The 144,179-nt window shown below is 41.7% G+C and overlaps 2 protein-coding genes and 1 long non-coding RNA gene across 4 annotated transcripts in view; 1 reads left to right on the forward strand and 2 right to left on the reverse strand.

The window, feature by feature from the left end:
• Positions 1-2,429: 2,429 nt before the first annotated feature.
• Positions 2,430-63,186, reverse strand: CENPF (centromere protein F). The gene is made up of 20 exons (XM_065936216.1): positions 63,066-63,186; positions 60,261-60,463; positions 59,097-59,293; positions 52,525-52,646; positions 52,013-52,104; positions 49,726-50,017; positions 48,415-48,617; positions 41,377-41,502; positions 40,143-40,271; positions 38,195-38,317; positions 32,570-32,705; positions 27,279-30,685; positions 23,295-26,036; positions 21,896-22,048; positions 17,027-17,203; positions 16,428-16,589; positions 14,062-14,224; positions 10,133-10,600; positions 7,560-7,738; positions 2,430-3,556 (listed from the first exon to the last, which is right to left on the reverse strand). The coding sequence occupies exons 2-20, from the start codon at positions 60,420-60,422 to the stop codon at positions 3,353-3,355; spliced, it is 9,237 nt and encodes a 3,078-aa protein (XP_065792288.1). The 5' UTR covers positions 60,423-60,463; positions 63,066-63,186; the 3' UTR covers positions 2,430-3,352.
• A 30,148-nt stretch (positions 63,187-93,334) lies between these two features.
• Positions 93,335-102,643, reverse strand: LOC136169451 (uncharacterized). Its single transcript, XR_010663405.1, has 3 exons — positions 102,465-102,643; positions 94,052-94,307; positions 93,335-93,467 (listed from the first exon to the last, which is right to left on the reverse strand). It is a non-coding gene; the product is annotated as an uncharacterized lncRNA (long non-coding RNA).
• A 99-nt stretch (positions 102,644-102,742) lies between these two features.
• The window catches only part of PTPN14 (protein tyrosine phosphatase non-receptor type 14), a 192,975-nt gene continuing 151,538 nt past the window's right edge, over positions 102,743-144,179 (forward strand). Inside the window, exon 1 of one of the 2 annotated variants that reach the window (XM_065936217.1) lies at positions 102,743-103,272. The gene's annotated coding sequence lies outside the window, so the exon portion shown is untranslated. Of the gene's footprint in view, positions 103,273-107,049; positions 107,193-144,179 lie in introns of those variants that run through there. The other variant, XM_065936218.1, reaches the window with a different exon arrangement.

Consider the following 144,179-nt stretch of genomic DNA (forward strand, 5'->3'; position numbering starts at 1 on the left):
AATAAAATACATGCCAATGTATTTCATTCAACTCCTGATTGTGGTATAACAAACCTCTGCCTTAAGAAAGGCCTTCCCTGGTAGCTGGGTGGTGAAGAGTCTGCCTGCCAATGCAAGAGGCGCGGGTTTGATTCCTGATCCGGGAATCCACATGCCGCAGAGCAACTAAGCCCGAGGACCGTAACTACTGCGTCTGTGCTCTGGAGCCCGGGAGCCGCAGCTACTGAGCCCCGACGCCCGAGAGCCTGTGCTCCTCAACAGGAGTCACAGCAGCGAGAAGCCTGCACACCCCGGGGAGAGTAGCCCCTCTCGCCACAACGAGAGGAGAGCCCACACAGCAGCGGAGACCCAGCATAGCCTCAGTAAATACACAAATCTTTGTTTAAAAAAAAATTGGTCACAGTTTACTTCCTACTTAAATTATTTTCATAACATCTTGCCCTAGCCTGAATGGCTTTGGGAAAGCTAACTTGGAAATTCTAAGATCAATGTTCTGAGTCATCCTAAGAGTAGTTAGAAGTCTTTTCAAACAAAGACAGTTGGCAAGGGAAACGGATCACCCCTTCTAGAGTTAGGAGCCCCTGGGAAGAAGTATACTGACTACTTTCCAGGTTCAAACAAATCTAAATTTGATAGTTCCAACAAAAGAAAGATTGGGATTGAATGAGAAAAATCACAAATATTGAGAGAAAATTAGTATGTATAGAGTTGAGGGGTTACTCTTAGAAACTTGGGCTACAATTCCAATTGGTTTTTATTCCCTTTTTATTGAAGATGCAGTCCCTTTGAACTCCTGATAACTCTCAATAATACAAAGGGCCATCTCAGTTCCTACAGAATATTCAGGATGAAAATAATCATCTCAGTTGAGCCTGTCATTGTACAAATGAGAATCAAATACCTAGATCTCTGGACTTGGTCTATTTTCCCCTATGATTTGTCAACCAGATCTTATTTGTGACTCAACTGGTTTATCAAGTACTTCAGGGTTGGGACTGTAGTGTATTGTTTTCATGCTATATGCAATGAGATGGAAATGGCAACTCACGCCAATATTCTTGCCTGGTAAATCCCATGGACAGAGGGATCTGGCAGGCTACAGTCCACGGGGTCGCACAGAGTCAGATACAACAACTAAACCACCACCTATATGCAACTCAGCTCATAGTATAACAAGCATTGTTAGCGCAAGGAAAAAAATATTTAACATCTTGTATAAGACTGTGTATAAGACTGTGATCAAGTCTCTACAATTATATAAATGGAAGACATGCTGAGAATTTTCCATAACAAGGAGCAGCAGCTACAGTCCACCTGGGAAAAGATCAAGATGCTTTCATACCATGGAATATTACGCAGCCAGAAAAAGGAACAAAATTGGGTCATTTGTAGAGACATGGATGGACGGAGATAGTGTCATACAAAATGAAGTCAGTCTGAAAAATAAATACTGCATATTAACATAATATATGTGGAATCGAAAAAATGGTATAGATGATCTTATTGGCAAAGTAGAAATAGAAACACAGAGAATATACAGATACCAAGGGGGAAGGCGGGAAGGGTGGGAGGAACTGGGAGACTGGGGTTGACACATATACACTATTGATATTGTGAATAAAATAGATAACTAATGAAAAAACATACTGCATAGCTCAGGAAACTACTCAGTGCTCTGCGGGGACCCAAATGGAAAGGAAATTCAAAACAGAGGGATTATGTATATACACATAGCTGATTCATTTTGCTGTACAGAAGAATACTACATTGTAAAGCAAATATACTCCAGTAAAAAATTAATAGAAAAAAAAGGATGCTTTTAAGAACCCACGGAACCACCCAGCCAGACCTACTGAGTGGAATCTTCCAGTAACTGCAGACAGCCAATAAAGTTGATGGCCTGATATTAGTAATATCTCCTCTGGGCCATGCCCTTGAGCACATGGCAGCCTTGGGATGACTTATGATAAGGATATTGCACCAGATCACAACCCCGAGCAACTGAAGAATCAGGGGGAAAGACAGGATATCACTTTCAGTAGATGAATACTGAGTAGCTTCAGATTATTGCCGCATTATCCAACATAGAGGCCACCTAGCAAAGGACAATTTTAAAATATAAATGTTAGTATTTGTCAGAGTTTATACATAAATCTGAACTAAAAGTCAACAGCAAATTATCTTTTACAAGTTCATGTCCTGGAAAACTTCTTTACCCTGATTCGAGGACACAAGGACTTGTTCCAAAGTTTTTGAAATTGATATGGCTCAGAATGCCTGCATATTTACAAAACTCTATCATCCATAAATGAGCTGGAAAATACCACATACTTGTAACCGTGTTGATGAGATTTAATGAGTACACACAATGTGCTAGACACCGGCTGGACATATTATACGCCTACATAATCTTCATGACCCACATTCCAAAGCTTGTCTTTTTAATATAACTGAATGTGTTTCCTAAATGTAGTAGTATCATTTGTTAAAATATGTTTACTTTTACAAGAGGCTGTTGAAGTTAACAAGAAATGGTACCAAAGTTTATAATATATTTATATTTAGAAATCATTTGTACATAAAACAAAGGTGAATTGAATTTTTTATTAGAAAAAATGCCATATTTTATAGATCACCATTTATGAGAATCCTACCAAAGCACTCCAACAAACTGGCCTTGAGGAGAAACAGCACAATGACAGAAAACTCAAGATACTGTACCTTTGAGGAGCCTGCAGCCAGGCTAACTGAAAATCAACACACAACTCCCACCACACCACACACAAGTGTGAACAGGTTATATAAGTAAGCCAAGATTTAGAAAACAGTGTGGAAGAGGAACACACCCACACATGTATCTGGGTGCATGTTTTCCTTAAAAACATGTAACAGGATTTCCTTCATTTTACTCAACTCAAAGAAATTCTTGATCTAAAATTATTCCATGTCTAACATTATACAAAAGAAATATCATAAAGCAAAAGTTTACATTTTCCTGGGAGCTGTCCGTTGCAAGTAAGAAAAGGTTACTTGAATTTTTTAGTGTAAAATCCACATAAAAACAGGAGTTGTAATACAGTGCTTGCCATTTAAGTGTACCTTGCCAAAATGCTTTATACGGGACTATTTTGCATTACAGAAGAGGAGTATCAATGTAGAGGTCATCAGTGCTTCCACACTTTTATAATTCTTCTACAGGGGAGATCTAAACAGTCAAATGTATTTCGATTTAAAAGGAGCTGTTTTCTTCCCTCTGGTAAGGCGCTGACTGATGAACAGAGACAAGCGCACAGTCAGACTGCGTTCTGCCCAGCAGCCGCCGCCTCCAGGAGTCCTGACACGCTCGGGCTCTTCACTGGACCCTACAGTTCTCACCGCCCCTGGACTCCAGGCTGGCTTCTGGGCTGGGGGCGTGGCGGCCTCGCTTGGCTCTCAGGCCCTCCCTGGGGCTGCCCGCTGGACTTCTCTCGGGAAGATTACTGATGGAGAGAGATCTGGCAGTGGGATCTCGGAAGGCAGTGCCTGAATCCACTGGGCTCTGTTGAGAAACCTTGACCTGCAACACAAGTATTGTCATTAGAGGTTTAAAATCATATTCGCATTTCTACAGCATGAAAAATAAAGTACTTATTTAGGTCATCACATTTGAAGTTCAATTCTTCTTCTAGGAGTTGTACACAGTATGACGATTTCTTCTACCCTGAAAACAGGCCCCCACCTAAACAGAGAAGCTAGAGAAAAGGGTCGGACACCACCTCTGAAGAGCCACCTTGCAAAGCTTTCCTTGACATCTCTAATGATCAGATACTCGTTCCCAAGGTCACCGTGACCTTCTCAGATCAGAAGGTAAGCTCTCTGAGGGCAAAGACTATGTCCTTTTTACCTTTGCATCCACAGTGCCCAGAATATGCTTGACTAATAGCAAACATTCAATATTTGCGTAAGAACCCAAACCAGCTTCCATTTATCTTACTTGAGCCTCTATCATTCAAATAAATGTATTCCAGTGAGTCTTAACAGTTTCATAAGGTGGAAGCTTTATTTACAACATTTAAAAGACCTAGAGCCTCTTCCTCATATAATAACATTTTAATCATTCTCCTTCCATTTAAAGTCCAGATGTCCTGCCTTTTAAGAGAAAGGGGGATCTCCCTTTTAAGAGAAAGGGGGATCTCAAAAAATGTGAGACTTTAAGTAGATGAGAGGGTAATGCAGCTGGTAGGGTTGAGATTTTTTGAGTTTTCTATGGTAGTGAGAAAAAATATGGGGTCAGGAGAAAGAAAGAGCAAGACGGATGACATACAGAAAAACGTCACAACCAAAGTGAAAGGGCAAGAGTAGACGGTTCAGGTAGGAAGATCTTTAAAAGAAAAAGAGGAAGGACTCTTAGTTAGGGTTATATGTGCTCAGTACCAACTCTGAGAAGCACCTATGGGACAGACCACTCCCTGCCCAACTGCCTGCCCGGGACCGCCTTCTGAAGCAGAAGAAGAAAGAATGGAAATTATTTCCCTGTGTATATTCTTTCCATAGGAAGTGTGTGGTTTTAAAAGGCAGCTAAATACTTTTCATTACAAAACATAGTAAATCTGGCCAACAGATCAGATCCCTGGAAAGGTTGCCTCTACCTCAGATGATGTGCAGGACACTTAAAAGGAGTGGCCTTGAAGGATTAGGACTTAATGGAAAATTACTGTCCATGGAAATTTGAAGGAAAAAAACAAGAGTTTTACTGGCACTCTTTTCTTTCCTTTTCTTTTTTTTAAGTAGAAAGTGATACAGAAGACAGACATTTCCCTTGAACCCATGAGCTGCAGGAGAATCAAACCTTTAGTTGCACCATTAAAAGACAGAGGAGGTAGGGACAGAGACTGCACTGGGGAAAGAGAATGTAGCTAGTAAAACTCCTTCTGAAACCCAACAGAATAGCCAAAGTTCACCCTCTGGCCTCCCCTTCCAGACTCAATTTCTTGATTCTGAATTGAGGAAACTGTAGTTGGTAATCAGACTTTTAACTTCGGATTTGATCCTCATGTTGGTTAGTTAGCTTCAGACTTATCCATAACTAGATGAGGTCAGACTTCCCAGGTATTTAAGATATTAAGTGCACCAGTACCCTAACTGTCTTACAAACCGTGTCTGCAGCCACAGTGGGGAGATGATATGCAAATAGCTCATTGGAAAAGAAACTCATAAGTAGGAAAAATGGTTAAGATCCCACTAAATTGCTGACAGGCCCTGTGGTGATGGCCTCACGATCATCTCATACAGTTAGTGGATGGTCCTCTGGAGCTAACTCCCAGAGACAAAGCAGAGACTGATCCTCACCTATTCTGCATCTTAGCCATGTTCCCCTTCGAACTTGTCAGCTGTCACTAACAGTTCTGTTAAATGATCTAGGAAATCTTTCAACACTCAGCCAGTGACTTCAGGTGAATATTCATAATCTGAAGTTTCTAAGCAACCGCTTTAGGAAAGGATAACTTGCGGTCTCTTTTTTCAAACTGAATGATGAAATATGCTCAGCAGATGAGGCAAGCATTTTATAAGGTGACTCAGAAAATGTTGAATTACATTAAAAATCAATAGGCTGGGTTTTGAAGGCTTGCATCTAATCACAAGTCCCCTATAACCTCCTTTCAAGAGGAACCCCATTCATGTGCACAAGTGCACAAAATTGCTTAGCAGTTCATAACCACTGGTGCCTACTGCAGCCTATAGCTCCTGCACACACAAGTCTGCGGGAAACCATGGTTACTGCTCTCTGCTCAGCAGATGTGACGGCAGTGTGGCGAGCAGGCCCCCTAGCGTGCAAAGCGCTCTTAGAAAATAAGCTCGAACTCCACATGACAACTGCTTTACCATCAGTTCCTCATAAAAGAAGGAAAAGTGACCCCTATGATAATCTTATGAGGTGATTTCCTAACACACCTTTAAACATCTATTATTGCAATCACTTCAGGACATTAACAGCCCCATTAATTTAGAAGATATCTGTATTAGACATGAGGACACAAGTAATCTGTTAACATAATCAGCAACATCACAGAAGTCATACTGGAAACAGCCAAATACTTCATTTCAGGAATTAGGCTGTGCTTAATAGCTTTGGTCAAGTCTGGAAGCTTCACTCTTTAAAAGTACTAGTTACTTTACGGCAAAGAAACTGTTTTTATGGTCCCTGGAGAGTCAGGACCTACACCAGTATACTCTTCAGTGTTTTACTGTTAATCAACACTCAAAAGTTAACTCCAAACACGAGTGTACAGTAAGAAAGAAAAATTAGAGAAAGGTGAGTTGGAGGTGGGAGGTGGGGAGGCTTGATGGGGAAGGGAAAGAAATTTGCACAAAATAGCAGAATATTTCTAATTCCAAGTCATAGATGGGCCCAATTTAATGAGTGAAAGAAAATCTCATACCCTTCTCCCTCAGCCTCCAGTGAATAAGATCTTTACTATAATCTAAGTTATAAACAAACTTAACTGTAGATATAAACTCCTTAATCCTTAAAGCTCTTGTATATCAGCATAACAAACATTTGCTTAAATGTTGTTGCTTTGATGCAACTAATCACCAAAGTCTTTGGTATCTAAAATCCTAATGAGGAACACGCCTGCCCACTTAAAAAGTTTTACCTTTTACAAATAAGGGTTACTACACCTTCAAAGTTTTGTTGGCTGGATCAAGGTTATCTGATTGAATACTTAAACTCTAACCAATAAACAAAGTAAAATCACAATATTAAAAACAAAAATTCTGTTAAGTTATTCCAGAAACTTCCAACAAGAGTCCTGTGATCCCTAGTTTGAGAAACAATAGGAAAAGAGCAAGACTGGAGCTGAGAGACAGGTGTTAACCCTGGGGAGGTTCAATCTTATGAGTCTTACTTTCTTCGTCCTTTTATAATAACTACCTAGGAGAGTTCAATAAAATAAAATAAAACCGAGTTCCCTAAAATTCATGTACTTTGCATACATAAACGGTAGCTGCTGCTATGGCTGTGAAGCAAATACACTCTCTGCTTTAAATAACTTGACTGGGCTCTTTGCAAGGTGCAGAGAGGTCCCTAGGATTCCAACCCTCTCTCACTTCAACAATCAAGAGAGACACCCACAAGCAGAGCTCCTTTCTTCAGACATCTACTGAAATACGTGCTTTTCATAGAAAACCAAGGAGTAATAAACACTAAGAATCACAGCAGGGGGGCAGAGGGGTGAGAGGGAAGCCTGTAAACAAGCAAAGACCAGTGCCTGCCCCCGTCCTTCCACAGTTCCCCCGAAACGTTCTAACAAGCCCTTGGCGCTCCGCTCTGACACCACCACTTCCCCTCAGACTGTTCATAAGCAGCCTGCTGGGTCAAGGAGGAGATTGTGCGGCGGATAACGTGACGACTATCCTTGCATCTGCTTGCTGCTGTCCTCACTACTGACTTATTTATACCACGGGGAAAAGGGCAGACTTTGGGCTCCTGGGTCAGAGGGTTCCGTGCCAAAGTCTTGCCCAGATAACGCTCTCATTTCCTGGATTTCACACAGCAGATACATGTTCACGGAGTTTACCTTTTGTGATCTGCTGCCACCAGCTGTTGGATTGGAGGTCTCGGGGAGATTTTCTTTGTCGAGACTTGGAGGGGATGCTGCTAACTTCTGGGCAGCAAGGCGGGGGCTGGTCCTGGTTGCCATGGTGGTCCTCCGCAGGATGTACGGGCTCGTCTTTCCGGTTGGGATGTCGGCAAACCCTAAGGGCACAAAAGTGACCGTCAGCACTGCTGGCTGCACTTCCATCAGCCTCTCCAGGGGGAGTGATATTCACAAGTGACATTCACGAGTGAGCAAGGTTAAGGGCGACTCCAAAACCACTTCCTCCTCCGCAGTGGGCGGCGGCCCCACTTTATTCACAATCACCCTGGGAGGCAGCAAGCTGAGTAAATCCCTCACAGGTTTTTTTTTTCTTGTTAGAAACAAAAGAAACAACATGGGGGAAAGGAAGGTGGGGGTGGAAATAACATTAAAGGAAAAAACTTCCTGTATCTACTAAGAACAAACCGGCAGGCCTTCCGGACTGGTGGGGGAAATAAGGGGTAAAATGGAAAGGGGCAGGCACAGGGGAAGGCCTGCTCTTGTGGAAAGGGGGAATTTGTGAAGTCACAACAGCTACTTGCGGGGATACTCTCGCGTAGAAAGACTGGATGGGGGGAGAGTCTGGATCTTGCTAAGAGTGACTTCACTCGGCATCATCTCCCCCCATAGAGGGAACTGATAGAACCTGTGATGGCCAAGAGGAGAACGGCAATCCCAAGGACACTAAAAGAAAGCGTGTCATACACGCTCCAAAACGGCCTTAAAGCAACTACACTAACTACAGGAGCCTGTGCTTTTTTTCTTTTTTTTTTTTTGTGCTTTTGTTTTTAACCTTTACCTACAAATAAAAAGCGGTCATAAAAAAGAGCCAACTATTTGAAGGTTGGATTTCTTAGCTAAAGGTTAGAATTACTCAAAATTGTGCTTCTCAAACCATCTATGGCAAAAAAAAAAAAGTTTCCCCAAATCATCTCCCAGAATTTTTTCTTTTTAATTGATTAATGGTATTATATTAGTTTCAGGTGTACAACACAGTGATTCACAATTTTTAAAGGTGACATTCCATTTTACTTATTATAAAATATTGCCTATATTAGGGCTCTATTCCCTACGCTGAACGATATAGCCTTGTAGCTCATTTATTTCAAGCGTAGTAGTCGGTACCTCTTAGCCTCCTGCGCCCTCTTGCCCCTCCCCCGTCCCCTCCCCACTGGTAACCATTTGTTTGTTTTCTATATCCCAGGATCCATTTTGCTTTACAATTTCTACCGTACAGCAGAGTGGATCGGCTCCGTGTATCAGGTGAGCCCTCTCTTTGGAGCTGCATTCCCATTTAGGTGACCGCAGAGCACCCAGCACAGAGTTCCACATGTCTGCTGTATACAGCGCATGCCGGTCTAAGCCATCAGCTGCGTGACTCTTTCTGACCCATGGACTGTAGCCCACCAGGCGCCTCTGTCCATGGGATTTCCCGGGCAAGAATATGGAGTGGGTTGCCACGCCCTCCTCCAGGGGGTCTTCCTGATCCTGGAGTGGAACCCTGGTCTCCTGCATTGGCAGATGGATTCTGATCATTCATAAAGAATATCATTTATTCTTTATCACCGGGGAAGCCCATGCGATACAGTAGGGTCTCATTAGTTACCTATTTTATACATAGTATCAACAATATCATATGTCAAAATATACATATATCAGTCCTAATCTCCCAATTCATCCTGCCACCCCGCTTTTCCTCTTGGTATCCATGTTTGTTGTCTACTTCTGTGTCTCTATTTCAGCTCTATAAATAAGACCATTTATAGCAATTTTTTCAGATTCTACCTTTATGCGTTAATATATGATACTTGTTTTTCTCTAGTTCTACGGGACAGAAGAGGGATAGGGAGTAATCTCTCATCTGCTGTGGAATGATACTTTTGTATAATACAATAAGAATGAGTACAATAAAAACTGATTATGTGCTTGGATACTGCAAACAGCAAAAGAGCAAATGGCTAGGAAAATTTGAAATTCTAACTCAAGATTTCTATACATCGTTTTGGTCAGGGGACAGTAACAAACACTCCTAGACTGGCCCCAGTCTCTGGGCTACACGTTGAGGGAACACTGGGGTTAAAAAACAAACAAACAAAAAACATGGTAAGTAGCTCCAGCCAGGAGCCAGCATCACGGGGCCCCCATCTCTCAGCTCCCCTACTGCCTGGGTCACACAACACTAAAGGTGGGAAACTTGAAGGGTTATCTTTGATTTGGGGATTTTTCAGCACAGAAATATCGATTTCCAAACAGTTTTTTGACAGTCATTTTTCAAATATCCTAGTATTTTTTGTACTGTGACATAGTTACTTATGTCTTACTTAGATCTGTCATTCTCTCATGAGAGAAAAGAAAGTATATACCTTACCAATTTAACAGTGGACTATTGCTTCTGAAGATTAATTAGGACCATGGCATAATAACCCAAAAATACAAATGCTTCTTTTCTTTCTGTATGTGATTTTTTTAGAATTTTTTAAAAGAACACAAATACTTTTAAAATAATATCATACCTTTCTTTACAACTTCTGGAAGCCCCTCTGGCTCAAATTCAGCATCTTCTGCAGGGTGAGTACCACTTTTGATGGCTTTCCTGCTTTTTTTAGAAAATGTCTCTGGTGTAGAAGGCGTGGTTTCTCCCCCATCCTCCCGAATCCCACTGGACCTTTGCCTTTTGCCTGAAGATTTATTTTGGCCAGATGGTAACTTCTTTTCAGTGGCAGAAGGGACTGGGGATGGTCCTGGAGCAACTGAATTCACCAAAGGAGAACTTCGAAGATTAAGTTTAGATTGTTGTGAACTCAGACGAGCAACTTGTGTTTCTAACATCTCTTTGGCTTTCTCTAACTTCTCATGGCTTATAAGCAGGGAACAGTATTTATCCAGGTATTCGTCTGCCTCCTTGGTTTTTTCTTCAAGGGTTTCTTTCAGTTCTTTCATTTCGGTTATTAATTCATCGACATTACCATCCACAACGGTATCTGTCAAAAGTAAAGTGACAAGTCATTTGTAATGTGGCACTTCTCTAGTTAACACTGGGCATCATCAAACAGATAACGTTAGACTTGCTCTCGATTTTTTTTATTTTGCAGGAGTGGGGGAAGATGTAGCTACAGATGTTCTTATACTTTAAACAGCTCTTATTTGGGAGGGATTGTATAAAAATACATATTCTAGTGAGTAACATTATTGTTTACTTGCTAAGTCATGCCCGATTCTTTTGAGACCCCACAGACTGTAGCCCACCAGGCTACTCTGTCCGTGGGATTTCCTAGGCAAGAATACTGGAGTGGGGTGCCGTTTCCTTCTCCAGAGTTGAACCCCTATCTCCTACTTGGCAGGCACATTCTTTACCATTTCGCAGGCAGATTATTCAGGCAACAGGGGAGCCCACATACTGGCTGGGATAGTTTAAATATGATCCACCAATATCTCAAACTCATATTTCAGCCAATCCATCAAACTTTCTTGTAGTTATCATACTACATAAAACAAATTAATTTATTACACCCTCTATATTTATCTGTCCATTCTCTCTATTTTAAGTGAATGAACAGTAAAAGTAGATAGAGAATATAGAGTCACTGTTGTAAAGGATTTGGGAGAAAGTTGAGCTGCTCAGTCATGTCCGACTCTTTGTGACCCCATGGACTGCAGCACACCAGGCCTCCCTGTCCATCACCAACTCCCATGTTTACTCAAACTCGTATCCCTGGAGTCGGTGATGCCAACCAACCATTTCATCCTCTGTCATCCCCTTCTCCTCCTGCCTTCAATCTTTCCCAGCATCAGGGTCTTTTCTAATGAGTCAGTTCTTCTCATCAGGTGGCCAAAGTACTGGCGTTTCAGCTTCAGCATCAGTCCTTCCAATGAATATTCAGGACTGATTTCCTTTAGGTTGGATCTCCTTGCAGTCCAAGGGACTCTCAAGAGTCTTCTCCAACACCACAGTTCAAAAGCATCAATTCTTCAGCACTCAGCTTTCTTTATAGTCCAACTCTCATATCCATACATGACCACTGGGAAAACCATAGCTTTGACTAGATGGACCTTTGTTGGCAAAGTAATGTCGCTGCTTTTTAATATGCTGTCTAGGTTTGTCATAACGTCTCTTCCAAGGAATAAGCATCTTTTAATTTCAGGGCTGCAGTCACCTTCTGCAGTGATTTTGGAACCCCAAAAAATAAACCCCAAAAAAAAAGCCACTGTTTCCCCATCTATTTGACATGAAGTGATGGGGCCAGATGCCATGATCTTAGTTTTCTGAATGTTGAGTTTTAAGCCAACTTTTTCACACTCCTCTTTCACTTTCATCAAGAGGCTCTTTAGTTCGTCTTCGCTTTCTACCATAAGTGTGGTGTCATCTGCATATGTGAGGTTATTGATATTTCTCCTGACAATCTTGATTCCAGCTTGTGCTTTATCCAGTCCAGCATTTCTCATGATGTACTCTGCATTTAAGTTAAATAAGCAGGGTGACAATATACAGCCTTGACGTACTCCTTTCCCGAACACTTAGGATTATACAGTGGAAGACATATAGATTCAAGGGATTAGATCTGATAGACAGAGAGCCTGAAGAACTATGGACGGAGGTTTGTGACACTGTACAGTAGGCAGTGATCAAGACCATCCCCAAGAAAAAGAAATGCAAAAAAGCAAAATGGTTATCTGAGGAGGCCTTACAAATAGCTTTGAAAAGAACAGACGCTAAAGGCAAAGGAGAAAAGGAAAGATATACCCATTTGAATGTAGAGTTCCAAAGAATAGCAAGGAGAGATAAGAAAGCCTTCCTCAGTGATCAATGCAAAAGAAACAATAGAATGAGAAAGACTAGAGATCTCTTCAAGAAAATTACAGATACCAAGGGAATATTTCATGCAAAGATGGGCACAATAAAAGACAGAAATGGTATGGACCTAACAGAAGCAGAAGATACTAAGAAGAGGTGGCAAGAATACACAGAACTATACAAAAAAGATCTTCACAACCCAGATAATCACGATGGTGTGATCACTCACTCAGAGCCACACATCCTGGAATGTGAAGTCAAGTGGGCCTTAGGAAGCATCAGTAAAAACAAAGCTAGTGGAGTTGATGGAATTCCAGCTGAGCTATTTCAAATCCTAAAAGATGATGCTCTGAAAGTGCTGTACTCAATATGCAAGTAAATTTGGAAAACTCAGCAGTGGCCACAGGACTGGAAAATGTCAGTTTTCATTCCAATCCCAAAGAAAGGCAATGCCAAAGAATGCTCAAACTACCACACAATTGCACTCATCTCACACACTAGTAAAGTAATGCTCAAAATTCTCCCAGCCAGGCTTCAACAGTACATGAACCGTGAACTTCCAGATGTTCAAGCTGGATTTAGAAAAGGCAGAGGAACCAGAGATGAAATTGCCAACATTCATTGGATCACCAAAAAAGTAAGAGAGTTCCAGAAAAACATCTACTTCTGCTTTATTGACTATGCCAAAGCCTTTGACTGTGTGCATCACAATAAACTGTGGAAAATTCTTCAAGAGATGGGAATACCAGATGACCTGACCTGCCTCCTGAGAAATCTGTATGCAAGTCAAGAAGCAACAGTTAGAACTGGACATGGAGCAACAGACTGATTCCAAATTGGGAAAGGAGTACGTCAAGGCTGTATACTGGGAGACAGGCAGTGGCTAATGAAAAGACAAGTCTAAAGAAGTGCTGAAAACCGTGTGGAGGCAATAGAGGGTCTGATGGACAAGGGTTTGAAGGACACTATATGCTAAGATGTCTCAGTCACTTGTAGCTTCCTGGTTGGTATTGATTCCATCCTTGAAGCCCCAGTCCATTCTGACTACTCTTCTCAGTAGGGAAGACTGTTGACCCCTCACCCCTGCCAAGCTATGTATGGTCCACAAGAGCCATGCGTACTATATTTGCCGTCATCTATCCATACAGAAAAAGCATTCCACTCTAGGGGTATATGTGGCGAAAAGTGACAAAAAGCGTTGTCATTACTGTTTCGTTTTACCTACACACCCAAAAATATAGTCCCCAACCTTTCTATTTAGTAGGGCCAAGGACAACCAGAATCATCTGTTCGTAAATTACCAGTGCCAGCTCAGCGGCCAATCTTCCTTTGATGTAGGAACTATGTAATGGACATCCACATGAATAACTCTTCTTGGAAAGGCTCATTAGCAAACAGGGCTGCCAGGTTTTTGAACGTTTTATAGAACAGAAGGTGCAGTCGTTCTATTTTTAAAATGCAGGCTTCATTCCGAATCCCATTAGTGACCCCAGCCTGAGCACAAAATTCAGAAACTGGGAAATGGCTCACTGCTCAATCTGGTCGTGCTGTCTCAGAACAGAGCACCAACCACGCTTCTCCCACAGACACACTGGTGTGTGACTTCACTAGTGGACATCGGTCAGGGCTGGTCCACGTGTGCCCACCCACCTGCTCTCTGCCTTTGCTCTGCAGCTTCAAGATGAGACAGTTCTTTCTGCAACAACACCTTTTCCTCTTCCAGCTGTTTACAGGATTTCATCAATAACTTTATTTTACTCTGGGCACGATCGTTTTCCTTCTTCAATTTATCTGCATGTTTTAGATTTTCCATCTACAAAACAAAAGCAATTCCACTTAAAAACCTTGAATGGCTTTTTGTGAGCATATGGAAAAATATTAATGAGATATAATTAAGAATTATATGCTCTAAGTTTAAGAACAGGACAAAACATGTAAAGATGCATAAAACAATTCCTCGTCTCTGTTCAGTGTCCTAAGTCCCCCCAGTAAACACTGTGTCTTTGTCCTACTAAGTAAGTAGCCCAATATATCTGTGTTTATCCAATGGGAATCACACCCAGGAGGTAGGGGCCAAGGGTCCATGGATATATTCTTGGTGGGCCAAATACTCCAGATGAGAGAATTGTGTTCGCATTTGTGATTCTGTGCTCTGGCACAGTTTCAATACCTAAGATGACATTTGTTGAGTCATACCAAATGAAGGCCAGAGATATGGCTCACAACACTAATTTAAAGCCAAATGATATTATGGTTTATAACATAAATTTAAATGTTATAGTAACTCAAACAAAAAGTGAATAGAATGGTGGGAGAATTATGTCATCAAGCACTTCTTAGTAGTGCATGTTCATAGTTCCTTAAGCACAATTGCAAAATCAAAAAAACAAGTTCTGAAAATGATTTATAGGCAAAACTTGACCTGAACAGATATAAAGGAATTTAGTCTTTATTTATCCCACCTTGTGAAAATATTCATACATTTTGCTATAAAACTATGAATGTGATTATGAAGTATCACCCCAGACTCTGATAGAATATTATGTGATATGTGGCATATGCATTGCATTATCTAACATTTAAGAAATACAGAACTCTAAAACAATCTATCTCTAAGAAGTTCTGATAAGAGATCATAAACATACAAAGGCAGATCAAACTGTCAAAAAAAGGAAGGAAGCAGCTTAGCAGCACATTGATGTTACAAATAGATTTCCCTCTTTGTACATTTCACCTTGAAATAATTTTATCAGCAATGTTGCAATAAATCTGAACTTTCAGAAATTTCTATTTCTGATTCCAAACATAAATGGATTAGAGACAGATTTAATTCAATTTCAACAATGCTTATCAACTTCAATAAAATTATGAGATTTGAATAGACTCAACTAACAATGTACCATTTTGTACATATATAAATAGACATTCCCCACAGTACAACTGTCAAAGATTTAAAAAAAGGAGAAAGCAAGTAAATTAAAAAGTAGACCTGAAGCGATTTCTTTCTGTTACTAAATCTAATATCTCTCATTTTGTAGCAACAGGATATTATTGATCATTAATGTTATTTTAAACTTAGTTTGTATTTCCTTGGTATATTTCCTTCATTGTGATAATTGTATAAGGCTATCAACATAAGAAATCTATACCTAGTTATCATAACTTTGAAGAAAGATATTTACCAGTTTTATGCAAAGTATCTGTGGGAATCAAAACAGCCTCCTTCTCCAGGTAGAATTACTATAGGACTTCCTATACTCTTAACAATGGAACTTTCCAGGTGGCACAGTGGTAAAGAATCCGCCTGCCAATGCAGGAGACACAAGAAACGTGGGTTGGATCTCCAGGTAGGGAAGATCCGCTGGAGTAAGAAATGGCAACCCATTCCAGTATTCTTGCCCAGAAAATTCCATGGACAGAGGAGGCCTATGGGCTACAGTCCACGGGGTCACAAAGAGTCAGACATGATTGAGCAACTGAGCCCACACACATAGTCTAACAATACTGAGATTAGGGTTCACCTTCTTTTTTCTAAAGAAAAAAGTTTGATGGTCCCTGCATCGAGAGGAAGAGGAGAACGTATACATATGTATGGCTGGCCAAGTGCTTGGCTCACATTGAACCCCAAAGTCATGGGAAAGTAGGTTTGATGACAGTAGTGAACCTGAAGACCAATCACGTAAGACTTTCACTACAAAATCATCATCTATGTCTGGAGGGGCCTGCCGTGATCTATTATTGGCTTGATCTTCATATCCCCCTCAAGAAGTCTCTGACATCCTCTACTTTGAGAGGATTCACTGAGCGATGGATAAAGTCTACTCAGGCTATGGAACTGCATGCTGTCCTCTAATCTGTAGAAACAACTCAGCAGGCAACTGATGAATGATTTATCACTACAAAAACTTTTTTCATGAAAACACTTAATTTCATATTATTAAAACCACTGGTACATGTATTAGTAACAGTAATAACTTAGCCATTCTAAGTTATGAAGTAAGAATAAGTGTACATACCTCGGTTTTCTTCAATTCTTCTAAAAGCTCAGTGGTTGCTTTCAAAGAATTATTGAGTTCTTCTTTACTGGACTTTAAGAGGTCTATCTCCACCTTCTGTGAGCTGAGACATTCCTCCTTAGAAGTCAGTTTCTCTCGATATGTCTGGATTTCCATTTCATGCTAGGGCATAAAAATATTACTTTAGCCAGGAGGCTCAGGTAAAAACATCATAAGGGAAACAAACAGAAAAGAAAAGTGCTACTCCAAAGATCATGGTACGTGTAACTCTATGGCTGATTCATGTCAATGTATGACAAAACCCACTGAAATGTTGTGAAGTAATTAGCCTCCAACTAATGAAAAAAAAAAAAAAAAGATCATGGTATTTGGAACTCTCTCCAAGATGGAAATGTATTTTTTAAAAACTCAAGGCATAAAATAAGACATGTGCAAATAACTGGGGGAAAGAAAGGCAAGTTAATAGAATGAGACCACTCACAAAATTATGAGGCATAATTATAATACACAACACTGGCTTGCTTGCAAAAAAAAGCCTCATCACCACCATCGACACATACTCTCCAGCTTGCCCAGTCTCCAGACCACACACTTTTTACCTGTTTGTTTGTATCCAGAAGCAAAGCCTGATGTTTGTTTTCAGCTTCCTGAAGCCGTAGCTGATATTCAGCTATTTCTCCTCTCATTTTCCCTTGCTCTTCCATCTGGTCTTTGTGTACACAATCCAAACTCTTCTTCAATTCACTATTTTCTAGCATGAGCTCCTTCAGTTGACCCTAATGAGAAAAACAATAAAATTATGGGAAGATAATTAAGAACCTGGACATATATATTTAGGAACACTAAGTATGGAAGGGAAAAAAATCATTTACAGGCAAGACAAAATCTATACGGAATTAGGGCTATAATCCTTAGCAATGTACAGTTGATGTTCTACAGCCACAGATTAAACATCCACAAATATAACCAACTACAAAACAAAAATATTCCATCCCCACTCCCCCAAAATTCCAGACAGTTCCAAAAAGTCAAAGTTGAATTTTCTGTGTACCAGGAACTTTCCACACAGCATTTACATTGTATTTACATATTCTAGTAGGTTACTTATTGTTATTGTTTAGTCGCTCAGTCCTGTACAATTCTTTTCAACCTGATGGACTGGGCCCCACCAGGTTCCTCTGTCCATGAGGACTCTCTAGGCAAGAATACTGGAGTGGGTTGCCCTCCTCCAGAGTATCTTCCCAACCCAGGGACTGGACCCAGGTCTTCTGCATTGCAGGTGGATTCTTTACTGTCTCAGCCACCAGGGGAGCCCAAGAATACTGGAGTGGGTGGCCCATCCCTTCTCCAGGGGACTTTCCCGAACCGGGGTCTCCTGCATTGCAGGCAGAGTATTTACAACTATTTACATAGTATTAGATATTTTAGGTAATCCAGTATGGGCTTCCCAGGTGGCTCAGTGGTAAAGAATCTACCTGCCAATGCAGACACGGGAGACTTGGGTTCAATCCCTGGGTCAGCAAGATCCCCTGGAAGAGGAAATGGCAACCCAGTCTAGTATTCTTGCCTGGAAAATCCCAAGGACAGAGAAGCCTGGCGGGCTACTGTCCATGGAGTTGCAGAGTCAGACATGATCTAACAACTGAGCACATGCAAACTTAAAAGTACTCGGAGGGATGTGTGTAGGTTACATGCAAACACTACGCCATTTTATAGGAGGGACTTGAACATCTATGAATTTTGAAATCTGGAGGGCCTAGAACCCATCTCCTGTGGATACCAAGGGATGACTATAATTCACTTTAAAAGGTGACTTCACCTCTAGGGGCAATTTCCTTTGTTTCAACCCCAGGTCACCTCCACAAGGAACACGGGATCTCTGAAACCTCAACTTCACAACTAAGATACCCTGGACCAAACCTTCCTTGACTCTCTGGGCTTCTCACTTTTTAAAGTACTTCTATTACAGTAATTCTTAACTTCATCAACAGGACCACCAACACCTTTACACTCAAGCCCCTCCAGACTTGTGTTTCCTTCCTTGGCCAACTTAGGTGCATCTTCTGTCACTTTAAGAATTTCCTGTCACTTGCTCCCTACTCCTCTGCCCCTCTCTCCCTTCACAGGGCAGGACTAGAAAAACCGCAGCCCTGGAGGCATCTGGCTTCTCCGTGCCTGATCCCCAATAGCTGTTCCTACATGTGTTTATATACATGCTGTGTCCACTTTCTCATCAACCATTCCCCAACCCACTCCAACCTTTTATCCCAGCTCCTTCTGAAATAGCATCATCAAGCTCCATGTTACAAATCCCATTCTTTAGCCCTCATCTCGTTCATCCTCTGAGCAGAATCTGATGCCTCTGACCACTCCTTCAGTCCCGAGACAGCCTCCACTCGTGCCTTCAGGAACAGGACGCTCTCCCGGTTTGCCTCCTCCTGTCGTCCCAGTTTCTTTGCCGGCTCGTCCTCCTCCGTCTCACCCTGCGTGCTGGAGGTCACCTGGGGGTCACCTGGGCTGGGCCCTGAGCCGCCTCTTCTGCACCTTCTCTTCTCGATCTGTATGTTCTACCATCCTGATAATTTTTAAACACTACCTATATTGTGAACTAGCCAAATTCATGTATCTATCCTAAACCTTCCTTTCAATCACCAGCCTCTTGTATTTTGTGTCATTTTAGATTGTGAAGGAAAGTTATGACAAACCTAGACAGCATATTAAAAAGTAGAGACATTACTTTGTCAACAAAGGTCCGTCTAGTCAAGGCTATGGTTTTTCCGGTAGTCACGTATGGATGTGAGAGTTGGACTATAAAGAAAGCTGAGCACCGAAGAATTGATGCTTTTGAATTGTCGTGCTGGAGAAGACTCTTGGGAGTGCCTTGGACTGCAAGGAGATCCAACCAGTCCATCCTAAAGGAGATCAGTCCTGGGTGTTCATTGGAAGGACTGATGTTGAAGCTGAAACTCCAATACTTTGGCCACCTGATGTGAAGAGCAGACTCATTTGAAAAGACCCTGATGCTGGGAGGGATTGGGGGCAGGAGGAGAAGGGGACGACAGAGGGTGAGATGGCTGGATGGCATCACCGACTCAATGGACATGGGTTTGAGTAAACTCTGGGAGTTGGTGATGGACATGGAGGCCTGGCGTGCTGCGGTTCACGGGGTCGCAGAGTCGGACACGACTGAGCAACTGAGTTGAACTAGTTCTTTACCACGTTCTCCTACTGCTCCAACCTTCTTTCATGTTATTTTCCATCTGACTCCAGCAACAATGGCTTTCTTTCAATTTCAAAAATGTCCATAGGTGTTTATAATTTCAGAGTTTTGTTTTTTCCCCCCTTTAAGGCTGCTCCATGTCTTTGCAGCACACAGGATCTTAAATCTTCATAGCAGCATGCGGGATCTTTAGTTGAGGCATGTGAACTCCTAGTCGCGGCATATGGGACCTAATTCCCTGACCAGGGATTGCACCCAGGCCCCTGGCTTTGGGAGCACCGAGTCTTCGTCACTGGACCACCAGGGAAGTCCCTAATTTCAGAGATTTTGTCACACTGCTCTACAGACTTAGAAGGCTCCTTCCTTGGTCATGTTCTTCACATGGTGACCTCTTGCCTTGCAGGTGGCATTCTCAGACCACCGTGTCTAAATTAGGTTGTTCCCTACTCCTATACCCAACTTCTCAAACATTCTGCAGGGAAGAATCTTGTTTCCTTTATCATGCTTAACAGTTGTTTTTTAAAAAATACTAATTTATTTATTTGGCAACACTGTGTCTTCATTGCTGCACATGGGCTTTCTCTAGTTGCAGCAAGGAGGGGCTGCTCTCTAGCTTTGGTGCCCGGACTCCTCACGGCAGCGGTATCTCCCATTGCAGAGCAGAGGTTCAGGAGTTGTGCACACGGGCTTAGCAGCCTCACCGTTTGTGGAATCTTGTTGGACCAGGGGTCAAACCGGTGTCCCCTGCACTGGCAGGCAGATTCTTAACCACTGGACAAGTCTTATAGCACTTGAAGAGTTCATGATTATTTTATACATTTCCTATGGAGTGATTTATTGTGTCGCGATGGTAAGTTCTGTGAGTGCAGGAACCACTGGATAGCTATCCTTTGATTTTAGTAGTATTTACAGAATGAATAAACCCATTGCAGACCAACACACTCATACATATGGCCTTCAAGCTGAACACTTAGCATTTTTTTTTTTTAGAAGAGCCTATAAATGAAATGCAAGTAACAATATACTAGGGATACTCTCAGACTGCTCAGTCCCAAGCAGATTTCAGCAGATGCAGGACTTAGATATCATTCATAGGAACTCCTTCCACACAGCATTAGCACAAATCCCATGAACCAATTGCTGAGATTAAACGCCAAAGCTTTTCTGTTTTTTTAAATACCATATTTAAAGAAAAGTACAGGGCTTCCCTGGTGGTTCAGTGGTTAAGAATCCACCTTGCAATGTAGGGGACATCCATCCCTGGTCCAGGAAGATCCTATACGCCGCACAGCAACTAAGCCCATGTGCCGTAACTACTGAGCCTGGACTCTAGAGCCCATGCTCCACAACAAGAGGAGTCACGGCAGCGGGAAGCCTGAGCACTGCAACCGCAGACTAGCCCCCGGTCTCCATAACTAGAGAAAGTCCACAGGCAGCAACAAAGACATAGCAAAGACAAAGTTAATAATTTTTTAAAAACCTACCTTATTGAAAAAAAAAAAAAAGCACAAATTCCCTCCATTTCTTATACAGGCTATTCTAAATATCATTGCAACTTTATGTATTATTCTGGGTCATAATCGCAATTATATCTTGCTATCCTTTTCTAAGAACTACTTGGGGATGAAGTTGCACACGGACTATATGAACATAGGAATTTTGCCATCTGGCTGCATGGTAGCTGCTACCTAAGTCTCCTTGTTAAGAGATTCAGGAGAAAGCACATGAATCAGCAATGTCTATTACGGGACCAGCAGCGGGAGTGGCAGCCCAAATGCTATAGTTCTGCCACCACCCGCCCTAAAATAGCAACTCAAGACTGCTCCAATTTTACATTTGACTGTGACTCTCTGTTACTTTGTTAGTTCTCTGCAAGATCAGTGCATCTGTCTCTAGCAACACTCTGGCTTATAATCTGGGGCAGGCCAGGAAAACAGCCTACTGAAAGCTACATGCAATCCACTTCTGGTATGACTTAATATAGTTAGAAGGGCTATCTTCTATGAAAAACATATCTGGGCTCCTTGACAGGTATTTGCATGGATTTGGGGACCTCTGTGGACTCCTTCAGGGCTCATGACAGTGCTGAATGGCGAAGATTACTACAGGTCTGACCATGACATAGCTCTGGGTTATTCTTTTCAAAAGATAAAAAAAAGTTTGATACATTACAGAAGATCTTACCAAAACAATGAGAGAGTGCATAAGAATTATTAGAGTGTAATGAATCTGTCATAGAGAAACTTACTTTGCTGCTCTTTATTTCTTCCAACATTAAATTTAATTCTTCCGTTAGCCTGTTTTTCTCCCCACTAAATTCTTCTTTCAGTTCCGCCGTTTCTTGTATCATCGCACGCCTTTCCTTCTGAAGCTCAGTTTCTTTCACTGTCATTGTGTTTACCTGAAATTTCATCTTTCATTAGGATCTGCTTATGGTTGTCTGTTTGATCATATTAATCACTGTGATACAGCATATTCGTGACATTCACATCACTCCAATAATAAAATAAAACCCAGCTAATCCTCCCGGTGCTAATCCACTCAACTAATATTCTCAAAACTGACTGGTAAGCTTACCTTTTCTTCTCTGCAAGATTTAACAAAAGGCAGCAATAAGGAAAAGAATGACAAAAAAAAGATAATATTATCAAATCTTAAAATCCTTCATAGAGGTAATGATTTGAATTAAACTTAAACATCAGAAAGTATTTACAAGGCAGTGACTTAATCTATCAGCCCTTGGATCTCTTATGTATTCTCCAGAGCCATGCTAAAATACAAGAAACAGGATGATGGTTTGTTAAAACCAGTTAAAGCAGGATTGTTTGCATCCATCCCTACACCAGACTGAAATAGCCTGGTAAAGCTTGTCTAATTGTCTCTACCATAACTGCTGTCACTTACAAGCTAAGCAAAAACTTGAAATTCTTGGAAAATATTGAGGTATGATTGACTGTATTTTCTGGACAATCTACTTGTTCAATAAAAACTTAATTTGAAGGAATCACTTTTCTAGATCAGTAAGTATAGGGAAAATTTTTAATTTTTTTAAATAATTGAGCTTCTTGATGGCAGATCTTCCCTTTCATCATCAGCTAACAAAACAGGAGACTGCCCAAAGAGAAGATACAAAAGAGGGGGCTGAAAGCACAAAATCGCTAGGGGGGACATGCCCTGGGAGCCATGAGGGTTCTATTGGTTATAATTATATCAGTATCTTTAATAGTTCTTTCTCCTAAAGGCAAAAATGGCAGGGTAGAGGCAAAAGCGATCTCTACTGATTCTGACTAATACGTGTTACACTCTCTACAGCAGTGGTACTCAACTGGGGATGGGGATGGGGGCTACTGTTCTGATGTACTGGCAAGAAATGAACCAGGCACAGCCCAGAGCTGCTTCCCTGCCCAGGCGTCACCGTGAAAACTGGGCCAATCCACGGAAGTACCCCCTGGAAGTGTGCGCCAAAGCTAAGAGTCACTCACTGTAGGAACCAAGTCAGTATCCCCCCCAGTTCAAGAGCCCCAAACTTAAAGTTTTTACAAAGCTTGAGCCAATACAGCACACTGTCCACAAGGAAACAGAATTCACACAGTGGTTGCCCCTCCTCCTGACAACAGATTCAAATGTAAAGACATAAAGCCACTTACTTTTTCAACAAAGGACATATTTTCCAATTTTGTCAATTCAAGCTCTTTCTCCAGATTCCTGGAAGAATTCTGCAGAGCTTCTAAGGTGTCCTGCAAAGCATCATTTTTGGATTGCAGCACCTGAATCTTCTGCTCCAATTCCACCATCAGATTTTCCAGGTCTGCCTTTTGCTTCTTCCAAAGTTGCTGTTCTCCTTCCATCTGGGACAGTTTAGAGACAAGCTGCTCTTGGTCCTGAGTCCGACTTTTTAGTATACTGATTTCTTCGTCCTTTTTCTCTAGTTTCTGTTTGCCATCTTCAACTTCTTGAATGAGGTCATTCACGGAAGACTGCAGAATCATGTAATTACTTTTGGCATCATCAAGGCCCTGCAGCAACTGAGCCTTCTCGCGTTCAAGGGAGTCTACTTGACTGCTCAGGCTCTCTTCTTTGACCTTCCAGGTCTCTTGGTCATCACCCAAGGCTGCCACTTTCCCTTTCAGCTCTTCTAATTGTGCTTGCAGCATCTCCACTGCAGCTTTAGATTCTTCCTTCATCTGTACTTTTTCTTGCTCTTTTTCTCGCAATAGGTTTTCAAATGAAGAATTTAATGCTTCTAATTCAGACACTCGAATCTGCTCTTTCTGTAATTCTTTAGTCAGATCCTCTTTTTCTGATCTTATATTGACAAGATCTAATTCCAAACCTCTCAGATTTCGGGCCATCTCCTCCACTGTTGCTTTCAGGGTCTCTACTTCTGCTTTGGACTTCTCAGCCTCAAGAGCCACGTGCTCTTGGTTTTCTCCTGATAGCTCGAGTTTTCTTTCAAGGTTCTCAACTGTATCCTTAAGCAAATCTGCCAGATGCTCACTTTCCTTCAGTTTTTCTAAGATATGGAGCTGCTGCTTTTTATCAGTGTCCAAGTAGACTTTCAGCTTTCCAATGTTATTTCTCAGCTGTTGTACTTCCTGGGCAGGAGAGTCCGGACTCTGTTCTTTGAGGTTCCAGACCTCCTGGTCATCACATAAGGCTGCTACTTCCTCACTCAGCTCTCTCAGTTGTGTCTGCAGCACCTCCATTGCAGCTCTAGACTCTTCCTTCGTCTGTATCTTCTCTCGCTCCCTTTCTTCTAATAGGTTTCTCAGTGAAGACAGTAGCGTATCGAATTCAGACACCTGACTTTGTTTTTCTTGTAGTTGTTTCAAAAGATTTTCTTTTTCAGACCGTATTGTGACAAGGTCTAATTCTAAATCTTTCAGGCGTTCAGTCATCAATTCTATTTGTGTTTTTAGGGTCTCCACCTCTGCTCTGCAATTCTCAGCATCAAGAATCACCAGCTCTTGGTTTTCCTCTGCCATCTGCAACTCCCTTTCAAGGGTCTCAACCTTGTCCTGAAGCGAGTCATTCCTCCGCTCGCTTTCCTTCAGCTTCTCTGAGACATGGAGCTGCTTCTTTTCATCAGCCTCAATTCGGACCCTGAGCTTCTCAATGCCTTTCCTCAACTGGCGCACTTCCTCTTGCGTGGAGCTCAGCCTCACCGCGACCTCACCTTTCTCCATCAGTGCAGCCTCCAAGGCCTTGGTGACAGTCAGCTTTTCATGCTCCGACTCGCTCAGTTTGGTCTGCAGGCTTTCGGATTCCCATACAAGTGAGTCTTTCTCTTTATTTAGTTGTTCAATTTGGTTTTCCAGCTCACTTCTTACCAGAGACAGTGCCTGTGAATCCTTTTCCAAACTCTGAAGCTGCTCTTGGAGATGCAGACACTCACTTTGATGAGATTCAAGCTCTCGAATGTTCTCCTTCATCTTTTCAGACATCTGATCTAGCTCCTGATTTTCTTTTGACAAAGTATTTAACTCTACACGAAGCTGGTCTCTCTCACTTGTGACCACTGAGAGTCCTTCCTCAAGACAAGTTATAACTTTTTGTTTATTTTCATTGTCTTTTTCTAAATATAGTTTCTCTGTTTGAACTGCCTCTAAGCTGGCTTCCACAGAGAGGGCATGATGCTCCATGCTATCTTTCTCAGATTGAATCCTCTGTAGCTCATTTTCCACCTGGAGACATTTCTCTCTCCAGTTGTCAGTCACCTTGGCTACATCATCTTCAATACCTTTATGTGGCAATTTGCTTGTGCCCACTTCTAAGTTAGAAGTGAGACCTCCTGAACTTTCTTCTCTCTGGTTGTGACCAGAAAAGGATTCCAATTTTTCATTTAAATCTAATTTTTCTTTCTTAAGGTCCTCAACTATTTTTTCCAATGCCATACATGCTTCACTCTTGGTAGTTAGTTGTACTTCCAGTAAATGGAATTTTGAGTCTAGCTCTTTGATTTCATTTAGCAAGTTTTCAACTTTTTGGTCACGTTCCTCTATGGCATGAAGTAATCTCAAATTCTCATCTGATGTCTCTTTTACCTTCAGCTCGAGACTCTGAATGGTTACCTGATTCTCCAGAAGATCCCTATGCACCGAAGCATTAGGCCCAGAAAGGGACAGTTCAGAAATGCATTCTGAACAGCCCTGGGCTGGATCTTCCACTGGGGTCTCATGACTGGTTTCTGAGGACTGCTCTCTGGACCATTCTTCTGTAAGTTTGGTTGCACCAGTCTTTGCTATTTTCTCCATCTCTAGACTGAGATCCTGCTGAACATCTTTTTCACAAATCTGATGAATCTCATGCCTTGGGGTCCTCTCTTTAGTTTCTGAAGTATATTCTTCTGATTCTCTTATGTCACAGCTATCACTTCCACCCAGAACAGCCTGTAGTTGCAAAATATAATAAGAATGCATCTTACTTTTCAAGAAGAATCAGAATAGGCTTATTATTTTTTGGAAACTAGATACTTGTCTCTGCTAAACACATCTCTTCAAATGGCATACTGCCTACCAGATTCACCTCTCTCCTTCCAAACAGTCAACACAATTAAACAAACATTCAGGAAGTGCTCGCTATGTGCAGGGTCCTGGGTATTTATCAAGAAGACAAACCCTTCAGCTCAATTATGTGATCATCTAAATTGTGATGTAGTTATATTTCAAAATTTTTTTCTTGTTAGGAATATTCTAAGTAGCCAAATTTGAAATTTTCTTTGGGATTATCAAATAAGAGGCTAACAAGTTCCAAATAAAACGGTCAGCTTCCATCTTCAGCATTTATGACACTCTTCGATAAGAGAATGCAGTAAGGCTTCATGACCAAATTCCCAGGCCAAGGACTTAATCACTTAATATAAGCAGCTTATATCACTTTATATTCTTGGATAAATCACATGTTTGAACCTCCCCTTCTCTTATCTGTAAAGTGGGGATCTGCTACTTTGACCACAATTGCTATCACCTCTCCACCTGCCTTCTACCACCTGACAGAGGTACAGGGAGGGAATTAAGTAAAACTCACTGACTGTACACAATTAGTAGTTTGGCTGGTAGACAAGAAAAGACAAAGGTGTAAGTAACTAAACAACTACTTATTCAATAAAGAAAAAAGCGTCTCTTAGAATAACTGATATCAAATCATAGATTTGTACCCAAGCAAAGTATTAGAAAAGTATTCAGAATTACATAATAAACACTAATATTTAGTTTCATGACTATAACTCTGTAACATTAAAAACAGTCTGAAAAGGGTAAGAGAGATAAAAATTCCAATCACCTTACCATTCCTAAGGTCCAATTTGAGATTCAATGTGCTTTATGAACTCACAAAGTGAAAACATAAAGACATCCTCAAGAAGACAGTCTGACTCTATAACATGATTTTCTCTAGGAGACTTTTAAAAAAAACCTCTGTAGTAATGTCCAATATAAGACTGTTTAAAGATAATCAGGATAGAAATTACCCCCCAAGTTCTGGCTTCTTTTTTCAAAACTGTGGTATATTTTCCTCTTATTTCCTTAAACGCTAAAAATATTTTAATTTGGATTTAACGTCAGTCTCAACAAACACTGCGTGCCTGCTAGGCACGCGGTTAGAGAAAGCGCGCGTCGGTCCCGTGTACTTACATCTTCCACGTCGGCGCCAAGCAGAGACCGGGCGCTCAAGTCCAGACCCTGCAGCTGGAGCCGCGCCGCCTCGAGCTCAAGCGTCAGGCGCCCCGTGTGCTCCTTCTCGGCCGCCAGCTTGGACTCCATCTCGGCTGTCACGTCGGTCAGCTTCTGCTGCCACCGTTCACTTTCCGACAAACACTGCTTCCTGAGGTAGGCGAGCTCCTCCCTCGAAGAACTCAGTAGCTCCTTGAGCTCTTGGATTTCCTTGTTTTTCGTAACCCCTTGACTTTCAATTTTCTCTTCCAGCTGCTTGAGGGACTGGAGGTACGTCTGACAGAGGGTCTCAGGTTCTCGCGGGCTCCTCAGCGGGGCAGCGGGGATTTCCTTCTCGGTCACATTTTCCTCCTCCTCCTCCTCCAGGCTACTGCAAGAGACTTCCTCCACAGTGGACTGGTTTGCCGAAACAGTCCCTTCTAAATTATTCAAGAGGGACGTTTCTGTTGTGTGCTCTAGAAGATCTTTGTAGAAAGAGGACTCTCCCAAACCGGCGTTAGCGGGGCTGTCAGTCACACAAGAGAATGACAAGGACAGTAAATGCTCCTCCCCGAGTCCTGGCACCACCTCCTTCACCAAGTCGCCTTGAGAGCTTCTCAGACCCATGGACAAGATGGAATTTTCAGCCTTTAATGTGTCAACGTAGGACTGCAGCTCTGACATCTTAGAGCTCATCAGACAGTGCTGATCATGTAAAATTTTGTGTTCACTCTGTAAAGATGAGAATTTCTCCTGTAATTCAGCAAAGTGCATTTGAACCTCTTTGTTTGACAAGGTCAAATGCTCATAGAAATTATTGTCATCCAAAGGATTTAAGTTCGCAGACGTCTGCTCATCTTGTTGTTCACCAAATTCACCTTCTGGCGTTTCTTCCACTAACTCGCCTTGGAGAAGCCCATTTTCGTCATTTAATGTTTTAACTTCATTTATTAGTTTCCCTACCTCTTCTGTCATTTTACTAGTTGCTGTGATACATTCTGATCTTGAGTCATTCAGCTCACATATGAGTTCAGACTTCTCAACCTGCAGGGCTTCACACATTTTCTCTAACTCATTCAGCTTGTTCATGGCTGTCTGTAGAGAGCACTGCAGGTGGGCATTGTCCTGCTGACTTGTTGACAACTCATGAAGCACTGAAATATATTTTTCTTCTGGATCTATTTCAGAGTCTCCAAGGCCACTGATATCTTGTGACCGAGTATCTTGTTGCAAATCTTCAGTTTCTAATTCTCTAGTCTGTAATTCGTGCTGGAGACACTCTTCCTTTTCACTTTGCTGAAGTTTTAATCCCATGTTTCTGACTTTAGTTTCTACTTGCACCAGTTGTGCATTATAAGTGTCTAGAGAAGTATCTTTTACATCAAGATCCATCGGAAGTTGAACGTGACATGTATTTATCTCCCTCTCTCCTTCTTTCTCAGAGTCTTGAATTGGTTCCAATTCTAGACATTGATACTCATGTTTTGTCTTCATTAATTCCATCAGGTGCTCATTCTCTTGTAATAAGGCATTAATTTCCTGTTGCATCTTATTTTGTTCATCCTTTAAATTCATGATTTCTTGCCTTAAACCATCGGCCTCCCTCTTGGAACTGTTTTGGATATCTGTAATCTCAGACTGCAGGGCTTGCTGCACTGTCTCCAACTCCAGAATTAAATTCTGGTTTCTTTCTTCAGCTAATGCTAACTGCGATACAAATGCTTGGTGTTCTCTTGCAAATGTTTCCTTTAGCTGTCCTAATTCATTTTTTCTGTCTTCACAAACACCCGTGCACTCACTCAGCAAGCATTCTAATTTAGAGTTCTTTTCCTGAACCGCTTTATATTTTTCACTAAGATCCCGAAATGCATTTCCTGTTTCTTCACATCTTTGTAGTAAAGTAAGTCTTTCTTGTTTGTACTGATTAGATAACTCTGAAATGCTTTTGTCTCTTTCATCTATACAGTTTGAAAAACTCTCGGTTTTTTGGAGCAAGTTCATCTTCTCTTGAGTTAAGGTGGCATTAATTTCCTTGAGAGTCCCATTCTCTTGGGTCAACCCTTCAATGTCCTTTTTATTTAGAGAAATGATGGAATTCAGTTCCTTTTTCTCCAAGCTCAGGGATTCAGACAAGAACTGTAGCTCCTTTAGAGATTCCTGCAGTAAATGGTTGTTCTTTTTTAACTCTCCAATCTCTGCCTGCTCCGTTTCTAATTTTTCATTCAAAAGTTGCAACTCTCTTTCCTTGCTCTCCAGGGCAGCTAAAGTTTCGGCAACAACATTCTGATGAACAGAAGTGTCTTCTTGTAACTTACTAATGCGTTGACTTGTTTCAGCCACAAAACTTTGATGCATCTGTTCTGCTTTCATGAGGTTTTCTTCAATTTCTCCTTTGATCTGCACCAACTCTTCACACTGCTTCTGCAGATCTGAGTTCATCTGCTTTTGCGACTCTAAGGAAAATTCGAGAGAAACGACTCTATTTTGCAACACGGATGAACTTTTAGGACTTTGGTCTGTGGCTACAGGGCATCCGCTCCTTTCTGAAGGCACACTTTCTTGCTCTCCAATTGTATTTGTGAAGGAATTGTTCAGTGCAGACTGCTGTTCAAAAGCCAAACAACTTCTCTGATGAGGCTCACTTATCACCACAGAGGAATCTCTAGATTTTAGCAGATCCCTGAGGCTCTCAGATTCAGCACGCAAGTCTTGGTAACGCTGGTCTTTGTCCATGATTTCACTTGACAGTAACTGAAGCTTATGTTCTAGGTCTTCCACTTGCCCAGTGAGGTGAGAGATTTTCAAACACATATTTTCTATCTCCTTCTCATGTTTCTGATCTGAGAACTCAGCTTTCTGTTGCAGTTCTCCATAGGCTCGTTTCTGTGTCTCTGCCTCCGTGGTCTTGCTGTCGATCACGTTTTGAAGGTTCCTGATCTCCACGTTTAGATTTTCTCTTTCCATCTCCAGGGTTCTTACCCTCTCATTATATTCATGACTTTTTATCTGCTGTGTCTTAAGACAGGTTTCCAAGTGATTAACTTTACTCTGCAAGCTTTCCTTTTCTGATTCCATCTGATTTAAAAGTTGTTCGTTTTCACTTTTCCAGCGAGAAAACAGAGTTTTCTCTTCTTTCAGTTCTTCGTATTCTTTCTTCTTTAATTCCAAAGCGTTCAACAATGCTTCGGATTCTCTTTCTGTTTTGCTTAACTTTTCATTCAGTTGTTCAATGTGATGTTCCCTTTTCTTCAAAAGGTCTTGAGAACAATCTCGCTGCTTTTCCAGGTCAGCCAAGGCAAGCTTCAGTTTCTCTAAAGTCAAGGAATTCTCTTGCTGATTTATCTTTTCTTGAAGATCTCTTAACATGGTTTCCTGAGAGGTATTCTTAGCTATTAAAAGAGGAAAAATATATTTTTAAGTTGTCACGGCTTTAATATTTATTCTATAAGAATTCTAAACTCTAAAAAAAAAAAAAACAACAGCTTAAGTCATGTAAAAACTGGCATTATTGCCTGCATACCTCCTTGAAAATAAACCACCTGACAATTATCTAAGCTCATATAAAGAAAATGAGAAAATGGTCCTTTTCATGATGGTGATACATGTGTTTCTCTTCTTTATAAGCAGCATAACAAAGTGCTATTGTATAAAACACCAAGGGGTTATTCTCCTAAGCACTTGAAACTTTCTTTTATTCTTTTATCTTGTATATGCTTATGTATATGCATATTTTTGCCCTTTGGAAATAGCTATTCAAGGAGAGAAAAGTGCGAGAGGAGCAGCACCAGGATAGAAACATCCCACATCACTGTGGAATATCCCCGATATCTCAGAAAGGCGAGTCACTTCTTCGCCATTTTAGTCAAAAATGCATAGGATCAGGCTTAAGGACAGAGTATGTGTTGCTACAGGGAATTATACTGAAGTATTCTGTAATAACCTATAAAGGAAAATAACTTGAAAACAGCTATGTGTGTATATATATGTGTATGTATGTATAACTGAATCACTCTGCTGTACAACCAAACTAACACAACTTTGTAAACCAACTATACTTAGATTAAAAAATATATATTTTTTTTCCCCAAAGTATATATGGTTCTATATATCAGCAACCCTCGAGGCATACACAGGAATATCAGTGAGGAGCAATGGCCCCACACCCCAGCCCCTCAGTCAGGGTGGTGCCTGTGAAGATGGGAACCATCAGGAAGCTGTCATAGACTCCATCACTGCCTGTTCTCTGCTTAAAAACTCCCCTCTGCCCACAGGCCTCTCCCAGTTGAGAATAATCACATTGCTTTCATTCAACAATAGGAAGCCTTCCCAAGGAGGCCGAGAAACAATAAAAGTTAAGAATCTCAGCAGTCAATGAGAAAGGTAGCATGTATTATAAACTCAGGGGTTATACCAGCTGGGCAGCAATTCCTCTTTTTAGCCCGCTCATCTCCGCCTACCTACTGAGAGTGGATGGCTGCTGCGGACAGCGCCATAGAGGCTATTTGCTTGTGAGAGCCCCAAGCAAGGCTGAAAAAAAATCCCTAACTCTTTCTTTTCCTATAGTTTTCTTTCAAAAAATCTGATGATTGATATTTCTACCTCCTGCCGTGGAAAATTGAAAGCTGTATGGGGATATTAGAATTTAAAAAAGAAAAGAGTCAGAAGTGCTCAGGTTAAAAGAAATCCAAGACGTGCAAACACCCCAGGGGAGAAAATAAATCTAAATAAAGACACATTCCACATACAAATAAATGTGAAAGAAACAGTGGAATCATTTGGTGTACATAGCATCATCCTGTGGCTATATAGAAAGTAAAGAAATAAAATCATTCAGTCAAGTAAGCCATCCACAAACAATGGTCACTAAGGGCTGGGAAAACATGCATTTAATATAGAATTTTCCATTATAAGGGAAACGGTAATGGGTGAGAAGATGAGCCGTCTGGATATAACTAACAAACCCACTTGAGACACAAAATAGCACGCTGGGGAAAGAGACAGCACCAACAATTTACTTTTGTGTGGAAAATATTTACCCTTCTGGTTTCAAAGTGCTGAAAACCAGGCATTTGGGGACTCAGTGTGTTCCAATAAAGAAAAAGTCCAACTATCACTCTGGAAACTAAAAAGTGGAAAAGCAAAAACTTTTTCCACATCAGCTGCTGAAATCTCTCTGGGAGAAGATATGGAAAAAATCAAAGAAGTTTCCAATGACATCCACCCTCCCTCGAGGGAACATTAGCCTAGAGAAAGAACTCTAAAATGCCACTCACCCTTCATTTCTTCTGCAAAATTCTGGCTCTGACTCAAGCACTGCTTGGCCTTCTTCAGTTCTTCCTCCAGGTGGCAGACTTCTCGGGCCCTCTGCTCAGACTGACTCTTGAGGAAGCTGTTTTCCCTCTTCATTTCCTACAGGACAGGTTTAGTTAGTTATCTTACTGTCCTGGCAGATGCTCAAGCAATTCAGCCCTTCTGCCTCGGTGGGACTTGTCTCATGGGACCGTGTGCATCTCACTTGCCCTTCGAGCAATGAAGTTAGATAGTTTTATTTCAATAAAATGATATCATAAATAGAAGTCAGAAGCACGAAACCTAAGAATTGATGATAATCTTTTTCCTTCAAGAACTTTACTTTTTGAAGCATTCGCTCATAAGAAAAACCCTTTTTACAAGCTCCCTAAAGACACAATCGCTCCAAGTTTCCATCACGCCTAAATAATCAAAAATATCTTTGCTAAGTTCCGAGGTGCTAACGAACCAAAAACATTCTTGTGACGATTTTTGATGTTTTGTTGTAAAACCATCTTAAGTTTCACTGCTCTATGGGAATGTCTTTATGAGTAAAATTACCTTTAAGAAATATTTATTAAAATCTGCAGTGTACAAGATGTTGGAATGGGCATTATGAAAGGTGCAGTCACAAATTAAGACACAGTCTCTGCCCTCAGGACAGGTACCGGCCTGAGGGGGCTGTCACTTAATACATGGCAGGATGCGTTCGGGTGCTTAAGAGAGGGGAAGTGTGCTAGGAGAAATGAGATGGCTGGAGCATGGGAGGACCAGTTCTCGGTGGAGGAATCTGAGGCTTCCCAGTGAAGACAGGCCCTTGGGTGAGCACCTGACTAAATGAAGAGCTGAGCATTGATGTGCCATAGAATAGCAGAGACCTACACACGCAGCCTCATTCTGTTTTCTAGGGAGACCTATTTTTCTTAGTCTTAAAACGAAGCAATATTTGTCTGCCAAATAAAAACGCTTCTTGTTAACCATGTGACTTGCATAATCGATATAACTCCTCTATCCATATTCCTCAACCTGCTGTTCAACCTTCAATGATATTACAGTTGTTAATTATTTCAACCTATATTATACGGCACCTTCTGGATCACTGGGAATTGGCAGGTATCATTACAAACTGACAGAACCAAGCAACCCCATCCTTGGAGTGGTGTGGGGAGGGGAAACTCATAAGCCTCACTTTAAAAGCACACAAACACACTTAAAAAAATATCCCTCTGAGAAGTAAAGGAAATTTTTGAATTCTTAAAGAAACAGTTAAGACCCATCCTCCAAAACCCTACTGCACCGTTAGAAAACAGATGGCCCTGGCAACGTGGTGCTGGAAGCCTGCCTTCAATTATCAGTCTGGTTACTACCAGCAGATGGGTACTGATGTAGCAAAGCCAAATTCAAGAAGAGGGAGAATCTGGCTGGTACAAAGTACTTGAAAACTTGCTGGCGGCTGCTGTATTCGTGTATATATGTTCATTTCATCATCAAAATTTAAGAGCCCGTTGTCATTGTATTTCTGTCTCCTTTGTCTTGATCCTCCCTCCTTTCCATGCACTCAACTGAGTAAGACTCTATCAAATTAAGAGATCCACCAGAACTAAAGGCCCACACCGACTCATGTCAAGACTGACGTTCATACCAGTCATTATGAAATTCTGCACAGGATGAATGATCACTAAGGTGCAAGGATGTGATTGACTTAAACGAGCATCATTCAGCTAGAGAATGTGTAATCGCTTGTTTGCTCTTCAGACTCAGAATAATCACCACTCAAATGAGATCACAGATGTGAAAGGAAAAACACCTTTACTCACTCTAAGGCAGGCAATGGGGCATCAGTAGTAGTGTTTCTTCCTAAAATTCAACAGCAGCTAGATTCTGTGTGTTCAACGCTCAGATCAGCTAAATGAGCTCAACACAGGAGAGTAACTAGAATGTAACCATCTAAGTTGCATTTTGCAACTTGTATTTTTTGCTCAAAAAAAATCATTGAATCAAAGGGCATCTACATCTAGAGGTGTGACAAGAAAACTGACAAGACTGTATGCAAAGTTGGGTGCATCCCAGCAGGAGGAAAGAAGGTGAAAAGAAGAGGAAGGAGGGACCCCAGGAGGGAGGGGGACAACTGATGTTTATGTGTCTGTTCGTCTATCCATCATGTCTATAACTGGAGACATTTAAGTGAACACTAGCCCAGTGGAAAGATTAACATGCCTTTATTCTGGCATTAGCTCCGTAAATATTTGTTTCTAATGAAGAAACATTCAGCCAACCCCAGGACCCTGCAGGCTTATCATGCTATGGCTATAGCCAACCCAAGAATTTTAAAAGGCCAGAATTTAGAAAATGAGTATCTGAAAATGAAGCTGTAGGCTGCCATCCATCAGCAATTAGTTTTCTGCACAGCTTACAGCCACTTAAGACTTGATTGGGTAGCTCATTACCAACGAGTTAAGCATACAAGGATACAGTCTCCCAGGCATCTCTCGCCACCAAATATGATTCGAAAAATTGGGTACTGGTCTGGAAACACACAGCAAAAATCCCTATAACCACAAGCCAGCATTAGAGCTTAGCAAGCAATTCCACCCAGAGCAACTCTGGTTTTAGAAGCAGCAAGGGAAGTGTCATTTCCTAGGGCCAGACAAAACACATTTCAGTTACTGTGTGGCATCTCGCGATCGCACCCATGAATGAAGCTTAATACGTCCCTTGCTGGCGTGAAGTCTATATGGTGAACCAGGGATGGATGCAAAGGATGTGCTTCTCCCCTTCCACCTCATCATTCTTGCCTGCCAGACCAGGTCCCTTAGAGGACCCCGTGTCATACAGGTCCCCACGCGCAGGAAGGTCCCCAAGCAAGTGTTCCCTCATCTTGGCTGTCAAATGACGGTTTATGATCGTCTAACGCCAGCACTATGGGGCTGGCACTAGATGTTGGATGAGCAGCCTAGCTAAACCCTCCATTCACTTTGATACTAAATGTTAACTTTACCCTTGATCGGGCCATTAAATCACGTTTCCACTACTGATAATTTCTCATTGTGAGCGGCATATTAGTTTGCTAAACACGGACAAGGAACATTTCAGTACAACTGTCACATAATTTCAGCATCCAAAACCTATAAGCGCACTAAACTTGCTTGCGCTTACTTATAATTAGATACAGAAAGACACCCAGAGTGATAGACTAGAATAGGCTATAATTTTAAACGTGAAAAATCTCAAATGCCGTGTCCTTTGCTCATCACTTTCTGTGCCTATGAGTGACAGCAAACAGTGGTCACACCAAAAAGTTCTAACAGTTATCAAGACCAAAGGGCCCTTATGGATTAGGCACAGGTCTAAGCACTTGGCATATAATACTTAATTTAAACCCTTCTGAAAAGGGAAGGGTTTTATTAGTCCTCATATGAAGATAAGGCAAGTCAGACTCAAAGGGTAAGTCATGGTCCCGAGGTCACACGGCAGGTTCAGATCTCAGGGCATCTAAAGCCACCATTTTACCACAAAGTTATACCACCCGTCAAACTGGGTAGATTGTTTTTCTGATTCCAATCCCAATTCAAAATGTGAGAGCCAGCTAAGCCCTTTGAATTTTTGATATTATTCTCAAAAGAAGACACATACACACAAACATGCATTGAAGACTATTTCTAAATGAATTCCCTGGCCCCGTGCTAGACACCTCCATGACTGCCCTCATTGGACACAGAAACTTATGAAATATTGAGCACAACATGACTGGCATTGAACTCAGCACAGCTCGAGTTCATGGTGGACAGCTCCTCGGCTGACAAACCAGACCCTGCAGGGACGCATGAGTCTTCAGAAACACCTGCAAGAAATGTCCAGCTTGCTATGCAAAGCGTTTGGCCAGGCAAACCGTTTGAAAAGTGTTTGGACCCATTTAACCAGACGATCGCTTTTACAAAATGTTTCCACCAGGCAGCCAGTGGAGTCGCAGGAGAGTTCCTGGCTGAAAGGGAAGCTCAGAGAGGGAAGAGCTCGGTGCCAGTCTGCCTGTGGAAATGTTAGCAGAAGCATCTGTTGGTTGGTCCCCACTGGCCAAAAGGCAAACATTTGTTTTGCTGAAACAAACGCTTCCATTTAAAAACGTTTGCTGATGAAACCATCATCTGATATGAAGCTTTCCTCCATTCCGGCGGCTGGGGCTGTGGCCGCCTCTCTCCAGCAATATTACCCCTCTGAGGCCATAGCTGCTTTAACAACCCCTTCTTTGCCACTGACAGATGTTCTGATTCTAGAACCAATACACTTTTTGAAGCTGAGAGGATAAATACATTTAGACGTGTCTCACCAGGATAAATCACTGTTCCTTACAGAGAACTTAAAAAGAAAAAAAATCTATACAATCTAACAAGTAATTTTAGATATGTAAAAGATTTAATATATTTTATAAAAATATTTTAAAAACTAGTGAAAAATAGTCTTCCCTGTGATATTTGATGGAGAAGAGACATCTACTGTTCTGCTATGCTTCTTCATAAAATTATGATGCTGACTTACGGCTCTATTCAAATTGTTTCAGCCTATTAACTATCCCTAGGTGGATTTTAATTAAGTCCTTTAAAATAAACTCCAAGCAGCTAAAGAAGTTCAAAGAGAACCAAATTAAAGTAAGTACAGATAAAATCTATTAGTAGAAGCAATATCAAGCTACTCCTTGTATCCTCGTCACTGGGAAACCTCATCCACCATTGTGTATCATGACTATGACTCTACAAAGACACCATCACCCATGCTTGCACATGTTTAACATGAAGGTTAGTGTGTGACTGCTGAAGCCAGAATAATACAATTTTTATTGCTTGATGCTTTTGTAACAATGTTAAATCTAGAAACCCTTTCTCTTTCAAAAAAATTTTATTTAAGTCTATCACTTTGCACAAGGTTTTTGATACTTGATGATTCAAAAGCCAACCCTTGGAAAGACGACTTTTAAATCATACCTTCTATCACCAACTTTGCTACTTTTCATTTAGAAAATCCCTTGCGGGACTTCCTTGGTGGTTCAGTGGTTAAGCGTCTGCCTGCACTGCAGGGGACACTGGTTTGATCCCTAGTCCAGAAATATCCCACATGCCATGGGGCAACTGTGTGAGGCTGTGTGCTGCAACCACTGAGGCTGAGTGCCCCAGAGCCCCTGCTCCATAACAGGAAAAGCCACCATCACTAGAGAAAGCCTGTGCAGTGAAGACCCAATGCAGCAAAAATTAAATACATTTTAAAATTAAAAAGAAAAAAAAAAAAGAAGAAAAGAAAATCCCTTGCCTTCTTCCATCCTTCCACCTCACAGGTGGTTGAAATATATCTTAAATATATTTATCTTAAATAAACAGTAGTACCAAATGGTCTTACTACAAGTCATGTTTTCCTATAATTGATAGATGCATATTAGTAAGTTACATCAGAATAGAAAGTGAAAAAAACCACTATGTTCTATGTCATAGATTATATACAAAACACTTTGTAATACTTCTGGCAAGTAAAAAAGAAAAACACTGCTGGAAAACGGTGCAGAAATTCTCTAACCCTGGCACTTCCTCATGCACAGAAGCGAATAAATGCTCTCTGCTCCTCACCTCACTGTTTCTCCTCAGCTCGCTTTCCTTGGTCTGACTTGACTGTAAGGCCTGTTCGGTTCTGCTGAAATTTTGCTTAAACTCTTCTAATTTTTTTTCTAGCTGTTGCTTTACGGACGTGACCTGCAAGGAGAAAACAAGGCAAAGCTTCGTTTTTGTTTTTACTTTTCAAGTAGCTATTCATTCTTTAACAATAAAAAGGTCATGGAATATAAGAACTGAAGCAATCTATTTTGGTTGAGACATACTATATATGTTATAGCTTAACATGGTCCTAGAAGCAGAACTTAAAATACCATCATGTTAACCCATGACATCACTTGGCAATAGCATATGTTGATGAACAAGGCTGGGCTTGGGGAGGAAATCACGAAAGAAAAAAGCTAACCACAAGAAATAAAACAACTAAATAGTAATAAACAACTAAAATTTGTTTTAAAAAAAAAAGAGATGAGAAACAACAGCAGTAAAAGATGGGAAAACAAACTGAGAGAACACATTTGCAATAAATAGAACAGAATAAAAATGATATTCCCAAAATACAACACATAAAGCATATCTATGATTCAATGTACAAAAAAGCAAGTCCATTTAAAAATGAGCAAAAGACAGAAATAGAAATTTTATACAAAAGATATAAATGGCAAGTCACCCTCTGAAAGAAATAACCTCAGTGGTAATCAAGACAGTGTGAATTAAAACAATAACATTTTTCACTCTTTGGCAAAATTTTTAAAATCAGGACTGTCCGCTACTAGCAGGATGAAGGTAACAGGCCTCATACCTGGTGTCAGGTAAACTGTTACAACCTTCCTGAGGGCAGCTTGGAAGCACCCTGTCACACGTGAGGAGATACATGCCCTGGAGGCCATCAGTGTCACATGCAGGAAGTTGTCCTACAGAAACATCAGCCCCACACATGTTTACCTGCCCAGTGATACTACCAATGGCACTATACAAACCTCAATACCCATCAGTAGGGAAAATAAACTACAAAACATCTGACAAGGACAAAGCTCAGAGTTTTCCTTTTTTAACAAAAATTAAAACAAGCAAGAAAAAAAAAAAATTATACATCTGTAAATATTTATTGTGTTTTTAATCTTGGAGGACAGCCAATAAATAATTCATAAAAATTTATCCTGGCACAGGAGGATTCTGCTAGTACAGAAACCCAGGTGAGAGATGATGTATATTAGAGCACATATATACAAATGCATGCAAATACACATATGCGTAGATATACACAAATACACTCCAGTGTACATGTGTGTGTGAATAAATAAAGGCACAGTCAGCAGAGTTTTAAGGGATTACTTTGACATATGAGAGGAAAGAGGAGTTGAAGATGACGGGAAGGTTTTGACCGAAGCAATGTGAAGAATGGAATTGCTCTTTACTGAGACAAGGAAGATGAAGCAAAGAACAAGTCTGTAAAAAGCTGGAGTTCCAGTGACAGCACGTTAAGTGCGAAATGCCTGTTAGACACGTGAGTGGGAATATCGGATGCATACCCCAAGTCTGAAGTTCAGACCAGACACTCAGGCTGGAGATTGAAACATGGGTGTCATCATCACATGGAAGATTCAGAAAGCCATAAATCTGGATGAAATCATTTGTGCAGTGGGTGTTAAAAGAGTAAATTATAATTTTCAGCGCTTTGACTGGGGCACACTCACTTAGGAGAGCTCCCGTGTGGTGGCACGGAATATCAGAGACGCCCACAAGCCTCAGATCTGAGATCCCCACTTCGCGTCCCCTTTCTCTAAATGAGATCACCCAGACCCAGAGAGGTTCAGTTTGCTCTCCACTTTAATAACTAAAGAAAGTGAGGAAAGTTTTTTCCCTTTAAAGGAATCCTATTTCCACTGTGGTACAGAAATGACACATTATTTTAAAACGTGGGGGCGGAGGTTACGGAGGCGGGAGAAGTAAATTAGCACCCTACTTTATCCAGTTCAGCCTGCAGGATGCTGTGTGTGTTCTTAGCTTGCTGTAGCTCCTGGGTGAGCTTGGCTTTCATCTGAGTGCACTCCTGGTCCAGGGTCTGGAAGGAACGCTGTTGACGGGAGAGCTCCTAAAAAGTGAAAGACAAATGCATCCAACGGATGCTGGTTAACAAGGGAGAGCCCAGGGCGTGACCCAGACATCCTCCAGGCACTGCTCTTCTGAAAGAACAGGAGAGCATGGAGCCAGTCGGCATCTACTTGATGACCAACACAGGCAGCCTTAGATCGGGCATCAGATCCCGGTCTCTGAGCGGAAGATGAAGCACTCCACCAGAACACGTGGAAACTGGCCCGCTGGCATCTCATCCCCATCTTAAATGAATCACCTCTGTTCTGAAGTACCCAGGGACAAAAGGGTAGAGCTGAGAGCCAACCGATCACAACCCCACTGAGAAATCAACAGACTCAAAAATGGGGCTTAAAACATCAAACATCACACACCACTGACCATTGAGAATAAGAGAAAGCAGATGCCACCAATTACCTTTGATAACCACACAGGGACCCCAGATTAACAATTCCAGTAACTCTCACTGAAAGACTACAGACCTACTTCCAGGCTCACTCACCTGAAACTGATACCAAGATTTACTCAAGTGCATCTTCAGCCCTAACTTGTCTGCCACCTTCTTCCCCCTAGACATTAATCACCTTTTTAATGTATTTGCCAACTCACAGACTTTAAAAGCAGCTGGAAGGACTTCCCCTGCAGACCAGTGGTTAAGACTCCACCTTCCAACGTGGGTTAGGTGTAGATTCGATCACTGGTTGGAGAACTAATATTCCACATACCACAGGGTATGGCCAAAAAATTAAAAAAACAAAACTTGTAAAAAAGTGAAGAAAAAAAAAACCAAACAGCTGTAGAATGTAATATAATTTCCTTTACAACAGAGAGTGTTTGAAATAAGAAATACAATCCTTTTCTATTTGGTATCAAATTTCAAACAAATCAGAAAACAGATTAAAAAAAAATTCTAAAGCCCTTCTCCAATCAAAAACTGAAAGATGGAAAAGTGTGAAGGAAAGTATAGTAATCTTTTCCACACACAACATTTCCCCTCTAGTGGAACAACCCAAATGATGACAGACACTCCTCTTGTCAAATGATCAAACTAGGAAATGACCACAAGAGTCTTCTGGACAAACTCCTCATGAATCCGTTTACCTTACCTCTTGGAATTCTTTTTCTTTTTCCTTGATTTTCTGTTCCAGAGAACATCTGGCACTTTCTGCATTTTGACGCTGACAACTCAAATCTTCGGTCAATTTTTTCAGTTTTTGTTCCAAAGCAGTACACTAACAACAAATTAAGACGTTCAGTACAAAACAAAAATTATTCTTGGAAAGAAAGCAAACATTCTGAACTTAGAAAAATTAGTCCCATGATCTGGCTCAAGTTTAACGTTGTGTTTTGACTTTTTTATATCATACAAAGTTGGGGCTAAAACAATTAGCCAAATAGCAAAACTACTACAACTATTTTAGCACACATAAATTTATATTTGGGAAATATCAGCTAGGCTGTAAACCTGCATGAGGCTATTTAACTAAACTCTTCATAAGTTGCGCCATAAAAGTAATCAGTGCGTCTGAATAGTCAGCCACCTAACATTTTGTCGTACAGAAATGAGAGGTTAAAATGCAGTGATGTCGACCTGTGTAAATTAGAGGCTGCAAAATAACCAGAGGGTATCTATTATCCTCATACGTAGTCTGTTTCAAGCATAACAGATTTTGTGAGAAATTTTAAATATTAATATGCATCTTTCCACAATGCTCCCACTATGTCATGTTAAATGTTTGGAAGTTCACAGCACTCTAGAGAGTATCACAATGAGTTTTTAACCAAGCTGCCAGAGGCAACACAAAGAATACTCATTTGCCTTTTTACATAGCTGTTATCTTTTTTTTAAAATTGAACTATAGTTGATTTACAGTGTTGTGTTGTTTCAGCTATACAGCAAAGTGATTCAACTACACACACATGCACACACACACATATTCTTTTTCAGATTCTTTTCCATTATAGATTACTATAAGATATTGAATATAGTTCCCTGTGCTGTATTATTTATCCATTTTATATACAGTAGTGTGTATCTGTTAAGCCCAAATCCCCAATTTACCCCCTCCCTATTTTCCCCTTTAGTAACCATACATTTGTTTTCTGTGTCTGTGAGTCTTTCTGTTTTGTAAATAGATTCATTTGTATGATCTTCTTAGATTCCACATATAAATGATATGCGATATTTGTCTTTGACTTACTTCTAATCTCTAGGTCCGTCCATGTTGCTGCAAATGGCATTATTTCATTTTTTTTATATATAGCTAGTTATCTTTAAAATAATTTTCAAAACATGAACTACACTGAAATTTAGGATGCTCTTTAAAATTAAATCTTCAAAGTGTTAAAACCCATTCCTCTAATTCTTCCCTGTGGTGTTCAAATCCTAGACCTGCCCTACAAAACAACTCTAAATTCCCAGGAAAGAACAAGAACAAGTCACATTGCTGGGGGAGAATTCCTGGTCCAGAAGAAATGCACCCCAGCGTGGCAAATCACTCCACTAATATATCTCTGAGACTCATTATAGACCCATTTAGAGCTATTAGAAATTTAACAAAGAGGAAAAGAAAACACTATGTAAAATTTCCCATAAGACCTGACACCAGTGATTAACTAACCACAGATGAAAAGATAAAGCTGGTCTGATCTTGCAAATATCAGAACTTTCAAGATCCTGAATTTAAAAAGTAAAATATTGAGCCAGTAGTTCGAACTAATTCACTGCTTTGAACATTAAGATACCTCTGTCATTATCCTTATTGTTCTTGAATTTTAGGAAATGGCAACCCACTCTAGTGTTCTTGCCTGGAGACTCCCATGGACAGAGGAGCCTGGCAGGCTACAGTCCATGGGGTCGCAAAGAGTCGGACACGACTGAGGGACTTCACTATCATAAGGAAAAGTATGAAAGAAAATTATTTCTAACAATAATAAATATGAACTCAGCAAATATGTCAAGCTCCATGCTAGGCACTGGGGATACAGCAGTAAGCAACTAACACAAAAATCACTGCCTAAATGATGGTCTAAAATGTTGACAATTCTCAGGGGGGAAAAAAACCCATGCACGGCAGAATAAATGAATGAATCCTTGGCACCCTCTGCTGGCACTCCCTCAAACTGCAACCCACAAGATCTCAGAATCAGTAATACTTTCTTATTATTGTGCAAAGAGTTGGGTTTAAAAAAAAAAGCCTTTGGGAGTAATTTATATTTAGATTTTTTTAAATGCTGGTATTTATGATGCACCATCCATATACAAGCACCTGACCACTAGGTATCATGAATGCTCCATAATACTCTAAAAAAGGGCTCAGGGCTCTAGTCCTTTAACAGTATGTACATAGAGAGTATGTAACAGTACGTATATAGACCCTAGAGACTCAGTGCTCTGGGCCTGAGCTTTTAGCCATAAAATATGAAGGTCAAATTTGCTGCCCAGCCCCAACACTGTTCCTACATGAGTTCAAACCTTGCATCCCACCCGGTGTGTAAATACTTGGAAAAGAAGCACACTAGAAACAGCATATGTTTACTGAAGCACGTGGTTGATTTTGGCTAAATTAGCTCCATTTAATAGGTAATTCTAAAGGTAGATCAGGGTATAGCATAAGCAAAGAATAATTTGATTTCAGCAACATATTGGACAAGGTCATACTATCTTTAGAGACAAGATGGAGAAAAGTAGACTGAATTTTCATTTAGGTGGGTTTATAGTTTATGAGAAAAAAATGGAATCCAGAAAGCACTGAATAAATGAGTCTTAAGAACCTAGAGGGAAATCTCTAATAGAAAGAGAGCAAAAGCTATGTTCTCAGCATTGTCCTATTCAAAAATTATAATTCATGATCTGGTAAGTGACCTCATGATATATGCTAGAGAGAAGGATCTGGTGATTCTGTCACACCAAAACCAACAAAGCAACATGTAAAAGTCAGATGCTCAGTATCTTTGCGACCCCACAGACCGTAGACCGCCAGGCTCGTCTGTCCATGGAATTCTCCAGGTAAGAATTCTGGAGTGGGTAGGCATTCCCTTCTCCAGGGGATCTTCCAGATCCAGGAATTTTGAACTTGGATTTCCTGCACTGCAGGCAGATTCTTTACTATCTGAGCCACCAGGGAAGCCCTCAACATATGAAAGGAAAGTATAATGCTCAAACAAAAGAAGCCTGAGTTGGCAGAAATGCAAATGCAAATGAACTACATTGACTAGGAACTCGATATAACAATAACTATTATAAGTTCACCATATGCCAGGCACTATGCTAAAGTCTTGAGAAAAATCATCACAAACTTTATAGCAATACTATGAGAAAGGCATTATTACTAACATCATTTTATTGATTAGGCAACTGAAGCTCAGAAGTTAAATAGCTCCAAAGTAACACAATTGGGACGCAATAGAACCAGGGCTTGAATCCAAGTCTAACTTAGAAAACCAAATTACAAACCCATACTGCACAAAGAGAGTAAATTATACAGATCAAGGGAGATCATGTTTCGTCATATATCTAATCCATAGTTGTTGAGAATTTTTCTGTGGAAACCACTGCACTAGAGGAATTCTAAAAATGAACCGGGACTACCAACTCCAGGAAGATGGAAAAGATGAACATTTCAAGAACAATCTAAAACCTGCATATTTTATTAAAACAAAAATAAGTTTTTTTTTGTTTCTTTTCAGAAAAGAGAAGAGGGAAGATTAACAAGACTTTGGGACCCAAGGAAAAGCATAGTAGTATTGAAAGAAAAAACTGTTAACCCAGAATCCTATACCCTGTTGAAATATCTTCCAAGAATAAAGACATTCCCAGACAAAAGAAAATTTAGAGGATTTGTTGCTACACTAAAAGAATGGTTAAAGGATGTTCTTTAAAAAGAAAGGAAAGGATGAAAGAAGGAAATTTGGAAGAAAAATAAGAATATTTCTATATACAATAAATGTATATACAATAGGTTTTCCTTTTCTTCTTCAGTTTTCTAAATTATGTTTCACAAATAAAGTGTAACACTACCTGATGTGGTTCTAAATGTATATATAAAAAATGCTCAAGAAAATTATACTATAAATAGGGGATGGTAAAACGACAAAAAGAGAAGTAAACTTTCAATAATTTATTAGAGTTGATAGAATGACAACACCAATAAAGTGATAAATTATATGTATACATACATTATCTGCTGCTGCTGCTGCTAAGTCACTTCAGTCGTGTCCGACTCTGTGCGACCCCAGAGATGGCAGCCCACCAGGCCCCCCTGTCCCTGGGATTCTCCAGGCAAGAACACTAGAGTGGGTTGTCATTTCCTTCTCCAATGCATGAAAGTGAAAAGTGAAAGTGAAGTCACTCAGTTGTGTCAGACTCTTTGCGACCCCATAGACTGCAGCCTACCAGGGTCCTCCCATCCATGGGATTTTCCAGGCAAGAGTACTGGAGTGCGTTGCCATTGCTAGAACAATCATAAAAGCCCTACAAAGAAATATACTCAAACTATTGATAATTCAAAATGAAATTCTAAAAAGTGTTCAAGTTAAACCTACGGGAAGGCAGAAAAAAATGAAAACAGCCAAATGAGAAATGAATGAAATAAAAAATAAGATGTAAAACTTAAGTCATGATATATCAATAATTACATGACTATAAATGGTCTTAAAACACTAATTAATAGAGAGATAGTGTTTCTAAAAGGGAATAAAAGAGTGGATTAAAAAATATGACCCAACTATGTGCTGTCTACACAAAACTAACATTAGGCTATTTTTTTAATTCATAGTAAGGTCATATTTTTTAACTTAACAGTATAGATAGACTGAAAGTAAAAAGACAAAGAAATACATCATGACACTAACCAAAGGAAAGCTGGAGAGGTTATATTACTACCAGATAAAGTAGACTTCAGAATGGGGAAAAAAAAAATTATCAGAGACACTAAGGGATATTACATGATAAAGGTAAATCCAAAAGAAAACATAACAATCCTAAATGTGTATGGACCAAACTACAGAACTGCAAGATAAGTGAAGCAAAAATTTATAAAACTGAAAGGAGAAATAGACAATTATGGGAGACTGCAATACCCTTCCCTCAACAATTGCTAGAAGCAATTAGACAGGAAATCAGAAAAGAAAAAGAGGAATTCAACAAAGAATATTAATCAACAGGAGCTAATGACACTTTTAGAATATTGCTCTCAACAACGGAATATACATTTTTTCCCCAAGTGCCTGTGAAATATATACTAAGACACCATATCCTAGACGATAAAACAAACCCCAAGAAATCTAAAAGAACTGAAATCATATATGTTCTCTGACAGCAGTGGAGTCAAACAATAAATCAATAACAAAAAGAAAAATCTCCAAATACTTGGAAACTAAATTTCTGAATAATCCATGAGATGTATCAAAGTTTGAAGGGCACAGTTAAAGTAGTATGGGAAGGGAAATTCACAGCATTAAACGTCTGTGTTAGAAAAGAGACGTCTCCAGTCACTAAACTAAGCGCCCCACCTCAACAACCTAGAAAAAGAAGAGCAAAATAAACTCAAAGCAAGCAGAAGAAAATAACCGAGGGGAGAAAACAAAAGCAAAAAAAAAAATCACTGGAACTGAAAACAGGAAATAATAGAGAAAATCAATGAATTAAAGAGCTGACTCTTTGGTAAGATCAATAAAAGAGCCATAAAGCTGACAAAACTCCTAGCAATATTGACAAAGAGAGAAACAAAAGAAGACACAAATATCAGAAATGAACAGGGAATAAGCCTGACCTATAGTCATCAAAAGAATAAGGAAATACTATGAACCCCACATACATAAATTTGACAATTTAGATGAAAGTTACTCTAAAATCACAAACTAACCCACCTCATCCAATGTGAAATAAATAATTTTAATGGTTGTCACTGTTTTAAAAATTGAATTTGTAATTTTAAAACTCCCAAAAAGAAATCTTTAGGCCCAGATAGTTTCACAGAGAATTCTACCAAATGTTATAAAGAAGAAATAACACCAATTCTACACAATATCTCCCAAAAAATCAGAAGAGGAGGGAACACTTCCCAATTCATTTTATGAAGCTAGAACTACCTCTGATACAAATACCAGACAAAGGCAGTACAAAAAGAGAAAACAACTGACCAACATCACTCATAAATATAGACACAAGAATCCTTAACAAATTATTAGTAAATAAAATTCAGAAATATATAAAATCAATTCATTTTTCTCTACACTTGTCTCCATATAGCACACTATCAAAGTGCCTGGTACATTTACGTTGCATCCCCCATTAGGATGAAGCTCCATAAGGGCAGCGCTTTTTGTCTATTTACTCACTGCTACTGCCGCACCCCAGGTCTAGAACAGTGCCTGACATACAGCAGACTGTCAATAAGTATTTGTCATATGAGTCAGTAAACGACTCAAATTGAGTCCAGAAACAGATTCACAGATTTAGAGAATAAGCTAATAGTTGCTGGGGGGAAGGATGGGTGAAGGCATAGTTAGAAGTTTCGGATGGACATGTACACACTGCTACACTGAACATGGAAAACCAACAAGGACAGACTGTACGGCCCAGGGAACTCTACTCAGTGACATGTGGCAGCCTGGAGGGGAGGGCAGTCTGGGGGAGAACGGATGCGTCTGTATGTATGGCTGAGTCCCTTTGCTGTCCACCTAAAACCATCACAACACTGCTATCAGCTATACTCCAATACAAAATAAAAAACTTGAAAAAAGGTTAAATGGCAGAAGGGTATATACTGGTTTCCATGAGTGGATCAATTCAACTCTGTCACATGTCCTAAGCCTCTTTCAAAGCTCCCTGACTTTACGTGCCTCTTCTAGGTATCAGGGACCTGTCAGATGCTGTATGCACGTTTACTCTCCACCACCCTCTGAGGTGTAAACGACATCAGCGACTTGTGAAGTCCCCCAGCTAAAAACTGTGCAGTCCAGGTTTGACCCAGATCTATCAAATTCTAAAAGAACTTACTGTTCAACTGCAATCAATACTGCCTAGTATACATTAGTTAGGTTCATTACTAATACTTATTTGACAAGTCTAAGCATACTCTTTCCAAATAATCGTATGAACAAAATGCAGATTGTTCAGTAACTCGTGAGAAGTTGAGTACCTTGGTTGATGCCTGGTCATATTGTGAAGTTGTTCTCACCAGTTCATCCCGGCTTTTGTTCAAAACTTTCTCTTTTTCATTTAATTCCACTTTTGCTTTCTCCAGTTGGAGTTGGAGTTCTTGAAGTTTATTCACTTGGCCTCTCATTTCTTTTTCTTGTCCTTGCTGACGTAGTTCAAACTCAGTAATCTTGCTCCTTAGTTCTTAAATCACAAACAAAACCCACACTTCAATAAACATGTATTTTTCACGAACAAATTTACAACTAAACTCAGAATGTGTCACTGTTACTACACTCGGAAATCTTTGGTGAGTCAAATATAAATCAATTCATATTAAACAAAGAAGCTATTTTAATTGGATTTAATTTCAATATTTAGTCTTTATTGTTATTTTTATTCAAAAATCCTATAAAAAGCAGAAGAAAAATTTTATGTTTTCACAGTAAACTTGTGGCAGGGGGGAATGCTTTTCTAAAATCATGAATAGTATCTTATTGAGAAAACTGCAAAAAGTGTATCACATATAATACCCTGTGTTAAAATTACCACTTGGTTTTATACACCCACAAATATTTATTTTGTACCCATATCAATGCAAATGAGTGCTAAGCAGTGAAAAATTCACCCTCCTGTATTCTCTAGTGGCTTTACTGCCAGTAAAGAGCAAGACAGTGTGAACCCCCTCTACTGCCAAAATTAACAATAATTTTTTTCATTTTTTTTCTCCCTGCGTATACACAATATTGATTCCAAAGGCACTGGCCGTGTGATAGCTCTCACCAGTGCACGCTGATGGTGATTTTCAATCTATCACAGCACTGGAAATTATCATAGTCTGCAGAACAGATTCCAAAACACCACCTGGCACCCTTGGCCGTCAGCAGCAGCGTGGTGCGGCAGCCAAGGTTACAGGTTTGCCCCCATATGGACAGCCTGGCAGCACTCAGGAAAGCCGGTCTGCAGACACATGCCTCACCTCTGGCCAAAACCGGCTTGTTCCACGGGCCACACAAGGGGCCAGGTGAGAAGCACGGGGAATGTCAACAGTGACCGCTTCTCCCTGCTTCGGAAAGTCAAAGCCACTCACCCGACTTTTGAAGTCTTCACGGCACCAGCTTTTTAGTAAAATAAAGGTATCTTTCCAAATGGTGATAGCTTTTTTCATTATCCCAAAGACACTATTTCATATCACCAGGCTGGGATGTTGACCACGGATGGGTCTAACAAAACACAGTACCACTTTCTAGGATTAAATGTGTCTGGAGTCATGTCTGAAATTATCTCAGGAAAATTTAACTCAAGAAGTTACCTTGGTTCTGTGCTTTTAACTGATCCAAAAGATGAGAATTGCTAGAATTATCACAGAAACTGCTATTAGCATCTGTCTTCCCTATTTGCAAAGTTGATCTACTCGGAGTCACTTCGTGTTCTCCAGAAAAATGAGATGCAGAGAAATCTCTCCTAACTGGAGTTTTTAGAGTGCTGGATGAAAGACGGCTTGGGGTTTTTTCTTGCTGCCATGAGAACACAGATGAAGAAGCCTGATGTCGGGCGATGTCCCGGTGATTCATGGTGCTTTGGGGAATAGCCTGGCTTGCTTTCTGTAAAAACAGAAGCTCTTTAGAGCCCTTTAGAAGTCACAATATTTAAGACTACATACTAGACTCATAGACATAAACATGCTTATGAAAGAGGAAAGTGGTGGTGGGGGAAAGACTACTACATATAATATAGATAAACAAGATCTTACACACAGGGAACTATAGTCAATATTTTGCAATAAACTATAACAGAAAAGAATATGAAAAAGTATGTGTGTGTGTGTATATATTTATATATATAAAACTGAATCACCTTGCCGTACACGTGAAACTATTACGAGACTGTAAAATCAGCTACACTACAATCAAAATGTTTAAAAGGACTACGTACTTATTTTCAAATAGAACATAAAGCCATGCAGAGAAGGCATTTAACAGCACTTCCACTGTGTACCAGAAAAGAGCATTCATCAAGGCAGGGGAACCACCGAGTCCCATCACCCAGTGAAACGTTCTAACGGTCAGACTTAGCACTGGAGGGTAAAGCCAGCACCAGCTGAGGTTCAATCTATTTTAACTGGGCTCAGCTTTTCTATTTATACTGCATCCCTCATAAACTTCATAAAAACGCATGTGAGTACTCACTGCCATTTTGAATTCTGAAATATGATTTTCCTTTGCCCACCCTTGGTCACTTCCCCCTATAGCTCTGAACACAGACTCAAAATTCAGCACTAACCAAAGAACTCTTACAAGAATCTCAAGTTCCACCATACTGTTTCCCCCCAAAAAATGTCCTAAGAGGCATTTTGTATTATATAAAACACATTTGTGCATTTTCTGCCATTTAGAATCCTTTTTGTTCTTCTGTCACCATTCTAACAAACATCAAGTTGCAGCTACAGTAGCTGAGTTAAATTTTTTATAGCAAGGGCTTTTCTCACCACGGGGAGAGGTTTAATGTTTTTGGAGACTCACAGTCCTCCACAAAATAACTCTGGGAACAGATGTCAGGGCCAGAATTGATACCAATGTGAAATGGTTAACAAAGCAAATGATATTTCCAAGACAATCAGAAGTTTATGGTTTCATTTTTATTCATGTTGAAAAGCAATGCTTTTGCTATGTACCAAAACTCTGGTGATCTCAAAACAAGGGTTAAAGGCTTAAAAAAAAATTAAAATTGCTAAAACTCGAACAGGTACTTTTTGATCCTCACTATTTAAGGCATCTAGTTGTACATTCAGCCTTAACCTGTCTGCTAAGTTGGGCCATCTCATCAAGTTTATATGCTGAGTGGGACTGTGCCATTCAGCACCAAACTGGAATTTTTTTTTCTTGGAATTAAAAAAAAAAAAAAAAAACAAATAATACCATGTGAGCAGAAATGAGAAAGGTATATTCTACAGACACCAGGTATTTTCAGGGTCAGTCCTGTAACTAAAAGCTGGGGTTCCCAAAACATGCATTTTGTTTATTTTATTGATGTTAAGCAAATCTTTCACCTACCTCTCTCAGCCTTTTTCTCCCCTACCAAATTGGACTTTAAATCCCTTGTCAGCTACTTATTTAAAAGAACTAGAGAGGTTATGTTGACAACCTTCTCACCTGAAATAAACATTCCATTAATAATGATCCCCAAACCTCTCATCCCTGGTAGCAATCCCCAAATTCCATCCGAAGGTCTGAATAGGAAGCAGTTGCCTCCAGGTGCCAAAGTCAGCCAGGAATAACTCCGGTCCCATCCTCTCCAAACATACTCTTTATCATGTAAGACTCAGCAGAGAAACAAGTATGCTTCCACAGTTTCTAGGGAATTCGCGGCCTATTTGATATTTAGGGATAAAGTCATCTGCCCAATCCATTGTACTCCACACTTACCTATTTTTAAACTTAAAAATATCAAAACCAATGAGCCAGGAAGTCTGTTTTCTCAGTGTAAGAAAAACGGGTCAGCCCCATGTAGAGCAGATTTTTCTATCCTTGCTCCATCCTACTTATAGCAAAGTACTTCTTCAACTGCATACTCCATTAAAAGGCCCATAATTAACTTACCTTTGCCTGCAAGGCTTTTACCTCTGCCTCTAATCTTTGTCGTTCTTCAACTTCTTTATTATACTTTTCTTTTAGATCTTCATATTTGGAACCTAAACACAGACAATGAGATACAGTTTCAGTTTGATCACTGATTTTGCAAAGAATCATTATGATAAGTCTAGAAATGAGTATCTTCGTTCATCAGATAGAATATTTTGGTTAAGGCAACCAATACTGATCAAATTACTCAAATATCAAAATGCATGGAAACACAGGCATTTTGAATATTCCAAAACTGAATTATTTTAAAAAATACCATAGACGCATAAAGGGAAAAGCTTAAAGGCTGACTGATGGCACAACATATTTCAACAGATACACAAATATATATGTAACTAATGGCTGCTTTTTGTTGTTGTTTTTAATGCTTAAATTAGAAGCTGAATTCAAGGTTGAATGATTTCATTTCTTGGGCAGAATTAAAAATCTCAACAAAAGAGCTATTTATACAAAGAGAAAAGAATCCTTACCACTATAATACTGGCTTGGTGTGAGCGGAGTTGCAAAAATCTTTTGTGGTGTGAGGCATGAATTCAGAGAGACGTCCGCAGATTGTGCAGCTTGCTGGCTTCTTTCAAGTTCAGATTTACACCTGTAAGAAAACAACCCGAGAGGATGCCACACCGGAGTCACGGCTGCAGACACCAACACCACGCATTCCCAGAGGGTGACCAGCTGACAAATGCCCACCCTCGAAGAGTTCCTACCACTGCGTTTGTCCAACAGACACCTCATAAGAACTAACTTGCGAGACAGTCCTTTGTCTCCAGAAATACAAGCCAGCCAATTACAATGTAATAAAGGCTATAGTGAAGATCTGTAATAACCACTATCATAGCAAAGGAGAGTTGGGACACATTCCAACCAAATTTTATATTCTAGGCCAAAGAAAGACACAGTGCAACCAAAAAAAAAAAAAAAAACAGAACTTAAACACAGGAGGACATTGCTATCATTGAAGCAGGGGCTCAAATCTTGAAACTAGATAATATTACATATAATATTGTCATTATATTAATAATATAGACTTTGGCAAGATCCTTTTGACCTACCTTCTAGAGAAATGAAGATAAAAATAAACAAATGGGACCTAATTAAACTTAAAAGCTTTTGCACAGCCAAGGAAATCATAAACAAGATGATGATAAGACAGCCCTCAGAATGGGAAGAAAATACTTGCAAGTGAAGCGACTAAAGATTAATCTCCAAAATATACAAGCAGCTCATGGAGTTCAGTATAAAACAACAACAGCAGGGCTTCCCTGGTGGCTCAGTGGTAAAGAATTCACCTGCCAATGTAGGAGACATGGGTTCGATCCCTGATCCAGGAAGATCCCACGTGCTGAGGAGCAGCTAAGCCCACGCCCCACAACTACCGAGCCTGTGCTCGAGAGCCCGGGAGCTGCAGCTACCGAAGCCCGCGTGCCCTGGAGCCTGTGCCGCACAAGAGAGGGCCCCTGCTCGTCGCGGCTGGAAAAAAGCCGGCGCAGCAACAAAGACCCAACACACCCAAAAATACATATATAAATAAAAATTATTTTTTAAAAAATATCAAAAAATGGAAGATCTAAACAGACATTTCTCCAAAAGAGACAGATAGATGGCCAACAACATGAAAAGATTCTCAACATCACTCATTATTAGAGAAATGCAGATCAAACTACAGTCAGGTTATCACCTCACACAGGTCAGACCAGCCATCATCAAAAAATCTACAAACAATAGATGCTGTAGAGGATGTGGAAAAAAGAGAACCCTCCTGACCTGCTGGTGGAATGTAAATTGATACAACCACTGTGGAGAACAGTACTGAGGTTCCTTAAAAAACTAAAAGCTACCATATGACCCAGCAACCCCAGTACTGGGCATACACCTTGAGAAAACCATAATTCAAAAAGACACATGTAACCCATGTTAGGACTTCACCAGTGGCTCCGCAGTAAGGAATCCGCCTGCAATGCAGGAGACATGGGTTCAATCCCTGCGTTGGGAGGATCCCCTGGAGAAGGGAATGGCTACCCAATCCAGTCTTTTTTGCCTGGGAAATCCCATGCACAGAGGAGCCTGGCAGGCTACAGTCCATGGGGTCGCAGAAGAGTCAGACACAACCTAGTGACTGAACAACGACAACCCCAATCGTTCACTGCGGCACTAGTTACAACAGGCAGTCCAGGGAATCAGCCTGAATGTCCACAGACAAATGAACGGATAAAGAAGATGTACAAATATACGAGTATTACTCAGCCACAAAAGGGAAAGAAACTGGGTCATCTGTAGTGATGTGGGTGAACCCAGAGTCTGTCACAGAGAGTGAAGTATACCAGAAAGAATAAAATGAGTATCATATATTAACACATATATAAGGAATCTAGAAAAATGGCACTGATGAACCTATTTGCCAGGCAGAAACAGAGATGTAGAGAATGGACTTGTGGACGGAGGAGGAAGGACAGGGTGGATGAATGAAGAGAGTAGTACTGACATATACACACTACCATGTATAAGATACATAGCTAGCAGGAAGCTGCTCTGTACCACAGGGAACTCGCTTAGTGCTCCGTGATGGCCTACAGGGGTGGGTTAGGGGGCTGGGAGGGAGGCTTACGAGGGTCAGCATATATGTATACTTACGGCTGATTCACACTATTGTTCAGAAACTACCACAATATTATAAAGCAATTATACTCCAGTTAAAAATTAAATAAGTATAAATTTTAAGTAAATAAAAACATAGCCTTGATATACATACTATGTCTTTTATGACATTTTTTAAATGCACATATAAAAATCAAGTTAACTTCATGCACGTAGAAAAGATACTGGCAGGAAACAGTCCCAAAGAAATGAAGAAAGTGAGCTAAACACAATCATTCTCAGTATGTGTGGAGCATTGGTTCCGAGACCCCTGGAGATGACAAATATCCAGGGATGCTCAAGTCCCTTATATAGAATTAGCAGTAGTACCGTCAGCCCTTCATATCGTTAGGTGTAGAAGCTGAAGATGCAGAGAACCTGAACTGTACGTGTGTAGAGTATCCTTACCGTTTAAGTTCTAACACCTTTCAAGAGAACGCAATTCTTGCAGCTCGCCCAGTGTCTCTGGTTTTCCCTAACACAAGAAATAAAATGAAGCTCCTCATACAATCGCTAATGATGGGCACCATTCTCTCTGCCAAGGACACATTAATCAAAGCAGGAAGGGAAGAAAGGAATAAAGGAAGGGCCTCAGTGCGCGAGCTCCTCCCGGATCTAAATTCAATCCAAGAAGGAAGAAGTATGAGCTGAAAATGGTTATTCAGCAAATCAAATCACCTTCGAATTCATAATAGATAACACCTCTCCAACAGAAATGTTCTATTAGTGTAAAAAAAAAAATAACAAGAAATAAATGAATTCAATCTTAATATTTCACTCAATATTTTTGATATTATCATTTCAACATACCATCAATGCAAAAACCGTTAATAAGGTATTTTACATGTCTCTGTACTAAATCTTCAGAATTTGGAGTTCACTGCATATTTCCAGCACACCTCCATTTACACTAACCACATTTCAAGTGTCCCACGGCCACATGTAGCCAGTGGGGACCATATTGGACACTGCAGGTCTATAGACTTCCCAAGGGGTAAAAGGTTGGTGACTCCAGAGAGAAATTTTGAAGGAACTTGCAAAATTGGTGTTTCTTTTCCCTCTCAAATTCACATCTTATCCCCTTTTCCCTATCTTTTCATCTGAAAAAGTTTATTAATTTTAAATATTAAATAAAAATATACCCTGCTGTTATTTTTATAAACATTTGTATCGTCTGTCTCCTAGTGGAAAAAAACACAAACTATCACCACTAAAAAAAAAATGTACTAAATTAAGTTCTATTCTACTAGGTTTAATTTATCCAAGCATCTCTTCCTCAAATGTTAAAATATGAATGTTTCTGCCTAAATTATTAACATCAATATCTCTAACATTGGCACCCAAAATGTTCTTTTCAAAGAAATAATTATTCTGGCATACTGAAGTGAACTTCCTATTTCCCAAGCACCTGCTTTCCAAAACAAATGCTTCTTTCATTTATTCATTCAACAAGTATTCGAGGACCTGCAATTGCCAGGTGCTAGGAATACAGTGATGAACAAGCCAGACAAAGATAAAGTTTAGGAAAACAAAGAACAAAAGACATTTATTTATCATACTAACACTGCAACTTAATAGCCACCTTACCACATGGATAGAAAACAAAATTAGAAAAAGACAGCTATGTACCTAAGTCATCATCTTCACAAAAAGACAAGCAGACAATCAACCCTTGGTACCTGCAGAAAGTTGGTTCTAGGACCCTCTTAAATACTAAATGGCTTCCCTTGTGTCTCAGCTGGTAAAGAATCCACCTGCAAAGCAGGAGACCTGGGCTTGATCCCTGGGTTGGAAAAATCCCCTGAAGAAGGGAAAGGCTACTCACTCCAGTATTCTGGCCTGGAGAATTCCAGGGACTGTATAGTCCATGGGGTTGCAAAGAGTCGGAGATGACTGAGTGACTTGTACTTTCACCTTAAATACTAAAATGTGCAAAGGTTCAACTCATATTAAATCACATAGCTAGCATTTGCATAATAACCTATGCACATCATCCTGCACATTTTAAATCACCTCTAGGTTACTTATAATATCTAATATAATGTATATACTATGTTAATAGTTGTCAGCATGCAAATTTAATTTTTGCTTTTGGAACTCTCTGGAATTTTTTCTTCAAATATTTTTGACCCTAGTTGGTTGAATCTGTGGATTCAGAACTCATAAATATGAACAGTCAACTCTTAATTTTTAAATGTTTTACCTTTCACAAGTATGTTTGCTTTGTAGGTAGAATTAAGATAACTGCAAGCTATGCCTGGAAAAAAGTTCTTGGTATCAAAACACTTATTACAAACGGAAAAAACAGTAATTTACAATCCAGAAATTCAGGTAACACCCTAACCAAGTGATGGTTTAAAAGTCAAACTGAATCATGTACCCTCTGATATGAGGCACTGAGAAAGGCATGTCACTAGTTCTGTGACACTTTTACCAAAAATTCATAGCCTCAATCTGACCCAGTGATTCTCTCTCCAGGATGACTTTGCCCTCCCAAAGGGCATTTGGCAGTGCCTGGTGACATTTCTGACTGTCAAAATTTGGAGATGGGGCAAATGCTACTGGTATCTAGTGAGTGGAGGCCAGAAATTCCACGTATCCTATGGTGAACAGGGCAGCCTTCCACAACGAAGAATAATCCAGTCCAAAGTGTCAACTCTGCCATTGTCGAAAAACAGCAGACAAATCCAAATGAGTTCTATTTTACAATAAAGGGGTCTAGTGCTCCTTAAAAATGTCAAAGTCACAAAAGTCAAGAAATCATCACAGCTTAAGGAGAAAAGAAAACATCCACTAAATGCAACATGGAATCCTGGCTCAGATCCTGGAGTAGAAAAAGGACATTCCTAGAAAAATGAGTGTATGGACATGACTGGAAAAAGGAGAGAAATTCTAATAAGATCTATAGTTTAGTTAATAGTATTGAATTAACGTTTATTTCTGGTTTGGTCATTTTACCCTGGTTATGCAAGGTGTTAACAACTGGTTCTGGAAGTATAAAGTTATTTAAAAATAAAATTTATTCTTAAAATTTCTAGGGGAACATTCACAGAAATTAACATGGGGCAATTTGCTAGTCTTTTTTGCTTTTAATCTTCCACTGTTAGAATGAAAAGATTCCATTTATAAGCTAGCAGTGCTCAAGTCCCACTAAACTTATTTTTTAATTAATGCCTCTAGTGTTTGGGGATTTTTTTTTTAAATGGAAAAATAGTAATAAGCACTTTTTAAAAAATTGGTCAAAAATAAACTGGTCAAATATGGCATTGAAATTGGTGGGTTTTTCCCCATTTAACAAGTATTTTTTGGCTGCCTTTTATAAGACAGGCAGTTTTATTTCTTTATTGGAGTATAATTGCTTTGCAACGTTGTGCCTCGTTTCTGCTGCACAATAAAGTGAATCAGCTGTATGTATATATTCCCTTCCCTCTTAGACCTCCCCCCTACCCCCACTCCCCCATCCCAACCCATACAGGTCTTCACAGAGCACTGAGCTGAGTTCCCTATGCTTCATAGTAGGTTCCAACTAGCTAGCTATTTTGTACAAGGTAGTGGATATATGTCAATCCCAATTTGCCCACCCCCACCTTCCCCAACTGTCCACGTTGTTTCCAGGGCAGGAAGAGAGATGCAGTCATAGAGAATGAAATCAGTGAGCTGATTATGTAATGCACAAGATGGAAGACAGGTCTCTCGGATGGGGATCTCGGTGGGAAAGGCTTGCAGACTTCACTTCCCTCCTCTCCAGCTGAGATTCCGTGGCACCCAGCTGGCACCCAACTTCACTCACTCTCTTCCACATCCTCAATTACTCCACTGTCTTCTAGCCCATCAACCTTGCCCCCAAACCCTAAATCAATCCTCTTGGATATCTTCTCAGCATTTATACCCCAACAAGCTAAAGAAGAAAAAACAACCCTCATACAATGCTATAGACTGGTCCTACTATAAATTCCTGGCCTCCAACCTTAACTGAGTTCTCGATGCTCCCCATCTTTTGGAATTCCCTAGTTCTCATTCTCTACAGAAGCTTTTCCACACAGAGAAGACACAAGCCATCAATAGAAGCCACGTTTCAACTTCCCTGCATCTTTCCAATAACCACTGTTGACAGTTTGGGTATTTATGATTGCACCCCCCTAGTAATACACACAGACCCTGGCACATGAGGCAGCTTAATAAACATATATTGAATAAGTAAATGAATAAGCCAGCAACCATTTAATGAATTCACACGGCCCTGAGCCATGCAACATGACTGAAGCATATGAGAATTCATTCTCCTCAAATCATTGTTCATTCCACTGGAAAGAAAAAAACTGCAATATGTAATAACACCATGAAAAGGATGCACCTGATAAATACATATAAAGATATCCATAATAAATACTCTTCCCCAAAAAGTTACCTTTTAAGTTCCTGTTCCAGCTTTTCTATTTGTTTTTTGCTCGAGTTCAGTTGACCTTCTTGGAAATTCACTTGTGAGTCCTTGACTTGAAGTTCATGAGAAATCTTCTGCTTAGTCTTCTCCAGATTTTCACATATTTCCATCAAGCTTTGGTTCTCCCTTTTCAGGTTTGCACCCTCCGTTTTTTCATTCTCAACCTAGTGGGGATTGTTCAAAAGGAAATACATCACTTACTCATGAACTTACCAGACACTATCTGTGAATCTGAGTCTAATCCTGATGACTAATTTTCTGAAATATGATTGTAATAATCCAGAAGTTAATGCTTGATGAACAGAGAAATCCTAGGTGATTTCATTTTGAAGTTTATTGACAGAAAAGTTTCACAAAGTCATGTATTACACTGTCTTTGGTTAGGTCTACACACACCGATCCTAGAGAGGCTTTAATATGCTTTCAAGAATTAAAAAACATTAACCTTATAAACCCTCTCTTAGCTACTCATTGTCAAGTTCAGCTGCCAAAGCCAGTAAGTATAAGAAATTGAAAAATTCTCCCACTAGCAAAAACATTTTAGAAGCAGCAATTATATTACTACTCTAGTATGAAAGAGTACTATTTAAGTTTCCATTTACTAGTCCTGGAGAGATATGGGAACTCCACAGTGAAAGCTCACTGTCACAAAGCAGTATCTAGGAGACTTCTTTGGTGATCCAGTGGTTAAGACTCTGAGCTTCCACGGCAGGAAGTGTAGGTTCGATCCCTGGTCAAGGAACTAAGATCCCACAAGCCGCACAACCCCCCCGCCCCCCAAAAAAAGCAGTATCTATTTGGGCTGCAAAGTGTTCTGATACTGACCCCAGATTCAGAGCCAGAGACTTTTGGCCATGTTGGTGCAGAATGCAAAAGCAATGTCCAATTCATGGTCCCTAACAGAAGTGAAAATGGAACTCAGCATCCCTACTCACGAGCACATAAGCAGAAATGAGGACAGAGAATGCAGAAATAAGGTAATCACAATCAAAAAGACTCAATAGAGGAGAGGAGGGAGGATTACCACCTGCAGACAGCAAAATCACTTTTCTCTTAATTAAAAAGACCAAGATAAAACTGTTAATCCAAATAATGAGTGAACAGTTGTAAAAACCAGCATCTCAGTGATACCTTCTGTTTTTGCTTTTGCAGAGCAGCCTCCAGGGTCTCAAGCTGAAACTGCCTCTGCTGCCTTTCTTTCTTCAGTTTGTCGAGCTGGCCTTCAAGCTCTTGAATCTTCTGAAGAGCTCTTGTAGGCAGGCCTTCCTTCCATTCTTCCAAAGCCCAGCTCATTTTGCTCTCCTTTCTTTATGACTCAAACATTTATAAACAAACTGAAAAGAATAAACAGACTGTTGATCCTACCACAGTAAAAGAAAACTTACAGTCTCAGAAACGAACTAATCTACATAACCACCTCTAAGAATCAAATTTCAAAACTTCTTTCAAAAGATAACAAAGTACAGCTTCCACCTAGCCACCCTCTGCAAGGTGACTCCCAATAACTCTGGCTGTGAAGTAGTACACAGTATGCTCCTTTGGTTTCACCTTGCTTTGTTTTCCTTATTTCTCATTTTCCACTTCTTACTAGGCTACCAGTCAGTTCGTTTTCATTATACAAGGTATGAATATTTTGCTATAAGGTTTCTGGGGAAACTGGTCTTATAGGACAAATAAGATACATAAGTTATTTTGCAAATGCTCGTCTTTCTACTCTTCACGTCGTTAATTCCCACTCACACTCCGTCCCTCTTCCTCCAGGAAGACTTCCCTGAGGACATCCATCATAATCTGGTGTTTTCTCTCCATCAGGGTCTCTCATGATACAGGTACCTCCTTCTCCTCCCACGTGGTTATCATTTGTTGAGTCAGTGCATGAAAGAACAAAGTGTGAATGCCATACTAGCACTAGAATCACTGCAAAATGCAGTCAAGTCATTCTCCAGACCAACTGTGACCAGGAATCAGGTATGTAGCCTTAGTGATTCCAATTCCTTCTCAGCTATAGACAAGATGTGTGGCCTTGGGCATGTTATTTAACAGGTCTGTGCTCGGGTTTCCAGGTTTGGGAATAATAATGGTGGTGACTCTCTAAACCTTTGGAACACTATCTCCTGATAAGCTTTCCATACATATTAGCTATTATATTAGTTCCTGAAAAACACTTTTTTGTTTGTATATTGCTACCTATGGTACCGAGACAGAAATGGCCTACCTCTTTCTCGGACATATCTTAGAAAATTTAAAACAGCTGAGAGAAAAGTATGGTAATTATTCTCTTCTCATTAGCCTTTGGAACTCAAATGGAAGAAAAAAAAACATTCATTTTCCAATTATTTTAGCAAGAGGATAAGAATCTGTTTTTTTACTAAGTGAAGTCCACAACCATTTTGGTGTTTTGTTTCAATCGACTTCATCAAGGAAATTTATCAGCATGATTAAAAATTAGTTGAAAAAAAATTAGTTGATGAAAGTACTAAGAATAATTTTTTCCCAAAAATTAAAAGAGAAGCAAGGGTCTCCGAAAGAGCATAATTTCAAGCCTTAGAAAGTTGCTTTCTCTGCCATTCTCCCCTCCCCCGTAATTCTTTGAACACAGTGTCGTAAACCCCATTCCCATCTACCCAAAAACTATTTCAAGGAGTCTCACGACACTCCAGCAACAAAGACAGTTTACACATCCCCAATAGGCAACCTTATCTATTATAAACTAGCTAGTTCATTCAGGAGTTCAGGGGTGCCTTCAGAGGCACTATAACTCCTAAACAATTCTGCCAGCCATGGAAGGCATTACATCAAGACATCATAGCAAACAAAATATTAAAAGGAGCAATTTAAAAAGATGATACAGACGATGGAAATAAACAGAAGGACGACTGGCCAGTAAAATGCTTTTCCATTTCAAAGTCTAAGATATAACAAAACATAAATGGTTAAAGCAACCAACAGACCCAAGCTAATTTTGATTACAGGGGACTTCGACCGATTTAAGGTATCAATCATTCAACAATCTATATGGAACCACTGGGGCAACAGGACAAAAAAAAAAGAAAAAAAAAAAAAAACAAACAATGTAAACCTCAAGATGAAACGGGCAAAGGTGGTAGGGGGTGGGGTGATGAAGAAAATGATGTCAAGGTTCCTGCCAAAAGGATCTGCAGGACTACGCTCATTCCAAAAATGTTCTATCTTAACCAAGTGGAGGACATTTTCCATGCCCGAATCACTGAACCCCAAAGAAACTCTTTTGTGACGCGCACATCACGCACTGCAGGCCGGGTTCACACGTTCCCTTTATCAGAATCCCCCATCTCCAAGAAACCCGAGTCCCCGCCGAAAGTGCCACCGCGGAGCCTGTAAGTGAAAACTCTGCCTGCGCCTCCAGACCAAGCTCGAGAACAGGCCTCAAAGTCATTTATTTCTGAGCCCTCATCCCATATATAGCGCAAGCCAGGTCCACAGGCGCAGTCCAAGAAATGCGAAAATAAAAGGAAGGCAAGAGAGAAAAGCTCTCGCAACGAACAACAGGCACACCAAACCGTTGCCCAGATCAAAACCCTCAAATCCCAAGTTTGCATCTCCTCCAAGCGACAAAAGACCGATGTCCACATTTCAAACAGGAGGTCTAGAAAGGCTGCCAGTGAAATACCTGCTGAGCTTCAAGCCCCTTTCCGTACAGAGGAATGTTTCCCCAAAGGGCGAAGCAAGGTCTCCCGACACTAGTGCAAGCCCACTTTCACCGGGAGCACAGGGGCGCCGAGCCCCCTAAGAACCTGGCCCGGGGCCGATTCTCTAGGCCCTCGGGTGGGAGGAGGCAGCGGCCTCAGTGCCCAGAAGCGCCATCCCACAGGGATCGCCGCCCAGGAGCCCCCAAGCACAAGGCCCGCGGCTCCCTCACGCCCGCCGCCAGAGCTGGGACCCAAGGGGAACACTCACCTTGCTGGCAGGAAAGGGCAAACAACCCTTCCGAAAGGCGAGTCCTTGTCCAGCCTCGGCGAGCTGGAGCACAGAGGCCAATTCAAACTGCCCGCGACCGCCACCCGTTTTCGATTCGAGCGCTTCCGGCCTCCTAGACTGAACTCGGCTCCAAGCCTATTGGTCACTATCAGAGGTTGTGAGCCAATCGGCTTCCGCGTAGTCGAACGGCTGCCTCTGATTGGCCCTTTCGGATGGATTTAAAAATCAAGCCCAGCCCGCAGAGGGGCTGGGGCTGGTGCTACAGGGTTTATTGTTGTTGTGGGGAGGCGGAGCCCACGTGCTTTAGCTGAGGCTGGGAGGCGTTGGGAACCGGGTTTCCTCCGGCGCCAGGGAATGGGATGGCGGATTAGGAGGGTGTGGTCTATCGGCTACGGCCAGCGGGAGAGGGCTGCCAGGTGAAAAGTTTTTAATACTTCACACGCGTATCTACTTACTTATTAAATATATAATTTAGGACATATCTACTAAAGTACTATTCTGCCAGACATTCTTCGTCCTGTGTCATTCCTAACAATTCTTTAGGACAGTATTCTTGTTTTTATTTAAAAGTTAACTGAGGCACACAGAGGCTAAGTCTTTTGAAATTGAATCTAGAAGATGCAGGGTCTCACAGGTGATTCTAAGCATTTGTTATCTGCGATTCCAGGGGAGAAGATTGTACCCAGAAAAATCGTGAACATATGATGTAACCCCCTCTTTTCTTATGAAGCTCCCTAGTAATGTGTGTACTTATGTACCCTAAACTAAAAATAATTGACTTCCCTAGTGGTTCAGTAGTAAAGAACCTGTGTGCCAATGCAGGAGACGTGGCTTTCCATCCCTGAGTGGGGAAGATCCCATGGTGAAGGAAATGGCAACCCACTCCAGTATTCCTGAATATACAAATAAGGATTATTTGTGCCTCTCTCGTGTTTTACTGATCTACTGGAGAATCCCATGGACAGAGGAGCCTGGCAGGCTACAGTCCCTGGGTTAGCAAAAACAATCCGACAGGACTTAGCTACTAAACAACAGCAACAAACTAAAAATAAGCCTCTAAAGACAGGATCAAAACAATGAATTGTTAAATTACTATTTCTCTGACACTATTGTGTTCCTCAATAAATTCCAGCCTTTCTGCTTACCTTCTATTAGACTATTCCTGCAGCCCCTTATCTTTCACTGAAAGTTTACTCATCCTTCAACCCAACTCAAATGCCACTTTCTTCTTAAAATTTTTGCTTTTCCCACCCACCCCTTGAAATAATTCCCTAGACCTTTCCTAGACTTTGGCTTATACTTCACTATAAGGATTTTTGCTGTGTTTTTAAATGGATGGATAGATAAATATAGGTATACATATAGATATCTTTTTTTATCTGGCTCCCCCTACAGACTCAGAAATTCTTGTAGGATAAAATTTTTTGAATTCATCTTTACATTCCTAGCAACTCCCTAGTAACCTTGCACATCGTAACTTAAAATTATCTTGACAAGTAAAAACTGCCAGCTGGGGAAAGGCCTTGCTCTCCACTCTCCTTGAAGCCCTAAGGAGAGAGGAGGGAGCAGGTAGGGGAGGAGAACTTTTCTCAGACACTGCTCTATGAGTCTAGTATCTGACTGTTCCGGGATTTGAACCAAATTCCAACAATAGTTACAGCTGCATTGTTTTCCAGGGTAATTATTCAGCTATTTATTAGCTGTCAAAGGAAAACAGAACTAGAAAGAACAGAACAGAGCAGCCTGGTAGGCTACAGTCCATGGGGTCACAAAGAGTCAGATACAGTTGAGCTCATGAGCCTATGTTACGAAGTTAGGATTGATGTTTTTACATTTTCCCATCTAGACATGCAGTTATTCTACCATCATTTGTTGACAAGATTATCCTTTCTTTTTTGAAAGCGCCTTTGTTGAAAATTAACTGAATATACAAATAAGGATTATTTGTGCCTCTCTTGTGTTTTACTGATCTATATTATCTATCTTTATATCTGTAACATGCTGTTTTGATTACTGCCACCTTATAGTAAGTCATGAAATTAGGTAACATCAATTCTCGGTTTACACTGTGATCTTTTAAAATTGTGTCATCTATTCTAGGGCCTTTATCTTTCTAAAAGAAAGTAGAATGATAATATAAATTTTTCCAGGAGTCTTCTGGAATTTTGATTGAGATTATATTCCTCGGTGAAAGATTAGTGGTCAACACACTTGGATTTCACTTAATTTATGTCAGCAGAAATATTCAAGCGTTGGCCCAGCAGAAAGCTGAGAGCCACTACTGTGGATTCAAGGAGGGGCTCTGTGTGTGGCCATGTCCTCTGTAAACCTAACAATGCTAGAGATGAGTATAACAGAAAAGGCCAACCTGCTGGCAAGCATCAGGGAGCGATTCATCGCACAGACTCCCTAGCGTCCTGGAGCCAGGCCATGCTTTTCCCATAGAGAATGACTCACCATCTGAAAAAAGCACCCTGCTGTGCTGCTGTCTTTATTAAAGACCGAGCACCTGACCTGAGAACATCGGACGTGTCCATCACTTAGCTATGTATTGTCAGACCCACTAAGTCAGGGGTTCTAGTGGGTACAGCAGCAAGCCATTCTATGATGGGGTTCAAGCAGGTCCAAAGGGCATAAATAACTTACATAAATAAGTGGCCATAGGTCACCTGTTCTGTTTCACGAAGGCTTTGCCTCAGCGGACATCTGAGATCTTACAGCGCATGCATGTGTGCTCAGCGGCTTCCTCGTGTCTGACTCTTTGCAACTGTGTAACCCACCTGGCTCCTCTGTCCAGGGGATTTTTTCCAGGCAAGAATTCTGAAGGGGGTCAACATTCCCTTCTCCAGGGTATCTTCCCGACCCAGGGATGGAACCCGCGTCCCTTGCATTGCAGGCGGATTATTTTAGGTTCCCCCAAACAAGCCAACAGAGAAGGAAATGCCTGACCCTCATTCACAGATGGCTTGGCTCAATGAGCTGGTGATCACCCAGCTGATCACATCACCACCAGCAGGGCAGCCGGCTTTTCAGGGCATCTTGCACACGAGCCATGATGCTCCTGTAGCAGAGACCCCGAGGGGAACTCCCCGAGCAGAGAATCTGCTGAGGGGAGAAGCTCCCCCGGCCCTGACCACTGGGCACGGACTGATGCTTCTGCCCCTGGGGGGGCTCTGTCCCTGCAGAGGGCGTCTCCGAGGGTCCTGGCGCCCCAGCTCCAGCTCACGGTGTGCTTCCAGGGCATCAAGGAACCACTGAAAGGTTTTCCCGTTTCCAGTAGGCAAGAGGTTTTCTTGAAGCAGCATTTTTATCGAGAATGATTTTTTTTTTTTTAAAATAAAGGCTCAATACTTCGAAAACTGTGTTGGGGTGTCCTGAAAGTAAACTGCTGTTCCCTACAGCACCACAAGGGGAACACCCCGTGGGCAGAGCCGTGAGCGTAACGGTCGATTGTCTGCTTCACACGGAAGAAAAGTTAGCCCAAGATCAGGATACATCTCTGGGCAAATGATTGACTGCTTGATCAGGGGCCTGGAAGGAGCAGGATTAAATTATTAATATTATAAGCAGTTTTAGAAAAGGGGGTTATAGGTAGACCTTATAGGAAAGAGAACGAAGTCTTCGAGTCTTTGAGTCTCAATGTCAGTACTCACTGGAAAGCATCCACTAGATGGACAAGATGATTGGTCTGATGGATTGTCCAGTCACCCAAGTGCACAATGATCCCATCATCAGAGCTGCCATGGTATCAGGGATGATGGCTGTAAATGGACCCACCAGCATGGGCTCAGTAAAGCTGGTCTAACCACCATTTCTGGTGCATAATCAACCTGTCATCATTAGACTGCCACCGGGCCCTCAGAAACCCAAGTGTAAACAACCAGCTTCTTGATGGCAAGTCAATTGCATTGGATCCCTTCCTCTCTGAAGGGTGTGATACCTGCTCCCAATATTGGTTTATCTTCTCTTTCTGCAGAGTCTCTACTAGTTGTACTGTCTGATGGGCTTACAGAATACCTGATTAAAAGTCATAGCATCCTGCATAAGATTGCCTTGGGTTAAATGGCAACGCACTCCAGTGTTCTTGCCTGGAGAATCCCAGGGGCGGTGGAGCCTGGTGGGCTGCCGTCTATGGGGTCGCACAGAGTCGGACACAACTGAAGCGACTTAGCAGCAGGCTTAGCAGCAGCAGGGCGCTCGTTTTATTGAGAAATGTGTACATGACTATGGGTTTTCTGGTTCTACTGTAGCCAACCTTTTTCTTGGAAGTTGTTCAGTAGCTCAGTCATGTCCAACTCTGTGCAACCCCACGGACTACAGCACACCAGGCTTCCCTGTCCTTTACCATCTCCGGAAACTTGCTCAAATTCATGTCCATTGAGTCAGTGATGCCATCCAACCGTCTCATCTTCTGTTATCCCCTTTTTCTCCCGCCTTCAGTCTTTCCCAGCATCAGGGTCTTTTCCAGTGAGTCAGCTCTTCACATCAGGTGGGCAAAGTACTCCTGGAAGTATCTGGTCTAATACTGTTTGAGTTGAATTGTGTCTTCCCTCCACCATAAATTCATGTGTTGAAGTGATAACTCACAGTAACTCAGAGTGTGACTTTAATTGGAAACAGGGTCATTTCAGATACCATCAGCTTGTAGATGATGCAGTATGACTATGTCCTTATTAAACGGAGACCTTTAAAGACAGAGGCACAGGGGGAACACCATGTGAAGAATGGATTTGCGCTGCCACGAGCCAAGGGACACCGACGATTGCTGGTAAATGACCAGAAGCTGGGAGAGAAGCATGGAAGTCTCCCTCACCGCTCTCAGGAGGAACCAATCCTGCCAATGGCAGAATCTCAAACCTCTGGGATATAGAAATCTGAGACAATAAATTTCAGTCATTCTAAACCACCCTGTTGTTTGTACTTTGTTACAGAAGCTTCAGGAAACGAATACAAATACCAGATTGGAATGGTCTATGAACAGCTCAACTAAGGCACCATCCCATAGACCTTGAGAAATACCCTCCATAACTCACTATCTGTATTAACCAACATATCAAGTGGTGTCCCCCATGGCTGGAATCCAGATGCCAAGAAATGGAACAAGAATTCGCTCTTCTCACTACCACTTCCAATAATCCATTTGTGCTTCCCATTCTAGTGTGGGCTCTACTGGGTAAAGTGGGGAGTGGGTCACACTACTCCTAGTGACACATGAAGGGTTCCACAAAATCAGAAACTACAACTGATCTCTTTGGTTTCCTTATGTGGGTGTAACAGCAGGCAAAGAAAGGAGTTACAATACTGGTGAGGTTATTCAGTCTTGATTATCGTAAGAAGCCAGCACTGGTGCTCTGTTAAGGGGGCAGTTGAGAATATGTCTGGAACTCAGGGGATTCCTTGGGGTACCCTTACATGTCTTTGTGTTTGATAATAACAGTGAACAAACAATTGCAGTCACTATAGCAAAATAAGGGCAAGACAGTGAAAGGCCTGAGCTCTCAGATAAAGTTCTGGGATTCCCCCACCAGGCAAATAAATTAGACCAGCCAATGCTGGCCAAGGATGAGATCATCCAGAACAAGTGGTAAAGGAGAAAGTTGATGAATATCAGTCATGGCCTTGGGACCAGCAAGCATCGTAACCTTATTCCACTCTTTCTTCTGCACAGAGTCCTTTCTAGAAATCGTGGCCACCACCTTGAGGGTACAATGACAACGTGAACTTAATAAGAGGACAAACAGATCTGAGTAATATAAGGTGTGGTCTATAGCTAGTCCTTTATGACATCCCCCTGGCCCAGCTCTGATTTCAGCCACAGATGTGGTAGAGAATTCCCTGTAGGCTCAGACTTTTTCCACCTCAACCAGCCACATGTCACTCCAATTCTCTGCTCCAGGGCCTTCTCTGAAGCTGAAGGAGGCTGCTCAGTCAGTACACAGCACAGCTTGGAGATGTAGGGCAGTCACAGTATACAGGAGCAATCCTCAGTGAACGGAGTCAGGAGGCAGATAAACATCACAGGGTTCCATCTTTCCCACAGGCAATTCTGAGAGATGCTGGGAGAATCAAGCCGTAGGCATCTACTATAATAACTGCCATTTGTCGCCCTTCTCTTGGCTTCTCCCCCCCGCCCCCCGCCCCGTCTCAGGCTCGCTGTCCCTACTTTGCTTCCTGGAATCATCACCCAAGTGAACTACTTCCAAATGAACTACTACTAAATCTCTGTCTTAGTCTCTGTTGTGGGGAGAACCAAAACAAAAACAGAAGTTGCCGTACGCGTATGTTTCATTATTATTTTCAACAAGTGAAAATTCCATCTTGGTCCCAAATAGTTTAAATAGTTTATCTATTATATAGATAGAACCTCAGCAACCTCAACTGTTAAATTAGAGTACAATCCTAATGGATTTACCTGGGTTTCCCAGGTGGCTCGGTGGTAAAGAATCCACCTACCAAGGCAGGAGACACAGGCTTGATCCCTGGGTCAGGAAGATTCCCTGGAAACATGGCAGCCTACTCCAATAATCTGGCCTGGAAAATCCCATGGACAGAGGAGCCTGGCAGTCTACAGTCCATGGGGTCACAAAGAGTCAGATACAACTTGGCAACTAAACAACATGGCTTTTAGACCAGAGGTTTCTGAATGGTAAGGGTCATGCTTTCATGCTTGCTTTGTGCAAATCTAGACTTCTTTTGACCGTGAAGAGAAAGTCGCTCAGTTGTCTCTCTTTTTTGACCATGGAACCATGAATTTAACACACCGTTTGAGACAGAAGTTAATTTTCAAAGCTTAATATTAGGGGATTTTTTTATCCCTCTATAAAAGAGAGGCTTGGGGTAAATATTTACATATTCAACCTATTAGTATGATTTCAATAAAGTTGATCGCGAAAAATAAATATTCAACATCTCATGTTTTAAATAAATTGATTGCATTTTGTATGGACTCTTGCACAGGAAGAAAGGATCTCAAACTTTTAAAAAGCTTTTCTGAGTTCTACCACTAGGTGATCCCCTATACCGTACCTTAGAAAGTGTTTAAAAATTGCTGCGGTCCTATATCCTGGGTTACTTCATCATCCTTCTACTTCCCTCTCTCCCTTCCCTTGGTGTATCTAATGTTTCTGTTTACTCTGTTTTTAAAATAACATGTGCTTGTTTAAAGTAGACGAAAAAATAATAGCTCATAATTCTACTGCTTATAAAATCTTTCTTACTAACAAAATAATAAAATGATAATATGCACATGATAAAAATTCCAAACATTCAAAAAGGTTTAAAAGATGAATTCAGGAAACTGGAATGAACACTGGACAACCACTAAACTAAAATCATTTTGTAGCTGAGGTCAGTGAGATCAAGATATTTCTAAAAATTCACACAACCAGTTACTGACCCTCCCCACACAAAAAACCCCAAATGCAAATTAAGAAAATAAACTGATAAAACATCATTATTCTGGAATCAGTTACCTTATGGAAATTCAAAATACATCTTATGACTTGCAGTAGTAATTTTTATGAATGAAATGAAATAATGTGTTTTTTAAAATTTTAGTAGCATTTTTTTAGAAGGGAAACATCTCACCTAATGCTTATCTCTTCCAAAATATTAAAAGCAATGCTCATTATATATTCCTTAGCTATAAACCTAATCCCCAAAGAAAGAAAGTGGCTGGTATAGGGCCAAATTCCCCAACAGGCAATGATGTAGCCAAAAATAAATCTCTCAACTTGCAAGACAAGTTTGCTTAAGGAGAGGACAGTATTTTTATCTTGTGACTTAATTTAAGTTCAATTTGTGTCTAGCTCATTTTCAATAATAGTTTTGATCCAAGTGTTAGATCAGCCATGGCGTGAAGCACATGATCCTCCCAACCTCTCTGACCGTGGAGCTTGACACAGTAAAAGGTGAAGGAATTCCCTAACCAGGAGGAAAACTTTAGCGTCCCTAAGAATACCATGAGGGAACTATACTCAATATTTCATAATAATCTATAAAAGAAGAGAATCTGAAAAAAACAGATATATATATGTATGTATAACTGACTCACTTTGTTGTATACCAGAAACTAACACAACATTGTAAATCAACTACACTTCAATAGAAAAAAAAGATTAAGTAAATAAGCAAATAAATAGAATTTAAAACAAACAAGAATATCATGGAAAGCTTCTTATAATGCTAATTTGGATGCTACCTTGTTCAGATTTAACAGGTTTGGAGTGGAGTACAAAAATCCATTTCATGAAGCACATCGTGATAGTAGATAAAGTGAATATACTTCCTGATTTACTTCTATTGTCCTGGCATCCCTCTGGTTTAACAGGTGTCCCAGAATTGTTGTTGTTTTTAAGAAAACATTATTCAAAACAGCTGTATTCAAGTAAGCCAGGCTGGGTTTGATAGACCACTTTGTATTTGCATATTCTATGATTGGCCTTCTTTATATATATTTGTTTATTTTTGGCCACTGCTGGGTCTTAGCAGTTGCCATGCCAGCTCTGAAGTTTGCAGCACACAGCCTCTAGTTGTGGCAGGCGGGCGTAGTTGCCCTGTGGCGTGTGGGATCTCAGTTCCCTGACCAGGAATGGAACCTGAATTCCCTTCACCGGAAGGTGGATTCTTAACCACTGGGCCACCAGCAAAGTCACTCATGACCTTTTTTGGTAGCCAGTGAGCTACACGGTGCAGTAAGCAGAGTCCAGCAATTAATAAGTGGATAAATCCGAACCAGCAGTGATAAGACCTCTGACTTATCCAAAACCAATTTTGACACTGGTAGCTAACTCCACCACTTCAGGATAGCATATAGGATGCAGGCTGATAAAGCGCAGTTGCCTATAGGCAGGCGGTTTGGGACAAGGAATTTCTGGTGCTCAGTGATGTGGGAGAAGCACTTGCTGCTGCCCCTGGTGGCCATCTGGGGGATGAATCGTGGTTTCTTAGTCCAGAGAGAGGCCTGCGAGTGAGGAAGTAGACTGCCAGTCTCCCAGTGGGAGCGGTCACGTTGAAATGTGAGATATCAGAAATTCCCATGCATGCGAAATAAAGGCGGGAAGTGGGGGGAAGCATGCCTACAGTAGAGCTTTTACAGAGAAGTGTGAGCAATCCAGCTGAAACGGTTTTGTCTTATACTAGGGTATGGAAGACCACAGCAACTTACAACTCTGCTTTTCAAAAATTTGGTTTAAGCCACTTATAGTAGCTTTCTTCAATAACTGAAACAAATCTGAAGAGGATTTTCGCTTTCACAAAAGAGGCGAAATGTGAAAACAGCTCTGCATGTTTGTTTTGCAGGAGCCCATATTATAGAGGCAATACATACTTGGCATCACCAACTCGATGGACGTGAGTTTGAGCAAACTCTGGGAGATGGTGAAGGACAGGGAGTCATGGCGTGCTGCAGTCCATGGGGTTGCAAAGAGTCAGACACGACTGAGCGACTGAACACACACTTGGAACTGGGAGAAAGGCACCGCCAAGCTCCTTCCCCAGGAACTACGCTCAGCGTTTGAGCATCCCTCCACCACAGCTTTGAACCTTGAGCATCCGTGCCTCAGCTGGATTTATTCTGTGCCTCCATTAGCAAGATGTGTCCTAAATAAATTGTTTCTTCACTTCACATCATTTCAGCTTAGGAAAGATTTAGTAGAAACACTCTACTTTTGTAAAGCAGGGGAAGCCTGCATTTACTTTATCATTGTAACAATTTTTAAAGATTTTACAATGAGCTCTCTCAGAAACAATGAGCTCAAGAAACAAAACTAAACAAAACAAAAACACAGGTTTAGTGAAAATGAAGTACAGAATTTTTATTTTTCAGTAAGGTTGATAATACTTGTACAACATACATAAAATGTTTGCCAACATTAACCATAAACCATGGGGCCTTTAGTAAGAAAAACTGGGACGTAAATATGCTATAAAGACTCCAGAATTTACTTTAAATCTTAGACATTATTTTAAGGTTTTCTTGGATGAGTATGAACCATGAAAAATAGCTATAATGTGCTTGGTTTAATTAACAGGAGAATTCTGCAGACAGCTAAATGACTCATTTTTTATGTGTCAACAATTGTTTCAAATTAAAAATTAATTCCAATAATTGTTCAATTTTTTCATGATTCATGTAATCAAAGTTTTAAAAATTCATTAGACCTTATTGTGAATACTACTGCAAATTTAGTTAAAAGTTTAATTTTTAAGATAATTTGCTTTGTGAAGATCATATAGGTAAAAGTCTGCCTATAGTCTATCTTTTAATAAATTTCTTGCTACATAAGAAATATAGAGTGCAGAAATGCTTTTTGAAGCTTTTAGAAAATTGCATTTCTTAAAAACAAATTTGGAAACAGGGAGATATTGAAATGTATCCTACAAAAACAAGGGGAAAAAACGAACAAATTAAACTAAGAGAGCATAATCAATTTGCAAGGTTTACTTTTTAAATTCTACCATTATGCCTTGGAATATCCAGACTTGTGGAGTAATCTTCTGAGACAGCCTCTTGTTTTTATTTCATGAATGTATATTCTGTCCCAGAGGGAATGAAACTGCAAAAGCTGACAATTTTGAAGCATCTAAGTTATACAAAATATTTGAAAGAAGTATAAATGGAGACAGCTTACAAGTTTTGTCTTGTTAAGTGTATTTGTAAAAAAAATAAAATACTCTGAATGAAGGCAAACATAAGGCACCTGTGAAAATACCTTTGCTGAGGTATTTACACAATTAAAAATAAAAAGAATAGAATTGAGAATCTCCTCCATTCAGCAGAATTCGTTCTGAGCTTACCATGAGTCTCACCACCTGAAGAATAAGTTCTCAGTTGAAAATACTGTGGGCTCCAGAGAAGAGTCAATTGGAAAAAATTGTGGCAGTTTGATGGAAAAAGTGAAGATCATATTGAAAACAACATATTCTTCAGAAATATCTCAGTAACAAAGTATTAGCTAATGGTACAACTAAGAAACTGAATAAAGTGTATAAATACATACCAACAACAATTATTTGGCTTATATTATTTTTAATATTCAGATAATCAATATAAATGCTTCCAAAGGTTTGCTTTATTACACATAGGTATATATGGGTTTTTGCTTTCTGATTTTTGGCGGCACCTCATGGCACCCAGGATCTTATTTCCCCAACCAGGAATGGAACAGGTGCTCCCTGCAGTGGGAGCATGGAGTCCACCACTGCACCACCAGGAAAGTTCCTGGTGTGTATGTTTTTAAGAGAGAATTTTTTTTTTTTGAAAATGATTTTTAATGGAACTATTTTATAGAAACGCCTACATAAAACAAAATTTATTGCTCAATAAACAAATGTTAAAAATGACACGTTAAATCATTTTAGTCTTTTTATTCTCAAAAATATCTTTTTCAGTTAAATTGTATGCTCACTTTATTTTAAGCCCAAATTTGAGAAACAGTTAAATCATTCACGCCCTTTATTGGTTCTAGAATTTTTTCTTAAAGAGTGTATCCTTTCTTGTTGGCTGTGGTGGGTCTCCCTTGCTGCATGTGGCTTTTCTCTAGTTGCGGGAGCAGAGGCTACTCTTTGCAGCCTGCGGGCTGCTCACTCTGGTGGTGAGCTCCGGAGCTCGGGCTCCAGGCGTGCAGCCTTTAATGGCTGTGGCGCGGCCTCGACCCTCTGTGGCATGTGGAATCTTCCCGGACCAGAGATCAGACCAGAGTCCCTGCAGTGCAAGGGGATTCTTAACCAGTGGACCACCCAGGAAGTCTAGTTCTGGAATGTTTTTAAATGGATTTAGATGGAGATTCTTTTCTTATTTTAGGGTATAAGACATTGAAAAAAAAAAAAAAAAAAGCCAGAGAATGTTTAAAACTGTTTCATTTGCTTCTAAGCAAAACATAATCCTACATATTGGGGGTGGAGGTTTAGCTTGTTGCCTTTCAAGGACTCACTGAAGGACCAACATGACAAATGCCCAGGAGTGAAGGATGGTTTCCTGGGCTGTGGGGCTTTGAATGCTAAAACTGTGACTGTCTCAAGCAAGCGGAAGTTGATCATCTCCCTACATCTATTACCTGAATGCAGACTCCAGGGTGTTTCGGTGAGGCTAGGTTTGCATGTGAAGAAACGAAATCATGAATACTGGGCCCCTGAGCCATGATCTTAGGAAAATCTCTTTACCTTCACTGCATCGCAAAATAAATAGCCAGTTTTATGACTCCCTTATATTCCAGTCGTTACTTCTCAAACTAGAAAAACTCCAGACAAATATGAAGTTTCTTTTCCTTCTCTTTTCTCTCCAAGGGATCCCTGACTTCTGCTTCTTCACACCCTCGGCCTTAAATCTATTCCTGCCCATGAGAGCAGGAGCAATATCTGAACAGCACCTGGGGACTGCCTGACTTTATAGATGTCCATTTCCCTGCATATCCACCAAAAAAGTGGAGCATTGACTCCTCGTGCATATTTCAATTCTGGGCACATAGTAAGTTTCAATGACTGTATGTAGAACTTGTGAATGAAAGATCAGAGTGTCCCCCAAAAGAAGAAACTCATCTAGCTCACCCAGCTCTGTGGTGAAAGTCCCTGGGAGCAGAAGGGAGAGAAAAAGTTGGGGAATGATTGGTTTCCTTTTTGCCTCGTCCAAGAGCTCAGAGGATGAGTTGAAGTGCAGACGAGCCACAAATGGGCAACTCTTTTTCTGTCTCCTTTGCCTGTTTAACATTAAAGGAGAAAGACCAGCTGAAGGAACCGAGCTCTCCTCTCATGGTATCAGTTACCCAGGTAGCTGAGAGATAAAAAGTATAAAATTATCCCTTATATTTTCCCTTCGAGAAGACTTTGCTTCTAGAGTCCTAGAACCAGAAAATAGGAATACCTGATTATTTTTAAACAGGTAACCAACACTTTTCAGATTTGCATGCAATTCTTAATTACCAAGGAAAAAAGGTATCTTTTTCATGAAAAGTCAAAGGTGACAGAATACGTGTTCAGGATAAATGAAGGTGATCCGTTGACCATAGCATCTGAAAAGTGTTTTCCTTGCCTTCTAGATTCCTATCCTGCCTGGTGACCGGAGGCACCCCAGTGCTGGGCTGTAGGTGTCAAACTGAAGATCGCTTCTCAGGGCCGCCACCTACCAGCTGTGAGACACTGGGCAAGTGACTCAAACTCTTTTCACCCTTATCCACCTAATAGTGTTGGCACGAGGATTAAGTGAGATAATCTGGAAAGTTCTTAGTGCCAGGCCACACGGTTAAGTACTCAAAAAGTACTGTTCTGGGTAGGTTGTGTCATCTAATTACCTGTGATTTCTGCTGGGAGAACTAAGGTGATTTTTACACCTCCTAGTGAGTTTATAAGGTATATTAATCATAGGAAAGGTTATACGGTGAGTTGGTGGTTGCCTAATTTGATGAGTCAGATTGTTTTCTTTTTTTCACTTCTGTGCTGAAAATAGAAATTTGGGTCAAATTTTTGCTTGAGGCAGAAAAGCGTTTTTATTTGGTTACTCGTCTGCAGGGAGAACGTAACGCCTTTTAATGCCTGGCCACCGACCCACCCTTGTGTCTCATAGATCTCCTTTAGGAACCACAAGCAGGAATCTTAGGACCGAATCTGTATCTGGCTCTTAAGTTAGGAAGCATAGATGACAATCCAGCCTAGGCTCTTTTATCTCCAAGCCCGTCTGAACTGAAACGTTTGCAGACTCAAAACATTAGAATTCTCAGGTTGGCTTTAACGGACAGTGTCGGCTGCTGAACAGCTACACCAGATCGGAGCTCATTACTTCCGTTGCCCAGGGAGGCAGCCTCAGGAAGGCTCCAGAGCAGAGGCTGCATGTGATGGAAGCTGGTGGACACCTGGGGACACCCAAGGTGGTCTTCCTGCTAAGAAGAGCTCATTTAACGACTCGCTCTCACCGGTTCCTAGGTGGCTATTAATAATAATCCTACGGTTCTAATGAGCAGTAAATGAGCACCTACCTAATCAACTGAGTCCCAAGGTAATGTGATCTAACAGGAAAGGTGAACTGCCTGTGTCATTACCACTAAGTGGCATAACTTTGAACAAAACTGGCAGATTCTCACTTTCCCAGTGTTCCCCTCCATGCATGAAACTGGGTGCTGGCTTAACAACTCTCAGCCATAAAATACTGTAACGTGTTAGTTCATGCTGAGTGGCAACAGGTTTGTTTTTCATGATTATGTAATCTGAATTCTTTTTCCAAGAAAGGATTTGGAAATGAGTTATTACATTGCCTTGCCAGCAAGCATTTGGTCTAAATGCACATGTGTTATTAGCTACAGTAAACTCAGACCTTTCGTCTCAAACTGCCCCCGACCCCTAGACAAATCTGTAAACTACAAATCGAGTGTGACCCATGAGAAATGTCTAGTAACCGGCTGAGGTTTACGGAAAGCACTGAGATGCCTACTAAGGACTTTTAGGGAGGGTATTTGATCTCCCTCCGTCTTAAATAGCAACCTAATGAGCCAGGAGATCTGGGCTCTCTGTACACTAGTACCCATATTAGATTGGCTTTAAAAACTAATACAGTGTTAAAATAGTGTGTAAAGGGTGCATACTGGACTAGGTTCAAAGACTCTGGGCGCTAGGTTGGTACTTATTGACTAGAATGCTACTTAGAAAAGAGTTCACATTGTTCTTAACTTCCAGGACAAAACTTGAAACCACAGCAAATAACTGCTTGGGGGTTTGCATTCCATAGTCCTGGGCTCAGAGGCAAGCTTCCTGTTCCCTCTTGGCTGGCAGACCCGATCCCAAGGCCAGACGGTGAATGGTTTGATTCTTATACTTGAAGAATCTGCCCTGGCTTTCAGCCCTTAGCGTTCTGGGTGCCAGACCAGGTGTGGGTTTTTTTGTTTTTGTTTATTTTTTTTTTAAAGTTCCTCCTGGAGACTAGGATTTCACTTGAAGATAACAAGATGACGATGGGCTGAGTTAGGCATTTGGGCAAAGACCAAATCCAATAAAGATCCCCACACCCATGTAAACCCCAAAGAAGAGTGTTTCAGAATAACTGAGGACTAAACTTGGGAAACTCTAATCATTCTCTGGGATCTTCTTTTTAGGTTTCAGGAATTAACACGGAGGAAAAAGGAACACTACAAGATTCTTGGGCCAATGTGATTTTTTTTTCTTCTGGGGGAAATGGCAGATTTTTTTTTCGAATGGTATAATTCTATGCTTTCCTATGCAACGTGTACACACAGTCGAATGTTTAGTATGCGTTGAAAGTCAAATGCTAAGATTTCCTTTGCTGCATTCACCAGCTAGTGCTATTAAATGATCCCCAGGTCAGAACCTATGGGAAATTCTGAGTGAGGGAGAGAGATGAGATGGTAACTGGTCGTGAGTGTGTGTGTGTGTAACAAAGAGAGAATTCCAAAACTTGTCCTTGTATGGAGTAGCTATGAGTCTGATATGAATTTTTAGTGAAAAATAAATTAAGAGAATACTAGAAAATTTGTTATTCAAATAGCATGCCCAAATTAATTGCTTAGGAAAACCTGTTAACCTTTTCTTCTCTGCCTCATTGTTTCAGCAGTGTTAAAGGTCTTAACGGCCAAAGGAAAGGCTCCTGAAAGGTTGGTGGTGGGAGGGGGGAGAGTTGAATTTTAACTCAATCGAACTGGGGACTAATTTCCTTGGCAGTTCAAAAGCTCTTAATGAAGGCTTTCTGCCAGACAGAAGCAGCGTGGGCCACTGGGCGGGCATGCTGAGGCCATCCTTCGGAGAAGAGGCTGGTATCCTGTTCCTCGGAGGCAGCCCCTCCCTTGACTGGAACAAACAGCCTTCCTCGACCCCCACCCCCATCCCCACCACTGTGCTCATTGGAACCCCTGTGCTCCGCCTCTGAAACTCTGCTTGGAATTCTTTCCCCCCCATCTCTAACTCCCCTCCTTCCAGGTCCAACTCAAAATGGCCTTACCAATAAAGAGCTTCAACCCAAGGGCACTCTCCTTCCTCCAAACTATCAAGACACTGCTACAGTTTTCACTATTTCTGGTAGATTCTTTGGGCTAGCTGGTCAACTCTAGACAAAGTGAAGTGTTAGTTGCATAGTCGTGTCTGGTTCTTTGTGATCCCGTGGACTGTAGCCCACGAGGCTCCTCTGTCCGTGGGATTTTCCAGGCAAGAATACTGGAGTGGGTTGCCATCCAGGGGATCTTCCCAACCTGGGTCTCCTGCATTGCAGGCAGATTCTTTACCATCTGAATCATCAAGGAAGTCCCACTAGAGACAAAAGACTTTCTCTTTGATTTCCTGGCTGCAATTTTCTTTCTTTTCTTAAAAAATAAATAAAAATAGTCTCCCTGCCTGATTTTATCATTGTTTACTATATCCACAGAAGTGGAACATAACCAAATTTTCACTTCTGTTGCATCCAGGCATGATATTATTTCAACTTAATCCACCATGATCAACCCAAGTGCGTATTTGGATTTTGCAAAAGTTCTCTGACATTAGAATTTAAAAGCATTCTGAAAGAATGGAAACTATTTCTCCAACAAGGACAGGAGGAACTGAAGAAAAAGTGCACAGAGGGTATGTCATGTTACTTACATTCCTTTACTCTGGGAAGCATATGCAGTGAAGTAACCTAGAGGAACTTTTCAGAAACATGTCCAAGGATACTAGGGAAAAATCCTCTCTCTATTAACAAAAATGTCTTAAAGGCTTTTTATATGAAACAAAAAGTAGAAATGTTTTTCTATTTAGGTCTCCCTAACTTAACATCTCCCTTGGTAGTAATAGAAGTGGATACAGGGAATAGAGATTCATGAGAGAGAAATAATTCTTTTTCGTGTGTCTAGAATTCCCTACCTAGGGAAGCTTAAAGGAAATTGAGTGCAGCCAACCTGCAAGGGTGAGCAGAGATCATGGCAATGCACTGATAATTCAGAATCTCATTTCCACCTCATTAATTTCAACCCCTGTTCCTTTCTTCTGGTACTTCTACAAAAGAACAAGGTAGACTAAGTTGAAGATAACATCCTATCTGCACTCCTGCCCTTTCCTCCCCAAGATGCTCAGCTGAGTGGAAGATCATTAACAGAAGAAGGCAAAACAAGCGGCCCACAAGTTTCACAACCGAGCTCGCCTCTCTTCATCACTTAATTGTGCAAAGACTGCAGGGGGTATCACTGTAATATTGGCAAGATCTAATATGAAAATTACTTCTGGCCTTGATCTGTTTCCAGTTTGTCAATACCCTAGATTTTACCAAGTTAGGGAGCCTTAGCATAATGATGACTAAAGTCGCTTAACTACAATTAGTGAACTTCTATGTTTTTACTCTCCCTCCCATTCTTTGGGAAGGGGGAATCTTGCATTGCTTTCAACAGGGCAATAATTGAAATAATTTCAATAATTGATAGGGTTATTAATTATTGCCTATACTGGAAAGTGATTTAGGCACTGCCTCTCTCTAATATTTTCCTCTGTTATTTTACAGTATGTACTCATCCTATTATTGTATAAGAATGTGACTTGTAAATATACTAAGTCATTATAAGAATAAAACCCCTATATTCTTGCAAGGAAAATTTGAGGATTTACCAGTACTAGATAACACATCTGGGTGATAATCTAGGGAACATCAAACATTAATTAAGTATTCTAGAACAATCAGGTATAAGTGCAAAGAAGAATATTCAAAGTCATAGGGAGCCATTGTAAAGAGAGAGGAAGAAGTTAAAGCAGATGTAAACACCAGAGACTAGATGGAAAAAGGGTCAGAGAAAGTGGTTTCTGTGAGAGTCAGAGGGAGTCCTACTCAAAACTGTGCTATAGACAAACTTAACTTTCCTTTTTCCCCTTCTTTACCGAGACCAGCTTAGAATTTCCAATAACATGATAATTATTATTACTACTTATGGAGTTTACATTTTAGCAGTGTCTGACACTTAAATTATCTCTAACTGGGAAAATTTTAGGCTGGAAAAACACAGATGAAGGGAAATTTGTGGAAGTAATTCCCTAGCCCAAAATTTCTCTTGCACATCAAGAGTGCTTTAGTCCAAACTTGAATAGTAATAAAGAAAAATCCTAGGCCCTGATCAAGGTATCTGGTATGAGGAAATAAAACACATATGCTAGCCACATGAAAAGAAAGATTAAAAAGAGTCCAATACTTCTAGAAGAGTGTGTTGGTTGGCTTTATGTGTCAACTTGGCTAGGCTATAGTATCCAGGTTTTCAATTCAATATTAATCTAGATGTTGCTATAGAAGTATTTCGTAGATGTGGCTAACATCTACAATATGTTGACTTTCCCTTTTATTTTTTCAGTTGACTTTGAAATAAAAGAGATAAGCCTACTTAATGAGGGTGGGCCTCATCTAATCAGTTGAAAGGCCTTAAGAACAAAACTGAGATTTCCCTAAGGAAAAAAGTCTTGACAAAAAAGTCTTGGGGCAGAATTTACCCAAGACTGCAGGCAGTGTCAGCCCCTGCCTGGAGCTGCCAGCCTACTGGTCTGACCTACAGCTTTCAGACTTGCTACCACCCCTCCCCCCATAAAATGTCTATCTATTTATCTATCTACATAGCTCCATCTCTGTCTATCTGTCTGTCCTTCTACCCATCATTCTTACTGGTTCTATTTCCCTAGAGAACCTTGATACAGAGAATTACCAGGCAAGACCTAAGGAGGTGATAGCAAACTGACCCCAATGAATAAGGAATCAACTATATGAGAAGTAGAGGTTAATTATGTTCCTTTCAGAGGAATGAGCATATACCCAAAGGCCCTGAGATGGGAAGTAGGTTGTGATAAATAAGGATGTGAGAAAGAATGCAGGATGTTTTAGGCACCGTGAGAAATAGAGATGGCCCAAGATGAGGTTGGAGAGGTTTGCAGAAGTCAGAGAATACAGGACTCTTAGTAAAGAGTCTTTTTCAAACTACCATAGGAGGTCATTGAAGGTTTTTACCCTGGAGAAAGACGGCTGCCTCTGGAGAAGACAATGGAGGCCAATCAACAGGTAGCATGTTACTATAGGTGTCCAGGTGGGTAATGGGAATAGCCAGGCCTAGTATGCTAACAGAGGAGATGGGAAGATGTGGGTTGATTCAAAATTATACGATGGAATGCACGAAGAAAGTAGGAGGTGAGGGCATCACAGATACGCCTATGTTTCTGGCTCATAGAGTTGGGTGGATGGTGGTGTTAATGCATACAATGGGCTAGACTGGGAGAGGAACGGGATTAAAGAACGTGAATTAAGAGTTTAATCTTGCTACTGGAGCTCAGAAGGAAGATTTCAGCATTAGACATAAATTTGGAAGACATCTCTTACTAATGGCATTTGAAGTCACATGAATGAACATAATTAATCAAGGAAAGCAGAAGAGGAATCAAAGACGGAGTGCTCAGGACAGAATCCTGAGTCACTCCAACATTTAGAGACGGGTCGAGAAAGGAGTAGCTAGAGAGTTTGGAAGGGGGCAGTGAGAGGAAGAGTGTGCCAAGAGGTGTTGTGTTTCAAAAGAGGAGGTTGTCAACTCAGCGAAATGCTGCCAAGAAGCCGAGCAAAGGGAGAAGAGAAAGAAAAATGAACGTAGGGCTTGATAGCATGGCCTTACTCTGAGAGTCCCGATGTCTGGAGTGCCTGATTATTTACTTAAGGTGTTCCATTTACCATTCACCATCTATCATGACCCATCACGTCTAATTCCAGGCTATTACTGGTTCTCCTAGGTACTGGTTTTCATAACTGGGTGTGTGTGTGTCTGTGCTCAGTTGTTTCAGTTGTATCCGCCTATTTGTTACCCCATGGACTGGAGCCCACCAGACTCCTCTGTCCACGGGAATCTCCAGGCAAGGACTGGAGTGGGTTGCCATCCCTCACCCAGGGGATCTTCCTGACCCAGAGATTGAATCTGCCTCCCCTGCACCTCCTGCATTCCAGGCAGATTCTTTACCACTGAGCCACAGGGGAAGCCCAGCTGGATGTACACAGGGGCCTAATTGTTTCTGAAGGAGAAGGGAGGAAAGAGTTGGTTCCCAGCAACCTGCGGATGAAGAAGGAAGAAAAGAGAGAGGGGTATAGAAAGGAAAGAAATTCTACATCCCCTAGCCTGACCGTCGAGCAAACATCTGATCTATAGGAAGCACCTTACATTAAAGATGCATGTTTTAGGGAATTCCCTGGCCGCCCAGTGGTTAGGACTTGGCACTTTCACTACTGTGGCCTAAAAGTTGAATCCCTGGTTAGGAACTAAGTGGGGTATACCTATGGGGTATAGCTAAATAAAGAAATAAATACAATTTAAAAAATTTTTAGAAGATAAACTGTTCTAAAGGTTCAAATATCCCAAGTTCTAGGTTACTCTCTCCTTTAATATTGGTTTTTTCTTTTTTTCTTCATTGTATTTGAAGGTAAATGTTATGTGTTGACTTGTCAAAGGGATGCCCAGTTAGCTGGTAAAATACTATTTCTGAGCGGTTGTGAGAGTGTTTCTGGAAGAGATTAGCATTCAAATTAATAAGGTGAATAAAGAAGATCCACCCTCACTGATGTGAATGGGAATTTTCCAAACCATTGAGAGCATGGATAGCACAAAAAGGCAGAGGAAGTGGGGATTTGCTCCTTCCACCTGAGGTGGGACATCCATTTTCTCCTGTCCTTGGACAGCTGCACTCCTGGTTCTCAGGCCTTCGGATCTGACCTGGACCTATGCCATTAGCTCCTCTATTATTGGGCCCTTGGACTTGAACTGAACTGTACCCCCAAGTTTCCTGGTTCTCCAGCTTGCAAATGGCAGATCATGAGATTTCTTGGCCTACATAATCATCTGAGTCAATCCTAAAAGAACTCTCTCTCTCTCTCTCTCTCTCTCTATGTCTACGCATGCTCAGTTGCTCAGTCACGTCCGACTGTTTGTGGCCCCACAGACTGTAGCCCTTCAGGCTCCTCTGTCCATGGGATTTTCCAGGCTAGAATACTGGAGTGGGTTACCATTTCCTCCTCCAGGGGATCTTTCTGACCCACCCAGGGATCGAACCCACGTCTCCTGCATTGGCAGGTGAATTCTTTACCATGGAGCCACCAGAGAAGCCAAATATATAGCTTCTGTTGATTTTGTTTCTTTGGAGACCCCTGACTGATACACTCAGCCTGGCCTCAGAGATCACATTTGACCTGGCATAAAAGAGAAACTGTTTTGAAGATTCAAGTATCCCAAATTCTAAGTTAGGAGATTTATCCTCTCTCTCTTGACACTCTCGTTTTTCTCCCTTCATTACATTTAGCACAATATGTGATTATGAATGTATTTGGTATAACAATTTATTTAGTGCTTATGGTCTGTGCCAGCTGTAACTTTCATGAGGCCAAAGCCTGTCTGGTTCTATCTTCTTGCGTCTAGTGTCTAGCACAAGGCCTGGCACACAGTGAGAGTTCAAGTTATAGTTGCGGAGTTAGTAAATGATGATAGTTTATGTAGAAATAGAAAATTATAGCCTTAAGTTTATAGGCATAAATAACTCTTGAACTAAAATTCAGTAGTCTTCTATTTCTCCATCTGCATTCGTTTGTTACCTATTTATAATGCTCTCCTCCACTAATAGACAAATGGTGGCAGATCTTAGAAACTTAAGAGACTATTTGGAGAAACAGCAGAGAACATTTGTCGTGCTAACTTGCTCTTCCAGAGATTTTTTAAAGAAAAGACAACTGTTTTATTTTACCTGTAGAAAGTCTCAGGTAGAATTCTGTACTGATATTTGGAGATTAAAAACATTTTTTCTTGACATGTCCCAAAAACTCCAGATGTATACAAACCAAAGTTCTAGAACCACAAGAAGTATACTTGTGTAGTTTCTATATCATTGGCCAAAACCACTGCTCTTCAAAATAGAGAGTCTGGGGACAAGGCATATAAGGGAACTGTGAACTTAAAACACTGATGTAGTAAACTTATCTTAGAGAAATAAGAGAATCATACAGTTTTAGAGTTAAAACAGGTTTTAGGCCAGTTTTCCTGACTGTATAGTTTGGGAAACAAGGACCCACAAATGAATTGTAGAGTTACATGGCCAGTTGTCACAACTTGTAATAATCTCATGCCCAACCTCAAATCAAAATACTACATCATGTGTGTGTATATGTGTGTGTATAATTTGTATAAATTTTGAATTCTCATGCATAATCAATACTGGAGCACATAATATAAATGAGCCCGTGATTAGAGCCTTGGCTATTTACCTTGAATGAGAAACAATCCCTCAATATATTTAGTTCATGAGTTTGGAATTTTTATATTAGGTTTTCTCCAAAATGAGGCACCGCTGAACTATTCTGATGAAGTCTCAGTTTTAGTATGAGTGAAAATGTCACTTTCTCCTCTTACAAACTCTTGCGAAGACATTGGTGAGCTCAGCAGGGGTTACAGAATGTGGACAAGCGCCCTGTATTCCAGTGACCCAGGCCTGGCCAGTAACAGCCTGAGTGGAGGGTCTCACACATGAATCACATCCCTGTCCTGCCAACTTTTTATAACTCACTTATTTCTGTGCATTTTTGAGGAAATTTATAGTTTTGTGTGGCCATATATTAATATTTACTTTCTCAGTTACAGAATTTGGTTTAGAAATGACTACTACAGTAGTTTTCTCAAATGTTTTTCCACGATATAGAGAGGGTTTTCTCAAATGTTTTTCCTAGAGTGCTTGCTTTCTATACGAAAATGGGTACCAATGGCTTTGCTGATTGCGAATCAATAAAAATGTGTGTTCAGTCAGATAGAAAACACACAGAAAGATGTAAGTCATTCTGCAGAACAGCTATTACTTAGAGTAAAATCTTTAGTTCCTTATTTTAACATTGTTTTCTTCCTTCGTATGGTTTTCAAATACTAGGAATTCTGAAGTCAGACTCCTTTAATATGCTTCATTTACAGTTTTTACAGCAAAGTGCTATTTTAGCCAGAAATGATATTCTCGTGCTCCTCCTAAGGACTGTTTTCCTAAATCATCATGATTTGATGATATCATAATATTTTTCAAATTTTACCTTAAGTATCACTTAATTCAAATGATTCTTTTTAAAATTAAAGAATACAGAAAGACGTGGTAATAGTGTTTCAAGGAAAGTAGCTATTGAACCTTTCCCCCAAATTGTACTATAAAAAAAAACCCTTCATTTGTATCAAAAACCATGTATTCATGCATAATTTTGTCTTACAGATAAGAAATTATCAAAAGATGATAACAGAGCCCTGCTTTAGTATAAACAGGGAAGACTGTTTAAAAAGTTCACCCCAAAACATGGCTTATTCAACTGTATATTATCAACACTTAACAAAGAGTAACGGCTTATTAAACACTTTTTTTTTTAGTAGACTTTCTTCATTTTAATAGGCAAAACTTGACCAATAAACAACACATAGTATTACAAATAAAATATTACCGAAAGCAAAGTTCCTCAGCTGTGTCCGACTCTTTGCAACCCCATGGACTGTAGCCTACCAGTCTCCTCCATCCATGGAATTTTCCAGGCAAGAGTACTGGAGTGGGTTGCCATTTCCTTCTCCAGGTTTATTAAACACTTTTGAATTAATGCTAATATCAGCTGGGTACACAGAAAAGAATAGTTAACATTAGCCAGTATTAATTTATATACCATCTATAATAAATAGATTAAATTTTACACAGATCCAATCATGTAAGTGCTTTGAGGAGTTTGCAGAAAAATTGAGTAGGAAAGATGCTCTCCCTAATTGGAAAAAAAAAAAATCTCACAAAGAGATACATTGATTTTAGAGAACATATGGAGCTGGCCTAGCAGATGGGTGGGAGTAGGTGGTTCCTGGCATGCAGAAGGGCCCTACAAGTCCATCTTTCTGCTTCTTGTCAGAAAAGAGATAATAAGATTGATGCACACCCTAAGTGTTTCTCTCTCTGTTTTTAAATAAGGTCCATGTAGTTATGATACTTGGTGGCTATTTATATTCTTATGCTTGCTGAGCTTTCTTTTCTTCTCTTTCCTGGACAGGTCTACTGTGAGTAATTTCTTTTTTTTTTTTTTTTTTTTTTACTGTGAGTAATTTATCAAGTATTTAAATGGAGTATTTCTAGCTGAAACAGATGATTTTAAAAACCTCATTGACAGGATTGACCAGTTGTTTGGATTCCCAGCACACAGGTTACCAATAGACTCAGTTCTTCTGACTTCAAATCCAGATCATGGATCATGGAGTGTGTGCACTTGAAAAGTTATGTATAAATTCAGTAGAACTTAAAAATCAAAATCAGTAGTGGAATGCACCATCTAAAGGAGCCCTAAGCTATACTTATGTTTACTTGATTTGAGTGAAGATTCCTTCTATCCAATCCTAAACAAATTTGTTTCCTCAGTTTAGAATGTTTATACTGTGTTTTCTCCTAAGTGAAATATCTTGGAACTTGTTCTAATAGCTTCAAATCCCAAATTTAGTACAAATGAAAATGTCATTTTTCTCTTCTATTTTGTTAGCAGTTTGATATGTATAATTACAGACTTTTAAAAAACCGTACAATCTTGTGTCTATCTTACCAAAAATGTAGGATGGCTGACAGCATTTTGTAATAGCTAACGCTTTGCTTCAGCTTTCTCTTGCACTTGACATGTATATAGCTATAAAATAACTCATAAAACCTTTGTATCAGTATAGAATTAAAGTGATCACCTGCAGGGAATTTTAAGATGGAAATAGGATTTAAAAACATGCAACCTATCTTTTAATTATATACTTCAATAATATTTGAAATGAGGACATATTATTCTATTTTTCTTTTTTAAACTCTTTATTATTAGGCTTTTAACTTTATTATTTCATACTTATACAAAATTAACCAGAATAGTAAAATGAATGTCCTTATATCCATCAACAAGTTTCAGCAATCATAAACTCTTTGCCAATCTTGCTTTACCTATAGCCCCATAAATTTCTCACCTCCTGTCTTATTTGGAAGCAAAGCAGAAATATAACATTTCAACCATAATAAATTTTGAAAATATGTGTACATATATGTACATATATTTAAAAGAGGAGGAACTATTTTCAACATAAAAACAATATCAGTTATCTAAAATATTTCATAACAATTTCTTAATATCTAATCAGTGTTCAAAGGTCTTCATAAATAGAATAAATAACTTTTTACTTAGATGCTGTTTGAATCAGGATACAGATAAGGCCACATGTCATGACAGTTGATATGTCTTTTAAGTCTCTTAATCTATACATTAACCTTATTTCTTCCCCACCATTGAAATTTATTTGTTTAAAAGGAAAAAAAAAGTTTTCTTCTAGACACTCCCACAGCCTACATTTTGCTAATGCTCATTTACTGATCTTTGAGGTCTGTTTGAACATATTCATCTGACGTGCATTTTTTGTAACTTGGTAGCTAACTCTATCTAGAGGCCTGATCAGGTTCAGATTATCTTTTTCAAAACAAAATATGTTTGACTCTCTTTAGTCCTCAAAATAGCCCTCTTTTTGTGATGTTAGCAACCACTGAAGCTCTTGCCTAGATCCATTCCTTATCAGAAGCTGCAAATAGTGATATTCTAATTTCATCATCCCTTTTATTTGTTATCTAGGGTATTTCCATCATGTAAAATCCCTCCTCATCTACTATTTGGTTACCAGTGGTGTAATTTCTTAGGAAAGACATGGTGATTTATTTCTATGCCTTCATTTATCATTTTTCAAAATAATGAGTTGGTTCCAATGGTGACTAGTTAGGGGTTTTTTCTCTTTTTCTTCTTTTTTCTTGTACCATTATGAACTTAATGGGTTTCAACACAGTTGAAATTTTATAACTAATCGCTGTTATTATACTTACTGGTGCTAAAATTGGTTTATCTACACCCACTGAGAATCTCTTCAAGGTGGTTCCTGAGTTCTTTGATTATGACCCTAGTGTTCTTTTGATACCTTTCTTGTACATTTCTTTCCTCAGACTTGAAGTTTGCCATTCTTCTAAGGAACCCATGTTCTGGTTAGTGGGAAACATTTGGAATGAAATAATTTTTTAGTTGTATGGATAATTTGACCCAATCACCTTTCAGCAAACCCTGGGCATAGTTTAGGGGCTACAATCACAAGGATTGGAGTGAAAAAGATCAAAGCTTGAACCTCAGCTCCTTCACTCACAGCTGGTGATCTTGGGAAATTTACGAAGCTTCTGGTTCAGGGCAAGATAGCAGAGAAATACAGATTGAGTCTTCTCTCCTGGAGAAATGCCACAGGAGATGACAGACCTTGGAACTGTGCTCAGCAGTTAGCCACGGAAAGAAATTCTTGGAGAGTATAGGAGCTGACTTGATCTACCAGCAGGGAAACTGACCAGGGGTGGGGAAGCCCTGGGGTCATGAGCAGGGACTCAGTTTGGGCGAAATGTTTTAGTTCTGCCCTTTTCTCATCCGTGTTGCCGTAGGAAGATTTGCCCCCTCCTTTGGGTACCATGGAGGCAGGATTTCAGAGCATAGGCCAGAAGCAGTGGGGTGACTATAAGGCAGAGCTCAGACCAGGTACGGGTATAAGCAGATGGCAGTGAGTGTAGCTGGTCTGACCAGTCCTTAATAATACCCCCTCCACACACACATCTCCTCGCTCTCATCCCCACTATGGCATCTACTTATGATACAGAGTGGCTGCCTCCAATAAAAGATAATTCAGAAGTTCTTTGGAGACCAGTTGAGCAAAGCCCTGTGCCTTTCCCACAAATGCACATAACAAATTTGGGCACCAATTCATCTAGAGCAGCATAAGCTTACTATAGATGTCTGCCCCTCTCCACAGGTGAATTCTGCTAACCAAGGCGGCTCAGGGATGAAGACTTAGTCTGCCAATGAAGAAGATGCAGGAGACGCGGGTTCCGTCCCTGGTTAGGGAAAATCCCCTGGAGGAAGAAATGGCAACGTACTCTAGTATGCTTGTCTGAAAGATCCCATGGACAGAGAAGCCTGGCAGGCTACAGGCCATGGGGTGGCAAAGAGTCAGACACGACTGAGCAACTGGACACACACACACACACACACACACACACACACACACACACACACACACACACACACACACACACACACACACACACACACACACACACACACACACACACACACACACACACACACACACACGTCCCGAAGGAACAAGGATGAGTTCAGAGGGCAAATACTGAGGACTGTGAGTCTGAGGAACAACCAACTGAACAACTTATGTCAGAGAAAGCAGAACTCATGGAAAAGAGGAAAAGAATTTAAAACCAGAATAACAAATATGCTTGAAGAGGTGAGAGAAGATATTGGAGACATAAAGTGAGAATAAACAGTTCTTACTAGAAAAGTAAAAGAATTAGAATGAAGCCCGACAGAGAAAGACAGTACTGATGGTGTCACTTCTAGGTGGAATCTAAAAAAAAAAAAAAAGTCAAATTCATAGAATTAGAGTAGAAACAGGAGTTTGAGGGTGGGGGAAATAGGGAGAGGTTGGTAAAAGGGTATAAACTTTCAGTTACAAGATGAATAATGTCTGAGGACCTAATGTGTAACCTGGTGACTATGGTCAATAACACTCTTGTGTAATTGAAATTTGCTAAGAGGGGTAGAATTTAAAGGTTCTCACCCACCCGCCAACAGTAAATATGTGAGATGATAGATGTGTTAACTTAATGGGCAAAATTCTTTCATAATGTTTACATATATCACATCATGGCATCATATATTTTTAAGTATCTAACAATTTTGTTGATTATACCTCAATAAAATGGAAAAAATAATTTTAAAACCCTGTAATTACTGAATAAATAATTCAATGGCTTGCTTACAGAATGAAGGTATCTAGTAAATATATGAGTTGGAAGATTAGGTTAAGGAGTTTCCCCAGGAGGCAAAGAAAGTGTAAGGATAAAGAATGGAAAATGGAGAGAAAAGAACCATGGAGAATCAGGTTAGTGTTAAAGTCTCTGTATCAGAGACACAGAAGGAAAAAAAGGAAAAGGAGAGAGACCAAAATTCAAGAATCATGACCAAGAATTTCCTAATGTTACAGCTATTAAGTGGCAAAACCAGGAGGTCAGTCCAGGCAAACTAGCTGAACCCTTAACTATCATTTACTGCCCTAGACATACAATATCAAATGCAAATCTGAAGGAAGAGAACCAAGTTAGGAACAGGGCATAAAGAGGGAAAATTATAAAATAAGCAAAAGAGAGGCTGTACATAAAATGAAGAACAGAGTATGTTCGGAATGGAGATAAGTCCAGGCTTCCCTGGTGGCTCAGATGGTAAAGAACCCACCTGCCATGTGGGAGACCTGGGTTTGATCCCTGGGTGGGAAGATCCCCTGGAGGAGGGCATGGCAACCCACTCCAGTATTCTTGCCTGGAGAATCCCCATGGACAGAGGAGCCTGACTAAGATCCCACATGCCATGGGGCAATTAAGTCCACGTGCCACAACTAGAGAAAGCCTGTGTGCCTCAACTAAGACCCAGTGCCACCAAAGACAAAAAAGCAAACAAACATCAAAACCCCCTAAACACAGAAACCACCAGCTAGAAAAAACAACAAAAACAGACACGTTATTCCATCTCTCTAATCCTCAATTTCTTCATCTGTAAATGGGAGATTATAACCCCTACATCATAGGGTTCTTGTAAAGATTAAATAACATAGTACATGTAGAATTCTGAGCACAGGAAAATAACTGTATATAATTACATGAAATTATACAGTTTTTATTTATCCAAATATTCATAAAAAGTTTGTTGAAGATCTATGTACCAGGCAGTGGAATACAGTGGTGACCGACACAGACAAAAATCTCTACCTGTGATGGAGCGTCTGGAATGGCAGACGTTGGGTTGGGCCAATAAGCAAACAAATGTAAATAGATAATATAAATAGATATATAATGTTAGGTAGTGTGTGTGCTATCAACAAAATTACAGCAGGGTGAAGGAAGAGAGGGTTTCCAAGGTGGCTCAGTGGTAAGAACCCAGCCGCCAATGCGGGAGATGCAGGAGACATGGGTTCAATCCTGGGTCAGCAAGGTCCCCTGGAAGAGGAAATGGCAACTCACTCCAATATTCTTGCCTGGAAAATTCCATGGACAGAGGAGACTGGTGGGCTATATAGTCCACGAGGTTGCAAAGAGTCAGACATGACTGAGCATGCACAGGAACAGAGGATGGAGTGTGAAGAGGTTCTATTTTGACAGGATGGTTGGGAAAGTTCTGTCCAAGGACTGAAGTGAAGAAACACCTAGAGGAGTGGAGTTCTGGGCAGAGGAAACAGTACATGCAAAGATCCTGGGGTGGGAGAGTATTCGGAGTGTATGTTCAAGGAATAGCAGAATGCCGGCATCCAGGGGGCAGAGGGAGCCAGGGAAGTATAGTTGGAAATTAGATTGGAAAGGTAGCTAGTTTTTCTTTCAGCATATAAAAGTTCTGTCCTTTGTGTATCCCAGGACCTCAGAGGTGCCCATCGGGAGGGAAGCTCAGGACGTGCCCTCCTACATGAGTAAACTCCTTCTAGCATCTTAAGATTTAGGATGTCAGAAGGTACCTCTGTCTCCTAATTGTAGCAGAAGGCACCTCAAAATTGAGCTTCCTAGACCATTTGCCTTTGCCTTGCTGGCCACCATAAGTATCTTGCAATCCTCAGTGGTCATTCCAAACCAGTCCTCTAATTGCCCTTGTCTGGGTCTGTGGGAATTACTCAGAAATGTTTGAAGTCAGGGAGTCAGCCACCCTCTGAGTCACCCCTTATTCTAGGGGAGGCAGCCAGGAAGCAGCCGGGTCTTAAGAGGAGGTTTTGATTTAGTGCTATTGGATTCACTGACATAGCCCTGCCCATACTTGGGGGTAACCCTATCTCACCCCTGCAGGCTGGGGAGTCCATGTTCTTTAGAAAGGCATCCCAAACACGACCGATTCTTCCCTCCCCCAGCAAAGTTGTTCCTTGTTGCTAATCACAGCAGAAGATTCTTTTCATGGCCCATACCTTCAGAGGGGTGTTCTGGCAATAGCGGCCAATGTTAGAAACAAACGCACCCTTTCTTGTCCTATTTTCCAGTCCTCTCTGAATCTGCGATCCATCTGGAAGTCTATCTAGCTTTTTTTTACTTCCATAAGTTGCAGTAGTACAGTTTGCATTATTATTTATTGACAATTTCATTTAGGTGTTTAAATTACATTTGAAAATAAGCTCAGAACCAAAGAGGTGAGGGGGAAAAAAACAAACTAATGAATTACCTTTTATTGGGGCTTTATTTAAATGTCACATTCAGGACACGAGATGGAGAAGAGTCAGTGCCCATAAAGTTGGAATCCGGTTTCCTCAGGCTGGATATATTTTCAGGGAGGTTTTAGGGCAGCTGCGAATATTAGCAACACAGTGTCAGTGAAAGGGCTGTATCTCGCCTGGCCCTTTATTCTGAATGCCATCATTTTAAGAAGGTACAGACTGACGCTCTGGCTTTAAACATTTTTCCTCTGAGGTTGGTGGGAAAGGACTGGAAAATGTACATAGTGAAGAGAGGGAATCTATTGAGATTTTACTCGGAAACGTCCTGGCTGACTTGACTTTTATAACAGTGCACTTAGCCATCACTTTATCTCCTACAAACAATGATTTTAAGATTCCACTCAGGATTTCTCTAGCCCAGTTATTCTTAGCAACCTGGCACCTATTGCCACTACCATGCCACAAAATGACAACAGGCAGATATTTTGGAGATGGTTAGACAGGGATCATTACAGCTCTCATTGACCTGCCCTCACGCAGCTCCTTGAGGTGTTGATGGCTCCTTGGCCAGCCCTGGTAAATTCTATAGCTGTGTACCTTCCTCAGAGCTGGCCCAGGTAGGGATATAAACAGGACGAAGAACCGCTTAGCTCAGTTCATGGATTCATGAGAGAATCACAAGCAACTATTCTTAGAAACTAGGGTATTTCTGACCTTTTGAGATTGAGGTCACGAACAGAAATGACTCTGCACTACCAGAAATGGTGACTTCAGGCCAGTCGAAGGCGATCTTCTGTGTGCTAGGAAGGACCGTGGACCCAAACCGCCACTTCTTGGACTTCATGAAGCTAAAAAGTGAGGACTTTAATTCATAGGAATCTTGGGAGCCGATGACAAAAATGCTGTTGTTCCGTCGCCCAGTCATGTCCAACTCTTTGCAATCCCATGGACTTCAGCGCACCAGGCTTCCCTGAAGAAATAATTAGTAGTGACATTAGTAGTGAGTTCTTTGAAAGGATTCGCTCCAAGACCACATGGCAGCAGCTTCCCTTCCCCCTTTTACTAGGTGTACTCAGAAAGACATGGGGACAGAAGGATTTAAAATAATCGGAGATACATACTCTGGATATGTGTCTTCTTATTAGCAGAATTTAACATCAGCCAAGTACAGCTGTCCTCTTCATGGGAATTTTGACTCTACCCTGTTGATGGTTTCGTGTCCCGTTTATACCATACAAGCTCGGCCACCACCTACCCCTATTCCTGACCTATCCTGGTACTCAATAAACTTTGCGGCAACATGATGGCTTAGAAAGAAAATGAACAATTGGAATTAGAGAGGTCCATATTCGAATCGTGGTTCTGCCATGTACATAGGTACTTAGGTACTCGTCTAAATGCAGCTATTTAAGGTCTTGAGATCTCAGTTTATTTCTCTGTTAAACAACAAAAACACTAACCTCGATGTATCAGCCTGCTAGGGCTGCCGCAGTGAGACACTACAGGCTGTGTGGTGTAAACGACAGAAACCAATATTCTCAGTTTTGGAGGCTGGAAGTCCAAATTAAGGTGCTGTCAGGTTGGTTTTTGGAGGGGCCTCTCTCCTTGGCGGGCAGATAGCCTCCTTCTGTGTCCTCACATGGCCTTTCCTCTGTGCACACATAGAGAGAAAGCTCTGGAATCTCTTCCTCTACTTATAAAGACATGGGTCCTATTGGATTGGAACCCCACCTTCATGACTTCATGCAATTAGCTCTGTAAAGTCCTTATCCCCAAATACAGCCCTGTTGGGGCTTAGGACTTCAACGTATGAATTTCGGAGGGACACCGTTCAGCCTACAACCTTCAAACACCATCACAAGCCCTACTTCAGATTGCGTACATACAGGACCTAGCCTTGTTCCTAGCGCATCGCAAGTGCTCAATGAATATTGGTTCTCTTCCTTCCTCCCTCTGTCACTCCCATCCTAGGAGGTCACCTTCTTCTCTACCATGAGGAGCCAGGTGTGAACAGAGGAATTCTCAAGACTTCACTTCGGTTAAAAAAAAAAAAAGCCCCCCTACCCTTCTCATTGTGGTTTCAGATGCCTCCCTGGGCACTCTATCCTGTCTGAGAATTCTCCTTCCCACCTAGAGAAATGCACCCAGCCTGCTCCATCTCTAAGATCCTACACTGACACCTGAAGACATATTCTTTCTTCTGGGAATTTGGATTGAGATTCAGATGGATTTTCCTGCTGAAGGCAAGAAATCCAATCTGTAAGAAATCTACAGAATGAGGTTGGTGATGGTATTAATACGTACGTAACACATTGAGAGTTCAATGTGAACCAGGTGCTGTTTGAAGAGTTTCCTACGTACTGACTCACTCACCACAACCTTACTACTCCTCGTTGATTCAACCTTACAAGAGACATGCTCATAATTCCTCATTTTACAGGTGAGGAAGTTCAGGTGGGAGAGCTTTAGTACTTTGCCCAGGGTCACATAGCTAGCAAGTCGCTTCCCTGAGGACTCAGTGGCAAAGAATCTGCCTGCCAATGCAGAGGAGACATGAGTTCCATCCCTGGGTCAGGAAGATCCCCTGGAGGAGGGCATGGCAACCCACTCCAATATTCTTGCCTGGAGAATCCCATGAACAGAGGAGCCTGGCGGGCTACCGTCCATACAGTCGCCAAGAGCAGGACACCACTGCAGCGACTTAGCACGCACGCACCAGATCTGCTACACTCTAATAGACTATGGTTTTGAGTTTATCGATCACATGTAACTGACTACAGAGAGCCTTTCTTTCTCCTTTTCATTCCTCTCTCCCTCCCTTCCTTTTCTTCTCTCTTTTCTTTCTTTCCTTCTTTTTTAATGACTCTATTTCATTACAAAGTTGAAGATGGCTTAAATAAAAATTAAGAAGCTCTTTAGAAAAGATTTTGGAAATACTGAAACCTTTCCCCCCCCACCCTCCCTGGGTAATAGATGACTTTCAGCAGTAAAAGGAGGGTAAACTCTTCCTTGGCAGTATGCCCCATGGAGGCTATGGTGATGATTTGTGTGTGTGTGTGTGTGTGTGTGTCTGTGCGCGCGGGACGCACATGTCAGTGTGGGAGGAAAACTGTGTGTTCTCATCAAGCCTGGAAAGGCTGAACGACAAGGTGGGGGCCAAGAGCAGGGGAGAAAGTCAGCAAGCTGAGACCGGTGAATGTGACCAGTTAGCACCTTTAAGACATGATTCAAAGTGTGTTTGTGATCTAAGGTGAAATTAGTAGAGAATAATGAATACATTGAAATAGGCAAGATACTTCATGGTGCCTAGGTTTTATTTCTTTTAACTTGCTGAAAATAGTACAAATGTGTGTGAATTATCTTTCTCAAGTGTACTTGAATAATAAATATTGCTATTGTATCAGATTTTAAAGAGTAAACGATTGGTTGCGTCTTGTACATTTTCTTTGGAAAAACTAGTGATTGGTCTAGAGTGAGGCTGCCCTGGTGTATATGACCCTTGCTGATACCATTGCCCACGTGGTCAACTGCAGTTGCCAGGGGAGCTGGCACAGTGTCTCAGAGGACAGATTTATCTTTCTCCTCCCAGCTTGAAAGAACACAACCCCAAAATCTTTGGAATTCTTTCCAGAAGGAAATAACAAGGCAATAATTCATTTGTGACCTTGGTTGATGGGCATGGATCTGGGGGCCCTCTCTTCTATGACTTAAGTCAGAGGATGATACCTTTGGAAGGCAGGGAGCATTTTCCTGAGAGGTGGATAAAAGAAGAGAGGTGAAGTGGGGTGATAATAAGGTGCCCAGAAGGCTTGGTGGCCAGAGCCCAGGGTATATCAAGAATGAGAGAACTGAGACACGAGGAAAGGTGAAGAAATGGAGACAGTACGTAACATAAAGGGTGCAGGTATGGTGGGCCTCAAAAAGAGACTGGAAAAACAGGTATCTTGCACTTTCGTCTTATTCATGAGTCCACAAAAGTCTCCTGTTACGTTCAGTTTAATTTGGTTGCTCATTCGTTTCCAACTCTTTACGACCCCATGGGCACGCCAGGCTTCCCTGTTCATCACCAACTCAAACTCGTGTCCATTGAGTCGGTGGTGCTATCCAACCATATCATCCTCTGTTGTTGCCTTCTCCTCCCACCTTCAATCATTCCCAGCATCAGGGTCTTTTCAAATGAGTCAGTTCTTTGCATCAGGTGGCCAAAATATTGGAGTTTTAGTTCAGCATCTGTCCTTCCAATGAATATTCAGGATTGATTTCCTTTAGGATGGACTGGTTGGATCTCCTTGCTGTTCAAGGGACTCTCAAGAGTCTTCTCCAACACCACACTTCAAAAGCATCAATTCTTCGGTGCTCAGCTTTCTTTATAGTCTAACTCTCACATCCATACATGACTACTGGAAAAACCAAAGCTTCGATTAGATGGACCTTTGTTGGCAAAGTAATGTCTCTGCTTTTTAATATGCTAAGTTGGTCATAACTTTTCTTTCAAGGAGTAAGCATCTTTTAATTTCATGGCTGCAGTCACCATCTGCAGTGATTTTGGAGCCCAAAAATATAAAGTCTGTCATTGTTTCCCCATCTATTTGCCATGAAGCGATGGGACCAGATGCCATGATCTTAGTTTTCTGAATGTTGAGTTTTAAGCCAACTTTTTCACTTTCGTCTTTCACTTTCATCAAGAGACTCTTTAGTTCTTCGATTTCTGCCCTAAGAGTGGTGTTATCTGCATATCTGAGGTGTTTGATGTTTCTCCCGGCAATCTTGATTCTAGCTTGTGCTTCATCCAGTCTGGCATTTCTCATGATGTACTGTGCATATAAATTAAATAAGCAGGGTGACAATATACAGCCTTGATATATTCCTTCGCGATTTGGAACCAATCTGTTGTTCCATGTCCAGTTCTAATTGTTGCTTCTTGACCTGCATACAGATTTCTCAGGAGGCAGGTCAAATGGTCTGGTATTCCCATCTCTTGAAGAATTTTCCAGTTTGTTGTGATCCACACAGTCAAAGGCTTTAGCATAGTCAATAAAGCAAAAGTAGATATTTTACTGGAACTCTCTTGCTTTTTCAATGAACCAGAGGATGTTGGCAATTTGATCTCTGGTTCCTCTGCCTTTTCTAAATCCAGCTTGACCATCTCAAAGTTCATGGTTCACATACTGTTGAAGTCTGGCTTGGAGAACTTTGAGCCTTACTTTGCTAGCATGTGAGATGAGTGCAATTGTGAGGTAGTTTGAGCATTCTTTGGCATTGCCTTTCTTTGGGATTGGAATGAAAACTGACTTTTTCCAGTTCTGTGGCCACTGCTGAGTTTTCCAAATTTGCTGGTATATTGAGTGCTACACTTTCCCAGCACCATCTTTCAGGATTTGAAACAGCTCAACTGGAATTCCATCACCTCCACTAGCTTTGTTCGTAGTGATGCTTCCTAAGGCCCACTTGACTTCGTATTCCAGGATGTCTGGTTCTAGGTGAGTGATCACACCATCGTGATTATCTGGGTCATGAAGATCTTTGTATAGTTCTTCTGTATATTCTTGCCACCTCTTCTGTTATGTTAGCAGTATTTATTTGAGCATGGTGTGACTTCCTGCCTTTAGTCACCATGGGGAGATCTGAGTCTTAGGAAGTCACTTTTTCAGAATTCCCTGGTGGTCCAGTGGTTAGGGTGCAGCACTTTCACTGTCAAGGGTGCAGATTCAATCCTTGGTTGGGGAATTAAGACTAAGATCCCACAAGCTGAATGGCATGCCCCCCTGACACCCCCACTCAAAAAAGGCACTTTTCTTCCCCACATTTAAAGTCCACAAAGATGCAACCAGGAGGGAAGGGCTCAGTCTTATGTGTCAGAAATGATTCTTCCAAAGCAGATTCCATGAAGTTATTAATATCTCTAAAATGAGAGCTCATAATATCACAGCCACCACAGTGCCCTATCCAGAGGATGCCATTCACACTGCAGACTATTTGAGCTCCTGGAGTACTGTTTACTGTGCTTGTGGCTGTACGTGACAGTTCTGCATAGTCACATAGCTTTTTCAAAAGTCACTAGATGACCTGAAGTCTGTACTCCAGTCAATTGCCTAATTTGTTTTTATTGAGAAGAATCTCTGAATGTGTACTACCATTAAAAAAACTCTTAAAGTTGGTTGTTCCAAAATGTTTTTTCCTCCTCTGCTACTTAATATTTTTTGTAGGTGTTAATAATCTAGGCTTATTTATGATTACTTTTGTTGTAACTCAACAGTTCTGAACTGGAGGTAGTCAAGGCATAACGGAATTACTTGGGAAATGTTTTCAAAATATACTTACCCAGTATACCAACAGAAGAATGGGTAAGCAACTTGTGACCCAGACCCACATATACATAACACACATTATATTTATAATTCTATTTATACGAAGTTTGAGAACCTGCAAAACTAGCCTATGGTGGTAGAAGTTAATCTTGAGAGGTGATACTGACTGAAAAGTCACTTAAGGGGAGTTTTTGTGCTGACGGACATTTTCTATATCCTGATTTGGGTGGTTTTCACATGGAAATATCTGCATGAAAAAGTCACGTTGTATGTACATTTTTATGGATTATGAATTATATATATATATACACCAACTGGAGTCTCTCTACCCTAGACCATGGGGATAAGATGAATGAGACATGGGGAGCAGGGCTTACAGAGGACGTGTATTTTGAAAAAGCTTCTCTTTTCTCTTTTCCTCTTTGACAGTAAACTGCCAAATATCCTCTTAGGAACTGAAATTAGACTTAGGATAAAAGCAAACATTCTCTCTCTCTCTCTCTATCTATGACTTTACATTTTGTAGAAGGCCCCTAGTGGTTGTCAGATTTCTCCAAAGAGAGCCTGATCACTTTCCAGGTTTGTTTGATTGGGGAACTTATTTTGTTTTGCTTCTCAATGGTTTTAAAGGTACAAAATTAATAAATTAATGAGAAACACCTCGGAGGTGGGAGGAATCACGGTGGTCCATGAGATTTGAACTTTATTTGTAGCTTAAATTGGGCTTAGAATCAATTGAAAAATTTGGGAGCATATTTAATATTGACAAGGTCCTAAAATTACAAAGTTTGAAATAAATGTGTAGTGATATGTTTGGAGCTTATCCCATCAACCAAGCTCCTAGTCACTCTGATGCATATTGAGGAGACTCAAGTATAAAGAAGACTTAGGCAATGGGTTGTTTCTTTCTCTTATGAAAGAAACTTGTGACTACTTTTATATATTTATCTAGAGAATGAAAGTTTTTTTAACCAGTTTATGGGCTTTTAAATTACTAAGGCATTTTTTTTTTTTAGTAGTAAAATTATTTAAAATAAAAATGAGCCCACAGGAGTAGTACTAAATCTTATTTGGTGGTTTTCTGTTTTGCTGTTGAACACCCAGTAACATTCTCAACATTTATTTTGATTCTGAAGGCGGTGTGAAAACAATCCTTCCCCCAAGACATCCTGGCTTTATCACTTAGCTTCCTCCATAGGCATGCCATCTGCACAGAGGAGTAAATATTCATCCTAGTTCAGGCTGGGAAAGACTTCAGAGATGAACTCCTTCAACCAAGCTCCGAAGTTGATGTCACATCCCACTTCACAATGAAACTCAGGCCTACAGGTGAAGTGGCTTGCTCAGGGTCACCCAGGTACAACTGCTGTGTACATACAAGTCCTTTCTCTTCTACACAACAGTCTCAGCGTGTTGTGCGCGAGAGTCTGGTATCAAAGTGACTTTCGAGCAAAAATACACAAATGCCACGTCTTTTCCTTGCAACCCCAAGAGGCCTGTAACCCCAAGAAACCTTGAGAGCCTGTAGGCATTTCCTTATCTTAGATCTTAATCCTGTCCTGGTTAAAGAGTTTATAAGTTTGCATTTTGGGGCCAGACACACTAGGGTCCATTATCATAGTATACTTGCTGTGTGGTCCTTGGTGAGACTGAGAATGTCTTCACACCTCACTTTCCTCACCTCTGAAATGGGGATAATAGTACAAGAGCACATGAAGTGCCTTCCACACTTCCTGGTGGACAATAAGGCACTCCCTAATTTTCTTTGGAAATCCAGCAAGTCCATATTGAAAGTATCCAGCTATTTCTTGAAAGTTGGAGAAACTGATTTTAACTCTCTTCAGCCTATTCCCTTTCATCCCTTTAAGGTCTTCTCTGCTTCTTTGTAGTTTTGCATGTGGGCAAGTGCTCAGGGAAGTCACGTGACCACAGATTTGTACCTGATGGGTACAGAAGACTCTTCCCCAAGAGCCCGGGAATTCTGAGTTGTGGGACACGGAAGGAACTTGGAACGACATCCTCAGTGGCAATTCTCCGAGGACCCTATTCAACCTCAGAAAGGCTGAAAGGATCGGGCCCGAATAAGACCACAGACTCCTAAGGCATTATTTTTGCAATGCCAAGGACCACAGAAAAACAGGCAAATCCTTTAACTTTTACAGCTACAGAGGTCAAGGCTTTCAGGGACGGGGACACTCCTCGCCGGTGACGGCAGGGGAAGTCCGAAAACCCGGGTTCCCGGCCCGGGCTCCGAGAGCCTGGTTCGTCTCACCAGCTGCGTCTCATTAACTCCACCCCCGAAAATACGAAGGAAGTTTCCTCCCAGTGCCTACGCCGGCTGGGTGGGGCGATTCTGTGACACGGAAAAAGCCGGGAAAACGATTCTAACTCCTTGGGTACACGAATTCCTTGGGTAGACTAACTGTGCGGTTCCCGGAGGAGCGGGTGAGGGGTGGTTTAGGCCACAGGTTTGGTACCCAGAGGTTCCAGGAGTCCTGGACAGATAACTTTAACATTGTCTGCTCTGCGAAGCCACCTTCTTTCTCCGGGTCTGTTTGCCCTGTGCAGTGGCTGCGTGGGGACATCCTGCTTGGAGGGGTCCCCCGAATAAGGTGGGCCGCTCTAGGTCGGGGCGGGCCAGTCCCCGCCGCGGCCTCGCCTCTGCAGGTTGCGGAGGTCTCGGTGGGATTTTTCCTGCCTCCCCGCCGCCCCGCCCGGGAGAGGCGCTAGGTGGGCTCGCTGTGGTCCCTTCGCTTTCCCCACTCCCCCAGTCTCTTACTCCGGGGAGTTTCACCCCGTCCTCCCTGCCCAGCCCTCACCTTTGAAAACCTTCTCCCAAAGCCACCACATTTATAAAAGTGCGCGACTTCTCCCGGGCCTGCAGAAGGAGCTCCGGCAGCTCGGCATTCCTCGGATTCCAGCGCTGTGACGTCCCCGAGGACGCGCGCCCGGGGCTCGGAGCCGGGGCTCCCCTTCCCGCGCCGCCCCGCTGCGCCCCCGCGCGCGCGCCCGCCCGCCCCGCCGCATTCCTCCCCGCCCCCGGCGCGCGCCCCGCGCTCCCCCCGCGCCGCCGCGCCGGGCCCGGGGGTGGGGGAGCCGCGGCCGCCGGCGCCTGCTCCGTCCCCTCCCACTCGCCAGGCCCCTTCCTCCCTCCTCTCGCGGCCGCTCGCATTTCCTGCCGCTCTGGCTCTCCCGGCCCCTGAAAGTTCGTCCCAACTTTTCTCTCCCCGGGGAGGGCGCGGCGGGCGCAGTCCGGGGGCAGGTTGCTGCGCTCGTCCTCGCTCCGCCGCCTGCCCTCCGGGCGCCGGTCCTCGGCGAGCGGCCGCCACTCCGTGGCCCCTGGCGGCGCGTCCCCTCCCACCTCGGCCAGCCTCCCCGTGCCGGCCCCCTCTCTGGCGGGACAGCCCCGCGCCGGGGTGATTCTCCTTTCCCCCCTTCTCCGGGCGCTCTCGCGCCGGGATCGCGGCGGAAACCTCCCTCCCCTTTCGCCTCCTCCGGCTCCTTCCCTCCGCCCCTCCTCCGCCAGCCACTGGAATCAATTCCTTGGGGGGACTTGGGGCTCCGCCGCCCGCGGAGGGCAGCCTTTCGGCGCGGGACTCCGGGGTTCCGACGGGGCCATGTAAGCAGGTAAGCGGCGTCTGGGGCGGGGAGTCGGGCCCCAGGCTGGGGGCCGCCCTAGGCGCTCCGGGTGCCTTGCCGATGACTTGGGCAAACGCTGGCCACGCCGACTTGGGATCGGCGGCCCGGGACGCCTGGCAGGGCAGCGGGAGCGCGAGGGGGCCGGGCAGCTGGACTTGTTAAGTGGCGGTGGGAGCCGCCCGCTAATGCTCACGGCTTGGAGTTACGGTGGAAGGTGTGCGCTGTCTGCAGAGTGGACGGTGAAACTCACACTCTCGCCCCCTCCTCCCCACTGCCGTTTTCTGTTGGGGAACCACAGAGGGCCTAGTGAGGGCAGCTGAGATACCCAGACGGCGGGGGCCGGAGGATGAAAGCCAAAGACGTCTCTGCCTCTCAAGCTGGAGCGGGTCCCCCGCCGCGACCCTCCTGTGTTCCACACCCCCCGCCCCCGACTCCCCCCCACCCTCCAGGAGACAGGATCTTGAGAGGCAGAAATTTCCATGCCCTTCCACTAGGCCACAATCTTGCCACAAAACTTCTGGGCGTCTTGGCCCCTACTTGGGTGGTCGGCTGACTCACAGGGAGACCCTGTGGCCCCCTAATTTCAGAGCAGGTCTCCACCGCGAACGCCGCAAGTTCTGAATATTAACAAGTTCCAAGGGTGGCGTTCAGACACCGTTTTCCCTTTCTCCTGACTTGACCCCTGCTTCTGGGGTTTCAACGCTCGGAAGGGGTTTTTCACCTTTTTGAGGAGCAGTGAGGAAGCGCTGCCCCGACACCCCCTTTCCTTCCCACTTCCTCCAGGTCCCGTCACCCCCACCCCACCCCTCCTCCCTACGGCTTAAGGCCGATTGTGGGCTTTGCCTTCAGTCCGTCCAGGGGCTGGCTGTTGCTGGGTCTTTGTGAAGGTGAGGAATTTCCAGACCGCTGGCTGTGGATGGGTTACAGGGTTTCCACCAACGTGTGAATTTCTTCAAAAGGGTTAGTTCGTTGGCCCATTCATTCAATAAACCTAGTTTTGCAGTGTGTCCCCCTGGGCTAGGAACTGGGAATACAAAGATGCTAAAACTGGATGTAACTGCAGCCTGCGGGAGGAAGTAGTGTGTCCTGAGAGGGCCTGGGAAGGCTTGGTCCAGAGGCGAGGGGGCCAGGTGTGCCCTGAGTCTGGAGAGTTCAGGTGTTGCTCACCTAGAGGACCGATTAGGAAAGTGCCTGCTAGGGGGGAGGAAAGAACTAGTGCAAAGAAAGAGTCATCCAAAATACGAGTGCAAAGATATCATACCTAGTAGAGAGCTGGGGGCTGAAGGAGGATTTGTGGCTTGGTTGGTTCAGTGTAGCCAGAACAGCTTTTTTTTTTAATATCAGATATTAAACTGGAAGCACTTAGGAACCAAGTAGCTTCCGGAGGGGCACACATCTCTCTCTTTGGATGCCTGATGCTGGTTCTGCAAAAAGCAGTGGTTGGGGGACCATCTGCATTTTCATTGACACTAATTGGCTCATGCCTGGCTGGTTTCATCAGAATGGTACTGATGCCTTTTCAAAGGGCCACCTGAATGCAGTAGGTAATAATGCCGCCCCTCACAGAACCTTGTATTGAAGTCGCCTTATCTTTTGGTGATGGCGTTTAAAGCATGTGCCTTGGGAACGATAGCCTTAAAGGGGAAGCTGGCGAGCACAGATGCGCTTTTGCCTAATCTGCCTGGGCCTCTGTGCTCCGCAGAGCGAGTTCGTATGTGTCCCTGTGTTTGTTGTAGTATTCTCCACTTCCCCACGTCATCGCGGCATCAGCACAGTTGGAGGAATGACTTTTCCTTCCTCTGAAACCTTACGAAAAGCAGAATGTCTTCTAGCAGATTGTCGTCGCCTCCTGGTCCAGGATTCAGCAGATCCTGCCTAGAAAGCTTTTTATAGTGCAGGAGCCTCCGGTAGGTGGTTTGCCGCTCAAGGGTGCCTCTTGACTGGGCTGAAGTGGCTGCGTAGTATTCTTCATCGTGGCCGCGTCCTGGCCGAGGTGGCGGAAGGCCAGCTCTCGGTGACCTCAGGCCAGTGCAGGCGAGTGAGGAGGGCACATTGACTTCCTACAGTGCTGGGGATTTGCCTCGGCCTCCCCCGGCCCCCCAGAAAGAAAGACAGAAACATACCTTTCTCTATCTCAAGAACAGCCCCTGGAAAATGACTTTCCTGAAGGCGTAGGACCTTCATGAGAGAAAGGGCTCAAAGAGAAACTCTTGCTATTCCCAGGTACCGGTCCAACCTCCATCATTGGCTTAAACATACAGTTGTTATTGTCAACACTTTAGATATTCAGGTTTGTGCAGACCGTGTGGAACAGACAGCTGTAATGGAAAGAGCATTTAGACTATTTTCATGCGGAGGAACCTTAAAAAAATCAGAGTAAAATTAGGATGTTTAGGAGAATTCTTACTTGTCTTGAATGGATGAGCCAGAAGTTGACAACTGGGAGAACTTTTCCCCCCAGTGCCTTCCTTCCTTATTAAGGATTCTATTTCTGGCTTCAGGGATGCGAACATATACCCTTGGATTGTACCTTGCCCCCCACCTGGGTTCCGTATTCTTCTCCTTTGTCACCTGCAGTCCTGCATTCGGATTTCTTCGGTCACCAAATGCTGTGCATTTTTTGAACTCATTCTAAGCCTCAGCGCAGTGTGCCTTGTTAGAGATAAGGCAGGGGAAAGAGATAAGATGAAATCTTTCGCCAATTCAATTATTGCTGCTTGTGCTGCTTGAAAAAGAATGAGGGAAAACAAGCACGTTTTGGTGGAGAAGAGGTTAAAATTGATGTCTAAAATGAGACTCTGTGGTCTCCCCTTACTGATTTAATTTACCCTTCCCCCAGTCTGAGCCCCGCGGAGGACTTATTGAATGGTTCAAGGGGTGTGTGTAGCAAATTCAGCAGCTTTTCTGGCCTGTTGGTGTGCTGGAGCCGGAGACCCAGGGCTGGGAGTTCGAGATATAGCTCAGTTTGTGGCCCAGCTCTGCCGTCTTTTAGCTGTGATGTTAACTGAACTTTGCAGCCCTCCCGAGTCTCCATTTCTTCATCTCTAAGGTGGGGCTAGCAGTTGTTAACGTGCCAGGATGCTTGTGGGGAGTTCCGTGTAATGCCCTATGCCCCTCTGCTCACAGCGCCTCCCTCACACTGAGTAGGTGTTGAGTCCAGGACATCTATTTATATGTCCCAGGAGTTATATGTGGCCATGAATGCGCTCTTTGTGGGTCACTTTTTCCCCAGCAGCCTGAATTCACATGCGTGCCAACATACACATAAGGCTTTGTCTTTGACCTTTTTTTTTTTTTTGGTGTGTTGGCTCAAAGCAAGCGTGTTGGCTGGCAGCTGCTAGCCCCTCATGTAGAAGGAGGGTGTGAGTTGCAGGACCAGGCAGTAGGTTAGTTTAGGGAGGGAAAGCCACGTAGACAAGGGCAGAAAAAGGGATCCTTTCCCCCATACACTGCTTCCTATAACGAGAGTCTAGCACTAACACAAGGATCCTTGCCTTTCTAATGTTGAAATCCAGTGAATTAAATGATGTTAGAATAAATCCGCCCGCCTTTAGCAGGAATGCAGAAGGTAGCCGATCGGCACAAATGAGTCCCCGCAGCCTTGCTTTACTTCTTTGAAGCTCAGGTCTAAGGAGTCAGTTGCAACGCGCCTCTCAGGTCCTGCCAGCTTCAGGTCGCTTGAACTTTAATGTTGCCTTTCATCCGAGAAGCCTGAAGTATTTGGCAAACATTAACTCACTGATCTTCATGTCAACCTCCCAGCAGGAGGGGATGTCAGAAGAAAGGAACAACTCCTCAAACGTCAGGAGGACAGGTGTGTAGTAACTGTTCCAGAAGCCGATCGGATTGCTAGAGCCAAGAATTGATTGAGGATCTGACATGATAACAGGATTCCAGACGGGTCCCAGGTGAAAGAAGACCCCTTTGAAGAGTAGAGGGAGAAAGTTTAGGACACGCAGATCAGGCGGTGGTTTTTGCAGTGGAAAGGGGGAGGAAATCGCATTGCTAGGACCAGCCATCGCCTTTGCTGCGTATTGCATGCATGCTGATTATGAAAATAAATAATCTCTGAATTATTTATAATTTTGAATGAGAGGATATGATGCAATTCTTGTGGATGAGGATTTAGAGTAGCTGAGGTAAAAGGTAAGTGACTAAGTACCTTTTTGTGGGATAGGAGTGGTTATGTGTCCAAGTTGGATTATAAATGGCATATGAACATTGTTTTAATTTCCTTTCCCTTCTTCCTGTTGGTTCCATATGCCTTGGCTTGGTTTTGTTTCACTCTCCACTCAAGCTTTTGTTGGGCTTGTTTTATGGTCCTTGCTACTGGAAAAAAACGCATTGTGGCCAGGCTCGGATCAAGCTTGTATGTAAAATCTGATACGTGGCTGATTTGGCTTAGTTCCTGAGGGGACTCCATTAGGCCCCGCTCAAGGATTTCATCCTGGGCCTGGTCAGTTAGCTTGACCCAGAAGTCTGTTGCATTTCCAGAGGTCCTGTAAACCCTAGGTGGCCATCCCATCAGTGCTTGATGCTGGTCAACCAGGAGGTGTCTGGTGAGAAAATGAGGAAAAGCGTGGCATGACATCCTCTGTGAAGCTGAGCATCCTTTTCACATTTGTGATGTTTTAGATTTTAGAATTGACCGATATTCCTAAATCGGGGAGCTATTTACCATGAGGGCTGCTGACTTGATTTCCTTTGGCTTCATTGTCGAAAATTAGCAGAAGTTCCTCATGCTTGTCTTTGTGCAAACTGGATCCTTTTCCAGGACTTCATTTCCTCAAGTCTTTGGGAATCTGTCTCCCAGGAGTTCTTTCTTTCACACTCCATTCCCTTCAGGTAATTGGGACATTAGTTAAGGCAGTAGTGAGCCTCAGAATCACCTGGAAGGCTCATTAAACACTGTTTGCTGGTATTATCCCCCATGCCAACCCTAGCTTCTGATTCTGTAGGTCTGGGATAGGCCCTGAGAATTTGCATTCCTAAGACACTCCCAGTTCAGTTCAGTCGCTCAGTCGTGTCCGACTCTTTGCGACTCCATGTAACGCAGCATGCCAGGCCTCTCTGTCCATCACAAACTCCCGGAGTTTACTCAGACTCATGCCCATCAAGTCGGTGATGCCATCTAGCCATCTCATCTTCTGTCGTCCCCTTCTCCTCCTGCCCCCAATCCCTCCCAGCATCAGGGTCTTTTCCAATGAGTCAACTAAGACACTCCCAGGTGATGCTAATACTCCTGGTCCTTGATCACCAGCATTTCGAGAATGGATGAGCCATTTTGGTCCATTCACCCCTTTCAGCCTTGTGTGGTAGTCACTTAAGTTTTTCACTGCAGTGGTTTAAATGATTCTGGTTCTGGTGGTTTTGGCGCTCTGGAGAGGCTGGGAGTCACCTAATGGTAAGTTATTCCTGGCTAGGCCCTTGGAGAGCATGAATTAGATGTTTCCATTATAATGGATTTGCATGCTACCCTCTCCCATCTGACCCCACCGCTTGGTTCTAAACAGTTTGGTTTATTTATCTGGTACTTCTCTCCGTCTGCTTATCTGCCATACATGCCCAATTCTACCTGTCTCAGATTGAACTCATTGGTTTCTTGCCACAAAAGCTGCTGCCTCTGATTTCCTGTCTTACTGACATGAATTGAGTTAGCTGCTGAAACCAGGCACTTGAAGTTCTCTTCAACATGTCACTCTTTGTTAGCACCCAGCACCCCTGCCCCCGCCCCTCAAACCCCCATAACAAACCCATTTAGTCCTTAGATCCTTTGAGTTTGTGTCTCTAAAGTATCCTTGATTTGTTCCTTTCCCTCCATCACCACTGCCTCTTGGGATTGTTCAAGAGCTTCAAAGGCTGTCTTTCACATTCTCTTCATCTGTTCTCTTAAAGAGCTTTTTAAAACACAAACCTTTTATAGTATTTAAATTCTTACTGCATTGTGCTTCTTAGTACCTGTGTGATAATTCTTTCTTACCCTGACTACCTTCGCATTCCCATCTGCAGTTCTTGTCTCTATATGCCAGGGCCCTAAGACCCTGAGGGTGATGTGTAATCCCCTTCCTTTATTCCTTACATTCCGACCCAGACTGACCTGTTCCCCGTGGCCGCCTGCTTAGCCCCTGCACCTTCAGCCAAAGCTTTCCCTGCCCTGACACTCCTTCCCACTGCCAGTTAGGCATTCCTTTCTTTATAGTTCCAGAACACTTTGCAGTTAGCTCTATCGGTAATTTCTGTCTCACCATATTATTTATGTTTACCTCCCTGTCTCCTCTACTAAGTTATAAGCTTCTCCCGGCAGGATTTACATTTTATTTGGTTCAGAATCTCTGCCCTGTATGGAGGCTGGCTAGAAGCGCCACGGCTTACCTTTACTGCTGCTGACTCTGTCCCAGTGTTCTTAGCACTTTCTGTTATGTCTTTCAACAAGCCTGTAAAGTAGGTACTATTATTATTGCTGTTATGCAGAGAATAAAATGGAGTTAACTTTTTATAAAGAAGTGTTTAAGGAATCCATGAATGAATGCATTTCTGAAATGCTGACCTGGAGGTTTAGAGCCCAGTTTGGTGTGGAATTTATTGTTTATTCTTTAATAGGAGGTGTGGTGCGCTGGGAAGATTATATCATGTTAATGACTGTATGTGATTTTCAAAGTTAAACAGATATCAGTGCTGTTTATGATACACATCTCATTTGTTCATCTGAGGAGGCGAATCACATCCCTGAGTTGTTTTCTCAAGCTACTGAGACTCTGCTTCTTATTGTTTTGTTTTACTTGGTTACTTTCAAACACATAGTTATTTTCTTTCTTAATTTTTCAAACCTAGGAAGCCTTGCAGATCAAGGGAGTGTAAATATCACACAAAAATTAGTAAGTAAGAACATTTGGGGCTTCAGGCATAAAACAAAATTGTTTTCACAAGTTTAGATGTACTATGATTAGAGTATGTTTAATTTCATTTCTGTGCATTGTTTTCTTTCATACCTTATATTAATGAGGAAAAGGCAAATCACTCATTATTCAACCTCTGAGTTACTAGTCTTTAAAATGGAAAAGAGAGAGACCCTCCATGACGTTGTCATAGTGGGTACCAACCTGTCCTTAACCAAGTTATCCTGTTCTACGTCGTGTTGTTGTTTATGTCCAGTCATGTCCACTTCCCCATCGACTGTAGCCTGCCAGGCTCCTCTGTCCATAGGATTTCCCAGAGAGGAATACTGGAGTTGGTTGCCATTTCCTTCAGGGGATCTTCCTGACCCAGGGATCGAACCTGCGTCTCCTGCTTGGCAGGTAGATTCGTTACCACTGAGCCACTGGGTTCTGCATATAGAACCGTGTAATGAGAACCATGTAATGAGAACCGTGTAATGAGCAGCACTGATATCACTGATGTTATCCCCCAGATCATGAGATGGGCTTTTGTCATTATTTTAGTTCTCAAGTAAAAGGATTTAAGGCAGGTCTCATGGTCATGAAAGTGACTTTGTTATGAATTACATGTACACACTGTATACACTTGAGCTTGATCCTTTAAGGTTCTCCACAAATAACACCTGCCCCCCCCCACCCCCCCCCCCGCCCCCCAGTGTTCCTCTGATTTCTTCGTTATGTCCTGCTATTCTCCAGGGTTCTGCCACGCTGCAGCTGTTTCCTGAACAGGTCCCAGGAATCCTAGAGCTCAGCCATCCTAACCTATCCAAAGCATCTTCAAAGGTCCACCACAAACACCACTCCCCTGGACAGCCTTCCTGATCTCACCTCCCGCCCGCCCCCCCCCCCCACTGGACCCCTCTGCCACTTTTTAAAACAACTTTATTTCTTTATTGGGCTCTATCAGGTGTCAGGGACTTTCCTGGTGGCTCAGAGGTTAAAACGTCTGCCTGCAATGCGGGAGACCCGGGTTCGATCCCTGGGTTGGGAATATCCCCTGGAGAAGGAAATGGCAACCCACTCCAGTATTGTTGCCTGGAGAATCCCATGGACGGAGGAGCCTGGTGGGCTACAGTCCATGGGATCGCAAAGAGTCGGACACGACCGAGTGACTTCACTCACTCACTCACTCATCAGGTCTTAGTTGCCGCGGGTGGGATCTAGCTCCCAGCCCGGGGATTGAACCTGGGCCCCACCTGGGCTGTCTGTTGGGAGCATGGCGTCTTAGCCGCTGGACCACCAGGAAAGTCTCCCCTCGGCCACTTCATCGAGGCCTTGGCCTGTCTGTGCCCTGGTCCTGGTTAGCCGCCTCTGCCCTCTTGAGCCTGCCAGCTGCCCAGGAGCTGCCACTGGCCTCGCTGCTCTCACGTCCCTCCTCATCCCCAGCGCAGACTTGCCCCAGACTCTTGCTTCTTTTCTGCTGCTGGTTGCCTGTACCTGTTCATTCGGGTCTGCCTCCTGCTTGCCCCGGGGATGCCCTCTGAGGCGAACCCTTCTCTCTCCATGGCGGCAAGGCTTCAGGAAAGACAGTTATCCTGACCTCTGTCTGCCCTCGTCCTGCTTCTGCCGGCGCGGAGACCGGTCCGCCCCCTACACCTCCGAGTCGTTTTAGACGCAGCTGGGCCTTCCCTAGGGGTGCAGCGGGTGGGACTGCGCTCCCACTGAATGGAGGGTAGCGGGGTGCAGGTTTCATCCTTGGGCGGGAACTAAGATCCTACATGCTGTGCAGTGCAGGCCACCCCCCCCAAAAAAAGCAAATCACTTTTATATTTTCCTTCTCTTGCTTGAAATCTGTCTTGCCATTTGATACTGTTCAGAGATGCATACACCAGTCATAAAAGTAAAGTTGAACCTTGAACAGTGTGTGTATTAGAGGGGCACCAACCCTTCGCATATTTGAAAATTCTCATGTAACATAGACTTGTGTACCCCCCCGCCCCCATATCTGTGGTTCCACATCCATGGATTCCAGAAATGCAGATCAGGTAGCACTGTAGGTACTTACTGTTGAAAAAATTCCATGTATAAGTGGACCCATGTGGTTCAGATCACGTTCAGGGGTTAACTGGGTAAAGAAATACCAGAAAGACAATGAACACCAAACACAGGGGACAAGTCGGTAGTGAAGGTGCGGACCGAAGTGTAGTGTCCTTTTATTTCCTAGGCTGAGTGGTGGGAACATGTAAGTTTACTGTGTTCTCTTGTATGTCTGATGTACTTAATTTTAAGCATGCACAAAGCTGCCCAAGGTCAGGTGCAGACTTAGCTGAGCCTTCCGGCTCTGCATGCACAGCTCTTGTTCCCACCTAACCCAACCGCTAGCCTGGGCTGGAAACATTTCTCACGATTGAAACATCCTGGCTTTGACTCATGTCTACTCTTACTCTTCCCTTGAATTCCTTTTCCCATCTGGTCACATACTAATTTCTTCTGTTCTGTATCTTCTTAGATGTTTTGTCTGACATTCCCTTTCTATCATTTGGAAGAGTTCATTGTCACCTGGTCTGTCTTCCTTTGGTCTTCTCCTCAGTCTTTACTGATAAGCATCACATGAAATTATAGCTGTTTGTTCATCTATCTCCCCACAGTTTTGAGCTCTTTGGGGACATGTTTTGTAGATTTACTTATCTTTGGGTTCTTGGCACCTGCTGCAAAGTAGATATTCAATAAATGCCTGGAATTGTTGAATCATAGATGTAAGATTAGTGGTTTTAATTGAAGTAATTTTTTTTTAAGAGCATGTCCAAAAAAACTTCAAATTGAAGGAAGGAATATCTTGTGGATTCAGTATCAGAAATGTAGACTGAATTGATATATACATGTGTGTGATAAGTCACTTCAGTCATGTCTGACTCTTTGCGACCCTATAACTGCAGCTTGCCAGGCTCCTCTGTCCGTGGGATTCTCCAGGCAAGAATGCTGGAGTTGTCATGACAATAGTGGGCTGTCATGCTCCCCTCCAGGGGCTCTTCCCAACCCAAGGACCGAGTTATACATGGATTTCATAAGTCAAACCCATGATTCGTTTTAGACATTATTTCTTCTGCTTTTCCCGTTTACCTTTTGGTGACAGGCGATGGTGTAATTGTTTTGGTTTGTTCTTGTTGTTTAGTCTTTCCCCCCACGATCACGGACTGTGTTGATGTTCTCAGTAGCAGTGTCCGAGAGTCTGTGTGCGTCTAGGTGTGGAAGTAGATCTGCTGTGAAGTGGTACCACTTGTTGGAAGGGTGACTTCTGCCATCAGTGCTACTTGCTCTGGGATAGAGAAGCCACGCATCCTTGTAGAGGAGAGGCAGCAGAGTTTATTTTTGCGGCAGACGTGTCCCACTGCAGAGCTGTGATAACCATAATGAAGGAGGATTATGCTGTATTAGGTTTATGAAGGGTGTACTGGTCTGTTACCAGGGTCAGTGGTGACAGCTCAAACCAGCAATTAGGTTTCATTAAAGACTCCAGCAGGCAATTAGCATTCGTTTCTGCCAATGAAATCCTATGATCTATTAAGCATATTCTTTTTCATTAGACATTTTGTAAACTGTGCTTTACATGACAGAGGTACACTTTTTTTTTTGGTTTGTTTGTTTAGACATACACACGTCTCCAAATTATCATTTGAAAAATGGGCTGACTTTTAGACTCCCTGTGTTTAAACCTGTTGGCTATACTAACATTCTGGGTGGACTGTGCTGTTTTAAAGTCTGTATATTTTTAAAAGTTCATACAGATTCTTTTATTCAAAGGCAAGGAATTTGTTATGGAATATTATATAATTATGTGATTTATGAGGGGGAAACAGTGTGACTGATGTGAAACGAATTATAATAAAACTCTAAAATAATGAAATGACACCTACCAGTTTTAATTATATTCTCTAGAAAATTATTGTTTTACTTAAGAGGCATCTAAAAATAAAGGCTGGGAAGGATGATTTGTGCTGTGTTTCAGCTGAGCAGCTGTTTGGTTGTTTTGAAAATGAGACTTATTTTCCAAGGGTTGGGTTTGGTACAAGTGAATGTTTCATGTAGCTTCATCCTTAGGCATGCGTTTAGGCATTTAAACTTCGCCTGTGACTATGATGTGATGTTTACACTTACTACATCATTAAAAGAAATTTTCTCCCTCCTCTCTCTCTCCCTATTCCAGTCCTTCCTCCTCGCTTCTTTCTTCTTCTCTCCCTTCCTTCTTTTGTAATAGATTACCTTCATGTGGAGGACTCTGATAGGTTAATTGGGACTTCCCTGGTGGCTCAGTGGTAAAAAATCTGCCTCCAGTGTAGGAGACATGGGTTCGATCCCTGGGTTGGGAAGATCTCCTGGAGGAGGAAGTGGCAACCCACTGCAGTATTCTTGCCTGGAAAATCCCATGGACAGAGGAGCCTGGTGGGCTACAGTTCATAGGGTTGCAAGGAGTTAGACAGGACTGAAGTGACTGAGCGCAGCACACACAGATAGGTTAATTACTGTGTATGTATCAGGGGTGACAAAAGGGAGAATTGCAGGGTACAGCCCATCAGGCTGGACACTTGGTGTAAAGGTCCGAAAAGATGTCTATTTCCGTGAGTTACTTAGACTCTTCCTGTCGTTTGATTCTCTCAACATTTTTCTCATTTGTAGACTGCTATACCCTGATGCTGGGAGGGATTGGGGGCAGGAGGAGAAGGGGACGACAGAGGATGAGATGGCTGGATGGCATCACCGACTCGATGGGCATGAGTTTGAGTAAACTCGGGAGTTTGTGATGGACAGGGAGGCCTGGTGCGCTGCGATTCACCGGGTCGCAAAGAGTCAGACACAACTGAGCAACTGAACTGAACTGATCCCCACCCAGAGATAGAATGGTAATAGTGGCTGAGCATCGCAGCATGAGAAGGAAGCTGCTAAGAAGCTACTGGAGAGGGAAATGGCAACCCACTCCAATATTCTTATCTGGAGAATTCCATGGACAAAGGAGCCTGGAGGGCTACAGTCCATGGGGTCACAAAGAGTCAGACACATCTGAGCGACTATCACTCACTCACTCATAGCTGCTTGAAATCTGTGTACATGAGCATATTAAAGACTCCAGGAAGTCTTGCAATAAACAAAAATGGGTTGAATTTATTTAGGGACTTTTTTTTTTTAAGTCAGTTTTATGGAACACATAATCTCAAGGGACATGAATATTATATAAAATACTTTCTAGGAAAATCTCAGTTTGGAAGGTGGCTGTAATCGAGCAGGCTTGTTTGTTGTCTTTAAGAAACCCCACGTCTAAATTAGAGAGTATTGTGACTTAGATTATTAACACGAATAAGCATTAAAAGTCTTTGTTAGCAGACTAGGCTAACTTTATACTTTTTCTTAGTTGAATTTTGGTGGGGGGAGTGGTGGTGGCGGAAGAGGCACAGAACAAGAGCAAGTTTAAAATAAAATATCAAGACTTTATTTGCAAACCAACTTTCAAGGAAAGTTGTAGGAATAGTAAACATCTAATTATATGTATTTGTAATACATAAAGAAGAGTAATGTTCCAATTGAATTTGAGGCACTATACAGCAACGTCATCCTTCAAGGAAAGATCCATGTATTTTCACTAATCCGTCTGGTTGAGGCCAGAAGCTGTGATTAATATATACACTACCAAAAAATCTTGATTCTCTAAGTTTTGGCAGCCAGCCATTTCCCCCACTGCCAGCCCTTATCATTCTGTCTAAAGAAAGCAGTCAGGCTTAGGAGGTATAAACCGTTGAGGGCTGTAGAAATGTCACTGCAATTATTTTATTAATAGCTGCCACTGTGGCAGTTGTTTTGTGTAACTGGGCATTTAACACAGATGCTGTGACTGTCACATGACCAGCTTTTCTCTTCCATGGCCTTTTTATTTTCTCTAGCTAATTTGCTCTTTATTTCCTTCAGTTTTCCCCACTTTCATTCCTGACTTTTTACAAAGTGGAACTTTCTGTATGGACACCCCCTTTCCTCTACAACCTTTCAATTCATAGCAGTCTTATGAAAGAGAAGTTATTTTTATCTTTAGTTTATCTTTGAGACATATAAAAGAGGTTATTAACTAACGAATCACAGCTACCAAGTGGAAGATGTGGATTTGAGCTTATTCCACAGGCCAAGTTCTGAACTGCAACCCCAGGCCCAGAAGTCTACGCAGGTCAGGGACATCTGTTCGTCCTGCCTTCCTCTTTCTTTCTTTCCTTTCATCCATTTGTTTAATAAATGTATTTTGATGTTTTTGAAGGTGGGGATGTTTTGCTGAGGTCTTAATCTTTAAAAGACTCAGCAACCATTCAGGTAGCCAGTAGGCACCTGTGACCAGATGGCATTTGAAATGTGACTAGTTTGAGTTGCGATGTGTTGTGTCAAGTACACACCAGATTATTGCAGAATTAGTACAACAACAACAACAAAAAGAATGTTAGGTATTTCATTGTAATTAAAAAAAATTGATTACTTCTTGAAATAATTTTCAGATATACTGAGTTGAATACAATCTATTATTAAAATTAATATCTTGTGTTCTGTTTTGCTCTTTAAATGTGAGTACTGGAAAAATTTAAATTGCCTATGTGGCTTGCATTTGTGGGCCACATTATGTTTTGAGGACATAATGAGCCCTTGAGGACAGGACTGGTCCAGATGGTTATCCAACTATGCTTGGGAAACCTAACCCCTGAGTGATACCTCAAGACTGAGGGAACAGTGAATGCAGACGAAAATTAGAAATAGTTTTTGGTGATGGTGAAAAGCAAACTTGATGGTGCCTTAGGATGACCAGCAGAGAGAGGCTAATATTAGCTGGCATTTATTTACTACTTACCATGAGCAAGTACTTTGTCAAGCACGTTAAATGGATTATCTTTTCGATCCTTCTAACAACTCTGTGAAATAAGTGCTCTCATTGGCTTATTTATAGATGAGAAACCTCGGGCTTAAAAAGGCTAAGGCACAAGATCCTACACTAAATACTAGTAAATACTAGTATACTGTGTAAATACATAGTAAATACTAGTTTACTGTGCAACACCATTGGCATGCAAATTCGAGTACATAAATGCTGGGACTCAGTGTCAAATCCGGGCATGAAGCCAGAACATGTACTTGTAACCCCTCTGCATCACTGCCTCTCAAAGGCAAAAGAGAAAACATTACCTGGAATCAATCAGTAACAGTTCCTTGATTCATTCAGTGCCTGCGAAGGACACACATTCCTCTCCGCAGCCCTGGCTGATGTCATCTTTGAATTAGGGAATGCAGTACAGCCATCGATGACGTCAAGTTATTAAGAAATGGTGAAGTTATGCTTGGTTTACTCTCTTTAGTAATCCAAGGTTGTCTTAATTAGAAAGGTATTTACCAGAAATTGATTTTAGAAACTTTTAAGTGTGCGTCAGATTGCCTTTAACTGAGAGACATTGATGTATCTCATAGCAAGTACAGATTTTGTAGATATAAGCATTAGATCTTTTTCCTTAGTATAGCTATAATACTTTTCAAAAGTTGGTAAAAGTGTAGTTTACAAATCGATTTAATTTTTTAGCCTTTGTTCTTATGTAAACATATTTTTGTGGTTTTTTATAAATGCCCCTGCAAATATGCATGTTTTTCATCTTTCTTACTATCTTAATAATGAATATGTTATATATCTACATATAATTGACATACTGTGAGTTCCTTTATTGTTGAAAATACATACTTTTATATGTCTTGCTATCTCATAAAAGAATATAGTGAGAATCTTCACATTAACAGTTTTTTTGAAAGTCTTTATTGAATTTGTTACAATATTGCTTGTTTATATATTTTGTGTTTTTGGTCCTGAGGCATGTGGGATCCTAACTCCCCGACCAGGGTTCAGACCCCAGCCCCTAGCACTGCAAGGCAGAGTCTTAACCAGCGGACCGCCAGGGAAGCCCCAATTAACAGTTTTTAAAAATTACTGCTGAATTTGTTTGATAAATCTCTGTGAGTAACAGTACTTGTAATAAACACAATTCTTGAATCATATAAATGTAGTGGAATTTCAAACAGGTCATAAATAAATTCAGAGGTAGCACAACTTTATTTTCTGGTAAGTAATGTTTTTTCCAATCTTGCTTTTGCACATGTTTGATGACTAGAAAGTGGATCATCCCTGAAAATAACTCCTGCTTTTGTCTGTTTTTTTTTTTTTTAATAATTCCCTTCCTTGTAGTCTGACAAAAGAATTTGATCAACCCTGAATTCTTACTTTCTAAAACCGATTAACCTTTCACACTAGATTCACTTTTAGCATAATTGTTCACTTATCTTTATATCATTTAATGCAGAAAAAAGGGTGTTGGATAGAATTACTTCTGTTATAATTATGATCTGTGTATATATATATATATATATCTCTCTGTATATATATATATATATATTAGTGAAAGTCGCTCAGTCATGTCCAACTCTTTGTGTCTGAGCCACCAGGCAGGCGCAAGAATATTAGAGTGGGTAGCCTATCCCTTCTCTGGTGAATCTTCTCGACCCAGGAATCAAACCAGAGTCTCCTGCATTGCAGGCGGATTCTTTACCAGCTGAGCTACCAGGGAAGCCCTATGTTGATATAAAGGTAGCATTTAAAAGGGAATTTAAGATACATAAGTACCTGCTTTATTGATAAAAATAATCCTAAACTTGTTACATCATTCGAAGTTAGTTCATTTCTGGTGCTTGTTGGCTTGCCTTTTATAGAAATGTCTTTGGTAAGTGCCTATTAGTTTCATCTTCTATTTTCTCACAAACCTTTTTCAAATATGTTTTCCTATATCAGCTACTCTATACCTTGCCATATTTTCATGACTGTCGTATTAGTTTTTGATATGGTAACAAAAACGGTTCCAGCATCTCAGTGGCTTGTGATAACATTTATTCCCTGTCCGTGTGACTCGAGTGCTGTGGTGTGCTGTGGCGCCTGGTGGCTTGACTGGGCCTTTGTACCACTCCACGTGTCTTCATATCCGGGACCGAGGCTAAAGGTCAGCCCCCATCTGGGGCATGCTGTTCTCTTGACTGAGAGCAGGAATAATGTGAGAGGTGTGCAGTCTCATTTAAAGCTGCTGCATGGAGCTGGCAGGGCTTCCCAGGTGGCGCTAGTGATAAAGAGCTTGCCTGACAGCGCAAGAGATGTAAGAGACCCAAGTCCGATCCCTGGGTTGGGAAGATCTCCTGGAGGTGGACATGGCAACCCGCTCCAGTATTCTTGCCTGGGAAATTCCATGAGGAGCCTGGCAGGCTACAGTCCATGGGACCCCAAAGAGTTGGATGTGTCTGAGCTCCTGAGCATGGAGGTGGTAAGTAATGCTGTCTGCTCACGTCTCATTGGCCAAGGTATATCCCATGGTCAAGCCACAGGCCAGTGAGTTGGAGACCAACACTGGCCTGATTCCCAGGCAAGTCACAGGGACGTGGATGGGATACATTATAGGAAGGGAGCCAAGAGTTGGGATCAATAATCTCATCTTTTATACCATCATTGGCTTAACTATTCTCTTATGGTTTGGTATTTGGATTGTTTTCAACGTTAACAATTATAAATAGCATTGCAGTCAACATTGTTGAACAAATTGCATTTATTTATCTGCAGAGTATTTTCTTGGAATACAGTTTCCAAAGTAGGCTATCTGGGTCAGAGGGCATGGATTGCTTATAGATCTTGTTACGTATGGCCAGATTGTTCTTTACAGAGGCTATCAGTTTATAGCACCATCATCAATATTTAGGTATACAGTTTTCATCATTGCTTATCACTTAATTTTTGTAGTTATCAAGGATGGTATTTTAAAACAAAATGTTTGGAACAAATTATGTTTTCTATTAAATTGAATGAAACCAGGGCCACGTATAATTTCCTTTCCCAGTTTCTGAAGGTCATTGTAAGTAAATACTCATTTTTGTCTTCTGTTTTTCTCAATACACTGTTTCTTAAATACACCTTTATTCTTGCAGTAAAACAAAATGGTGAAAAAAGTAGAAAGAAAGCATATATTTGATTTGAGGTTTTATAACTTTTATCCAAAACAAATCAGTAATTATTACTGTGGAACTAGGTAAATGGCTGAACCTACTCAAATTGCTGACTTTTGCTGCATATTTCAAAGTCTTAGGAGAGGAAATTTGTTTATTGTTCTATTGCCTAACTCTGGATGGCTTTAGTTCCACGGCATTCAGATTCCCCATGGCCGTATGGTTTTTATAGCAGAAAATACCAATTGAAACTTAAGAACCAGTCTTTCTTACAGTTCCCCCCTCAAACTGTAAACTAAAACGCTTTATTACCAACTGCATCCTCTCTCTTGGCTTACTTTACAAGTCTCATGTTGCCTGCTGCTATACTTGTCTTTGGTTTCTGCTTAGAAATAGTAGTATCTCGACATGCCCATCAATGTCCTGGTTATACTTCCTCATGTAAGGATCTGAGATCTCAGCCAAGGAAACAAGAGTTGCTGGGCAGATAAGAGAAATCCTTAGGTCACTCAATCCAAGTGTGTGTGTGTGTGTGTGTGTGTGTGTGTGTGTGTGTGTGTTCGTTCATTCATTCATGTTTGGATGGGAAATGGTGTGCTGGAATTTGGGGATGATAGGTTTGATTTTGCAACTACCATTGAAGTGCAAATGCCGCCCACCTCATTTAGCAAAGGAATGTTAAAAATCCTCAGAACTGAGAAATTCATTTTCGAGAGACAGCCTGGTCAAGCTCGTAAGAAATATTACAACTCAGTGGGAAACAAGTGTGTGTATGAGCCAGATCTCAGTGTGTGAACCAGAGTTTATTTGAACAGTTACGATAGGTGCTGACTGCAGAATGTTAAAAGTGTGAGTATTTATAGAGTATTACCATTGTGACTAGTAAGACTCAGATTAGTGTTGAAGAAATATTAATTTGAATAGATTTGCCATGAACGTCTTTGGGTTTTTGTTCCTGAGATGGTTTCCTGTTTCAACTTAAGTTCATTTTGTATAGTTCTTCCTGAAATTTGGTGCAAATTTCTTTGGAAGATGAGGACCCTTGCTTTATGAAGTTTTGATTTGGTAATTAAATCTTTTGGGAAAATTGGATTCTAAGGATCAGTGTAAGGAGAATGAGGATGTTTTATGTTACTGTAGAGAAAACCAAGTAATCACAGAACAGGAGCTTTTAAAAATCAGTGTTGTGAAATAGGATACTTGTTTTATATTGAGTGATGATATATCTACGTTGAATTTATAAGCAGAAGGTCATTGCTGAACCTTTCTCAAATGTTGTCATCTCACTGTAAATGTTTTCTTAAGCTGCCAATAATTTTGAAGACAAAAGAAGTGCTTATCTTTGCAGTGTGTTCCTCTTTTCCGATTTCTGTATTTCAGAGTTGAGGCTAAGGGTCTAAAGGTGAAAGTCAAAGTGTTAGTCACTCAGTCTGTCCGACTCTCTGCAACCGCATGGCCTGTAGTCTGCCAGGCTACACCTCCAGGCACGAATATTGGAGTGGGTAGCCATTCCCTTCTGCAGGGGATCTTCCCAGGGATCAAACCCAGGTCTCCTGCACTGCAGGCAGATCCTTTATGGTCTGAGCCATGAGGGAACCCAAGGGTGTAAAATATATGTAAAAGCTATATTTACATATATTTTTTAAGGGTGTAAAATATATGTAAATATAGCTTTTAGGTCTGGGATTGATGGTCTCACTTATGGGACCCTGTACAGGGTTGCCCCAAATTAGTTAGTGTTACACTGTTCACTCCTCAGAACTTTTTCCTTTCTCTTCTATTTTCCTTCCTTCTTAGCCTGTGTGTTGGCCTAAAAGTGGAATCCACTTATATAGTGCTGTGATCTGAATGTGCCCCCCTAAGATTCATATGCTGAAATCCTAAACCCCAGAGGTGATGCTTTTAGGAGTGAACTTTAAAATGCTTAGATTGTGAGGGTAGAGCCCTTTTTAAAGACATTAGCGCCCTTGTTAAAGAAACTCCACAGAGTTCCCTAGCCTCTTCTGCCATGTAAGGATACAATGAGAAGTCTGTAGCTTGGAAGAGGGCCCTCACCCAATCATGATGACACCCTAATCTCAGAATTCCATTCACCAGAACTGTAAGCAGTAAATTTTTGTTGTTTATAAACCACCCAGTCTGTGGTATTTTGTTCTAACAGCCCAAATGAACTTGGTCTCATGGCTTAACCCCATGGGTGATTGTCAGGTGCAATGTTGTGGTTATTTACCTAAGAAGACTTGTGACTACTAGACAGTTTTAACATACCTGCATCCAACTGACTGTGTCTTTCACCAGCATTGAACATTCAGTGCTTTTTAGACATAACACAGACTGGGGTTCTTCTCTCCCATTTTTGGTCATGTAGTACTTAGTACCTGTTTGTTGATATCCACAAATTGCCTGAGGCTGTTCATAAGGAGGGCAGTGGCAAAAGCCATGTCAATTTCCCTCCTGTCTTCTTGCTCCAGATTCCCCAAAGAAACACAGGCAACACACACTGTTGCACTCAATTGTCAAATTCAAGTGCATGTTGGGCGGTGGCTACCATGTGAGTGACCTGTCATCTTTGCTGCTTTGAGGACCTTGGTCTCACAAGCACGTACTTTGCTTGTGATCAGGTATCCTTGACTTACAGCTTAGGATCCACCATCCATGATTTCTCTGCTTGTGGGAATCACACTGAAGTCCCATTTTAAAAAACAACCATACTTCGATTCTTTTTCTTTTATTTTTGGTCATGCTGAGTGGCTTGGGAGATCTTAGTTCCCTGACCATTCATCTTTATGTGTACTTTATTGATTTTTAAAATGTTATTTATAGATTTTCTTGGTTGGGGAGGCAATGAAGAGAAAAAAAAATGTAAAAAAAAAAATTCCAGACAGCATTTGTCTGAAGGACTTCGGGATCTGCTTAACCGTATTCCCCAACTACTTCTTAGAATTTTCTGTTTGGTTGATTGTGATTGGCTAAGCATATCTCAGCATGCATTTCTGTGCTACTATGAAATCGGGTCCATTTTTAAACTACTTGAGTATTCAGACTCTTGGATGTGCCTGCAGAAGGAAATATTGTTATGCCAATAGGAATTCTTAGTTGATGAAAGGAAATGCTAAAAAAGAAGAATTAAAAGTATAATTACAGTAATGGTTAAGGGTCATTCTGAACAGATAGCAGAAGAATCAGGGCATGTAACAGACTCTGCTTATTTTATAGTGATAGGTAGAATGATCTAGTTCTCTTCATTATAAATTTTTGAGTCCTAAACTGATTTGCCAAGATCCATTAGTCCCTTTGAATTGAGAGTGAGCAGAGTCCCTTTGAAAGTTTAGCTTCTCAGTATAATTTCTCAATTGGCATTGGTCGTTTCTGGTTGAACTCAAAATCAAGTTCCTTAACCGGCAAAGTCAAAGACTAGACCTGGTATGTAGAGAGCCTCTGTTGGCATTTGGACAGAAATCTCCAGATATCTCCAGATATCTGGGACATGTGATCTGAGTCTTATGTCTTTTATTTATTTTTTTTTTAAATTAGTTGGAGGCTAATTACTTCACAACATTTCAGTGGGTTTTGTCATACATTGATATGAATCAGCCATAGAGTTACACGTATTCCCCATCCCGGTCCCCCATCCCACCTCCCTCTCCTTCTGATTCCTCTGGGTCTTCCCAGCCCACCAGGCCCGAGCACTTGTCTCATGCATCCCACCTGGGCTGGTGGTCTGTTTCACCATAGATAATATACATGCTGTTCTTTGGAAACATCCCACCCTCACCTTCTCCCACAGAGTTCAAAAGTCTGTTCTGTACTTCTGTGTCTCTTTTTCTGTTTTGCATATAGGGTTATCATTACCATCTTTCTAAATTCCATATATATGTGTTAGTATGCTGTAATGTTCTTTATCTTTCTGGCTTACTTCACTCTGTATAATGGGCTCCAGTTTCATCCATCTCATTAGAACTGATTCAAATGAATTCTTTTTAACGGCTGAGTAATATTCCATGGTGTATATGTACCACAGCTTCCTTATCCATTCGTCTGATGATGGGCATCTAGGTTGCTTCCGTGTCCTGGCTATTATAAACAGTGCTGCAATGAACATTGGGGTGCACGTGTCTCTTTCAGATCTGGTTTCCTCAGTGTGTATGCCCAGGAGTGGGATTGCTGGGTCATATGGTCTTATGTCTTGATCAGGGTTTTCTGCCATGAAGACATGAAGGCTTTCCTACTGCCCTCTTGGATAATATACACCTTTTGGTTTTTTTTTGCCTTTCCTGGCTTATGTGTCTGGCTCTTTAATTCTTCAGTACTTTCTTCTGATTTTCTATTCTACCCTCCTGTCCCTTCTTTCATCTATCATTTCTTCCATACATCCCAGGTTTAATATAAAAAAACAAGCAAACAAAAATCTCTAGATTTTCAAATATCTTGCCAGTCAAAATGCCCAGTCTTCTCTGCTGTGTCTGGGCCAGTCAAGACTGGGTAAAGACCTTGAATATCTTTCATTGCTTTATTTTGTTCCCGGGAGCTGTGCTCAAAGAATTGCTTTTCTACTCAAGTTAGTTCTGTCTCTCTCAATTGATATGTATCTTTCTAGTGTCTGGGTACCTACCTGGAGTTGTTACTAAACAGACTCTCATGGTAGTCTCCTTATTGTGCATATGTTACTGAATACATTAAAATGATATTTTCTCATAGATTACTATTTAACTTAGAAAACCGAATAATGACTTCCTTGCATGATATTTGAACTGCTGTTGGTATGTGTACACTCAGTTTGATTTTAATCACTTTGATCACACATATGTCTCAAAAAGCTGCTGCTGCTGCTAAGCCACTTCAGCCGTGTCCGACTCTGTGCGACCCCATAGACGGCAGCCCACCAGGCTCCCCCGTCCCTGGGATTCTCCAGGCAAGAACACTGGAGTGGGTTGCCATTTCCTTCTCCAATGCATGAAAGTGAAAAGTGAAAGTGAAGTCACTCAGTCGTGCCTGACTCTTAGTGACCCCATGGACTGCAGCCCCCCAGGCTCCTCTGTCCGTGGGATTTTCCAGGCAAGAGTACTGGAGTGGGGTGCCATCGCCTTCTCCGCTAAAAAAGCTGCTACCCCTTAAAAAGGCAGCGCTGTTACGAAGTGACTGGCTCGTTACGTGAGAGTCCCTTCAGCCGTGTAAGATGAAACTGCGCTGGGCAGATGTGTAATGGGCTAAGTCCAGTTTGAATTTTTGCAGACTCTCCACTCATCCCCCATCATCACCCATGTGGTCTAGTGGAAAGTGCACTCCTGTGCAATTTAAGAAACCCGAGTCCTACTTTGCCACTAATTAGCTATTTTGGTTTTAGGCAGGTTTCTCAGCCGCTCATGACTCAGTCTCTTTGTCTTCATCCTGAGTTTGTTGATCTAGTAGAGCATGATCTCTCAGGCTCCTGGCTTCACACGTCTCTGAAAATTCAATAGTTCTGGAAAACTTTTTGTTTTAACTCTCTGGTTGAGTTTGTGGTCAGAGCAAAGGAAACCTCTGCAGTTACTCTTCTCAGAAGAAACTACTAGTTGCCTGGTTTATTTTTGTCCAGGAAAAGATTCAACTGGCATATTTAAGTATTAAACGTTTTTGCAGTGATGGTTAATTTTATTTGAGTGAATCTGTGGCATTTACCTTTGATCCTTCCCATAAAAAATGGGGTTATCCTGTATGCTGTATATGAACCTTCTCTATTTATTTAAATCGATACTAATTTTGTTTGAGTATGTTTTCACAGTTTCACCCTGGTCATTGAGGTCATTTTAGATTGCATTAGGTGTTTTCCTATCAAAGCTTGGAAATCAGTGGGGTAAAAGGATGAGTAGAATTTAGCAGAGGTGTCTTTGTATTGTGGAAAAGGATTCCAGATCTCGGAGATTAGTGCTGACTGTTGTTACCATGTAGGTCTTAGAGTGTTTGTGGGTTGCTGTATGTTACATATGTGCCTCTTTGGCATCTCCTGAGCTGTGAGTTGTCTCCTTTTGGGAGTTGCAACATCGTCTCCCAGGGTTTTAGGTTTCCTGATGCCCTCCAGGGTAGATTTCTTTATAGCATACACATATTACATTGATTTGTTTTCAGAATTTCATCACTTATTTTGAAATACTTAAAGACATTCAGGGTGTTTCAAATTCCAGACTGGAAATCTAGTCTAGAAAGCAGTAGGTGGTAGATACAAGAGACAAGAGAAGATTGGGAGGTGGGTCAGTGATTTCCAGACAGCCGAAGCTGATATATAGAAGTTGCTGGATAAGAGCAGTCTGAAAAAATAGATTTCATAGTATATATGTGATCTTTACTTTGATCCTATTCTGTTTTGAGTCCTTTCATATTTTTAAAAGCACACCTTGTGTTGCTTACTTTCCACTTTAAGTGATTGGATTCTAATGTAATCAAAGTATTTTTTTTTCATTACACACACACGCACACACACACACACACACACACACACACGAGTTTCGTTTATTGATGCAAATTGCTATTCTTTTACTTTTACTGCTTTGAAATATGCATCCTATTTCAATTTCTAAGCCCACCTTATCAAGAATTGATTCCAAAACTGTGTGTGTAATCATTTAGCCCACAACCAGGAATTGATTTTTCCTATACAAAGTGAAAGGAAGCCGCTCAGTCATGTCCGACTATTTGCGACCCCATGAACTGTAGCCTGCCAGGCTTCTCTGTCCATGGGATTCTCCAGGCAAGAATACTGGAGTGGGTTGCCATTTCTTTCTCCAGGGGATCTTCCCCACCCAGGGGCTGAACCCAGGTTTCCCGCATTGTAGGCAGACGCTTTACCATCTGAGCCACCAGGGAAGATGTTAAAATTGATCCTGGGTTCTCAGCTACCTGGAGAAAAAGCCCATTACCTCTTGTGTTGTGCACTATAGAAGCTCATCTTTTAAATACTATTTCAGTGCAAAAAGTGACCCCTATGTCTTTGCCCAGTAATAGGAGTCAGCAGGCTCCTGGGCTGCAGCTACAGGAGGAAGGGCTCTGGACTTCACAGTGGTGGTCGGTGTTCTTGGGGGCAGCTGCCTGGGGATTGCTGCTGGACCCCTGGTCTCCCTTTATCCCTGGCACCTTCATGGAAAATGCCCTGAGAGCCCCCAGCTATCAAATCCAAGAAGCCAGTTAGAGTTATTGCTTTGGCTTCATTCCTGGTTAGGAAAGACTACCCATAAGGGATGTACCAGGAAAATGGGAAGATAGGAGAGGAGCGGGCAGATGTGCTTCGATGAGAGATTATGTTGACCTTTGCATACAAGGTCCAAGGTCACTGCCCTCTGTAAAGATGGGTCATGCCTGTCCCTGTAGATCTTGCACTCTGAAAAAATCAGCAACATTCAAGAATTAATAGCATATTAGTCTCCTGTATGCTTAGATGCCTCAGAAGTACGATGGAGTCAAGTCAGAGTAATTTTCATTATTTAGGCACTTAACTCCTGACCACCATTGTAATAAAAAAAAAATCTTGTGCTGGTATCTGCCTGGTTCTTAACTGGTCTAGTGGCGACTGCTTTTTCCGTTTGTCTTATCTTGCCAGTATTTTAAATGTAATTGACATCACTGGCAATTATTAAGTATTAAACATAAGGTTGGACATTAAATCATTAAAAACACCATGGCATTTATTTTCACAACTGGGATCTTTTGTTTACAAGTACAGTTTTTTTTTTTTTGTTTTTTGTACAATGTCCTTGCTTTTTTTTTCTTCTGCTGGTCTTCATTTATACTTTCCAATGTCCTTTATTTAAAATAGCCTGAAGTCTGCTAACTGTACTTCTAGGCAGCCTCTTCCATTTAGCACCATTTGGTTTAGACTCATGGAATGTTAGCTATTTTTTATGCTGGTTTGAGCCAAATGTAATTAGGAAAGTGAGTTTGTTTCAGAATCTGATATAAAGCATGCAGCACATGCATTCTTGCTTACATTCTACTGATTTGGGATGTTTCTATCCTGCTTGTTCCTCTTTTGAACATAGAGAATCGAGTCTCTGGAATTAACTGACTCTTTTGCAAGTTATCCTTTTTGAAGAGGAGGCCAGGTGGCGCAGTGCTAAAGAATCTGCCTGCAGTGCAGGAAACACAGGAGACGTGGGTTCGATCCCTGGGTTGGGAAGATCCCCTGGAGGAGGAAATGGCAACCCACTCCAGTATTCTTAAGAGCCTGGGAAGTTCCGTGGACAGAGGAGCCTGGCAGCCTACAGTCCGTGGGGTGGTAAAGAGTTGGACACAACTGAGCATGCTCACTGGCTGTTTAAAGCTTGCCTTGGCAGACGGTTATCACAGACTCCGCCACCCAGTTGACAATCGTGTGTTTAATCACAGCTACTTTTGAACGTTTCAGTTGCTATAATACTGATATGGAATCACTCATACTTGTGAAACAATGATTTAAGAAGTGTCTGGTTTATGTTTTCTTGTAAATTAAATATAAACAAAATGAAAATATCATGAAACATGTTAGTGTTAGGTGCCTTTGACAAACAAGTGGGGGAACATAATTAAGGGATCAATGTGGCCCATATTCCTAACTGTTTATGTTACCTCTTTGAACACATTTTTTATTGAACTCCTTTAGTTCTTTCTTGTTTCTATTTATTTATGCTGTCCTCAATTTAGTACTTGTATCTGCTTTTTTTACTTGACAATTTTAATTGTGTTAGTTGTTTTGTAGGAATTTATTTTGTATACCTGGGCCAGAGTAGGTGGCGAAGAAGTCCTTTTTGCCGCTAACTAAGGGATTATCAAATACTTTATGAAAGGAATATACATGTGTATGCATTTATATGAGAGGTCTTTTTATTTACTCTATTAACATGTTGTATGTGTCATGGACCTTGTATTAATTCATGCCTTTTCACCAAAACTTGAAACAAACATGCATTTATCTTTCTCTTTTTCTTTAAACTGCCACTTAGAGATAAATTTTATTCTCTACTTAGGAAAACAAATGACTCTCTTTTCCTAAAATTCCTTATGTGAAATGGAATGTGGACCCAGCAGCCACTGAGAATCTGTTTTATTTTTCCCTTGTGTTACATAAAGCAAGGAAGGCATTTTAGCCCCTTTAAGGAGACACTGGCCTGGGGTAAATAACTATTTAGTCCAGGTGGGTAGAAAAGAATGCTTATGACATTCTTTTCATCGGCTCCATGTGTAACCTCCAAGCAGGAGGTCAGGCAGTAAAACATTTGAGTGAACTGGTGAAATGTTTTGTATTTATTTACAAGGCTCTTAATCACAAGACTGATCCCAGTAAACTCAACATGTCAAAGTGATGGAGGAAAGTATATGAGGCATGCAGAACAGTAAAAGTGGGGAGGGGACGGGGTCTTTAGACTGACTACATTTAGCCTGCCCTTCTGTTCCCACTGTGGAATGACGGCCATCAGAGTTTGGTGCAGCGGTCATGGGTGAATTTGATGAAGAATGCAGTTAGACCCATTCTGTCCCCACCTGCTGCTGAACTCCTTGACAGGTTGCTTTTAAGGTTCCAGACATCTTGAGGTATTTGAATTCTCTTTTGCTAAAAATCCTCAATTTTTTTTTTTTTAATCTTCTCTGCTCCAAGCCTGTCTTTCTTTGTTCCTAGGGTATTCTGCATTTTCTGTGGCGCTGGGGTTGATGACTTGATTTCAGTGCTTATTATAGCCTGATTTAAAGCAAAAGCATTCAAATACCTTCTTTTTGAAAAATTCATTTATTTTTGGCTACACTGGGTCTTCCTTGCTGCACTCAGGCTTTTTCTAGTTGTCGTTCGGGGGCTTCTCCCTCGTTGCAGTGTGCGGGCTTCTCGTTGCAGTGGCTTCTCTTGTTGCAGAGTTGTGGTGCGTGGGCTTAGCTGCCCCGCGGCATGTGGAATCCTCCCAGAGCGGGAACTGAAGCTGTGTTCATTGCATTGGCGGGTGGATTCTTAACCACTCGACCACCAGGGAAGTCCCCAGATACTTTCTAAGTTCTGTCATTTGATGTTATTGTATTTTTTTCTTTAATTGTGTGGATGTAGTTGTAGATTATTCAGAAAAGGGAAGTGGACAGTGTCTCTAGATAAGCAGTCCCTAACATTTTCTACCCAGAAGACCGATCACATAGTGAGCTCTGGGGTCATAGACCCTTCCTCCTTGTCTTTCTTGCGGCCTGTTCACATTTTGTCATGGCAGCACCGCCAAATGATGGGCAAGGCTGTAATCCATACCTGACAGCTCTGCTTTCTTGTATCTCAAAGATTTCATGAGGCGGGAGGGTTCAACTCTTTTTGAATATTAATAATCCAGATTAATGTGAAAGAGCTTTCATTTTATACGCTACTGGAAAAACAGTTTAGACAAGCATTTTTCTCACCCAGCAGAAGTCTAGGCAGGATAGATATAATGAGTAAATGAGAACAACTTAGTGTTAGCCGGTTAGACAAATAAGAGTGCTTTGGTATCTGGAATAAGATTTTGCCAGCTTTTGGACATTTCTTTTTTCAAACTGACTCTGGAATGTATTAATGAATACCTGGCAGCTGCTTCAGTATTTTATGGACCAGCACACATTGAGACCTGAGTGGGTTGCGGCTATGGCACAGGGACTGTGAACATGAGGAAGGTGCTCCTAGCTGGAGTGGGGATGGAGAATGGACCAGAATCAGCTGCCTTTACTAGAATGGTAAGGACCTGCTGCAGGGATGCAATTGATGCTGCTCTCGGAACACGCTTCCCACTTGCTTCTTGAGAGACTTTTTTAAAAACTTATTTTTAATTGGGGGATAATTGCTTTACAATATTGTGTTGGTTTCTGACATACATCAACAAGAATCAGCCATAGGTATACATATGTCCCCTCCCTCATGAGCCTCCCTCCCACCTCCCACACCATCCCACCCCTCTAGGTTGTGATTTTTTTTTTTTTTTAATTAAGAGGGGGAGTAGTTTGCAGCAACCATTTCTGGAATATAAAATAGAATATAGGGCAGGCATTCTTAGGACATTTTTATCAGGTTACCATTTGCTTTATTTTGTTGTTTGTAGCTTTTCATTTTTCCTCTTTGCTTCAGTATAGTTGATTCTAACCTAAAATAGAATGCAACGCTATTGTCTTTAGAGGTAGAGCAGGTAACAGACAACTCTATCATTTCCTTATATTTTTTCCCCACTTGGATCCAGCTGACCCTTGTGTCCAATGGGGTTTTAGTTGATTTAGATGCTTTCTCTTGAGCCTGGAACTCAAGAGAAACCATAGGAATCTATTTTTGAAGCTTTGTCCTCTCTGTATGAATAAATCACTTATCATTATCTACTGCTTTTCATTCTTTGTAAAAGAAATGAAAAGAGAACTGGAGGCAGGGAGAGAAAAGAAGGAAAGCAAAGAGATTTAAATTATATGCAAAGCTTATAATAAAATCCTCTAAAGAAGGAACTTAAAATTCATCATCTATGATAATGGATAATGGAGAAGAGTAGTGTTCTAGACAAAAGAACTTATATTTGGAACAGGTCATGTAATACAACATTTACTCTATTTACTGACTTTTATGAACAAAGGGCTTCCCTGGTGGCTCAGATGGTAAAGAATGCGCCTGCAATGTGGGAGACCTGTGTTCCATCCCTGGGTTGGGAAGAATACTGGAGTGGGCATGGCAGCCCACTCCAGTATTCTTGCCTGGAGAATCCCGGACAGAGGAGCCTGGCGGGCTGCAGTTCCTGGGGTCACAAGGAGTCAGTCGTGACTGAGTGACTAAGCACAGCACATGAATAAAGAAGTGAAATAAAATATTGTTGTTCTGGGAAATAATTTACCAACTTCTAAAGGAGATTGTCCTGAATCTGGCTGGGACGTCTTTGGTTAGCCCTGGCGAATGGCGATTACTGGCTTGGATATGCTGGAGTCATCTTTTCATTGGGTCGAAATCTCTAACATTTCTGCACGACATGGTGCTTCTCTAGCCTCCCCCCAGATGATAATTTCATCCTTGGGAAAAGAAGTCCATCATGGCTGGGTTTTCAGGTCCCTCCTTTGATGCACACGTATTGTTTACTGTGTGCTAGGTGAAGTTGCCGTGAGCGTCGAGGGATTATGAGAAGAAAACAAAGGATGATTCCTTTTTTTAAAGAGACTTTTATTGTAAGTTTTACATGTTTTAAGTCTCCTTTCTTCTCTCCTTGCCTGCAGTTTTTGTTTTTCATTTTGTTTGGTTTTATTGTTGCTGTTTTAAAATATTCACTTATTTATGGCTGCACGGGGTCTTCCTTGCTACACTTGGGCTTTTTGTGCACTTGTGGCTTGGGGGCTGCTCCCTAGTTGCAGGGGGCTGGCTGCTTATTGAAGTGGCTTCTCGTTGCAGAGCGTAGGCTCTAGGGCTCTCGGACTTCAGTAGTTGTGGTGCATATGATCAGTTGCTCCTCAGCGTGAAGAATCTTCCCAGCTCCCAGAGATTAAACCCATGTCCCCTGCATTGGCAAGTAGATTCTTAACCACTGGACCGCTCGGGAAGTCCTGTTTGTTTGTGTTTGTTTTGTTTCCCTTTCCGTTTTATCTGAGAAGGAAGATGGGTTTCACCTTGCGGGTATGCTCTTGTATCTTTTCATTTATGGCTCCTGGTTAGTGCTGTCATAAGATTTTCAGAGGTGTGTGTGGTTAAGTGACATTTCTTTCCTGAACTGCTTTCTCCGATTTTCTGAGGAAGGCTGGTAACCTGACCTAGCAGCAGCATTTCTCAAGCATCTTCAGATTCAGTGTTTGGGCTAACTTTTGTCTTAACCAGTCTTCATCTTCATGGTTGGTGTTCCATTGAGATACAGTGGAGGATGAGGTCTCCTTCTCCATTTAGGTTCCTTTTGATCTGGTGCAATAATGAGTTTAGGAAGGCACTGCTAAACTGAGGCATGCAATAATGTAGTAATGCATGCAGAAAGTTTGCTTTGGGGACAAACTTTTACAGTGCACCTGCCATGCTTTCACGGAAACGAGGTAGAAAGAAGATACGCAGGATTGATGACTGCTTAATAAATGCCGTGAGTAAGATGTTGTGACGCTTAGAGGCAGAACTGATTGAATTTGCCTAGATGACATGAGACGACCTTTGCAGAACAAAGAGGTGGGTCAGGAGGAACGAGTAGGATGTATTTGTTGGGAAGACAAGAAAGAATGTCTCCAGGAAGAGAGAAAACAGGAACTGAAAGACTGGTGGAGTGTGGGTGCCTTCAATGCAGGGCATGTTCAGGAAGCCTGGAGTCCAGTATGTGTTTTTCTTAGGGTAGATAGGGTGAGGTGGGGTGGGAAATGGAAATTGCTTTCAGTCTGGGTTGTGATGGTGACCCAAGAATTGTGTATGACTTTTCTCTTTGGAAAGATAAGAATTTTCCTGGATGGAACCCTTAGGACTAGCCTGTGTCACTGACCATTTTTATTTTTTTTTCTTACTTCCAAGTCAATCCTTTGTTTTCAAACATAAACTGCCTTTCTATCTCCATTTGATTCTGTCCCCAGAGAAAATACATATTTACAGTCCTTGTAGCAATGTGGATTGCCTGGGTAAGTTTTTAGGAGTAGGTAACGTCAAACATGGAGAAGGCAATGGCAACCCACTCCAATACTCTTGCCTGGAAAATCCCATGGATGGAGGAGCCTGGTAGGCTGCAGTCCATGGGGTCACACAGAGTCGGACACAACTGAAGCGACTTAGCAGCAGCAGCGGCGTCAAACATACTTTACCAAAGCACATTTTGTATTTGTCTTGCTCTGGTGATAATCTGGCCAGAATGATGGCCAGCAGGAAAGTCAGCTATCTTAATAATCCGTCTGTTTTACAGGAATGCTGGGGTTCTGGCAAAGGTCATATCTGCCTGGCATACATTTTATAGTGATGACTCTTTTGAACTTGTTTGGGTGGCGACAGAAGTGATTCTCACTGGTCACGGTCATCCTTGCAAAGGATAGTCTGAAGGGCTGTGAATTACTTTTCAGTTGGTGAGCACACCTCAGCCTCTTACACTATGAACCTGAAAAACCAAACAAAAAGCATCATACGGAAATTATTTCTACCATTTCAGTACTGTGGTGTCAGAAGTGGGTGGTAGCGAAGGGTGAAGAAACTGGAGAGACAAATGACGTGTTCTCTCTTTTTATTTGGCTGCACCAGATTGCACTTGTGGCCCTTGGGATCTTCAGGCTTTGTTGCTGAATGTGGGGTCTAGTTCTCCAACCAGGGATCCAACCTGGGCCCCCGGCGCTGAGAGTGCCAAGTGGTAGTCCGGGACCACCCGCGACGTCCCTGGGTGTTCTTGTTCTGTGACTGGGTTTGTCAGCTCTGCGTGTGCCCAGGGTCTGTCGTGCCCGACTCTCTGAGACCCCGTGGACTGTAGCCCACCAGGCTCCCCTCTCCATGGGATTTCCCAGGCAACAGTACTGGAGTGGGTTGCCATTTCCTACTGAAGGGGATCTTCCCGACCCAGGGATTGCACCTGCGTCTCTTGTGTTTTCTGCACCGGCAGGTGGATTCTTTACACTGCGCCGCGTGGGAAGCCCGAGTGTGCCAACACAGGGGGACTTGCCTTGAGAACCTGGGTGCAGGTGAGCCCAGCTACTCTGAGATGAGGTGGAGATGTACTTCCTGCTTTTGTGGTTTGGCAGGAGGGGTTCAGGAGAGTTATACCTAGATATTGGGAGTTTCTTTAAAAAGCTGACTACCACCCTCTTTATCCGGTACAGGACAAGGCCTGGTGAGAGTATCAGCCCAATTGCAGTTTGGCCAGAAAAGCTGTATTTGCCAAATGTTACTGTTCCAAGGGCAGTGAGATAGCAAGACATTTCCTGAGAGAGGGAAGGAAAGAGGGAATTCCCTATTACGGGATTAAAAATGGAGAGAGTATGCTGAAGGCAGTTTCTAAAAACCCAAATAGTGTATACATTTTTTATTGTCTTTTAATCCCTGAGGTAAGGCTTTTTCTGCTCATGGAGGGATCTTTCTGCACTCTTGAAGAGCTGATGATTGTTGAGAAGGCATTGAAGAGATGCTGTTCCCTGGGCATGTTGTCATTTTGATGCGGTGGAAGATGTGTTAGGAGGCAGGGATTCTTTTCTTGCTAATTCTGCCTCTCCATGGTGGAGAGACTGGAGGAGAGGCACTGCCAGGAGACTAGACAGGGTTAGGAGGCTTCTTGCCTAGAATGTGACTTACACTAATGCCTCTAGTGCCTTTTCTGGTCCTTAGGCTGAGCTTGGGATGCTGTGTGTGAGACCCTGAGGGTACACAGCTGGTCGCTTTTGGAGTCTTAAATGTGTGGCCTTGTGCGCAGTGCAGTAGTTGGTGAGCGGATGCGCTGGGGTGGTGAATGCTGGATCAAATGATGGAGGAGTAGACATACTTTGGTATTTCATCATAGTCCTGGCTCTGCTCTCCTGGGGGGCTTGTTAAAACTAGATTCTTGCTGGGAGTTCCCTGGTGGCCTGGTGGTTAGGATTCCAGGCTTTCACTGCCATGACCTGGGTTCAATCCCCGGTCAGGGAACTGAGATTCTGAAAATCATGCTTATCAACCAGGAAAAAAAAAAAAAAAAAGAAAACAAAAAGTAGGTTCCTGCAAGGGACTCTGGACATGGGGATCATACTCTCTAGCGCAGCCTTGGAATGTGTGCTAGATTCTGGAATCTGCGCTAACAAATTCCTTAGGTGGCTTTTCACTTGGGAATTGCTGGTTCATAGTTGCCCATCTGCAACTGCTCTAAATTCATTTTGTAGCTTGGAAAAGTCTTTCCCCCAGTTATCCAGCTATGGGGAAGGGGTGTGAGTGGCTCAGAGTGATTCTGATGCACCAACAGGACTCATGTGCTGCACATTCTCAAATCAGGGTCACCTCGTGATATTTTGCAGAGAGCTTGGGAGTTTATTTCAGGCTCTGGGTTTATTGCCCTTTAAAATGTGGTATTTTCCCCTGTTTAAGAACAATTTAAGACTGTTAATTTGCTCCCTGGGGTTACAGGTTGAATATGCTTGCTGTTCTGGAATTTGCAGCCTGGGCTTGGCCAGATGGTAAAAGACCACCTGATTTTCTTAAGTCCACTCTCAAAATTATCCTCCTGAATATTCATTGGAAGGACTGATGCTGACGCGCCAATACTTTGGCCACCTGATACGAAGAATTGACTCATCAGAAAAGACCCTGATGCTGGGGAAGATTGAAGGCGGGAGAAGGGGACAACAGAGGATGAGATGGTTGGATGGCATCACCGACTCAATGGACATGAGCTCGAACAGACTCCTGGAGTTGGTGGTGATGGACAGGGAAGCCTGGCGTGCTGCACTCCGTGGGGTAGCATAGAGTCCGACATGACTGAGTAACTGAACTGAAAAAATAAAAGAGAGAAAAGAGAAAAATTGTTGGCCTAGGAGTGGCCTAGAGAAGAGACCACTCCTAGGGGAGGAGTCTTTCACAACTGGATGGGTCCTAGAATTCCCTGCATATTTTAGTTGTTTTTCTTGCCATAATAAGAATGGTGATGGTGACGAGTAATAACAAACACACACAATAAAAATAGCAAATATTTAATGAGGACCTCCTCTGTGCCAAGCCCTGTGCTAAACGCTTTGCGTACCGTGTCTCTTCTACTTTCTGTGACAATCCTACGGAGTAAATATTTTCACTTTACAGATGAGGCAACTGAGGTAGAGTGATTAGCTCAAGTCTGCATAGCTAGTGGTGGCAGATATGGAATTCAGACTCTGTGAAGTCTGACTTCAGGTGCAAAATCCAGTGCAGATTTTAGATTCTATGCCTCTAGGGCAAGGCAGGAAGGATGAAGGGAGCATAGCCGCGGTCACACAGGGAGCGGTGGGGACCACAGCCGAAGCAGAGTCCTTGCCCTATCAGTGCAGTAGTCACTGCGGTCCCTCCTTGGTGCTAGGCTGAAATTCAGGCCACTGCTATCAAAGTTTTTGTTTTTTCACGAGCTAATGGAATCTGTATTTTGGGGTGAGATATCTTGGTTTTTAGGCTTTCCAGGCGGCACTAGTGGTACATAAAGAACCTGCCTGCCAGTGCAGGAGACCTAAGAGACATGGGTTCGATCCCTGAGTTGGGCAGATCCCCTGGAGGAGGGCATGTCCACCCACTCCAGTATTCTTGCCTGGAGAATTCCCATGGACATCTGAGCCTGGTGGGCTACAGTCCACAGGGTCACGAAGAGTCAGACCTGACTGAAGTGACTTAGCACACACACACACATCTTGGTTTTTAAATAGAGGCAACAAATTCAGATTCTACATTAAAAGTTATCTGGGTCAAACAAAACAACAGAATGTAAACAAGATCTTTAATCTGCTCTGTGTACTGCTGTATTCACAGCTTTAAGAACAGTGCCTGACATATAGTAGGTAAAGAGGGGAAAGTTGAAGTGACTGTGAACTTTTTGTTTTCCTCCAGAAAGCTGAACCATCTCATGGTGGCAGAGCTTAGTGTATTTAGAGAGGATGATAAATGGAAGTAGCCACATAAGAAATGTAAATGAATGATCTTTCCTTGTGCTGCATTGCTAGTTGGTAATGATTAGAACAGATTTGATGAAATCACTGTGGTTAAGTGTTAGATGCTCAGTCATGTCCTACTCTTTGCAATCCTGTGGACTGTAGCCCTCCAGGCTCCTCTGTCCATGGAATTTTCCAGTTAAGATTACTGGAGTGGGTTGCCATGCCCTTCTCCAGGGCATCTTCCTGACCCAGGGATCAAACTCGGGTCTCCTGCATTGTAGTTGGGTTCTTAACTGTGAAAATAGTGGTAAAGTCTAAAACTCTCAAATCCCAGAGAAGAGTAAATTTAAGTCTGTGACAGCTAATTTGTAGTTTCAGGGTTAAAAGGTGTTATGTACACCTCTTGTCTAGAATTTAGTATTACAGAGTGAACCTCTCCTGACTCAGGATTAATTGAAAATAGGTACATATGTTAAGAGGTCTTAACTTCTGAGATGTTCTTTATTGATAAAGCATTGCTGTGGGATTAACCATATCTGCAGCCTTAGAAACAGGAGGCATTCCTACCTTTTCACTGTCTGGTTCACAGACGTGAGGGCTGGGAAGGATTGTCAGGGCTTTTGTGAGGCAGTAGGTTAATGGTTAACTCCTGCAACATGCCAGACATAACACCTAATCTTTGATGAGACCTACAGCTCAGAATGACTAATGGTTAACCATTCCTTACCTTTGACTCAGACCATCAACCATCCATAGTTCGTTCTCTTAAATATGTGACTGTGAAGGGTTTTTTCTTTCTTTCGCAAATAAAATTTACATCGCACAGACGTTTTATGACTCATTCCTTGCAAAGAAAGCAGGTGCTATTTATGAATAGTTTGGTGTTGTTTTTTTTTGGGACTAGCAGAATGATTGCTTCTGAGTTTTCATTTAACTCTATCACAGCTGTGTAGCTAGAGATCCATCTCAAAGGGTCCTTTCCTCAGTGCAAAATATGAAAAAAATAATGCTGATGTAAGCAGACGTGTCTTTTTGTCTGCTGTGATGCGTATGACAGTGAGGATTTTTTATTGATGGTGACCAGTCATCTGGACTGAAAAAGGTGACAAATAAAAGCTAACAAAGAAGGAGAGGGAAGCCTGGCATGCTGCAGTCCGTAGGGTCACGAAGAATCGGACCCTATTTAGCTACTGAACAACAACAAGAAGGGAGTAAAGAGAAGTCTGAGGTCTCCATCTGCTCACAGGGGTTGTTTGAGTTGGGTTGTATAAGCAGTCAGCCCCCTCATTGCTGGTTAATGAGCGGTGGTCACCAGACAGAATGCCTCTTCCACGATGAGGAGTTTCAGATCTACCATGTATTATGTCCAACTGAAGTTTTTGATGCTCTTGCCTACTTAAGAACAATCTATAGACATTAGAAAGAGTCTTTATCTTTCAAAAAAAAAAAAAAAAAGAATCCGGCCTGAAAATTAGTTTTTGCCAATTCTGAGAAGTTGGTCCTTAGTGGTGTTAATGGTTCCATACTCATTATTATCAGGGTCCTGGTTTCCTTTCTTAGTAATCTTTCTAAACAGTTGTTCTTAATTTCCTCTCTTCAGTCTGTCTGTCGTCTGAGCCGAGGATGCGTGGCTGACATGACCAGTGTCTGCCTGGCTTGGATTTACTCCTGAGAGTTCATTGTCATGTCGTGTGCTCAGTCGTGTCCAAATCTTTGTGATTCCATGGACTGTAGCCTGCCAGGCTTCTCTGTCCTTGGGATTTCCCGGGCAAGAATACTGGAGCAGGTTGCCATTTCCTCCTCCAGGGGATCTTGCCCACCCAGGGATCAAACCCATGTCTCCTGCATTATAAGCAGATTCTTTACTTGCTGAGCCACCGAGAAAGCCCTTACTTACTGAGAGTTCCTTGTAACAGTTCAGTCCAGGTTGGAATATATTTTCTTTATTACAAACTCTTGAGAGAGAGAGAGACTGGTCACCCTTTCCTTTGTAGTTAATGGTTTTTGAGAAAGTTCTGCGGACTGGCTGCATCTCACATTCAGACTTTGGTTCCATGCAGATGCTGGCAGCCCCACTTCATCTTGGACCCTGCCTTTGCAGAGGGGCTGGCCATCTCCTAATGGCCACAGGGCATATGTCTCAGTTCTCATCTGATCTGACCTTCCTTTGGAGTTTGGCATGGACCACGGCTGCCTCCTTGAAGCACTGCCTTCTTGGGCCCCGGTGATGTCTCTCCTCCCCTGGGTGTTCCCTGTCGCTGCCCTTTGAGGGTTCTTCTCTGCTGCTCGGCTGTTGAGTGCAGGTGTGGTCCTCTGTGACCCTCTCTTCTCCTGTCACTGATTTCCAAGCTTGTCTGTAACTCCTCTCTCTCTGTCTTCAGGGCAGCCACGTTCCAGCTGCCCACTGGATTTTCCATGGGATTGACTGCAAATGTCAAGCTCAGAGTGTCACACACATTCATTGACTTTCTCCTGAAACCTCTTCCTCTTTCCATATTCCCACTCTTGGGCACGGTGTCACCTCCTGTCGAGTTAAATGCACTAGGGACTTGAGTCAACCTCCTTCACCCCCAGTGTGTGTAATACCAAGCCCTTTTCCTTACTCTAAGGTTAGTATTTTTTTTTTCTTCAAACTGAGCTGATTCTACTGTCCTTCAGAGACTGTCTGTACCTTTCCTCGTGCAGACAGATTCCCCAGGATGCTTGACCTAGTCCGTTAGTGTAATAAATCTTGTTTGCCTGTTTGTTGATGGATGGAACTCAGCCATCTCCAAGCAGAATAGTACCTTGGAACTATGTGATCTAGTGGAAGTGTGTGAATACTATTCCGTGGCTAACGGGTGTGCTACCTTTTACGTTCAGAGTTGGGGCTGGGATATCGGTCTGTGGACTTCCTGCTTCTGAGAACCCTGTTTCTGTGATGCCTATCGTTTGGGTGCTTTAAGTTGGGTGTGACAGCTATGAAGGTGATAGAGGGCAGGAGGCAGTTTTGGTTCCGTGGGAAGAATACAGACTTCCAGAACATTGCTCTAAGGATCAGGTGAGACTCAGGCATCAGGAGCTCCCAGTGAGAAGCGGGTTCTCAGTCACAGTAGGTTTTGGGCAGCTCCCCACTGCCAGGGCTGGACCAAATGCTTGCTTGCAGCAACTGAGAGAAATGGTCTTTGGCTAGATGGCAATTGACCAGAGTCACAATCCTCACGCATTTCCTCACTCCTCTGATGTAAGTATGAAGGTCATCTCAGAGGTGGGCTCAGGTGAAGGCAGTGGCAGTGCTTTATGTTCTGTAATGTCAGTTGCAAGACTTCAGTCTTAAGTTGACTCTCCCTCATTTCCAGAACTAGTGGGAAGGAATTGGGAAGGGGTGACATCACTGACAGCATTCTAATGACCATTTCCTACTTCTGCAGTTGGGGCAAGGTACCTGACTTCCCTGACTATCTCTCAAACGTCCCCAGAACAAGAAAGTTCTGTATTCAAAATGGGTAGAGTCCCAGACAGCATATGAAAAAGCAGAAGCATTACTTTGCCGACAAAGGTCCGTCTAGTCAAAGCTATGGTTTTTCCACTAGTCATGGATGGATGTGAGAGTTGGACCGTAAAAAAGGCTGAGTGCCAAAGAATTGATGCTTATGAATTAGGTGTTGGAGAAGACTTTTGAGAGTCCTTTGGCCTGCAAGGAGATCAAACCAATCAGTCCTAAAGAAATCAACCCTGAACATTCATTGGAAAGACTGATGCTGAAGCTGAAGCTCCAGTACTTTGGCCACCTGATGTGAAGAGTTGACTCATTGGAAAGGACCCTGATGCTGGGAAAGATTGAAGGTGGGAGGAGAAGGGGAGACAGAAGATGAGGTGGTTGGATGGCATCACTGACTCAATGGATATGAATTTGAGCAAGTTCTGGGCAATCGTGAGGGACAGGGAAGCCTGGCATGCTGCAGTCCCTGAAGTCGCAAAGATCAGACATAACTGAGCGACTGAACAACAACAAAAATCAGAAACCAGCCATTTCCCTAGGCTTGTCCTTACTGGGACGGCTCAGAGACTCAACTGTAAGCTAAGATGAATAAGTAGAAAGACATGAGGCAAACCTTGTTGAAGTAGGTGATGTCAGGTATATTTGCTCCCAGACAGATAGAAATATTTCATATGCAGATAAAATTAAACAACATAATTATTACTGATGTTATTAGTCTCTCCTCTTCCTGCAGCTAAATATGTCACATGATTTTTGCTGATCGCCCCAACTACAGATTTCAATAATGTCTCGTTTGATTTTTCTGCTATCTTATTAGGAAACTTTAAGGGAAATCTGGTTACAGCCTGTGTAAGTAGTTGATATAAGAATGACAGCAGTGTTTCATCTATGCCTTCCACATGTATATCTTCTGTGAGATTTTTAGCATTATACTAGTAGTGGCACAAGACCACATGTTAAGGTGCTACACTTTGCTTTGAGAGGGAAGAATGAGCCCCTGGGGTGTTGGTGGAAATATAACAGTTCTAAACCAGGGTTTGAAGTGGCAGTGCATTGCTGGATTTTATTTTTCTGCTCCTTAAACTCTATTTTTAAAGTTTATCTTGTCTCGTAACTATGTACCTGCATATCGGAGATAAGAATGGAAGAGGGGCAGCTGGTGATAAATTTATGGCTGTGTTTACATAAGGTTTAGTCTTCTGATTACTGAGGTATGTCAAAGAAGTCATGCCTGAAATGTCTTGCAACATCTTTCCCCGTGCCAACCCCAATACTTGATGTAAGTTTAGGTCAAATTACCGCTTGTGTATTGTCGGAGATTATTTTGAAGATGTAATGAGTTATTTCTTACAAAATATTTAGAATATTGTCATAGAAAACCCTAAATAGTGCTTGCTGTCTTATGGTTAATACTATTGTTTATTTTTAACAAAATTGTATTTAAATTTTACTTTTAATTTAAAACTCAGAATTCCTCTGTTAATTGGATTTTGGGTTTTTTTTTTTTTGGTTGAAATTTTCTTTTGAGATCCTTTGTTTACTTTTATAGGGTTAGGCTACAAAACAGACTAATAATATATATTACCAATAATATATTTTAAAAATTTTAAATTGAAGTATAGCTGATTTACAATGTTGTATTAGTGTCTGGTATGTAGCACAGTGATTCAGTTATACATATACATATATTCTTTTTTCATATTTTTTTTCACTATAGGTTATTATAAGATATTGAATATAGTTCCCTGTGCTATACAGTAGGACCTTGTTGTTCATCTATTTTATATACAGTCGTCAATAGGTTTTTTAAATTACAAATTTCAACAGCGTCTCATCCGATCTTTCTACTATCTTGTTAAAAAACTAATGGGGGAAAAAAAAAAAAAAACTAATGGAAATCTGGTTACCTCCTATGTAAATAATTTATGTGAGTGATATCACTGTTTCATTTATGTTTTCCACATACATATTTTCTGTGATACTATTACTTTTAACATTGCTGTGTTATATTTCATTATGGAACACTTCCACACAATCAAATAACTCTGCCTTTGTTTTTCATAATTTCTTCTAATTCTTAGACCTTCAGATGCTGTATTTCCCCCAAAGATTAGATTAAAATGCCTATCCTTTTCCTTGGCTTTTAAATGATGAAAATGTTTAATTAATATAACAAATATTTTTCAGTTCCCATATTTTTTTCATTTAATTCTTGTCCCTTTGTGAGTTGTATTGTAGCAAGAGGAGGCTTATCTTGCCCCTGGGAAAGCAGGCTTATAAAGTGTCCATCATTTGCCTGCCTAGTAAGAAAGGGAACTGAATTAAACTCAGATCTCTGTCTCTAAAGCCCAGACTCTTAACCAACACAATAAGAACATTTCATAACAGTTGCTCTTAAAATTGAGTGTATGGCATGGAAAATGGCTTTAAGTTAATTTTTCTCTATATTACACCTGGTGATCCCAGTTCATTTTCTTAAGTGTTTGTTAAGCTACTAGTATGTTCCACGCACAGTGTTAGGTAGAAATTCAACAGGGATAAATATGAATAGGGTCTCCTCTTGAAGAGTTTATAGCTTCTTGTTCATAGAATTTTTATTGTTTTTACCGATTCAATTTTCTGTTTAACCAGCTCTCTTCTGGTTTATGAGACTATAATATTATTATCATGCTGTAATATTGTTAAAATATGAAAAGAAATTTTAACGTTTTTGCCCAGTTCTGCCAGATGAATCTCAGCTATTTGCCATGATATTCCTTGAACTTTGGTATTGATTTAAAACTGCACAGCCTATCAATTAGAATACATTTTAATCTTTACTATAGTTTGTTTTCTCTGACTACTCTTGAGCATGGTTAAATCCTTCATTGTTAGTGTCTGACCTAGTTTCTCACACTAATGAGTGATTACCAAGTGCCAGAGGTTTTTCTTCATCTTTCCTCTAAGGCTCACACTCGATCTCTGGAATGAATATTTGCTTTCCTCATATTCATAATGCAAGGATCTAAGGCACCACATGCCCTACA

The sequence above is a fragment of the Muntiacus reevesi genome, chromosome 5, assembly GCF_963930625.1.
Source record: "Muntiacus reevesi chromosome 5, mMunRee1.1, whole genome shotgun sequence".
Lineage (NCBI taxonomy): Eukaryota > Metazoa > Chordata > Mammalia > Artiodactyla > Cervidae > Muntiacus > Muntiacus reevesi.

Bases quoted from the DNA above. Each gene is read 5' to 3' on its own strand.
- CENPF (XM_065936216.1), bottom strand. From the start codon at position 60,422: ATGAGCTGGGCTTTGGAAGAATGGAAGGAAGGCCTGCCTACAAGAGCT. The intron at 30,686-32,569 runs GTGAGTGGCATT...CTCTTTTAATAG, and splicing joins TTTTGCAGAAGAAATGAAGG to CTAAGAATACCTCTCAGGAA. The intron at 14,225-16,427 runs GTATGTACACTT...TTTGTTTTGTAG, and splicing joins AAGAATTGAAGAAAACCGAG to ATGGAAAATCTAAAACATGC.